This window comes from Vigna umbellata, chromosome 1 (genome assembly GCF_029865625.1).
Source record: "Vigna umbellata cultivar VRB3 chromosome 1, Vumbellata_1.0, whole genome shotgun sequence".
Lineage (NCBI taxonomy): Eukaryota > Viridiplantae > Streptophyta > Magnoliopsida > Fabales > Fabaceae > Vigna > Vigna umbellata.
This window is the reverse complement of record NC_142165.1, coordinates 59,703,837-59,844,722: the sequence shown is the minus strand read 5'-3', so window position 1 is coordinate 59,844,722 and position 140,886 is coordinate 59,703,837. Positions and strand designations below refer to the sequence as shown.

The 140,886-nt window shown below is 34.6% G+C and overlaps 6 protein-coding genes, 1 long non-coding RNA gene and 3 pseudogenes across 13 annotated transcripts; 5 read left to right on the top strand and 5 right to left on the bottom strand.

Annotated features, from left to right (window-relative positions):
- The first annotated feature begins 6,375 nt into the window (after positions 1–6,375).
- LOC148205932 (uncharacterized) lies at positions 6,376–7,654 on the top strand (annotated as a pseudogene).
- A 20,509-nt stretch (positions 7,655–28,163) lies between these two features.
- On the top strand, positions 28,164–30,608 carry LOC148205931 (uncharacterized). The gene has a single exon (XM_088105715.1). The coding sequence runs from the start codon at positions 28,164–28,166 to the stop codon at positions 30,606–30,608; it is 2,445 nt and encodes an 814-aa protein (XP_087961841.1).
- A 4,105-nt stretch (positions 30,609–34,713) lies between these two features.
- On the top strand, positions 34,714–35,472 carry LOC148205930 (secreted RxLR effector protein 161 pseudogene; annotated as a pseudogene).
- Positions 35,473–60,734: 25,262 nt separating this feature from the next.
- LOC124823404 (uncharacterized) lies at positions 60,735–62,757 on the bottom strand. 5 transcript variants are annotated; one of them, XR_007027644.2, is made up of 3 exons: positions 61,565–62,757; positions 61,319–61,408; positions 60,735–61,154 (listed from the first exon to the last, which is right to left on the bottom strand). XR_007027644.2 is itself a non-coding variant. In XM_088103938.1 (2 exons), exon 1 carries the CDS (start codon positions 62,563–62,565, stop codon positions 61,603–61,605), a length of 963 nt encoding a protein of 320 aa, XP_087960064.1. In that variant the 5' UTR covers positions 62,566–62,757; the 3' UTR covers positions 60,735–61,408; positions 61,565–61,602. The 5 variants fall into 5 exon arrangements, 3 of the variants coding, with proteins under 3 accessions (XP_087960064.1, XP_047151550.1, XP_087960063.1); XR_007027643.2 differs by having other exon boundaries at positions 61,319–61,442; positions 61,565–62,756; XM_088103938.1 differs by having other exon boundaries at positions 60,735–61,408.
- Positions 62,758–65,869: 3,112 nt separating this feature from the next.
- MSI1 (Transducin/WD40 repeat-like superfamily protein) lies at positions 65,870–69,210 on the top strand. The gene is made up of 6 exons (XM_047295592.2): positions 65,870–66,009; positions 66,107–66,867; positions 66,963–67,115; positions 67,716–67,840; positions 67,930–68,025; positions 68,705–69,210. Exons 2-6 carry the CDS (start codon positions 66,196–66,198, stop codon positions 68,934–68,936), a joined length of 1,278 nt encoding a protein of 425 aa, XP_047151548.1. The 5' UTR covers positions 65,870–66,009; positions 66,107–66,195; the 3' UTR covers positions 68,937–69,210.
- Positions 69,211–75,979: 6,769 nt separating this feature from the next.
- On the bottom strand, positions 75,980–85,643 carry LOC124828091 (glycerol-3-phosphate acyltransferase 9-like). 2 transcript variants are annotated; one of them, XM_047301314.2, is made up of 13 exons: positions 85,541–85,643; positions 85,204–85,383; positions 84,916–84,973; positions 83,849–83,967; positions 83,172–83,271; positions 82,188–82,283; positions 81,990–82,086; positions 77,676–77,763; positions 77,509–77,605; positions 77,247–77,332; positions 77,027–77,146; positions 76,845–76,943; positions 75,980–76,240 (listed from the first exon to the last, which is right to left on the bottom strand). In XM_047301314.2, the coding sequence occupies exons 2-13, from the start codon at positions 85,323–85,325 to the stop codon at positions 76,192–76,194; spliced, it is 1,131 nt and encodes a 376-aa protein (XP_047157270.1). In that variant the 5' UTR covers positions 85,326–85,383; positions 85,541–85,643; the 3' UTR covers positions 75,980–76,191. The 2 variants fall into 2 exon arrangements, with proteins under 2 accessions (XP_047157270.1, XP_047157269.1); XM_047301313.2 differs by lacking the exon at positions 85,541–85,643 and having other exon boundaries at positions 85,204–85,524.
- A 9,489-nt stretch (positions 85,644–95,132) lies between these two features.
- On the bottom strand, positions 95,133–95,675 carry LOC148205929 (uncharacterized). The gene has a single exon (XM_088105684.1). The coding sequence runs from the start codon at positions 95,673–95,675 to the stop codon at positions 95,133–95,135; it is 543 nt and encodes a 180-aa protein (XP_087961810.1).
- Positions 95,676–96,811: 1,136 nt separating this feature from the next.
- On the bottom strand, positions 96,812–97,660 carry LOC148205928 (uncharacterized; annotated as a pseudogene).
- A 6,241-nt stretch (positions 97,661–103,901) lies between these two features.
- Positions 103,902–108,795, bottom strand: LOC148205927 (uncharacterized). Of its 2 annotated transcripts, XR_015783390.1 has the most exons (6): positions 108,535–108,795; positions 108,311–108,412; positions 107,078–107,128; positions 106,671–106,767; positions 104,696–104,756; positions 103,902–104,612 (listed from the first exon to the last, which is right to left on the bottom strand). It is a non-coding gene; the product is annotated as an uncharacterized LOC148205927 (long non-coding RNA). The 2 variants fall into 2 exon arrangements; XR_015783391.1 differs by lacking the exon at positions 104,696–104,756 and having other exon boundaries at positions 103,930–104,612; positions 108,535–108,794.
- Positions 108,796–124,735: 15,940 nt separating this feature from the next.
- Positions 124,736–126,514, top strand: LOC148205926 (nuclear transcription factor Y subunit A-3-like). The gene is made up of 3 exons (XM_088112503.1): positions 124,736–124,804; positions 125,779–125,946; positions 126,113–126,514. The coding sequence occupies exons 2-3, from the start codon at positions 125,803–125,805 to the stop codon at positions 126,512–126,514; spliced, it is 546 nt and encodes a 181-aa protein (XP_087968629.1). The 5' UTR covers positions 124,736–124,804; positions 125,779–125,802.
- Positions 126,515–140,886: the final 14,372 nt, after the last annotated feature.

Genomic DNA, 140,886 nt, shown 5'->3' with positions numbered 1-140,886 from the left:
GTGGTATTATCTTTATCGCCCTTCTAACTAATTTAGAATATTATTAAATCGATAATAAAAAAAGAAATCAATGCATAATTAAACTTTTCATTTAATACTTCTGTCAATACAAATGAGAATTAGGGAAAAAGTTAAAAAATAATAATAATAACATTAAATTGTGTATTTCTTTTTTCCTATTTCTATTTAGTAGGTTATTTATGGTAAGGCCAAAGGAAACAAAAAGCATTGTGGAACGCTACAGAGAATGCAACTAATAAAATCGGTAGTTGATTAGTGGAATCCACGTAGGTATGTGTGTTATGATTATAAAATATAAAAATATGGTCAAATTTATAAAAAAAAATTATACATAAAAAATTTAAAAATTTATAATATTATAATTATAAAATAGGAAAATTTGTAAATTTTCATAAAGACAAAAACAAAATATAACAAAATATAACAAAATATTTATAAAAGATAATTGTAAAATATTTTAATTTCTACTTAAAAATATTATTATAATTATACAATAAAAATATTTTCAATTTTGTGGACAGTTTTCTTAGATAATAGAAATTAGAAAGTTAGTGAATGAATATAAAAATACAAAGGAAAGAAGATATACAAAAAGTGTGCACCAATAAATGGTTATAAGATTTAATTCCATTATTAGAGGTTATAAATTGGTTTAATACCTCTTTTGGTCCCTCGAAAGGGGGCAAATGTTCAATTCGGTCCTACTCTTTTTTAGAAGTTCAATGTGGTCCCACCTTTTGTAAAAAGTGTGCAATTAAGTCCTTTTTGGAAACGGCGTTAATTTTTTAACGGAGCAGCTGACAGGGTGGACTGAAGTTAGCTACGTGGCTGTCTGAGGGTAATATGTGGCTGTGTGAGGGTGATACGTGGCTGTGAGAGGGTAAATCAGAAGTTAGGGTTTGAGTTGCAGAGAAATTAGTAATTTGGGATTTATCGTCGTATTTCTTCTGAAGGGTGTTCGTCGTGTTCAAAAAGTTGGGGCAAAGGATCTTCTCGATGGTCCCATAGTTGTGGTATTGATAGCAGAAAGTCAATTGCAAAGAAAACGTGGAAACAGAGGGAATCTCACCTTGACTTGGAGCTGGAGGAACTTCACATAATCGATGATCTCATCCAACATGGAGGCCTTATCAGTCTGTCAATTCATGAACATACACTTTTATTTTATTAACAAGGATATATTTGCTTGTATAATTTACATTTTACACTTTTTTAAAGTAAAGTGAGACAGATATGAAATGAGAAAAATAATTTAGAAAGTCTGTATGATAAAAAGAATCAGAGAAAAGAGAGTGTACTGTAAAAAGACAGTGCAGGAGTCCTTTTACCAAGGATTGATCCTTGCATTGGATGGTGCAATGGTGCATATATAGTACTATTATTATTATATATTGTTCATGTGTTGCGTCTAGTCCCTTCATTCTTCATACAGATAACAACAAAACCACAAATCCCACTTGCTGCAAGTACCAAACCTTAGTGCTATCCAGCTTCATATTTCAGGCACGCACGGAAAGATATATATAATGGCAAGGTGTTGCCGCTACAATACATACCAAAACTACTCGGCACTTCAAAAGTGCCTAATTTAATTATTGTTCATTATACTCCAATTAATCCACAAAAAAGACAACATAATTAAGTTTAACCTTACTTCAATCCATCAACTGATATTTACCTTGTTGGCGTTGGGAACCAGTTCCTGCAGGGCCTTCATTCGTTCTGCGATTCTCTCCCTCCGTAACTGTCACACACAACAAAATTTTCAACCCAGCTTCAGAACAATAAAAGTAAGAATGACCATATCTCCTCACCAATACAATCAAACGTCGTGTTCAAAGTATCTTCTCTATGCAAGTTAGGAGGCATTTTCTCTATATTTCCATCATCAGAGGGTGCAATTGACAATGCTTCTGGACTGTGACCAGATTGCGATTCGGATTCTATTGTCATAAGTTCATTTTCTAGTGAACTAATTTTTGTCTGAGTCTCCTCTCACACCACAACCATGGGACCACCGAGAAGATCCTTTACCCCAACTTTTCAAACACGACGAACACCCTTCAGAAGAAACACGACGATAAATCCCAAATTACTAATTTCTCTGCAACTCAAACCCTAACTTCTGATTTACCCTCTCACAGTCACGTATCACCCACTCACAACCACGTATTACCCACACAAAGCCACGTAGCTAACTTCAGTCCACCCTGTTAGCTGCTCCGTTAAAAACTCAACGCCGTTTCCAAAAAGGACTTGATTGCACACTTTTTACAAAAGGTGGGATCACATTGAACTTCTAAAAAAGAGTAGGACCACATTGAACATTGGCCCCCTTTCGAGGGACCAAAAGAGGTATTAAACCTTATAAATTATGGTTTTTACTGAAATTTTACCATGCCAAAGTAAACCACAAACAAGGAAACAAATTGCATGTAAAATTTACAATATGTTAAATCCTTCAAAAACAAAAAGTTTCACCATCCTCTTAAAGTATTAAAATCGCATTTCTTATATAGTTATCCTATTTTATTTATTGGTGAAGTATATTTTTGTTATCTTAAAAAAATTGTTTAGAAAGTAGTTTGAAAAAATTCTATTACTTTCTTTTTCTCTGCCATTACTTTTGAAATTGTTTAGAAAGTGTAATTCTTTTAATATTTGTATTTTGTTTCGAATAAGGAGTTAAGGTCCTTTATTCAAGAGATAAAATGAGCTTAGTGATGGTCATTCATCATTTAAGTTATGTTGTTCGCTCTTTCTCTTTCTTGTCCAAGCCATGTGAGAGTACTTGTTAAAGGGACTTCGACGTTCAAGTGAACAATTTTGCAAAATAATGTTGTAATAAAGATGAGTAATCAAAATATATCCCCTGTTAAACATATTATAATGGCCTTACAATTAGATCTGACCCATTAATTGTCAATAAATTGCTTTCATTATTTCTATTAATTTTCAATTAATGACTATTATTGTTATTAACCTGTTATTGCTTAAATTAATTATCAATTAATGATTGTTCCAGACCGGTCAGTCATCTCCTTGCTGGGTGGTCGACCACGTGGTTCTTGCTTGACCGAGTGGTCATATAGTACATAGGCCCCCAAGCTCAAGCATGATATAATGTGCGAAGGAGTTTTAGGTACTCTACTTCTGATGCGAATTAGTTTTACCTTCGACCCTTGTCTTTGTGTGCTATTGTATGTTGACCAAGATTTTGAGCTTCATCGACTACTCGTTGTACATAAGACCGTAGTTAAAAAGCATTCTTTGACTGCTCGTGGATGGCTTAATAGGAGTTGAAAAAGTCAGGAGTTGAAAATCGTTCCCTGACCACCTATGAAGGGACTGATAAGAGTTTGAAAAATGTTCTCTGCTAGTTGGTTGAAGGTAAGTCAGGAGTTGAAAAACGTTACCTGACCACTTGTGAAGGGCTTAGAAGGAATTTGAAAATGTTCTCTTCCGACTGGTTGAAGGTAAGTCAAGAGTTGAAAAACGTTCCCTAACCACCTACGAAGGGCTCGGCAAGAGTTTGAAAAACATTCTCTGTTGACTGGTTGAAGGTAAGTCAGGAGTTGAAAAATGAAGATGACGACAATCTCCATGTTGATGTGGATGTGGGTGCTCAACTTGACGAAGAGCTCATACATCTGACCAATATTGGTTGCATTGTCGTGGGAGTAAAAGACAGTGGACTTAGTGATGGGGTGGCGAACGTAGACGATGATGATCTCCATGAGCAGTAGCCTCGTGGCCTCCTTCTTCACTAGCTTGTACAACGGTGGACTTAGAGGGAAAAATGCCGACTTCGCCGCCATTGAAGAAGTCATGCCACCAATCTTCTTCTTCCTTCCAAAAACTAACTCACTCACTTTAGTGGCTTCGATTCTCACATTACACAATAATAGTGCTAGGGCCGGGTAACTATTTTCCATTGTACCGCTTGTCTGGTTCCTTGTGGCTATAGGGGGTTGCCGCTCAGCCCTACGGTGAGTGCCAAAATGTTTCAGGTAAGGTGTTAAGGTCCCTTACTCAAAGCACTCAAAGTTGTCCTAAAAATAGGATGACCTTCCTGATATCTTCCATCATCCAAGTTACGTCGTCTGATCTATCTCCTTCTTATCCAAGAAAAAAGTAATTATAAGATTTAATACCTAGTTTGGTCCCTAGGTTTGGTAGGTTTGTCTAAAGTGGTCAAACCTTTTTTTAGATGTTCATAGTTGTCCCATATTTTGTAAAAATGGTTCAAGATGGTTGTTTTTACTTATGGTGTTAGAAACGTTACTGGTGTAATTGTCCCCTAGCTAAAATTGAATGATCTGTCCAATTATTGATTGTGTGGTACACTGAGGTCAATTGAGGTGTAAATTTTAAAAATAAAAGTTAATGACGTGGCAAAGTTAAAGTTAAGATTAAGGAAAATTACAATTAGGCAAGATGACATATTCCAAAAATCCTAAAAGCACAAGATTAGAATAGAATTGCAGATAATCCCAAAACGTGAAATCAGAAAACAAAACCCTAATTCGAAAATCCTAACTTCCAAATCGCATTAACAATCTGCAGAGGAGAAACAAGAGATAAGAAATTCCCACATCAAAACCCTCAACCCCAAACAAAAATCCTAAAATCCCCAAATCATAAGATCACAAAGAACCCCAACCATTGTGTCACCAACCTGCAAAGAAAACAAAACAGAAACACGAAAATAGGTATTAAACTTAATCACAATTAATTACCTAACCTCCCCTGTATTATGTAGTGCTGTCAAAATGGGTTGTAACCCGCGAGCCAACCCGGCTCACCACGAATTTGAGTCGGGTTGGGTTTGAAAAAAAATTTAATTTTTTTATGCGGGTTAGTTTTCAACTCGGCTCACTTAGAACCTGACTCATCCGGGTTGAACCCGTGGGGAGCTGGGTTGGCTCATCAACCCACCTAATTTAGTTTAATTATTTATTATTTTGTGTTTCAACATTATTGGCTAGCATTTTTTTTATTATATTGTAGATGTGGATAAGAAAAATGTTTCAAAAGAGAAAAATATTATAAATTTATTTATTCAAGACTCTAATATTATAAATGAACAAGTGATACAAAAATTATCAATATTAAAAACTTATTTATTCTCCTTTTGGGTTTGTTTTTGGATTACGCTTGGATGGTATGATATTTTTTTAATTTTGAATTATATTTGGAGTTTAACATCATTTTAGAGTTAAATTTATTTAGATTTGAATTTAAAAAAATTATAATTTTATTTTATTTAAAAAAAACTTATAATTAAGTAAGCTAGTGAGCCAACACGTTTAACCACCAACCCGTGATAGGTCGGATCAGGTTCGAATTTTTTTGGCTTGCTAATAAGTGAGTCAGGTTGGGTTGAGTCACTAAGTGACTAACCTATGGTGAGCCGGGCCAGATCGAGCCAAGTTACATGTTTTGAGAGCTCTAGTATTATAAGGGGATTACAATTAGATCTGACCCATTAATTACCAATAAATAACTTTCACTATTTCTATTAATTTTTAATTAATGATTATTATTTTTATTAATTGTCCATTAATAATTGTTATTACTCAGATTAATTATTAATTAATGATTGTTTCCGAACCGGTCGGTTATCTCTTTGCTGGTTTCTTGCCCGACTAGATAGTCCTACAATACATATTTAATTATAGGTTAATAATATATATATATATATATATATATATATATATATAAATTGATTAAATTAATACTTAACAGCAAAAATAATAATAGGATAATAAGAAGTCTTTGATTGTTAGTTGTATAAGTTACAAATATATAAGAAAAAAAAGAAAAGAAATAATGACAGTTTTATACAAAATATTTTTAAATAGTGATTACTTCTAAAAAAAATCAGTTAAAAGAATTATATAGTTTAAAAAATCAGTTAATAAATTATAAATGGTAAAATAAAAATTATGCACGAAAAATAAAATTTGTATCTTCTAGGTATAGATTATTAGCAAAGAGTTTTTTTCTTCAATTATTATTTTTATTATTGTTAGATATATTATATCTTTCATCTTTTAGTTAATTTGTTATTATTTCTTATTTGTATGTTGGGCTTAGTCCATATTTCTTCTATTATAAATAGAGAACCCTATGTGTGTATTTAACACAAGGGAGATTAATCCCAAATATAGTTTTTCACTATATTCAACATGGTATCCAGAGCATAAGATTTTTTTGTTCGTTGGTCCTGCCCACTACAACCATCGTCGCTGTTAGAGTTGTCGTCACCGACGTTAGTGTCGTTGTCTCCATCGCCGACCACCTTGATTGGGCCTCTTTTGAGTTCTAGGTTTTGTACTCTCTTGCTTGTTCATGGCTCCTAACCCGTCCATATATGCTAACTATGTCAAGTGCATTTATCTATTGATAAGTTAGATGGTACTAATTATGCGACTTGGGCATCAGACATTAAACTTTGGCTTAAGAGTCAATGGTATCTTGATCATATTACTCAGAATGTGACAACTATTGATTCCGCTGCAGTTACCCATTGGTTGAAAGTTGATGCTCAGTTATGCAGTGTTCTCAAGGGTACCCTTCATTCCTCTTTAAAACAAATCTTTCGTTCCTACGAAACATGTTTTGAAATCTGGGAACACGCTAAATTATTATACACCAATGATACTCAACGTCTTTATGGTGTTTGTCATGATCTTCTCAATGTTCTTGCTCCTCGGCGTCAGGACTCTATGAGTGATTATATGGGTAAAATCCATGCTCTTTTTCATGAGTTTAATGAATTATTGCCTCCTGCTTCTACTCCTGCCAAAGAAATATAGCAACGGTCAAAGTTATTCATGTTGCTAGCATTGCATGACCTTGCTTATGAGTATTCTCATGTTCGTGATCAGATTTTGGGTTCACATGTTGTTCCCACTTTGGCTTCTACTTGTTCCACTCTTTTGCGTGTACCTAGTAGACCCATTAATGATGCATATGTTTCCTCTACGTTAGCATCTCAACGTCATGACCACAATCACTTTCACAAACCAAGAAAAGGACGTCTCAAGTGTAACCATTGTAGCAAGGTAGGCCACACGATTGATAGGTGTTATGCATTACATGGTCGCCCTCCTAGATTTGCTGCAATTGTTCATACTACTTCTTCGTCACAATCACCTACCGGGGATCCTGCTTCATCTTATATTAGTGATGACTTTGTTATTTTTAGTAAATTTCTCAAATAGTATAAGGATCAACAACCTTCTAGTTCCACTGCATCTGTAGCACACACAGGTACATCTTTTATTGGTCTGAGTCCATCTTCTTCTTTTGACTCTTGGGTTCTTAACTAGGGAGCCACAAATCACATTACTGGTAACAAAACTTTGTTTTCCTCTTTGTCCTCTCCGAATCCTTTACCTTCTGTTATAATGGTTGATGAATCTAGAGTTTTAGCTCATGGTGTTCGGACTGTTAACATTTTTCCTTTTTTATCCATTGATAATGTTTTTTATGTCTCTGGGTCTCCTTTTAACTTATTATCTGTCAGTCGTCTAACTTGTTCTCTTGATTGTGATATTTCTTTTGACAAAGATTCTGTTTGTTTACAGGACCGGAGTTCGAGACAGGTGATTGACACCGGATGTGAGTCTCGTGGTCTTTATCATCTTCGCCCCACTACACATATTGGGGCAGTTATGGAGTCTTCAGCTCTTCTTCATGCTTAGTTCGGTCATCACAGTCTTGCCAAACTACAACAACTTGTTCCTAGCTTATCCAAGTTGTCCAATTTGGTCTGTGAATCGTGTTAATTAGGAAAACATATTCGTAGTTCCTTTCCTCGTAGTGTCTCACAACGTACTTCGTCTCCTTTTGCCTTAGTTCATTCTGACATTTGGGGACCTAGTCGTGTTAAGTCTAATTTAGGTTTTCAATATTTCGTTACCTTTATTGATGATTATTCTAGATGTACTTGGTTGTTTTTAATGAAAAACCGTTTTGAGTTATTATATCATTTTCAAACTTTTTATAATGAAATTAAAACTCAATTTGGTGTTTCTATTCAAATTTTGCGTAGCGATAATGGTCGTGAATATCTTTCCCATTCTTTTCAACAATTTATGGCTTCTCATGGTATTCTCCACCAAACTTCATGTGCTTATACACCTCAACAAAATGGGGTGGCTGAGTGTAAAAATAGACATCTTATTGAAACAACTCGTACTCTTTTAATTCATGGTAACATTCCTCAATATTTTTGGGTGATGTTGTTCTTACTGCATGTTATCTCATTAATCGCATGCCCTCTTCTGTTTTAGAAAATAAAATACCTCATTCTATCTTATTTCCTCAAGAACCTCTTCACCCATTACCTCTAAAAGTTTTTGGGTCTACATGTTTTGTTCATAATTTTGGTCCTGATCTTGATAAGTTAGCTCCTCGATCACACAAATGTGTTTTTTTAGGCTTTATTAAATCAAAGAAAGGATACAAGTGTTTTTCTCCTTCTCTTGATCCTTATTTTATATCTGCAGAAGTCACCTTCAATGAGTCTTCCTTTTATTTTAATGATCATTCTTCTTCTGATATGTCTCCTTCTAATACTATCAATATTCCTATTGTTTGTGATCCTCCAATTGTGCCTAGTTTGTAAGACCCTTGAAATTTGTTCTAATTAAGATACTAGATATCTTACGAGTAACACCTACTACAGGAGCCAGGAGAGCTATCAAGATGAGGAAACTGACACCAAAATTTCTCGGACCATATCAAATTCTTAAAAAGATTAGGCCAGTGGCTTATGAGATAGCATTACCACCTCGATTGGCAAATTTGCATAACGTTTTTCATGTATCCCAACTGAGGAGGTATATTCCAATCCAAAACATGTGTTGGAAGTTGATGAAATTCAGGTCAAGGAGAACTTAACAATGGAAGTTGGACCAGTAAGAATACTAGATGTTCAAATGAAGAAGCTAAGAGGAAAGGATATTCGCACAGTAAAGGTACTTTGGAATGAAGACACACAAGAAATGACTTGGGAATTAGAAGAATTTATGATAAAAGAATATCCATATCTCTTTTGTTAAAATAGCTAATTTTCGAGGGCGAAAATTTTTTGTTGATAGGGAGATTGTAAGACCCTTGAAATTTGTTGTAATTAAGATACTAGATATTTTTGAAATAAAAAATAATTTTATGTATAAATGCTACAGTAAAATGCTACAATAAAATACGTATAGTGCTACAGTAAAATATGTACAGTGCTACAGTAAAAATACCTCGTGAATCATGTGTTGCTACAGTACTACTACAGGAAAAATGTAGTACAAGCTACAGTACCGCTATAGTGAATAGTAGTACAGCTACAGTACAACTACAGTATTGTAGTACAGCTACAATGAATAGTAAAATGAATAGTAAATTTTTTTTTTTGCTATAAATAGCCAAGGGGGGAAGGCTGAAAATTTACACCAAAAACTTAGAAAATTTTTGAGAGAAGAGAGTTGGAAGAATTTCTAGTTGCAAAGGGGACATTCTGGAAGTTTTTGGGGAACGAGGAGATTAAGTCTGTAATAGAGGTAAGGGAAGCTACTCTTGAATCTTGAGTATACAATACTTTGCTTTTGTCTAATCCTAAATCTTGAATATGGAGTATTTTATTTCTGGAGGATCTTGAATTTTAAATGAGAACATGTTTCTGTGATGAGACCAAGTTTGATAGTTGTAAAACGTGATATTGATTATGTTATGCTAATTGTACGTTATTGTTACTTAGAACATTTATTTGTTTCTTTTGTATTTTTGGAAGGACGAGAAGTTGTCTAACTGGCTCTGCCAGATTCAACTTCTTGTTTCCCCTAAATTTTTATATTAAGATTATTTTGATGGTAGGGGAGCTAATCCTTTCTTACATATGATATTTATACATATTATGATCATGAATATGAGTTATGAACATGTTAAAATTTTGGTAATGGTAGTTATCTATTCACTTGTGTAAATTTAGTTTTCTTATTTTCGAGTTATTGTGGTAATGGTAAAACATTCCTTTTAATTGTTTTTACCATTGGATTTAGCTAAAATTTTAATATATGAATCCTAAGACCTATTTCTTCACTTTGACCGTTCGGATCATTAATTAAGAGTCTGTACTTGGAGAAATAAGTTCTGCATGTTTGAGTAAATTAATTACCCTTGTTATTGTGTTACTGAGTCCTCTCGGTAAAATATAGATTCTGTTCTATTTGACCGTTAGATCAACCTGAAAATTTGATATATGATTCCTAAAATATATTACTATAATTTGACCGTTCGGATTTGTAATTAGAAGTCTATGTGTTGAGAAATAAATTTCGAAAATTTGAAAAGTATGATGAACATTATATTTTTGTTCTTAAGTGATCATGGTAAAAACTTCATATATATTTCATTTACCGTTACATTGAGCCCAAACTTTAATATATAGTTCCTAAGATATGTTGATGTATTTTGGCTGATCTATGACCTTTGATTGGTGAAAATATGTTGAGTTATACTCGTTATGGGAAAAAATGAGTTTATAATATGAAGTATGATATCTGGCAATATGTTTAATTTATTGACACCAAAACGGGTTATTGTCAATTTATGATTAAAGAATGAACATGATTGAGTTAGGTGGATAAGGAGGTATGAATTGTTGATTTTATGAAATGTTGGAGTGGATATAAGAAATCATTACTTATGAAATGATGTTTACTATTGGGAGCAGTATGTTCAGTTTATACCATGAGAGCTTGATATGAGCAAAGTAACACCCGAGGTTTATGAAAGCAGGCAGAAAGTGGTCTGACCATAAGGCTTTGACATAAACATATGATTCGTAAGTTTTATAGAAGTAGGCAGAGAGAGGTCTGACCATAAGGCTTCAGAAAGTAAGACATAGTATACAGGTAAGGCTTAAGGAAGCAGGCAGAGAGCGGTCTGACCATAAGGCTTCGTGAGTAAGCATGGTATACTTGGAAGGTTTATGAAAATGAGAAAGATGATGAATTAATGACATCGGGATAATGGTATTTATAAATTGCAGAAATACATGATTGAAACATTTATATTATAAGTAAGTTTAATGATTGTATGATATGGTTGGCTTACCCTTATTTGTTTGTGCTATGATCATATAACTCATGTTATATGTGAGCAGATAATGTTGCAGATGCGGTTGAAAAAGCTTAGAGATGATGAGAGAGATGCGGGGAAAAACTTTCAGGGATTTTTGAAAAAAAAATAAATTTGCATTGGAAAAATATGTTGTGTAAGACTTATAAGTTTAATTTCGAATTTATGTTAAGTGGTGAAGACTATATTTTTAAAGTTTGTAAGTTTGGAATTGTACTTTGAAAGAATTGAAATAAAGTTTGATTGTTTATATCAGATATCAAATTAATTTAGTTTTTACTACCAGTAATACCCTTTTTAATATATTTGGGTGTTACATAGTTCACCAGATGTTTCTCAACAACCACCAAGTGACTCAATTGAAGTGCCAACTACCTTGTCTCCTCCGACTCCGACAACTGAGTCTACCCTTCTAATTGCCCTTCGAAAAGGTATACAACTACAAGAATAATTGATATTACCGACGGTCGTAACTCATTGGTAATGTATAAAATTCGTCGGTGTCAACACTCAATTTTGTCCGGGTTGTAAAAAATTCTATTTTTATTGGTTATTTATTATTTTCCTTTTATTTTATTTTACCTTTTTGTTTTATTCTTTTTTTATGCTTTTAATTCAATTTCTATTTTTTTTTCTTATCTTCAATTTGTTTTAATAGAGTTAATTAATCAAAATAATTAAAAAAATTGAAAAAAAAAATAAAAAAAAAATAATAATAAATAATAAAATTTAAAAATAAAATAAAAATTAAAAAAAAGGAAATAAAAAACGTGGAAAAGGGGGAGATGATGTATGGGAAGCGTGTCTGGAGTGAGGGGGACAAGGGGGTTAAGGAGAATATTTCCAAGATTTTTGGAGAAAAAAGCAGGGGGACCAGGTGGTTAGAATAGGATAATTCCAAAGATTTTAGGGGAGGATTGGGTTGGATCAGAGAGAGAAAAAGGGGAAAAGAGAGCAAACGAGGAACCATCATCTGGAATCATCATCCAGAGTCAGTATTGGCACCGGCACCGGCGAGAAGAGATCACCGGCTACGCAGCGAACCATAGCAGCAACCATAGCAGCAGGTAAGTTTCTGGTTCACTTGTGCATCCAAACTCATCATGAACGCTTACTGCATAACGACTTCTTATGCTTATTCCATCATGAATGCTTTTCCTTGAACATCATGAGTTCCCTCATCACCAACCTCCCCTTCCATTCATTCTCTGTTTCACCACGTTCCCTCTCTCCTTCCTAACTCTCACGCTCACGGCCAATCTCAACAAACCAAATCCAAAACCCATTGCACAATCGAAGAAGGAGGGCATGAGCTGGAGCGACGGCCGACGATGGTCTCGGCGGTGAAAGGCGGAGAGCTCGACGAAGAAGAGGCGGCCCGTGTGTTTGAACTGGCGGAGACGAACCCTTCCCTGGGTTGCGGGTGTCGGAGAGAGCAGACAAGAGTAAGGAAGCAGTGGCACGGTATGGCGCGGCGTGGCGAGGTGGGTAGATCGAGAGAGACGATGACATGGTAGCTGGTCCGCAGAGGCAGTGATACGGTGGCCACCTTCGTTGTGGTGGCTAGCCTGGTCCGCGGTAGTCAATCGGAAGAAGACGAGCTCGACAGGGAGCGAGGGATCCGAAGGCGTTGCGGCCAACAGTGGTTCCGGTGGCTCAGGTTGTCGCCGGCGAGGCCAAGTCATGATCTTGGCAGAGGTGGCGGTGGCCGGTTCCAGCCGAGGTGGCGGCAGCGTGCTTCCCAGCCTTAGGGTTTTCCTAGTCAGAGAGAAAGAAACTTGGGTCTCTGGAGAGTGTGTGAGATGAGAGAAGGAGCTTACGGGAGGGTGTTGGATCTGAGTGGGTGAGGAATGGAAGGGAAGATACCGAACCCCTAGGAGATTCTAGGTTAGAAGCCACCCGGGTGGGCCAAGCCCAGAACGAACGCACGTCATTTGGCCTTTTTCGAACGTTCGTCATCCAGCCTCATCTTCCCAACGAACGCTCGTCCATAACGAGCGTTCGTCATCCCGCCTCATCTTCCCAACGAACGCTCATCCCAAACGAGCGCTCGTCATTCGGACCTCCACTTCCCACATCTTCCCAACGAACGCTCGTCCATAACGAGCGTTCGTCATCCAACCTCATCTTCCCAACGAACGCTCGTCCCAAACGAGCGCTCGTCATTCGGCCTCCACTTCCCACATCTTCCCAACGAACGCTCTTCCATAAAGAGCGTTCGTCATCCCGCCTCATCATCCCAACGAACGCTCGTCCATAACTAGCGTTCGTCATCCAACCTCATCTTCCCAACGAACGCTCGTCCCAAACGAGCGCTCGTCCCAAACGAGCGCTCGTCATTCGGCCTCCACTTCCCACATCTTCCCAACGAACGCTCTTCCATAACGAGCGTTCGTCATCCCACCTCATCTACCCAACAAACGCTCGTCCCCAACGAGCGCTCGTCGACTAGCCTCCTCTTCTCAGCGTCCGTTCGTCGTATCACCCAACGAACGCTCGTCATTCAGTCTATTTTTCTCAACGTACGTTCGTCAACTCTCCCCAACGAGCGCTCGTGACTCTGAATCCTTTCCCAACGTACGTTCGGCCTTTACCACGGACCGTTCGTTATCCAAGCTTTTCGACTGACCATTCGACATTATTTTATTTTTATTTCGGTACCCCAATTTTTTTTTTATTATTTAATTATTCATTTGCCTTTTTATTTATCTTATTTCATTTCATTTTTATTTTATTACTTTATTTTATTTATTTCTTTTAAATATCCAATTATTTCAAAATATATATATATAATAATTTTACTTATATACACATATAAAATAGAAAATTACAAAAATTTGTTTTAAAGGTTAAGCACATGTGTGACCGCTCGCGTCGTCCTTGTGTTAAAAACCTTTTCTTCTTTCTTATAAAAATTATTACAAAAATATTTAAAGGTTTAAGCGCACGTGTGACCGCTCGCGTCGTCCTTGTGCTAAAAACCTTTTCTTCTTCTTTAAATAAATTTACAAAAGAAATACGTTTTGAAGGTTAAGCACACATGTGACCGCTCGCGTCGTCCTTGTGCTAAAAACCTTTTCTTTTCTTAAATAAAATTTCAAAAAATACGTTTAAAGGTTGAACACTCGTGTGATCGTTCGCATCGTCCTAGTGTTCAATACTTTTCTCTCTTATTTACGTAATATTAAACGAGGGTATGAGTGCTCGTGCGATCGTCCGCATCAGCCTAGCACTCAATACTCTCAAGTCTTCCTAAATAAGTAAATAACGGTATGAGTGCTCGTGTGATCGTCCGCATCGTCCTAGTGCTTAATATCGTTATTTCTCTTTTTAAAAAAAATAATTAAACATATTTAAATATCGTTTTAAAGGTATGAGTACTCGTGCGACCGTTCGCGTTGGCCTAGTACTCATTACCTTCTTTTTCTCGAAAATATTAAAAACATAAAATCTCCAAAAATTAAAAACATCTGCTTTTCCAAACAACAAACCATCTCTTAACTAGAACTACGTAACCCTGATTTCTCATTTTGAATGAGAATATGTAGGAGCAAGGTCAATCCTTGTCGGACCCAAAAAACTAAAAAATATGTTTTGTTTATTTAGAATTTTATTTTAGGGGATAATTAAACATTTTGAAAACCATATCATATTCGTGCATTTAGTTAAAGGTACTGCCTTAGGGCAGGCGTTGTGGGGTGCTAACACCTTCCCCACGCGTAACCGACTCCCGAACCCAATCTTTGGTTTTCGTGGACCGTGCTTTATCGTTTTGAGGTTTTTCCGTAGTTTTCCAAAATAAACTATGGTGGCGACTCCAAAATCTCTTTTCAAAATTCGTTTCTTTTTGGATCGTCGTCCCGTCGCGATTCCGGTTGCGACAGATGGCGACTTCACTAGGGACTTTTTTAGAGAGTCAAGCCATTTAACTATATGCGCGAATTCAATGTGGTTTTTCTTTATGTTTTTCTTCCCTTCTTCTTTATCTATCTTTGATATTTGAATAATCGTATGTGAATAAATTTGCTTGTTGGATATTGAACCCTAGGGTAGACAATATGTTTATATCTGCCTGGGAATTTTTCTGGTTGTTTTGCAGGTGAGGGTTTGGGTGTGCATAATTTTCTCCCTTCACACACACACTTTCGGCATATCATGAGTGGGGCCCTATACCCGGGTCTAAGCGTAGCTTAGAATTAGAGGAGTTGTGTAGCGGTGTCACTCTGGGATGTACTTCCTGTTTGGCTATCGTGAGAACTCCAGCTAGAGTCTGTTCTCTTCATATGTGTTTTCACACCTAGTTGATTACTCGACTGTTGTGGAGATGCTATGAAGGGGGCCATAGCTCTAGTAACCTTTGACCTTTAGGTTCAGGGAACCATCCTTGTGAGATTGCATATACTTGACCTTGAACTCAAAGCAGTGAACCTTTGTTAGGGCACGATGGGAGGAATATGTACTTCTGTAACCCTCACGCTGTTCATTTTTTTATGATATTACACTTCATACCATGCATGTGCTTTGATTCGTCATGTTGTTTTATTATCATGCATCATATTCATACATCATTTAGTAACATGTTAATTTTAAAGGAAATCACAGGTACCTACTTGACTTCATACGAGATGGATGTTAACACAAGATCCGATGCTACACGGCACACCGACTCTTCCGATTTAAGAAAGAAGTATAGTCTAAGGACCCATGTTGGAAACTTGACCGGGCTGATAAACTTGGGCAAAAGGCTTAAGACTATAAAGAGAGAAACCTTTCAGAGAAGATATGGAAATTTATTGAATTTAATGGAAGTTGAAGTACAAATACCCGCTATCACAGCCTTGGCACAATATTATGATTCTCCGCTTCGATGTTTCACATTTCAAGACTTTCACTTGGCGCCAACCATAGAGGAGTTCGAGTATATCTTGGGTTTGCCACTGGAAGGCACCACTTCCTATCAACATTTAGAGCATCATGCCTCTATACCCACCATTGTTGCCATCATGAAATTACATCCCAAGGAGCTTGAAGACAGGATGATGATGAGGAATCAAGTGCATGGGTTATCACAGGGATATCTAGAGCAGTATTTACATCACTTGGCTGATAAAGAGGATTGGGAAACTTTCATGGATGTATTAGCCCTTACCATATATGGCATTGTCTTGTTTCCCAAAATAGAAGAATTCGTGGATTACACCGCGATAGACGTCTTCGTGGCAAGTAAAACCAGATCAGAGAATCCTGTAACAGCAGTTCTTGCGGATGTTTATGGGACCTTAAGTTTTTGCCATGAGAGAAAGGGAAAGAAGATTCTTTGTTGCTTACCGGCGTTGTATACATGGATGACAACGCGCGTGTTTAAGGAGATGGTCGACGTCAAGAGTCTATCGGAGACTTTGTCACATCAAGGGCTTAAAGGTAAAGGAAACGATTGGGCCCGATTCCTTGCTAGCTTGAGCGAAAGAAGTATAAAATGGCGTCTTCCTTGGCTCGGAAATAAACTGGCTATACAACATTGTGGTAGTTTTCCTAATGTGCCTCTCATAGGTGCCCGGTACTGTATCAATTACAACCCCCTTTTGGTGCAAAGACAATTTGGGCATCCTATAAAAGGAGCACCTTCATCAGATTACCTTGCTACCCTATTCATTTATTACGAAGACGGGCATTTCATCGAATTGTTAAGAAAGGTTAAAAGCGCCTGGGAAAATGTTGTTCGAGCAGAGAAGGACTTGAGGGATGGAGTAGTGGATAGCAGGGCTAGTTATCACACCTGGATTCTGGAGAGAGTGAAAGTAGTCAAATATCCTTTCAAGCCAATCAAAGATCAATCAGCTAGTGAAGGACCATCCCAAGCCCCAGAAAGTGAAGAGGTGCAACAATTGAAGGCTGAGATGGAGAAATTGAAGGGGAGAAATGCTAGGTTGGAGAACGAATTACAAAGGGCGCGTAATGATCTTGTGGATATGAGAAGTGAAAATGAAGAAAAGTCGCGAGCTTATGAAAACATTGTCAAAAGCCAGAAGGCTGAGAGGGATTATACATTTCGAGTGAAACAGGATCTAGCGGCCGCGAGTAAGGAATTATCCATGAGGGTAAATGAGAAGAAGGTGGCTTTAGAAGAGGGAAAGCAGTGGAAGCACCTCTACGAAGAAGCCAAAAGAGATAAGCGAGAAGCCCTAAAGAGACTAAGAGAAGCGCAGGTGCAGATAGAAAAAGCGGGGCATGAGATGAAGGAGATGGCCATGTCGTTTGAGGCGGATATGAACCGGGAGCGTTGGAAGCTAGCAGAAGCCGAAGAAGAGCATCGATCTCTGATAAAACAAATGGAGGAATATATTGAGGAACAGGAGGAGCGATGGAGGGCGATAGAATTTGAAGAAAGGCATCAGGCCTTGATAAAGCAAATGAAAGAGCACATCGCGGAGCAAGAAATGGCTGTAAAGCACTGGAAGGAAAGCTTCTCTCAGTTGGCTGCTTTGGCAAATGGGGCAATTGAAGACATCCCCAGGATGGTGTCGAATGCTGAAGCTAGTACTCATTTTCGTAATTCACCAGCGGAAATATAATTGTTTATTAATCATTGTAAATGGTTGGTGGTAGAGATGAAATCTTTCATTGCCCGGGCGCGGGATTGATGTACATCAGAATTATGCGTTTTGTTCCTTAGACTATGTAATGGATCAAATTTTCTTTAAATGAAAGATAGGGGATGTTTGTTTGGTATCGGCTTATGTTAATTTTCCATCAGTATTGTCATCGTTATCCTGTGATTTCCACTTATCACTAGCATGCATCATGTTTTCTTTTGTTTTGCATTTTTCATCCTTATCTAATTTAATTTAATAAAACAGTAAGCAGCAGTACAAGTGAGAAAACAACGGCAAATTTTCCACGACATCCGTACAGGACCAGAGCTAACTTGAAGGTCATGGAGAATTGGGAGCAGTCACACGAATCTATTAAGGCTGATGTCAGCCAGTTGAAGGACCAGATGGCCCAGATTTTGGCGGCTCTCGAAGCCCTGAAGACTACGGGAGGGGCGACGCCTGCGCAAGTCGAGGGAAGTGCTCAATATTACCCTCCGGTGTTCAGTTCTGGGAGCCAATCTGTTACGTTCCCAATGTATGGATTACCTCCAGGTTACACCCCACCTGTGGGAGAATACACAGAAGGGGAGCAGGCTTCATTCTCTTTCCCTACCACTGTCAACATACCGCCAATCAGTACACAAGGACCTGTTGTAATGTCCGCACCTATGGTAAATGAAGGAATGCATGCAAACATGTCTGATGGAATACGAGTAATTCCGGTGCCACCTGTGATTACCGGAGAGGGCTTTTCTACAGGGGCTGCACCACATACTTTGTTTCAGGGGGTAACTAGTAATGTCGATGGGGCAAAGGATAAACTTGAGAGCCTAGAGGCAAGATTGAGGGCTGTGGAGGGGTATGAAAGTTATGGATTTGGGGATGTTTCTAGATTGAGCTTGGTTCCTGGCGTCAAAATTCCACATAAGTTCAAGGCGCCAGATTTTGAGAAGTATAAGGGAAATACATGCCCTAAGAGCCATCTGACCATGTTTTGCAGAAAGATGGCTGCATATGCTTACGATGAGCATCTGCTCATTCATGTTTTTCAAGATAGTTTGGCTGGAGTGGCATTAAACTGGTATACACATTTGGAGCCGACTCGAATTCGTTGTTGGGCGGACTTGGCTGATGCTTTTGTGAAGCAGTACATATACAATACACATGTCGCGCCAGATCGTTTACAGCTGCAAAACATGTCGAAGAAAGACAACGAAACTTTTAAGGAGTATGCTCAGCGGTGGAGGGAATTGGCTGCACAAGTTGAGCCACCTTTGTATGATAAAGAAATGGTGGCAATGTTTGTAAATACACTTCAACCACCATTTTATGAACATATGGTGGCAAATTGATAACAGTTGAAAAACTATTATTTTCATGCTTAAAATTCATACTAAAAGCAACCTTTACACTTAAAAACTAGCTTGAAATCATGCCTTTTATTGATATTTTCAGAAATAAGAGAGCTGGACAGGTTTATGCTTGATTTCAGTGTTTTTGTGCAGGTTTTAAGGTGAATTTGGTGAAAGAAGTGAAGAAGGAGAGAAGTGAAATCAGAAAAGACAACAAAAAGTGCAAAAAGGAGAAGCCGAAGTCACCGCTCAGCGGCAGTTTACCGCTGAGCGGCACTCAGGTGCTTGCGGGAGGTCCGCTGAGGGGCAAAATGGCCGCTGAGGGGAGAAAACCAGTCACGCACTCACCGCTGAGCGGTATTTTACCGCTGAGCGGCACTTTAATGGGCTTGGACTTGACTTTTTGTAATTTACGAATGATATATAAGCTTTAGGATTTCCTAGGGTTAGGCATCTTTGGCAGAAACGAGGCAAACACTCTCTCTTCCACCCCTTTGAAGGAGGATCTTGGATGCTGAGGCTTCCTCTTCACCTGTTTAGGGTTTATTCTTTCATTCTTTCATTGTTATTCATCTAGATTCACCATGACTATGGTGAACTAAATCTTGTATGTTTGTTGGGGAGTCAATGTAATCTTTTGAAACTCTCATATATGGAATCTGTTGTTTACATCTTTCAATTAAGACATATGCTTTCTTTCATCATTAGTTAGGGTTTTTCCTCTTTGATTAATGCTTGCATTGTTTAACTCATTCAATGCATGATCATTGGTTTTGTCGATACGGGCACGTACGGGGAAGTCTAGATCTGGGGAATTTCTCCCAATAGTATATTGGTTACCTTAAGCTCCTGCGCAAAATAAACTAATCATTAGGAATGCTAGGAATTGTATGAACTATTTGATTAGGGAGAAGCCATCTAGAATGGTACTTTAGAGAGTGGCATTAACAATGATGATTTGAATGTTGAATTCCTAAAATGTATGAGAGTGGATGAGATGAAATTGACCCCCAACAACATATTCATTCATATATTCCATTGAAAGTGTTTATCTTTTGTCTTTGCCATTGATCAAAATTCATGCATACATGTTTATTTTCTGTCTTGCATTTTAAACCCAAATATTTCGTTTGTAAGTCTTAGTTAATCAAGAAACCACATAACTAAACTAGGCCGTGAGTCCTTTGGGAAGAACGATACTTGGTCTTACCAAGTTTTATTACTTGAACGATTCGGTCATACTTGCCGATTGTGAAACAAGTTTGTGACATCATAATTTGGTGTTCATAAATTTGTCCATCAAGTTTTTGGCGCCGTTGCCGGGGATTCATGGTTTAACTGGTTAATTTGTGTGATTATTGATTATCTTTGACTTTTTTGTTTTTTTTATTTTATTTTTAAATTTCGATTTTTTTTTTTATTTTTTTTTTCTGTTTTATTTTTGTTTTTATTTTATTTTATTTTATTTTTCTGTTTTTTATTTTCTGGATCTTATATCTTCTCTTATATCTTTTTGTGCTAACCAAATCTTTTCTAGGGTTTTGTGTTCTTGTGTATGCAGGAGGCAATTCGAACTAGGAGCAAGAAAACAACAGAACCTCTGCTTGAAGGATTAGAAGACAGTAGACGGAGGAGAAGAATCAGAACATCTAGAGAACTTTTCCCTCCTCCGGAAACTCTGTTGCAACCATCACCACAAGGTTCTGACAATAGCACAGAAAATATGGAGAATAATAATATCAGAAGAACTCTTGCTGATTACACCAATATAGCTGGACCTCAACACTTTAACAGCATAGCTAGACCTAGAGTCAATGCAGCTAATATGGAGGTCAAACCAGCACTGATCCAACTGGTGAAGAGTAATCAATTTAATGGGTTATCTCATGAAAGCCCATATGAGCACCTTACTACATTTAATGAAATTTGCAACACAGTGAAAATCAATGGGGTGCCAGACGAAGCAATCAAACTTAGTTTGTTTCCTTTCTCATTGGGAGGCAATGCTAAGCTTTGGTTGAACTCTTTTCCAGAAGGAAGTTTCACAGTGTGGGAAGCAGTGGTAACAAAGTTTTTGAACAAGTACTTTCCACAATCAAAGGTGACAAAAGGCAAGCAAGAGATATCTTCATTTAAGCAGGGCATGGAAGAATCGCTGGGACATGCATGGGATAGATACAAAAGTCTGCTAAGAAAAACACCCACGCATGGCTTTGAAGAACAAGAAGTAGTCTTAACTTTCCTTGGAGGGCTTGGTTCACAAACCAAGATGATGCTTGATGCTTCAGCAGGAGGCAATATTAAATGGAAAACTCCAGAGGAAGCCACGGAAATTATAGAAAACATGGCTACTAGTGATAATGAGCTTCACAGTGAGAGAGGAGCTCCTATGCAACAAAAAGGGGTTCTTCAATTACAAACGCATGATGCCTTGCTAGCTCAAAATAAAATTCTAACTCAACAGTTGGAGACTCTGACTAAAACTCTTGCACAATTACCTAAAGAGTTGAAAACTGCTGCACAGGTACAAACCCAGTTGTGCGAATTATGTGGAGGTGACCATATCAATGGTCAATGTGCTTTTCCAGTGGAAGCCGTGGAGGATGTTAATTTCATGGCTAATCAATTTCCATATCGTCAAGGGAATTATAATCAAGGGTGGAAACCACACCCAAGTATTGGTCAAGGACAAACTGGGCAAGCAAATCAATATAATAAGCAGCAGCAGCAACCAACCTTGTGGCAACAATTATCTATGCTTAATGAAAGACAAGAAAGGTTGGAAGAAACTCTTCAGCAATTCATACAGAAAACTGAATCTTCTCAAAAGAGCACTGAAGCTGCTATAAAGAATTTTGAGATTCAGATGGGTCAGATTACCAAGCAATTGGAAGAAAGACCAAACAAAAGTTTTGGGGCTAATACTGAGGATAACCCCAGAGAAGAGTGCAAAGTGGTAAAGAGTGTGAATGAGGAGATAATTGAGTTAGAAGAAGAAGAAACAGAAGAAAGAAGAGAAATAGAGAGTGAAAATAATTTTCCTTTTCCAATAAATCAAGAGAAACAAATGGATTTCACAGAATTATTTAATATGTTGGATAATGAAGCACCTTGGGAGCAGATTCTACAGAAAATCACAGTTTACACAAAATCTGATGAGAACATCTCTACAAAGAAAAGACGTAGAGGTGAGGAAGCAAAGAAGTGTATAGCTGTTAAAAAAGAGCCATTCCCTCCTAAAGCATCTGATCCAGGCAGCTTTTCTATCCCTTGTACTATAGGGAAGAAAAAGGTAAAGAAAGCTCTCCTTGATTTAGGTTCAAGTGTTAACTTGATGCCTTATTCTTTACTGGAGCAAATCGGCAAGGTTAAAATGAAACCTGCAAAGGTTAGAATAGTAATGGCCGATGGATCTTCAAAGGAGTCAAGTGGAATTGTAGAGGACATTATAGTTTGTGTTGGCAAACTTCAGTTCTTGGCAGACTTTGTGGTGATGAAGATGGAGACCGAGAAGATACCTATCATACTTGGAAGACCGTTTATGAAAACGGCCAGGGCTATTATAGATGTAAATGAAGGTATAGTGGTGCTCCAGGACAGAGAGGAGAGAGTGGTGGTAGATGTCTTCAAAGATGAGACGCAAGCAAAGGAGGAAGAAGCTAGTTATAAAGCTGCATTTCGAGATGCACCCATGACTAGCCGTAAAGAAGAAAATCTTGAGGTTTCAGGTAACCATTGTTTGTTGTTTCAGGTACCCAAGGAAGAAGATATTGGAAGAGGAGAAGCAAGTCCTAGAGGCTGGAAGAAAAGAGGACCCCAACTTGGCACACATGTGAGACTAAAGAACAAGTTGTGGGTTGTGAAGGGCTTTAAAGAGAAGGAGATGATAGAGATAGAGTCTCCTTATTCTAGAAGAACCAAAACAGTCCAAAGGAAGCAGTTGAGAAGTTGGTGGAAAGACATCATTAACTATACAGAAGATGGAACTTGAACTTTACTGGGTCAAGCTAATGACGTTAAAAGAGCGCTTGCTGGGAGGAAACCCAGTGGATTTAAAAACTTTTGATTTGGTTTTGTAACTTTTAAATTGTGGATATTATTCTGTAATTATTTTGTTGGATCCAGCATCTACTGAAGGATGCTAGGTGGTTAAGCATCTACTGAAGGATGCTAGGTTTGTAACACCTGCTGATGGGTGTTGGTAAGAAAATTTTGCATCTACTGATGGGTGCTGGTGGAATTTGGGTCAGGCTCGTGACGTTAAACAAGCGCTACCTGGGAGGCAACCCAGTTGATTGATTGTTTTTGTTTGTTTATTTTAGTTAGGGTTTGCATAAGCATTTTTAACATTGAATTGCAGGGAACCTATGAGGGACATGTAGGGAAGGCACGTAGGTCAAGAAAAGAAGGAGAGGAGCACATCACGAAAGTGCCGTTGAGCGGTATTTTACCGCTGAGCGGTACTCTCGCAGACTGGGCTTTAGTTCCCCTTAGCGGGACCCGAGCCCATTAGGGTATTTTTATACCCCAAGCTGCGTTTTAGGGTTTATTTCCAGACTTCTCTCTGCACAAACACTTCCACACACCTTCTCCTAGGTTTTCCACATCTTTTCACTCTTCCCTCTTAAGAAAATCTCTCTTCTATTCACTTTTTCACTAGTGTGCCATCAAAGTTTGGGGTTGGAAGAGAGCATTCTAGTTTGAAGGCATTCTCATTGCATCTAGTATCTCCACCCAAGTAAGTAAAATGCATTTTGTTCATTCTAGGGTTCTTGAATTTGAATGTGATTGTCAACGCATGAATATTTAGGGGTTTTGATTTCTATGCATGATTTGATGATATATTTGATGTTTGAACCGATTAAACTGCATGATTATGAACTGGAAAACTGAAAATTGCATTTGGGTGGAGTTAGGGAAGCTTTAAAACTGATTTTTCAAAAATCTGCAGAGTTACCGCTGAGGGGTAAATTACCGCTGAGCGGCACTCTGCCAGATTTGGTTTTTTTTCTGATTTTTGCGTGTTGGAATGTGGCGCTGGTGGCGCTGAGGGGAAATTCTGGCCCTCAGCGGTGGTTTAGCTTTGACAGGAGTTATGTTCTATGTTTTACTAATGATTAACATCATGTTCTGTGGTTTTGCTTGTGTTTTGAATGTAGGGATGGCATCCTCATCAGGAAAAAGATTGAAAACCATGGCAACCAAGAGAAAGGAAAAGGAACCAGAGCAACCCCACTCTAGCAGGTTCCTCTCTAGGAAACATGAGAAGCACTTTAGGGTGGTTCAGGACAGGAGACTTCTGATGGAGAGAAAGGTTGGAATGATACCTAACTTTGCTCCTTAATTTGGAGAGCAAGTGTTAGGGAATGACTGGGGAAAGTTAGCCACCTATCCTGCACCTGCCAACATAGCTGTGGTGAAGGAATTCTACACCAATGCAAAGAAGATTGGTGATTATCCAGCTGAGAATTATTTGGGCTATGTCAGAGGCCATGCTATCAGGTATGATCCTGATTCTATCAACAATTTCCTGGATACTGTGTGGGCTGGTGAGCAATGTCAGTTTGCTCTTAGCATGGAGGAAGGTGCTGATTATGAGGATGTGGAGAGAGTATTGTGTATAGCTGGAGGACACTTCCAAAGGAATAGATCTGGCTCAGTGGTTAACATTAGGAGGACAGATTTGACTCCTCTTGCAAAGTATTGGATGGCGTTTTCTCATGCCAACATTCAGCCATGTTCACATGTGTCAGATATTACTCTCAGCAGGGCACTATTCATCTACTGTGCTATCAGAAGCTTAAATGTTAATATTGGGCAGGTGATAGCTGATGAAATTAGTATGTGCGCCAACACCTCAAACAACAAAGCACCATTAGGACATCCCTCCTTGATTACTCACCTTTGCAAGCTAGCTGGGGTGGATACTTCTGTTCCACCATTTGAGAGGCCAAGAAAAGCTATTGATGAGGCTTATTATAGACAGTACTGTGGAGGTGAGGATGCAGCTCAGCCAGTTCCACCACGCCGTGCTCGTAGAGAGAGAGGGCCAGCACAGAGCCAGACATCTGCTGAGACACATGAAGCAGAGCCATTCCAGATGAGGGACATGTATATGTCTCTTATAGGGGCTCAGTTGCAGTCCATTCACAGAGGGCAGGTGGCCACTGCTGAGATGATAGTGGGGATGTATGATACACCTCCAGCCCACAGGTGGACTATGGATGAATTCCATAATGTAGTAGCTTGGCCAGAAGAACCAGTACATGGAGAAGGAGCTGGAGCAGCTGAAGCTTCAGCTAGAGATATGGAAGAAGATGAAGCTGAGGAGGAGGATGCGTTTGATGATGATGATGATGAGGAAGAAGAGGAAGATACAGAGGACAGCTCAGACTGATGAGGAGCTGAGATAGCATTTACTGATGAATGCTATCATATGATTATGCTTTTGTGGTTTAAGTTTTCTGAACTTATTTGTTTTTGTTTTTAGATTAGGGTTTGATGTACTCTATTTGAAACCTGGTTTCTTGTGATGGTTTGCTATTAACTGTGATTGTGTGATAAGTAATGCTGAATGATGCTTATGATTAATTGATGTTGAGATGATGTGCACATTAAAATGCTTATATAGGTGATTCACAAGCTTTGTGAACAAATGCATGATATCATGATTGTGATTGTGAAATTAAGCAGGATGTGTATGTCAAATGTGAATGAGCTTATATGTGAGATTTTGAGCTCCAGAGTTGTTATTGTTAAATGCTATTACTTTGAAAGCATGAATGATTTTGCCCAGGTTTTCTATGATTGAATCAATTGCTTGTTTTGCATCATATGATCAAGGCCGTTTGTTGGAAACCTTATTATTGGCCAAATTTGTAAAATTAGCCCACTAAAAGAGAACACTTTGTGTTCTATCCTTTGAACCCTTAGCCTTGAACATACACTGAAACCCTTGATTGAAAATCTTACCTTGAGTTAAGTAGAAGATCTTGTGTAGTATTGTTAAATGTTCAAGTTTGGGGTTGTTGGGAAAACATGAAAAGCATTGAGCTAAGAGCTAAAAAGTAAGAATGTGCAAGGAAAAAGAAAAGAAAAGAAAAAGAAGCAAAGCTCAATGCAAAGGCAAAAGAAAGTTGGGAAAGAATAAGATGATTGTGTTGTTATGATTCTCTTAACTCAAGGATTTTGTGATCCAGAAAAACCAATTTTCTTGTTAGCCCAGCCACATTATAAGCCATAGAAAAGTCCTTGAGATGATGCATGCTTGTGAATGTTTTTGATTGTGGTAAAATGAAAGGCAAAGTTAATTCATGTGACATTGTAATAGTAGAGTGAATGAGTGATTACCTCTTATACACTTATGTGTGAGTGAAACACTTTACCTAGTGAGGAGATATTCCATTAACACATGAACATCCATGCTTAATTGATTGATCATTCATGAAAAATAGCATTTGTTGGAATTTAAATGACTTTGTGAACACTAAAGCATGTGCACTTCTTGATTGAACTCTTGGTCATAAGTTTGAGTGAAGTTGTTACTTATCTTGAAAAAGAGGATTTTTGAATGAGTGAACCATCATATGAATTGGTTGAAGATGGAGTTACATCTTGTTTGCTTGAGGACAAGCAAAGTTCTAAGTTTGGGGTTGTGATAACAGTTGAAAAACTGTTATTTTCATGCTTAAAATTCATACTAAAAGCAACCTTTACACTTAAAAACTAGCTTGAAATCATGCCTTTTATTGATATTTTCAGAAATAAGAGAGCTGGACAGGTTTATGCTTGATTTCAGTGTTTTTGTGCAGGTTTTAAGGTGAATTTGGTGAAAGAAGTGAAGAAGGAGAGAAGTGAAATCAGGAAAGACAACAAAAAGTGCAAAAAGGAGAAGCCGAAGTCACCGCTCAGCGGCAGTTTACCGCTGAGCGGCACTCAGGTGCTTGCGGGAGGTCCGCTGAGGGGCAAAATGGCCGCTGAGGGGAGAAAACCAGTCACGCACTCACCGCTGAGCGGTATTTTACCGCTGAGCGGCACTTTAATGGGCTTGGACTTGACTTTTTGTAATTTACGAATGATATATAAGCTTTAGGATTTCCTAGGGTTAGGCATCTTTGGCAGAAACGAGGCAAACACTCTCTCTTCCACCCCTTTGAAGGAGGATCTTGGATGCTGAGGCTTCCTCTTCACCTGTTTAGGGTTTATTCTTTCATTCTTTCATTGTTATTCATCTAGATTCACCATGACTATGGTGAACTAAATCTTGTATGTTTGTTGGGGAGTCAATGTAATCTTTTGAAACTCTCATATATGGAATCTGTTGTTTACATCTTTCAATTAAGACATATGCTTTCTTTCATCATTAGTTAGGGTTTTTCCTCTTTGATTAATGCTTGCATTGTTTAACTCATTCAATGCATGATCATTGGTTTTGTCGATACGGGCACGTACGGGGAAGTCTAGATCTGGGGAATTTCTCCCAATAGTATATTGGTTACCTTAAGCTCCTGCGCAAAATAAACTAATCATTAGGAATGCTAGGAATTGTATGAACTATTTGATTAGGGAGAAGCCATCTAGAATGGTACTTTAGAGAGTGGCATTAACAATGATGATTTGAATGCTGAATTCCTAAAATGTATGAGAGTGGATGAGATGAAATTGACCCCCAACAACATATTCATTCATATATTCCATTGAAAGTGTTTATCTTTTGTCTTTGCCATTGATCAAAATTCATGCATACATGTTTATTTTCTGTCTTGCATTTTAAACCCAAATATTTCGTTTGTAAGTCTTAGTTAATCAAGAAACCACATAACTAAACTAGGCCGTGAGTCCTTTGGGAAGAACGATACTTGGTCTTACCAAGTTTTATTACTTGAACGATTCGGTCATACTTGCCGATTGTGAAACAAGTTTGTGACATCATAATTTGGTGTTCATAAATTTGTCCATCAGAAATGTATCTTCAAATTTTGCTAATATCATTGTGATAGGTGAACGAATAGAGATCGGGTTGAAAAATGGGAAGATTGCATATGGCTCGTCGATGGTTGCAAATTCCAAAAAACCCAATTTCAACTCAGGAAAAAGAAAAGAAGGAGATGTGCATGCAACATCTGTAACCCCCGTGTGGAGAGGTCAGGCTCCCACTCATAACTATCGACCATACTGGGGTCAACATCCACATACAGCTAACGCGTCATTTGGTCATCAAATTAGGCCTCAACAACAACCAGGGTACTATCAACCCCAATACATCCCGACAAATAATTGGAGGGGAGGGGCAAATGTAGGTTCCAATATGAATGTGGGTCCAAATGCTTATCCAAGAAGGAACCAAGAAAGAAATTATGTTAACTTTACCCCAATTCCTACAACTTATACGGAATTATTGCCTCATCTTATCAAACAAGGTTTAGTTGTTGTTTGTCCCCTGAAGCCTTTGCAGCCTCCGTACCCAAGAGGTTATGATGCAGATGCAAAGTGTAGTTATCATGGAGGGGCCGCTGGTCATTCCACTGGGAGGTGTCTAGCTTTCAAGCATAAAGTGCAGACTCTAATTGATTCTGGGTGGTTAAAGTTCCAGGAGGATAAGCCTAGTGTCGAGGCCAATCCTTTATCAGGGCATGGAAGTGCTTCGACGAATGCTGTCGAAGTGAAAGAACATGAGCTAGTGAGAAATGTGAAAGAAGTCAGGAGCTCTAGGAGGTTTATTTTGGAGGCGTTGCTGAAAGTGGGTATCTTGAAGGGTGATTATGATGAGAGTATGGCATGCGCGCTCCACCCAGAGGCTGAGCACTCTATTGAAGAGTGTGTTGAGTTTGAAGAAATTCTGCAAGACCTGCTAGATCGCGGTCTGATGCAGGTATGCTACAAGAGGGAGGAGGGTGATGTATTTGTACAGACTGGTGATGAATCCGGTATGATTTTACCAGAACCATTAGTGATTCGTTTCACTAAGACTACTTCTATCCCACCAACTCAAGGGAGGTCGCCCGTTGTTATCCGTGTACCAACTCCTTTTCCTTACAAGAACGAAAAAGTCGTCCCATGGAGATATGGGACGCATGCGTCAAGCGAAGAACAAAGCGTTGACCCTGCTGTCAAAAACATATCAGGGATAGGTGGAATGACTAGGAGTGGTCGAATTTTCACATCACCAGAGTTGGCTCGAGAAAGGGTTAATGATAAGGAAGCAACGATGGCCGCGAAGGCAAAAGAATTCTTAAAGGGGAAGGGTGCACAGACAGAGGAAATCCCCGACAAGGAAGAGAGGAGAGAAGTTTCTGAAGAGGAGGCTTGCGAATTTTTAAAATTCATACAACAAAGTGAGTATAAGGTGGTGGAACAGTTAAACCGTATGCCTGCTCGTATATCCTTGTTAGACTTGCTCATGCATTCGGCATCACATAGAAAGTTGCTAATGAAGATACTCAGTGAGGCTCACGTGGAGCAAGGTATTTCGTTGAATAAATTCGAGGGTATTGTTGGCAATATTGTTGCTAATAATTATCTTACCTTTACGGATGAAGAGATACCTACTGAAGGAAGAGGGCATAACAAGGCTCTTCACGTCTCTGTGAAATGCTTGGATCATGTTATAGCGCGTGTTTTAGTGGACAATGGGTCCTCTTTGAATGTTATGCCGAAAGCAACCTTGGAAAAGCTACCTTGCGAAGGAATGCATATGAGGCCGAGTTCAATGATTGTGAGGGCGTTTGATGGCAGTAAAAGAGAAGTAATGGGAGAGGTGGATTTACCAATGCAAGTTGGCCCGTGTGTCTTTCAAATAACGTTCCAGGTTATGGATATCCTGCCAGCTTATAGTTGTCTGTTGGGGCGCCCATGGATTCATTCGGCGGGAGTTGTGCCTTCTACACTACACCAGAAGTTGAAGTATGTGATAGGAGATAAGCTGGTGATAATATCAGGAGAAGAGGATCTTCTTGTGAGTGGGCCATCATCCACACGCTACATCGAGGCAGCTGAAGAAGCTCTCGAGATAGCCTTCCAATCGTTGGAGATTGTGGGAAATGCTTGTGTGGAACCGTTTCCAGTAAATCCTCGTCTATCATGTGCTTCTATTATGATGGCCAAGATTATGCTAAAAGAGGGCTATATATATGGGGAAGGTTTGGGCAAATATCGGCAGGGGCGAGCATTCCCTCTAGAAATCGTTGAAAACAAGAACAGATATGGTTTGGGGTACAAACCTACCAGGGAAGACAGGAAAATGATGATTGAAGAAAGAAAAGAGCGCAGTTTGGCCCGTGCAGAAAGACGAGGGCCCAGAGAGAGCAAAATTCACATTGTTGACATCAAGGAAAGTTTCCGCAGTGCTGGATGGATCAACACTGACCAGATAGCAGCTGTGGAGGATGAAGAAAGGCCTCAAAGTTTGAGCTTTGTGTGGGCTTGCTCCCCTGATACTCAACTCGACAATTGGGAAACACTGGATTTACCTGTGATGCTTAATGTGAACAAAATGTAATAGTTTTAATTAAGCTTATAGTTTCGATTAGGGCTTTAGAACTGAGGTTTCGCGGATTGATTCTTTTTACTTTTCACTCAGCGTGATAATAAAGTTGCATTTCATCATCATTTGGCATTTTTCTTTGTTTATCTTATTTATTTATACTTTTTCATAAATTTAAATGATGCAGATGTGACAATGATTGTTTTGAAAATAATGATATCAATGTTCCTAATTTTGAGCACCCTATCAATAATACGGAAGATGATTTCGAAGATGATGTGGAACCCTCTCCAGAATTGTTGAGATTAGTGGAACAAGAATCTAAGGAGATAAAACCCCATCAGGAGGAGATTGAAATACTCAACTTGGGAGAGAAGGATGAGATAAAGGAGGTGAAAATCGGTACTAGTATGAAAACGGAAGTGAGGGAAAGTTTGCGTGTCCTGTTGAAGGAGTTTAAAGATGTGTTCGCATGGTCTTACAATGACATGCCGGGTCTAGATAGCGATATTGTGCAGCATAAGCTCCCACTCAAGCCAGAATGCCCTCCAGTCAAGCAAAAACTAAGAAGAATGAAGCCGGAAATGTCACTAAAAATTAAAGAGGAGGTCCAAAAGCAATTTGACGCAGGATTTTTGGCTGTGGCAAGATACCCACAATGGGTAGCGAATGTTGTACCAGTGCCTAAGAAGGATGGGAAAGTTAGGATGTGTGTTGACTATCGTGATTTGAATCGTGCAAGTCCGAAGGATAATTTCCCGTTACCACACATCGATACTCTGGTTGATAATACGGCCAAGTTTTCTTTATTTTCGTTCATGGACGGATTCTCGGGATATAATCAAATTAAAATGGCACCGGAAGATATGGAAAAAACGACCTTTATCACGTTATGGGGAACATTCTGTTATAAGGTGATGTCTTTCGGACTCAAGAATGCTGGAGCAACATACCAAAGGGCAATGGTGACACTCTTTCATGATATGATGCATAAGGAAATTGAAGTTTATGTGGATGACATGATTGCAAAGTCGGAATCAGAAGAGGAGCATATTTTCAATCTAAGGAAATTATTTGAGAGGCTGAGAAAGTACAAACTCAGGTTAAATCCTGCCAAATGCACGTTTGGAGTAAAGTCTGAAAAATTGTTGGGCTTTATTGTCAGCCAAAGAGGGATAGAAGTTTATCCTGACAAAGTAAGAGCGATAACGGAAATGCCTGCGCCCAGAACAGAAAAGGAGGTTCGAGGTTTTTTGGGAAGATTGAACTATATTGCTAGGTTCATCTCCCAATTAACTGCTACTTGTGAACCAATGTTCAAGTTACTACGGAAAAATCAGGCCGTAGTATGGAATGAAGATTGTCAAGTTGCTTTTGAAAAGGTCAAACAATACCTGCAAGACCCTCCTGTATTGCGTCCACCTATGCCAGGAAGACCGCTCATTTTGTATTTGACCGTATTGGATAATTCAATGGGTTGTGTATTGGGTCAGCATGATGAAGACGGGAAAAGAGAGCATGCTATATATTACTTGAGCAAAAGATTCACAGATTGCGAACAACGATATTCGTCGTTAGAGCGAACTTGTTGTGCACTGGCGTGGGCTACTCATCGTCTAAGGCAATACATGTTGAGCCACTCTACTTGGTTGATATCAAAGATGGATCCTATCAAGTATATTTTTGAAAAGCCCGCTCTCACTGGAAGGATAGCTCGATGGCAGATGCTATTGTCAGAGTATGACATTGTATATGTTACTCAGAAATCTATCAAGGGTAGCGCTTTAGCGGAATATTTAGCCCATCAACCCATTAGTGATTATCAGCCGATGCAACCTGAATTTCCTGATGAAGATATCATGGCTTTATTTGCTGAGAACAAAGAGGACAAAGATGAAAAAGCATGGACGGTATTATTCGATGGGGCTTCGAATGTAATGGGGCATGAAATAGGGGCAGTGCTTATCTCTCCTAAGAATCAATACATTCCCATGACGGCAAGGTTGTGTTTTAATTGCACGAATAATATCGCAGAATATGAAGCTTGTGCCATGGGTATTCGAGCAGCAATAGAGTCTAAAGCAAAAATTCTAGATGTATATGGAGATTCAGCTTTGGTCATCCATCAATTGAAGGGAGCCATTGCAAAGTTGGTAAAATTGTTGTCGGTAACCTTTGCCGACGACCTTTTCAGCCGTCGATCATTACCAAAGGCTTGTGGCCTTCGGGAAATCCGTCGGTAATTACCATGATCTGGTTCATCTTCTTCGTCTTCCTTCCTACCTCCGTGTCATTTTTTTTTTCGTTTTCATGAACTCCGCCACCAAAAAAGCATCATGCCAATAACAAACTCATTTGCAAACAATGAAACAACCAATTTATTTTCAATAGTTAAAATCATAGAGAATCATAGAGAGTTTCTCTGTAATTCGAATATTTGTAAGAGAAAGAATATGTTATTAGGACCGGTGATGTTCCTAATCGCACAAATCAACTTTGCAATGGCTCGCCGGAAAAGTTGAGCTCACCGGAAAAGTTGAGCTTGTCGGAAAGACTGAAAAGTGGACAATGGTGGGTTGCAACAGTGGCGAGCCTGCGATGGTGAAGAGCAACGGTGATGAGACTACATGACGATAAGCAAAACTTAGAAGGAGAAATGAGTAGTGGTGGCAACAAGTTCTGGTGACCAAACATTGGAGGGTGGCACTGTCGGTGGGAAGAAGTTGTACACTGAGATTGAGAGAAATGAGAAGGAGAAAAGAGTGTGATGTTTGCCACATATATTGGCATTATAGGCGAAATTCGGGTTGGAAAATTCCTGTTCTTTTTACCGAAGGCCACAAGCCTTCGGTAAATCTGTTGGTAACGTCGCTAAGTGAAATAAGGGGCGGGAAAATTCCTGCTCTTTTTACTGACGACCAAAAGCCTTCGGTAAATCCATCGGTAACACCGTTAAGTGGAAAAGGAGCGGGAAAATTCTCGCTCTTTTTACCGACGGCCCAAAGCTTTCGGTAAATCTGTCGGTAAGTGACATACACATTAACGACGGCCAAAAGCCTTCGGCAAATCCGTCGGTAATGTGCATTTCACTTACCGATGGATTTACCAAAGACTTTGGGCCGTGGGTAAAAAAAATAAAAAAAAAACCGTCAGGAAATCCGTCGAAAATTAAAATATATCGACGGATACATATTCGTCGGTAAAAATCCGTCGGTAATATTAATAATTTTTGTAGTGTACGTTCTACCCGTAATCCCTCTCCACATTATCTTGCTTTAAGTTATCATAGATTGTCTTCACCTTTTTATACCTGCCTTTCTTCTATTTCTTTTGTGACAATTCCAAAATCTATTACTGATGCCTTAGCCCATCCTGGTTGGCGTCAGGCCATGCTAGATGAACTAAGTGCTCTTCAGCATAATGGAACTTGGGAGCTTGTCCTATTACCGTCTGGGAAATCTGTTGTTGGTTGTAGGTGGGTTTTTGCTATCAAAGTTGGTCTTGATGGAACTATTGATCGCCTCAAAGCTTGTATTGTGGCCAAAGGTTACACTCAAATTTTTGGTTTAGATTATGGTGATACTTTTTCTCTAGTGGCAAATATGACATCTATTCGTTTATTTATAGCCATGCGACTCTTCAACAATGGCCTCTTTATCAATTGGATGTCAAAAATGCATTCCTTAACGGAGATTTGCAAGAAGAGATTTATATGGAGCAACCTCAAGAATTTGTTGCTCAGGAGGAGTCTTTTGGATTGGTATGTCGTCTTCGCAAATCCTTATATGGCCTAAAACAATCTCCTAGGGCCTGGTTTGGAAAATTTAGTAATGTTGTTCAACAATTTGGTATGACTCGGTGTGAGGCAGATCATTCAGTCTTTTACCGTCACTCAAGTGTTGGATTTGTCTACTTGGTAGTATATGTTGATGACATTGTTCTTAAAGGCAGTGATAGGCATGGCATCTCTCAGATGAAACAACATCTTTGTAACCATTTTCAGACCAAAGATCTTGGTAAACTTAGATATTTCTTGGGTATTGAGGTGGCACAATCCAATGATGGTATTGTTATATCTCAAAGGAAATATGCACTAGATATTTTGGAGGAAACTGGGTTGATGAATTCAAAACCTGCGGACACACCCATGGATCCTAATACTAAACTTCTACCAAAACAGGGGGAGCCTATGTCAGATCCCGAGAAATATAGAAGACTAGTTGGAAAATTGAATTATCTTACAGTTACTCGTCTTGATATTTCCTTTGCAGTTAGTGTGGTAAGCCAATTCCTTAATTCCCCATGTGAAGATCATTGGAATGCAGTTATTCATATATTAAAGTACATTAAAGGATCTCCTGGAAAAGGGTTGTTATATGGTTCTAGTAACCATACAAGAGTGGTTTGTTATTCTAATGCTGATTGGGCAGGATCTCCTTCTGATAGAAAATCTACATCCGGATATTGTGTCTCCATTGGTGGTAATTTGATCTCTTGGAAAAGCAAGAAACAAAGTGTTGTGGCAAGATCTAGTGCAAAAGCAGAATATAGAGCTATGGCTTCAGCCACTTATGAACTTGTTTGGCTTAAGCAATTGCCTATAGAGTTACAATTTGGAGATGTCACGCAAATGACGCTTATATGTGACAATCAGGCTGCTCTTCATATTAGTTCTAATCCTATCTTTCATGAGAGGACCGAACAGATTGAAATTGATTGTCATTTCATTCGAGAGAAGATTGTATCTGGAGATATCAAGACTGAATTCGTTAATTCAAGTGATCAACTAACAGATATTTTCACTAAGTCTTTACGGGGATTGAGAATTGATTATATTTGTAACAAGCTTGGTACATACGATTTGTATGCACCAGCTTGAGGGGGAGTGTTAGATATATTATATCTTTTACTTTTATCTTTTATCTTTTAGTTAATTTGTTATTATTTCGTAATTGTATTTTGGGCTTAGCCTATATTTCTTCTATTATAAATAGAGAACCCTATGTCTATATTTAACACAAGGGAGATTAATCCTAAATATAGTTTTTCACTATATTGAATAATTATTATTATTTGTTAGAAATAATATGTTTTTAAGTGAACTTTGATAAAAATTTAGAATTCGCCTTTATCTAAAACTTTAAATATTTTAGTTCTTAAATTTTAAAATAATAAATATATTTTTAACATATTTAGATTACATTTTTTAAGTGTCGAATATATTTATGTCACAATTTGAGTTTCTTTTATATAGTTTGATATATTTTTATTTAAATGTTAATTAAGAAATATGTTTAACATGTTAAAAATAATTAAAAATTTTAATTTTAAAATTTGAGAACTAAAATATATTAAAATTTTACCACATAACTAAAAACTAGAAAATTAAATATAAATAAATTTTTATAATTTTATTATAAATAACTTTTATTTATTTTATAAAAAGTTTTATAATTAAAAAATGATTAAACTTTTGAAAACGGTCAACTTAATAAAATAATTATTTTAATTTTAAAAAATATTTAAAAGATCAAATTAAAATATAAATTTGTACATAAAAAAAATCATATATATAGTTTTGGTTATGATTATTGTCATTGTTTCTATTATTATGATTATTGGTTTTATTTTTAATATTAAGGATGATAATAAAGTGAAACAAGTGTGATTATGCTATTTATATAAAATTTATTCTCATATTCATCTTCACACTGAGTGATATAATATTTTTGTATGTCCTCGAGTTTGTCAAAAATGGGTCCAGGTGTTAATTTGTTAATTTATACTATTATATAAATTGAGTTGAGATTCTTCATTTTGTGTATATATTTATTTTTCATTTTTACCTTCTAAATAACTGTTTTTTTTTAAATTAAAATAACTACTTGTCAATTTTACTCTTTCTATTACTTTTTTTTAAGTTGATATTTTTCATCTGATGTCTTTTTTATAACAATTTTTTAGAGTTAAAATAATTATCTATAATAAAATTATAAAATATTATTTATATTTAATTTTATAAATATAATAATAATAATTTTATTATTTTTTATTTTCATAAAAAATAACATGTTTGTAGTACGTGTATTTTCACTAATAAAAATAAAAATTAAAACAAAGAATAAAAATATTAAATAAAAATAAGATAAATACCAATAATTATAACAAAGAATAAAAAAATATTAAATATGCTCTTTATGAATAAGTTATGAAAATAAAGATGAAAGAGAAAATAATATATTTGTTGAATTATCTAATAAATTAAAGTTATTTTAATAATTTAAAATAAAAATAGGTATGAGGAACAGATAGGTAATTAGACAAGGATGAAACAATATATATATATATATATATATATATATATATATATATATATATATATATATTTCATCTTCACAACCAAATTAAAATATTAAATATTACTCATACTTAATCGATAGAAAAAATCTCATCAAAATTAAAATAAGTTAGAATAATATATGTAAAAGAAGGTTCATTTGTCACCCTTGTGCTATACCAATATCATAAATGATCATTCCAAAGTGGTAAAATTTATTTGGAGCATAAAAGCACTATAATTTTCCTAAAATATTTATAGTAGAGGTTTCGTAACAATTATTTTTTTCTTTATTTTTATTCATAACTATTGTGGTTCTAAAATAAAAACCAAGTGAGACTAACAAATAGTATATTATTTTATTTTTCTTTTCTTTTGCATTACAGCAATGAATCTAGTCTCAATGCTTCTACTTTTCTTTTTCATTTCTTTGAGGGTTAAACATATTTTATTTTTATTCTTTAAAATTAGAATTTGTTTATATCTCAAACTTTGATATATTTTTGTCTCAAACCTAAAAATAAATATAATTCTTCTAATCTATTTATACTAAATTTTTTTAATTTGTTAAACACATTTTAGATGATGTTTAAATTATTTATATTATGTTGATATGTTTTAACTTAAACCTGAAACATTATATAAGAAACCAAAAAAATTAATATATATTTATTTATTTTTAAAGTTTGAAGATAAAAATATATGAGAATTTTAAACAAGAATTTTAATTTTACATTTGGACGGAAAACATATTTAAGTTCATAAACTCTTATATATTAATCTTATACACTTCGGTTTTTTATTTAAGGGTATGCATATTAAAAATTATCCATACTTTTTAATTCTTTTTATAAGATTTTTCAGAAAATTCTAAATACTTTTTGTTTATTTATTTCTAAATTATTAATGATTTTTAGTCAATGAACATAAACCAACACTTTAATTATTTCTTAAAAAGTCACTTTTTGACTCCATTTAGACGTCTGATCTCGTCACTCCGATTTCTAAAGTCATTTAGACGTCTGTTATTGGGGGAACCGACTTCTAAATACTCAACCCAGAAATTTAAAAAGTCACTTTTTGACTCCATTTAGACGTCTGTTATGGGGGAACCGAAATCTAAATACGCAGCCCAAGAATTAAAAAAATCACTTTTTGACTCCATTTAAACGTCTGATCCCGCCACTCCGACTTCTAAAGCCATTTAGACGTCGGCTATGGGGGGAACCAACGTCTAAATACACATCCCAAAAATTTTAAAAATCACTTTTTGACTCCACTTAGACGTTTGGTATGGGGGTAACCGACTTCTAAAGTCCTTTAGACGTCTGTTATGGGGGAACCAACTTCTAAATGTCGATATTAAAAACCCCGCGAACGCGAGACAGCCGTTACGCGCACTCATTGTTCATCATCTTCGTCGCATTTTCTCTACGGGTTACTTTTCATGTTCGTTTTCTTACTTTTGCACCGTTTTAAATTAATTTTACTCTGATTACATCACTCTTTGATGCATTATCTTTCATTTGAACTGATTAAAATGCGTTTTCGTTGGGTTTTGGTGTAGCTATTCTCGTGTCTGTGGGCGACGTTCTTCGACAGCGATTTCTTGTGTTTTGCACTCCTCCAATTCCCTTCACTACGTTTTTAAAACCATCCAATAAAAAAATGTACAATACATTCTCTTCAACTAAAATATAAAGTTCTAAACTCGAATCACCATAGGTCAGGAGCAACCTCAAAGACGTGTGACCTGTATGGATCGTCTATATAGACGTCTGACCTATATAGGTCTGACATCTATATAGACGTCTGACTTACAGTGTCCGACGTCTCATTAACGTAACCCATATAGACGTCGGACAGAGATCAAACGTTAAAAATCCAAAATAACATACTTCTAACGTCCTTTCTGCACTAGTGAGTATAAGTTTTATGTGATATTATATTATAATACAACTTTTAAGAAATTTTGAAAAGTGATGTGACATAATCCAAAAATAAATAAATTAATACGTGATATAATTACACTTAAAATTAAAATTAATTAAGACGGTGTTACAAAATAATTAATAAATAAATAGTATTATGAAATGTTTAAAATTATTTAAAAGAAGATGTAATTTAGTTTCTATATTGAGGCTTATGATTTATTTTTATTTTTATATATATTTTTATTTAATTGAGTTTCTACTTTTTAAATAGAATAATATGATTATTAGTTAAATAAGCATTAATTGGTTAGGAAATAATCAATACTTTTTTAAATTAATAATTTAATTCTTATATTTATGACTTACTTTTGTTTTTATATATATTTTTTTATTGAATTGAGTTCTTATATTCTAAAACAGAGACACCCTTTTTTTCCCTCTTCAACTTGTTCTTCTTTGACGATAGAATCCCACCACTCACCTTCTCCAACTACTCACCACTACCTTTCCTCAGTCAATATTACAAACTCCATCGCCTTCCACTATTCAAGATAAGAATCCAAGCTCCTCCATCTTCTTCAAATTCAAGATCCTCTAAGAATTACGTGGTCTACATGAACCTAGTTGTGACGTTTGAATTCATTTCTAGTACGTTTATCCTAATCCTACACATAGATGACATTCTCTTAGGGGTTTCTTCCAACTTTGAAAGTCTTTGGCTAAGTGGAGGTGAATAAGGATCCATGGAGGACAACATTGATAGACAAAGGACCACATTGTCTCAATTAGAAAATATAAAACTCAATTAAGTCAAAAAAAAAAATACAACGCCCTAAATATAGAGACCAAATTACTAATTAAGAAGATGGTTTGAGTGACACATGATTTGAAATTCTGCAAGACAATTGATTTTAAAACTTTCATTTTTGTTTTAGATAAATGCTTTAAAGTTTTACAAAAGAGGAAAGCGCTCCAAGAAACAAGAATTGTTGTGGTGAACAAGTCTTGATGGTTTCTTGAGAAGTTGGATTGATTGATTCAAACTATCTGATCATTCTGCACTAAAGAGGTGCATACTGCTGGATCAGGAAGCTCTTGCAAATGCTTTAGTGTTGTTGTTTCCCTATGGTGTATACAGGAAGAAGAACGTGTAGTTCTTTACTTTGAGGGGGATCTCAAAGGGGTTGACTGCAAGAGAGGATTGTTCTTGCTGCTAGTTTGTTGTAATTGGCTATTTGAACTCAATGGTCCATTTGAACCCACTCATGTTATTAATGGAAAACATGTTTTGAAATTTTTTTCTAAGTGAACTCAAGAGGAAAACCGGAGAGCACAATATGATGTTAAAGCTCGTAATGTAATTGCTTCTGCTCTTACAATGGATGAGTTTTTCAGGGTATCTCAATGTAAGACAACAAAGAAAATGTGGGAGGTTCTTGAAGTGACACATGAGGGAACTGATGAAGTAAAGCGTGCCAGAAAGAATTCATTGGTACAAGAGTACGAAATGTTCAGGATGAAGGTCGGAGAAACCATCTATGATGTGCAGAAAAGGTTTACACACATTGTCAACTATGTGATGGCTCTCGGCAAGGCATTTGAGAAAGAAGAGATCAATATCAAAATCTTGCAAAACCTGAATAGAAGCTGACAGCCTAAGGTAACTACTATATCCAAATCTAAAGATTTGACTAACATGAATATGACAGCCTTGTTTCGTACGCTTAGGGAACATGAGCTAGAGATTGGTTGATTGAGGGAAGAAGATGAGATTGAGCAAAAATAATCGATTTCCTTCAAGGCTACAAGCAAAAGATCCTCCAAGAAAGCAGAATTTGAGACTGAGTCTGATGTAGAAATACTAGAAAAAGAGATCATGAACATGATGGTAAAGAAGTTTTCTAAATTCATGAGAAATATAATTACTGCAACTGACAATGTAGGTTATTCAAAAAGAAGAAAAAAGAACTCAAAGAACAACACTGTGACATGCTATGAATGCGGTAAGGATGGTCATATAAAGTCGAAATGTCTAGAGTTGAAAAACAAGCAGAAGGCTGACACCAAGTATCCAAAAGACAAGAGAAGGAGTAAGCAGAGAAAATCTTATATAGCTTGGGAAAACAGTGATACCAATACATGTAGTGATGATGATAGTGTGGAAGAAGAGTCCAATCTGTGTTTCATGGCCGAATCCCTGCACTCAGAAGACACTGACAGTGACTTTGAAAACGAGCCTTTAGAAGGGAAATATAGTATGTTGTTGGATGCCTTTCAAGAGATACATGCTGAAGTCATGAAACTTCAATACAAGGTGTTGAGATTGTTGATAGCGGGAGCATAAGTTTAGCTTAACCCACAATCTTAGTGATATATGAGTTTTTGATGATGACAACTAATAACGGTTGATTTCACCGTTATTTGAGAGTACATTTTAATATCAAATGAACCCTTTTTTACTTAGAAACTTGTTTGTTCTCTTGATTTTGGTTTATTTTGGGAAATAAGAGAGTTGAGGTTACACTTGAAGATTTTATCACTAAATCTCCTTGGTTTTTTAGGAAATTGGGATGAATTGGAAGAGGAATTAAGTTGTCAAGAAGTTGGAACTCATAAAGGACAGAAAGAGCACCAGAAGAGAAGGTTGCAGAAGGTCACACTCACGCTTGGGCGCCCTTTTCATGACCCTCCGCGCTGGAGCTTCGCAGTCACGCTTGGACGCCCTTTTTGAGGCACTGAGCGCCATCTTTCCTGCAACATTTTACGCCCGAGCACCCTCTATTGGATGCTGAGCGTCATTCTATCACAAGCACACCTGAGCACCCTAAGTAGGGGCGCTGAGCGGTGGCAACGTTGGCTTATGGCCCAATTTAGCCCTATTTAAGGATTAGTTCGACCTAGAGAGGGTATCTCTTGACAGAATTGACACAAAGTCAGATTTTCTCCAACTCTCTGAAGGCAGAAGTGGATGCGGAAGCTCTCCTCTTCAATTTTTAGGGTTTTTCTATCTCTTTCATTCCATTGCTCATCTAGTTTCTCCATGACGATGGGGAACTAAACATTCTTTGTTGATGGGGGATGATGTAACCTTGTGAACTCTCATGTATTTGAATTGATTCTTATTTATTTATGCTTCTTTCATTCATTGTTAGGGTAATTCTTCTTTGCTCAATGCTTGTTATGTTTAACTCATTCATGGCATGATTATTGGTTTTTGTGATATGGACACATACGGGGAAACCTAGATATGGAGAATTGCTCCAAAAATCAGTATTGCCTAGACATAGGGATATGAGTTTTGGTTATCTTAAGCTTCTGTGCGTATGTAATGCATAATTAATTGCTAGGGAGATAAGACATTGTAAACTAGTAATTAAGGATAGGCATTCTTCACTAAGACATCATATTTTTAGTAATTTAGAAAGTGATATTAACATTAATGAAGAAGATGAATTCATATATGCATGAGAGGAAACTTGGTGAAATCTAAACCCCAACAACATATTCATCTCATATTCTCAATATCATCCATTCATCTTTGTGTTTTTCTTTCAATTGGTCAAAATTGCATTCATGTTTACTTTTATAGCATTTGCATTCAAAAACACTAAATTGTTCTTCAAAAGTCTTAATTAGTTGGGTAATCACATAACTGTTTACTGTCGTGAGTCCTTTGGGAAACGATACTTGGTCTTACCATTTTATTATTACTTGATACGCTTCGGTACACTTGCTGACATCTTAACAAGTTTTTGGCGCCGTTATCGGGGATCAAAAATTTTGTTTATCAACAACACATAATTAATAACACATGTGTATTTTGTGTTACATTTCTATGTTTACATGTTATATGTTTTTGCTTAATGTGTTAAATCTGTTAAAGCATATATGAGAACGTGTTTGTGTTGTTCATTGCATATTAATGTGTTAAATATATGATTTTATATGCATATGCATGACATATGTTTTTGGAAAAGGAAAATCACAACCACTATGGTTGAACTTTAAATGTGTGGCAAAACAACAGTTTTAAGTCGATTACATTATGGGGTGAATCGATTAAAACTCGTATGTTTGCATAATCATTTTTGAAGTGTGCTGTGAGATTTTTCAAAGAGAAAAGTTTCCAAAACTGTGCAAAAAGATTTCACTTAATCGAATGCATGCTCTCTGTATTCGAATAAGTTAGTTGATAATTTTAAAATCTGTTAAATGCTTGTAACAACTAACATAACGATCATATTTTTAAATATGTTGACCAAGCATTAAATGATAATCAATTGCATTAATTTTACATTCAATCATTTGTTTGACTGTTGATAAATTTGTTATAACTGATTGTTATATTCGATTACGTTAGTAGCTCAATCGATTAAAATGCGTCTGATATGTGTTATACTATGAATTGACACAGATTTGAATTCTGTAATAACTTTTCTGATTCTAACAATTTCATATCCTTTACAAAAAGTTGTGATCTTACAGAAAGAGAGGAAAAACTCCAAGAAACAAGATTGACTGTGGTGATCAACAACTTGTGATTTCTTGAACAACAAGACTGTTGTGTTTCAAAGACTGATCAATCTGCACGTTTGGGTGTTACTACGAGATCAAATTCCGTAATCTCTTCAAGATTCGTTTGAGTTCCCTATTGTGACTACAGGAAGAAGAACGTGTGTGTTCTTGACTTTGAGGGTGCCTCAATGTGGAATATGTACATGCTTACTGTGTTATATGCACAAACTGCGATAATTGCATATATTGTGACAAATGCATATGTTGGACATACTATGTTGTTTATGCATACTATTATTTTTATGATTTGATTATATCTGTGTATGCACACTATATGTTTCTGTGTAATGAAAACCACAAGCACAAAAGCATATCTGCATGACATAATCGATTACAATGTTGTCATAATCAATTAAGGTCATCAGACAACTTATGTTTTGAACTGTGGCAAAACAGCTAGTTTGAATCGATTACATTAGTTGTTAAATCGATTAAAACTCGTGCGCTTGAATATATCTTTTCCAAATGTGTTATGATGAGTTTTGAGAAGGAAAGTTTTCAAAATCTGTTTAAAGTGTTAAGCTTAATCGATTACATATGTTCTGTATTCAATTAAGTATGTTATGTTTTGAAAACTAATTTCATGCTAGTCATAACTGCTTTAGCAGACATATTTTTAAATATGTTTTACTAACATTAAATGCAAATCGATTACATTAATTGAATATTCAATTAAAAGCTGGGTTAGTTGTAATACTATTACATTTGTTCTATGTAACCGATAACATTACTTACGTAATCTGTTAAAATAGAATAACTCAATTTCTCACACCAAGAGGGGGGTGAATTGGTGAAGTATAAAATTTAAAACTTTCAAAATATTTTTCACCAAAAGAGATGCCTTTATACTTTTCTTGAAATGCAAGTTAAAAGATTTTCAATGCAGCGAAAATTTAATCGAATGCGTACAAATTATAATCGATTGAATGTAACAGAGTAGGGATAAGAAAGATCAAACGCTGAGTTTTTATACTAGTTTGGCCAAGCCTACATCCATTGTCTTTCCAACCACAGGAAGCCATTGCACTATAATGATCAAGGTTTTTATAACAAGATTTTTATAGAGACCTCACGTCAAAAATATAAAACACCCTTCTGACCCTTTAATCAAAATATAGGTAGTATATAAATAGACTAGCAACGAGAATCCTTTCTCCTGTAGTCCAACCTCTTTGAGGCACCCTCAAAGTCAAGAACACAACACGTCCTTCTTCCTATAATCACAACAGGGAACTCAACCCAATCTTCAACAGATTGTAGAACCTGATCTTGCACTAGACACCCAAATGTGCAGATAGATCAGACTTTGAAAACTCAACAATCTTGCTCTTCAAGAAATCACACCTAGTTGATCACCACGGTAAAACTAGTTCTTAGAGCTCTTTCTCTTTCTTTAAGCTTTGCACTTTTCTACCAAAGAAAATGAAAATGTTAGAATCACAAAAGTCTTTTACAGAAATCAAATTCGCGTCAATATATAGATGAACTCGTATCAGATGCAACATAATCGATTTTGCTACTAATGTAGTCGAATACACCAATTCAGTTATGACAGATAGTAGCAGTCAAAGTACTTAATTGAATTCACAATTAATGCAATCGAATAGCATTTAATGCTTGGTCAACATATTTAAAAATATAGTCGTTGTAACAATTATATCAAGCATTAACAGGCTTCTGATGACAAATTTATGAACACCGAAAAACGGCGCCAAAAACTTGTTTACCCTCGGCAAGTGTGACCGAATCGTATCAAGTAATAAACTCGGTAAGACCAAGTATCGTTCTCCCAAAGGACTCGCGGCCTAGTTAGTTATATGATTTGTTGATTATTTAAGACTTATGAACATTTGATTATAGGTTTCAAATGCAAAAGACAATAAGTAAACATGTATGCATGAGTTTGATCAATGGAAAAGATAAACACAAACACTTGAACTAATTAGATGGATGAGTATGTTGTTGGGGTAATCAATTTTATCTTATCCACTCTCATATACTTTTAGGAATTCATCATTCTTTTCATCAATGTTAATGCCACTCTCTAAATCACCTTGCAAGAAGACTTATCCTTAATTACGAGTTCATACAATTCCTAGCATCCCTAATAATTAATTCTGAAGCACAAAAGCTTAAAGGCAACCAACCCTCATATTCCTATGTCTAGACAACATGCTATTGGGAGAATTTCCCCGGATCCAGATTTCCCCGTACGTTCCCATATCGACAAAATCAATAATCATGCCATCGAATGAGTTAAACAATGCATGCTTTGAGCAAAGAGGAAAAACCCTAACTAATGATGAAAGAAAGCATGTATCATAAATATGATGTTTAAACACAAATTCCATATATGAGAGCTTCAAAAGATTACATTGATTCCTCAACAACAATACAAGTTTAGTTCACCATATTCATGGTGAAACTAGATGAACAATAATAAAAGAGTGAAAGAGATAGAAAAACCCTAGAAAGAGAAGAGGAGAGCCGTCACCATCTCCAATTCTACCCCCAAGGGGTGAAAAGTGTGTTTTGCGTCTTCTCCTACCAAAGATACAAACCCTAAGACGTCCTAAAGCTTATATACTATTCTAAAAATAAAGAAAATTAGGCCCAACCCCATAAAAGTAACAGAAAACCGGTCCCAGCCCATTTAGAATGGCGCTCAGCGGTATTTTACCGCTGAGCGGTAATAGCGCATGATCGATTTTGCCCCCAACTGTTGTTTTTGCCCCTCAACGGTGATTTTGGCACCTAAAAAGTGGCGCTCAGCGGTATTTTACCACTCAGCGGAACTTTTTCTGTATTCTGGTTGACTTCTTAGCATTCAGGTTGACTTGTTGACTTTTCTGGTTGACTGGTTGACTTTTCTGGTTGACTGGTTGACTTTTCTGGTTTCTGGTTGACTTTTCAGCATTCCAATCATTCGGTACTTCAATTCTTCTTTCAAATCATTCAATTAGCCTACAAAATCAAGGGAATCTTGCACAAAACCATTAAATTCACTTTTAACTCTCTTAATCACAAAACTAAAGCAAAAATATGAGTTCAAGCTAGTTTCTAAGTCTTAAAGGTTGCTTTAGGTATCAATTTTAACCATAAAAATAACGGTTTTTCAACCGTTATCAGCTTCAAAATAGTAACAAACTTAATCGAATACATATCGCATGCAATCGAATATGCAATAGTATCATGAAAAGTTTTGAAAACTTTTCTCTTTGAAAAAATCTCACAACACACTTGAAAAAGTTTGTGCAAATACACGAGTTTTAATCGATTCACCCCATAATGTAATCGATTTCAAACTGTTGTTTTGCCACATATTTTAAAGTTCAACATTAGTGCTTGTGGTTTTTCATCCAAAAACAAATGTCATGCATTCATGTATAAAATCACATATATATAACTTAGAAATGCAATGAACAACACAAAAATCAACACAATCATGTTCTCATATACTCATATAACATGTAAGCATAGAACATGTAACACAAAATACACATGTGTTATTAATTATGTGTTGTCATCATCAAAAACTCAGATATTACTTAGATTGTGGGTTCAACTAAATCAGTGTTTCCCCTATCAACAATCTCAACAATCTCCCTCTTTTTTAATGATGCACAACCATGATTAACAATCAACCATGTTGCATAACTCAATACAGATTATCAATCAATTACCAGCCAATAATTCTCCCCTGGGGCATTAGCAAAAAAGGTAAGCACAAAGGTATTGATATACAGATAATCAAGCATATAGAGATGCATCAAATAATCATAAAACAAGTAATGATGCTCCCCCTGTCAAAGATATTCACATGAAATTGAGATATTTGCCCCCCTTAAATGAAGACATGTGAAATATATCAATGTTATGCAATGCTTCCCTTATCATTATGCATATTTCAATCTCAAAATACAGATGCATAATGTAGTAATCAGAATACGTCAGAGCATTTATCAGCATGTAATAACATTGTATTCAATCAAACAACACATTTTAATCTCTTATCATCTCAGATATTTTATGCAGCAGATAAGCATAGAGATATAAGAATAAACAATCAAACATCAAATAAAAACAAGATCTAAAGATATAAGATATTCCAGTTTTGGAATCTTTAAACCCTTGTTGATGTTTAATCGATTTGATCTTAGTCAAAGTCGATTTCTTGCTGTAGCATATTTTAGATTATCCAGTTCCATCCAGTCATCAAGTGATATTCCTACAAAACCTTTCAAATCCTTTCCAGATCAAGCATTTTAGAATCAATGTTATACAAGAATTAATTTGTTAGAATCAATAATTCATTCGCATACAAGCATAGAGTAATCGATTTTAGGTTATCATATTTATTCATAAACAAATTTATTTAACCATAAATTCTGATTTCATTGATATTAAATCAAAAGTACAATCAGATAAAAACAAAACAATGATAACTTATGTTAAGATGTCTACAAGTGTACCGAATCGTATCAAGTAATATAAAATGGTAAGACCAAGTATCATATCCCAAAGGACGCACTGCACTAAACAGTTGTGTAATTACTTAACTAATTAATACTTAAGAACAAATTTTGGGGTTTTAAATGCAAAATAAAAATAAACATGAATGCAATTTGATCAATTGAGGCTAAACACTAGAATGAATGGATGATGTTGATAATATGAGATGATAATGTTGTTGGGGTTTAGATTTCACCTATTGACTCTCATGCATATATGAATTCTTCTTCTTCATTAAATTGTTAACGTCACTCTCTAAATTACTTAAAACTCGATCCCTCGGTGAAGAAAGTCTATCCTTAATTACTAGACCACAATCTCTTGCATCCCTAATAATTAATTATGCATTACGATTAGGAGCTTAAGACGACCAATCCTCCTATCCCCATCCTTGGGCAATATTGCTCTTGGGAGAAATTCTCCATATCGTGATTTGTAAGATATCTCCCGATACTCAGACAAATCATAAAATATAAGAATTTAGCAAAGGAGAAAATCCCAAACAATTAATGAAAGAAGCATATAATAAATGAAAACAAATTCAAATACATGAGAGTTTAGAGGTTATATCTTCCCCAACAGCAAATAAGATTAGTTCTCCATTGTCATGAAGAAACTAGATGAACAATGGAATGAAAGAGATAGAAAAACCCTAGAAACGGAAGAGGAGAGCTCCCACATCACCAAATCTGCCTCCAAAGAGCGAAAAATATGTTTTTGTGCTGAAGCCATCAAGAGATACAATCCCCAGGATGTCCAAGTCCTTAAATATAACAGAAAAATAACAGAAAATAGATCCAAGCCCACGTCGCTGGAGCTTAGCGCCCTAAGTGGGGCGCCCAAGCAGTGTGCGGGAAAAAACTAGCGCTCAGGCGCCCAGGCGCCCTGCGTGACCTCCTGTGCTCCTTTTCTGATGCTTTAATTGTCGTTCTTGAATTCCAACTCCTTGATACTTTTGCTCTTCTTCCAAATCATACCAATAACCTACAAAATCAAGGAAATTTAGTGATAAAATCATTAAGTATACCCTCTACTCACTTATTCACAAAACTAAATTAAAAACATGAGTTCAAGCAAGCTTCTAGGTCCAAAAAGGGTTGATTTAATATCAAAATTGCATCACAGATAACAGTATATTCAACCGTTATCAACTTATAGAGCCATCCATTACAGAAGAACACAAGACAATACACTTAACATAGAAAGTAATCAAAACAAACTAAAAGTTGTAATCACAGGACCCTTAATCTGTTTCAGATGACTCCACAATTTTCTTATTCGCACTATTCTTCTCACTTTCAGAATCATCTACAGAGGTGTCACCAAATGCATTTATCCTTAGTGCATAGTCCATTTTCCTGTGCAGTTCAGTAAAGGATCTTTGAAGCATTTCCATTTTCTCATCAAGATGCTTAAATCTTTCATATACAAACTCCTCAAATCTTGTTTGAGGTCTAAATTCATATCTGGATATATTAACATTCACAGGATTCACTTCATCAGTACCAGGAATGTAATCATCCTTCAATAACCAGTCATCTTTACTTTTTCTGAGACCCACAAAATTTAAGAACAATGTTTCCAAAATATTTCTCTTGTTACAACAGATTGTCATTTCATTTGTGATGTCCACGTTTTGGATTCTTAGTATCCTACTAATGAAGACAACATAAGGTAGATGATATTCCTTCTGCTTTGCAACCTTTAACATATAGTCATATATTACAGATGACCAATCTGATTTTGTTCCTGTTTGCAATGCATATAGTAAATACATATCTTCAGCATTCAGCAGAAATTGATCTTCACCTCTTGGAAGTAAGATCCAGGTAATCACGTATGCACATAGACTTTCCTCCTTACTCAGATTCTCAATACTGAAGGAGTCATATTTCCCTATCATGTTTGGACTTTTCAAGAAATTGTTCTAAATGTCAGTTTTGTTGAAACCCGGTATGCCTTGATGAGCTTTCAATCCTTCAGGCTGAAATCCAGCAACATATTTCCAAATGGAGTTGTCAATTCGGATAGTTACACCCTTTACTCTAGAAGTGAGATAGTTTCCTTCTCTTTTTAAATTTGCATAGAATACCTTTACAAGATTTGGATAGCAATCTCCCTTAAGTTCAACAAATTTGGTCAAACTAGCTTTGACAAGTGTTAACGGTTGAAAATACCGTTATCTGTGATGTAATTTTGATACTAAATACACCCTTTTCTGCTTAGAAACTTGCTTGGAATCATGTTTTTCTGTTAAGTTGTGTGAATAAGAGAGTTGAGGTTGAATTTGATGATTTTATGACTAATTCCCTTTGTTTTGATAGAAAATGAGATAATATGGAAAAATGGGATAAAGTGCTAAGGAAATGGAGCTTAGAAAGGCCTGGAAAAGCACCACAAAGGAGGGATGCTTGAAGCTTGAGTGCCCTTTTAGGAGGCTTGAGCGTAGAAGAGAGTTGTTCACCGCCCGGGCGCCCCTTTTAGGGCGCTTGAGCACCGGATGCACGAAGCTTGGGCGTCATTTCTGAGGCTTGGGCGCAGAAGACCACCGCTCACCGCCCAGGTGCCCCTTTTGGGGCGCTTGACCAGCAGAAGCTCGAAGCTTAAGCGTCCTCTACAAGGCTTGAGCGTGGAAGACCACCGCTTGCCGCCCGGGCGCCCTAAGTGGGGCGCTTGGGCGCCGGCGACTCGAGCTTGGGCTTTGTTTCTGTTCAGTCTTCACTCTATTTAAAGGAACCAGGCGTCCTAGGTTTTGCATCTCTGGCTGAAGCAAGACAACAACACACTCTTCCACTCTCTAAAGTCGGATTTGGATGCGAAAGCGCCCTTCCTCTACTTTTAGGGTTTTGCTATCTCATGCTTTTCCATTATTCATCTAGTTTCTCCATGTCTATGGGGAACTAAACTCTATTTGTTGTTGGGGGATGATGTAACCTTGTGAACTCTCATGTATTTGAATTGATTTTAATTTCATATACTTTTTCATTAACTGTTAGAGTAATTCACCTGTTCTTATTACATGCTTTGTTTAACTCATTCATCGCATGATTTATGAATTGCATGAGTGCCGGGAGGTTCCTTACAATTCAGGTTCTTGTTGATTTCTCCCAAAAGTAATATTTCTCAAGGATGAGGGTATGAATCTTGGTCGACTTAAGCTCCTTATCTTCACATTTAATTACTAGGAATGCTAGGAATTGCATGAACTGGTGGTTAAGGACATGCTTATTCGCCGAGGGATCGGGTTTAGGTAATTTAGTGAGTGACGTTAACATTAATGCATAAAGAAGAATTCTTACATACATGAGATGGAACTTGCTGAAATCTAACCCCAACAACATACTCATCTCATCACAAACAACATCGGTTTATTATTGTGCTCTTTTACTATTGATCAAGCTACATTCATATTTAATTTTCTGTTCTTGCATCTTAAACCAATGATTTCATTTTATTTAAGTCTTAATTAATTAAGTTATCACACAACTGTCTAGTGCAGAGAGTCTTCAGGGACACGATACTTGGTCTTACCATTTTATATTACTTATGCGATTTGGTACACTTGCCAATCCATCAACAAGCTTTTGGCGCCGTTGCCGGGGACTCACGGTTTAAACTATTTTATTTGTGTGATTCTTGATTAACTTTGACTTTATTTTTGTTTTTAATTTTTATTTTTAAATTGTGTTTTGTGTCGTTTATTTTTGTTTCTATGCTAACTAATTTTCTAGGGTTTTGTGTCTAGTTTATGCAGGATTAAGTGAGGACTAGGAGCAACAAAAGTTCTGAACTTCTTCTTGAAGGACTTGAGACTAGTAGAAGGCCGCTAACAAAGAGATTATCTAGAGTACCTTTTCTAGAGAGAATTTCACAGGCCTTACAATCTGATCAAGAAAGCATGAACAACAATGGTGTTAGGCGTACTTTGGCAGATTATACAATAGTGGTTGGCCCTCATCATTTTAACAGCATTGCAAAGCCGAGGGTCAATGTCGCAAGTATGGAGATGAAGCCTGCATTGATCCATCTAGTGAAGAGCAACCAATTCAATGGATTGTCACATGAAAGTCCATATGAGCATCTGACCACTTTTAATGAGATCTGTAATACTGTAAAGCTGAATGGAGTGCTAGATAATGCTATTAGACTGAGCTTGTTTCCTTTCTCACTGGAGGCAATGCTAAACTATGGTTGAACTCTTTTCCTGAAAATAGCTTTACTGAGTGGGAAGATGTGGTTCCAAAATTCTTGAATAAATACTTCCTACAATCAAAGATCAACAAAGTAAAGCAAGAAATCTCTTCTTTCAGACAAGGAATGGAGGAGACATTAGGGCAAGCATGGGATAGATACAAGGGCTTGCTGAGAAAGACACTTACTCATGGTTTTGATGAAGCAACAGTAGTCATTCTTTTCCTTGGAGGTCTTAGCTCATAGACCAAATTGATGTTGGATGCCTTAGTTGGAGGCAATATCAGGTGCAAGACTCCAGAGGAAGCCTATGAATTAATTGAAAACATGACTACTATTGACAATGAGATACATAATGAAAGAGGAACTCCATCACAACCTAAGGGAGTGTTACAGATACAGTCTTATGGTGCCTTGCTTGCTCAGAATAAGTTTATAACTCAACAATTAGAGGTGTTGATAAAGAAGCTTTCTCAGCCACCAAAGGAGTGCCAAAAGGTCTTACAGGTTCAACAACAACTTTGTGAACTATGTGGTGGTGATCATATTAATGGTCAATGTGATGTGCCTAAAAATCTCAATGAAGAAGTTAACTACATGGGAAACTAGTTTCGTCCCAACAATTACAATCAAGGGTGGAAATCTCATCCTAGCATGGGACAAAGTCAATTTGGGAAAACTGGTGGACAATTCAATAGACCACCACATTAGCAACAACAATAGTGGCAACAACAACCCTCTCTAGCTAACAGAACTACAAAGCTTGAGGAAACTCTCCAACAGTTCATACAGGCAACTCTTTCTACGCAGAAAAGCACTAAAGCTGCTATAAGAAACCTGGAAATGCAGGTTGGTCAAATGGCCAAGAAGTTGGAAGAGATGCCTATCAGAAGTTTTGGGGATAATACTGAAGTTAACCCCAAAGAAGAATGCAAGACTATTGTGCATGTGAAAGATGAGGGAGAGAAAGAAAAAGAAAAGTTGAGTGAGAAAGAAAAAGAAAAGTTGAGTGAGAAAGAAAAAGAAGAGAGTGAGAGAAAAAACACTTTGATACAGATAAGGGTTTGTGTGTCACAACTATGAAACAGATACAGAGCATACAAACATATATGTAAGGGCGCGAACAACAATGATTCGATCAGGCCCAATTAAAATTTCCAAAACTAAAGAAAGTTCAAAGCAGAGACTATTAATCGATTTCATTAAAAAGAAAGTCGACTTAATGCATTAATAATGTGTTACCACAAACAGAGAAACACATACCCGCAAAATATTCGACTCAACACTTAATACAATCGATTAAAAGTCGCATAACCATAATTTCACACAATTCATCCAAACAGATACGTTCACAGCAAACATGCATTTTACAATCAATGATACAAATGCTTATGATGTCTGAAAGAGTTTTGTTACAATTACCACAATTAATGACTCAAGTATTTTTATATCATCATGGTAGTTCATCCTTGAGTTGAATACTACTTCAGCGGTTACTGCTCCTTTCCTGCACAACAGTTAAAAGGTTTTGACACTGGTACCCATTTGTACTTGGGTCCTGTCTTATTAGTGGCAGGAGGTTGTTCCTTGGGAACTCATTTGTATTTTCCCTTTGGAACACCAAAATTTCTAAAATAGCAGTTTCTAACATTATGACTAATTGTGTTGCAGTAAAAGCATGCATTAGTAGTAGGTTTACTCAGATCAATAAATTTCTTTGAGTTTATCCTATTACTTTTAGCCTTATAACCAATACCTTGTCTGTAGATAGCTCTTCTAGATGATCTTAACACATCATCAAGATTTTCTTTGCCTTGAGTAAATTTGGCTAATGTGCTGGTCAAGTAGTCAATTTTCTCAATGTGTATAGGACAATTACCACATTCTTTCTCAAAAACTTGTATTTCGGTCTTGATTGTCTTTGCAGAATTCAACGCTTCTTCAAGATCTTTTTCAAGCTTTTCATTATCTTGTACTAGATTATCAATTTTGTATTCATAGTCTCTTCTCTCAGAGGATAATCGATTCACCTTATACTGAAGTCGCATGGCTTCTACATGTATCTCCTGAAATGCATCCAATAGCATGTGGTACTTGACCTCTATTGGTTCATTTTCAAATTCACGATCACTATCATCAACAGATTGTGCAAAGCCGATGATCTTTCCTCTATTGTTGTCATCGTAAGTGACGTGTCCATTAGTCTTGTAAGAAATGCTTGTAAATTTTGTTGGATAATTTTGTTGTAAATTTGGAAAATAAGCTACCATACAAAACCGCTTGAAATGTGCATATAAGTGACAAATTGTACTTGGGGGGAATGGTTATCAGGTATTTATATGCTTCTACATTGACCTCTTTTATATTAAGCATTTCTCACTCCCATGCCTGGGGGTACGTGCTAGTGGCAGCCCTCCACATCAGAGTCCTCAAAGTCTAACCAGAAAACCTCTTTCTAAAATTTGTGTAGAGGTGCCTCAAGCAGAATCTTTGGTCTGCCTTAGGCAAAAGTTCCTGGATAGCTGGCATCAACCCCTGTCCACATGAATAAATTAATGAAGATTTAGTAATCATTTACAAAGCTTAATGTATATAATAATGTAAGGAATATATGTACCTTCTGTTGGTCAGACATCCAGGTGCACCCACCCCACACTTCATTTCCTCCAAGGTCTTCTATCAATAACTGCAAAAACCAACCACATGTGTCTTTGTTCTCTACTTCAACTATTGCATATGCAAGGGGAAGCATTTGCTCATTTGGGTCCCTTCCAATTACAGTGAGCTGCACTCCCTTATACTACCCTTTCAAAAAAAATCCATGTAAACAGATAATTAGCCTACAACTGACAAAGTGTTCCTTACAAGCTTTGAGACAAACATAAAATCTTTTAAAAACTACCTCATCATCATCATTGTCAACCTTCACCTTAACTGTTGACCCAGGATTACACCTCAACAGTTCTTGCACATAGTCATATATTCTTCTAAATTGTTCTTTAAAATCTCCACTAAGTTGATTTGCTACCATTAACTTTTCATTTCGTGCTTTGGAGATTAAAACTTTGGTATTCTATTTCCGTAATGCTTTATTACGTTTGTCTTGGACGTTTAAATTGGGATTTTTCTTGTAATGACCTATCTATTTCGTGACTCAACCACTTGGTATTCATAATTTTAATGTTAAGTTGTCTACTGCAACTATGGGTATCATTTATTTTCCTTAATTGCCAAAATTGTTGTGTTGGCTAATACCCACAATAAGCTACCCATGGACACTTACCTTGCCCACCTATGCATCTAACCCTCACCCTACGCTTATCACTTTTAACAAACTTCAAAGCCCCCCTAGTATGCACATCATAACTTCTAATGGCCTCCTTAAAGTCATCTTTATCTGTAAATAAAGTCCCAACTTCTCATTTGTAATCTTCCATTGACTTTTGTTTCTCATATGTAGGAAACAAACCAGGCTTTGGTCTATCTTCAGTGTCGTCCTCACTACCACTGTATTATGGAGTTAATAGGACATCAGAATGTCATTCATCATCTGACAACCCCCTACCACTGGCTTCAACCCTATACTCTTCATCATTGTCCTCCAAACCAATACCAACCTCTTTTGCCTCCTCCACGTACTCGTCACCACTAAGATGATCCATATGTCCTTCATCCTCACTCTCGACTTCAACTTCTTCCTCATTGTCCACTACAACTTCTTTCTGCACTCCACCATCTCTCTCCACTTCCACTCCACCATCTTTGTCTAGCTCTAGTCCATCATCCACCTCCTCTCCACCATCTTTGTCTACCCCAGTCCATCATCCACCTCCTCTCCAGCAATTTGTTCCACCTCCACTCCACCATCCACCTCCTCTCCACCATTACTTTCCACCTCTAGTCCATCATCCATCTCCTCTCGACCATTAATTTCCAGCTCCACTCCACCCTTGATATTCATCTCAACTACACCCTCTATATTCACCCCCACCTCCAATCTGTCATTTGTCCTCATCAACTCACCATCATTAACCAACTTACCCTGACTAACCAACTCACCCTCAATTACCAACTGCACCCCTATTTCACCATATTCAATTGCTCCTTCTTTAACCTCCTTTTGTACTTCAACCTTGTCCATATTTCCTTCATCACCAACCTCAACATGTGGGAAACCTCTAACCTCACTACCTCACCACTCGAAGTAGGTACTTCAGCTTCACAAAGAAAATAAATTTGGTTCACATAATCTTCTACAACCTCTACATGGTGCACGCCTTGTACAACATAAAAGTCAACTTTTTCTAAAAAGTTTGCCACCTTCATCATATTCATTGCTCCTCTATCATCATATAATATAACTCTTTCACTTGAAGGTACCCCTGATCTTTTAGGACACCTAGAATTTTAAAAAAAACTCCATTTATCGGGATCAACGTCCCAATAAGCAATTTCTCCATCTATATACTTAAAAGGGGAATTGTTTTTATCAAGGTCCCACCGTGGTGGACCACTACCTCAAACATTTCCCCAGACATCTCAATCCCTACAACTCAAATGCAAACGGGGACCACTAAATTTACTTAAACTAACAACTATGGGACCAATATCAGCCCTAAAAGCCGACAATCTTGATCACTGTCTTCAACCACCCAAGAAGTGACAATTATAATCATATTTAAAACACAATAGACAACACATTACAAAACAATTCAACATACAATATTTAACTAACAAATTTATACCCCCAAAATCATCCTCAATCGAAAAAAATAGGTATATTTAATATAAAATTAAATTAAACCCTAACCTCTAAATACAACAACAACAACATCAAGTAAGTAGGCTTAGATTATGACTATTTACCTCACGTACGTACGTTATTCCAATTTCACCTTTAAGGAATCACCAACCAACACTTATTATAACACCTCCTCCACCACATTGATGAACCCAGAAATGGCGATATCAATCTTAGATAACTTAAACTTACCTTACGTCATTTAAATTTTTTAAAAAAATTTACACAGTGAACTATATTATACATGCCACGTATTCATCAAACTGCACAGGTCACTCAGTTTTGGCCACGATGACATTTGCACCATTATGTTTTTAACACCGTGAGCCAAAAGTACCTTATTGAACATTTTTTTAACGAAATATGAGATCTTAGTGAACTTTTTTAAAAGATATGATCACTTTGAATCAAACCCCAAAAAATAAAGATCAAATGATGTATTAAATCAAAATTATAACTATTTTAAAATTATTTTCTAAGTTCTCATATATATATATATATATATATATATATATATATATATATATATATATATATATATATATATATATTGTGAGAGAGTGAGCGAATTTATTTTTATTTAAACTAATTTAACTTTATTGTCTAACATTTTTCTTCAAAGAGTTGGAATATACTACTTATGATTATTCAATTATCGTTGCCGCGCACATACGGTAGTAAATACAAATCATATTATTAGACGTATAGGTAATGTTTCTTTTCTAATTTATTACGAAACTATTTTACGTGATTGTAATTGATGTAAAAGAACCAAATTTATACTGTAGAAGGATCTGAACTATAAACGTGAATCAATTTGGTGAGATGTGCATATAGTTCATCCAATTATAGTTAAAATTAATCTTTTTACATTTCTTTTGAAATTAAAATTAATCATTTACATTTCTTTGGAAGATAAACTATTAAATTTATTCTCGTGTTTGATTTTTGTAAGCAAATGTAAAGGAAATGATATTGTTAAACATCTACATGATAATTTCTTTTTAAATTTATTACTGAAGTTATTTTAACTTTCTCTAAATAATTTGTTTCGATGCAGGAAATCAAATTCACAATTAGCTATTTTCAGTAGATGTTATGAGATTATTAACTATTGTTTTATGTTTGAAACAAATTTAGTATGCGATGCATTTTATTTAGAGAATTGAATAAATTTAATAATTCGTACTCGAAAGGTGGAAAATTTTTATTATTTTTCAATTTTTTAAAGTACAACGCTTCCACAAATGTTCTATTTATGTTTAATTTAATATTAGGGTTAGGGTTCGTTGAATTGTTCTTTTACAAAGTATTATTTACTTGCGGTTCTTGCTCTTGCAAAAGGTGGTGAAATTTCCCAATATTAAAGTTTCAAAATGTTAGCAACGCAACTTTAATTGCACATTTTTAATGTATTTTATATTTTCTATTGAATATGTAAATATAAATTTATTTTATATTTATATTCTAATTTTATTTTACTAACTCAGAAATCAATCACATTTTCTTCAACTCAAATTTACACATTTTTTATCGAAGTCAAATTCATATAATAAATATACTTTTATCAAAGTCTCACTTGTTGCACCGTACAGAAACTATGTCCATGAAGATTCATTAATGGAGGTTTTCTTCTAGTTTAAGAAAGAAGAATGCAGGGTACAATTCTTAGGAACGAACACATGTTTGAATCAACAAAATGATCAATTTGAATGCAACCAGGATTTAGATAACCTATTAGACAACATCGAATCCAAACCAAATGTGATTGACTTGCCACAGGGTTTTGAAAAAAATCATCACGTTTCAATACATACGTGACTTCAAACCTCGACTTATAATATATTTTTGTAAGTTTAAGTTATGTTTAAAATTTTCTTCTTTAAGATTAAATATCTTCTAAATCTTAACAACATAGTTTGTTTAGAAATCATCTCAAACTAAAATGAACCCACCTAACCCTAAACAGAAACAATGAATTTTGCTGATATGATGCTCTAAAACCAAGGAACAAAACAGAAAGTACAATCATTCACCAAAATACCGTAACTTCAGAATGTTCATATGGGGGGAGGTCACAAGCAAAACAACGGCTAAAGGAGAAAAACCCAACAAATAGTATATAAAAAAGGGGAGATGGAAACACACAAATCACGGAAGAGAGACAACCATTCAGTACCAAACATAGAATCCTAGGTAATAAAATATGGCATCTCAAATTGGTTTCAAGGGTATAGATATATCTTCAAATTTTATTCCATAAATGAAGTATGGAATTAGTCCCTAATCGCATCCATAAATGTGAAATTGGATTCAGAATTATTAGTTAAATTATTTGGTACATATCAATTATAATAAAACGGATGAATATTTTGTATTAATAACATATTAACTTGACAATCTCAAAATACCTGTATCAATTGTATAGAACTTAATGAAGTCTTAATTAATTGCCTATAAAAGTCTTAATTTGGTTTACTCGTTTTTATGATACAATACCATCTCTTATCAATCCTCTTGTCTTGGTATTAGATCCTGTACTCTCATGGGGCTCCAAGCCCTGGGCCATTGTAAACAAAACATAGTTAGGTCCATAGACACGTAATACTAATTTGTATTTAGGAATGTACAACCTCGAATACAAATTTGTATTCCGAATTGTACATTCCACAACATCTCCGGATTAAAAAATCTGGAACTAAGAGTAAAAATCCTAAACTAGAGGATAAATTTGGAGTTTTTTATGTTTATGAGGGTGCAGGTTGAAACTATGAAGGAGGTGCAGGAAGAAGTTGCCAATTTCTCAATAGTATCCTGTTCATCAAGGAGACCTCAATTACAAAACAGGTACACTTCCTAAGATCAAATGACATAGACCTAGCAGAACTAGGCTTTGAACTTCAAACCTGATAGTGTTTCACTAAAGTACTTGCCAAAACATGTCTAATATTTTTTTGTTTCTCCTTCTGGTGAGAAGGATTTGATGTGTTATTTACAAAGTTATGTTTGGTTTCAGTTTAGCATAACATGTCTGGTCTCAATTTTGTTCAGTTCATGTCTATTTTCCTTTTACAGAGCATTACAAGATTGTTTGCAGTATGGAGATTAATTAAGTAATCGTTTTTTCAATCTACTGGATTAAGAAGGAAATAGAACACTTCTAACCCAACAAGTTTCTTAATTATTAAATTTTTGTCTTGATCGCAAGAGTTCCCAAATATTTAAAGAACCTAATACCATCTATCTCACAACAATCATGCAATCTAGCTAGAATTCTTGATTAGGAGAAACAATGATAGCCGTGAGCTGAAACAAGCATATGAATATATATATATATATATATATATATATATATATATATATATATATATATATATATGAAACGATAATAAAGAGGAAATTCGTCTAATGTTTGGAGAAATCTCTCACACCCACCTGTGAGCTAATACTAATATTCACCCTTCCTGTCCGTTAACCCAACAAACTCATAACACATTTAGCAGAAAGCTAAAACCAAGATTTGTCTTCACTACCATAGTCCTACAGAAATTATCTAAACTTACATTCAAATTGTAGTTCTTTCAAACCAGACTTGGTTGACTATTAAGTATTAATTAGATAATAAACCACCATCACTTAGTGGTAAAATAAGACTGCTAATAAGCAACAATTTTACACCATACTACATATATTCAAGTAAACAAAAAACCATACCTAACTAATCCCACAACAGCATCAACCAAAGAAAAACATTATCGATACCATACGTAACTCGAGGGATAGAGAAGATATAAACCACAAATCAAAGATCAACATACTATTTATGCAAATGGAGGATTAAGATTTAAAGAGTAGCAAACAATAAAAATAAAAATATCTTTGCAATTTATCAAGAAAAACTAAAAACATTGTCAAAAGTAAAGAGAAAATACAAAACAAAGAATCAGCTGTTTTATCTGAATCCCAACATCTTCCCCTCTCTCTCTTCCCTCCCATAGAGTTTACCTTTCACGAAAGTCAAGATAGGGCACCCCATTCAAGATTTGCTTTAAAGGCAAACTCTGAACACTGCTTCCTGGCCTCTTCCCCATTAAAGGGGTCCGTGAACTAATTTGCTCAGAAAGAATCACACAGTTCGAAATTTTTGATTATAAATGTATTGTCTTCTAGTAAGTAGTAAGCAATCCCACCGCAAGAAATTTATCCTGGTGCTACATTACAACATCATATACAGCCAATTTAACACGGTAGTTAATTCTTTTAAGCCATAGATTCAATCTCAAGCACTAAGTGAAAGAAGAGAACTAAGAAACACAAACAACGTTTTTGCTCTCAATTCAATTGAAAAATCCTGTGCATGTGAATGCGACCATACCATAATAAACATGAAAGAAGCAAACGCCGGTGAATGTGAACTGAACTGAGCTGAGCTGAGCTACTCTTAAACCAGGATTTGATCAAATTCCTTATTTAAAGCAACAAATGAAACAGATCAACCACTACACACATAAACAAACAAACAAACAGACACCGAAAATCAGCACGCAAGGTATCATTGATTAGTCATCCACTGTTTTACACTATTCCATTACATCATAACAAAGAAAGAAACCAAACTTACAAATAATCCGCACATGCGCGTGTAGGGGTTGGTTACAGTCATACATCCAAATTCTCCATCTGAATGCTGCTCTTGAGAGGGACGTATTCCCCAAGGTACCCTCCGAGGTGATCGTGCAGCGCGCTCTTATCAATCCCCTGGTGATGGAAACTCTTGCAAACGTAGTAAAACACGCTCTGCACCAACAACCCAACCAAATTGACAATGACCAACAGCCCCACGAGGAACCCTCCAACGACGATCCTAGTGAAGACGCCGTAGACGTCCCCACCGTGGACGACGACGACACTGAAGATCCCAGAGATGATGCTGCAGACAATGAGGTAGGCAGCGACGAGAACGGCGGCGTACTTGGTCCTACCCTTGAGAAGGTGGTAGCTTTTCTTCATGGCGGCGAGGCCGTAGACGGGCTCGAGGACGGAGACGACGGAGGCGAGGTGCCAGAGGGCGGTGATGTAGACATGGGCGACGAGGAAGAGGGAAAGGATGATGAGGAGGGAGAGGAGGAGGAGGAGAGAGTTGTTGGTGTCGATGGCGACGATGATGAGGACGAGGGAGAGGAGGATGAGGGAGTTGTAGAGGATCATGAGGAGGGTGACCCAGAGGAAGGTGATGAAGAGGCGCTTGAAGACGCGTGGGATGGCGGAGATGGTGGAGGAGAAGGAGACAGGCTTGGCGGTGTAGAGGGATGCGACGGTGAAGACGACGGCGGCGGTGGAGAGGAGGGAGAATGCGAAGAGGAAGAGGAGGTAGGAGAACTGGATGAGGAGGAGGAGGGTCCACTGGTGGGAGGTCTGGGAGGGGTCGTTGAAGGGGTTCTGGAGCTGAACGATGAGAGGGTGGGTGAAGAGGGAGTGGGCGAGGATCGCGAAGGAGAGAGGGAAGATAAGGGTGAGCGTGATGAGGTAGAAGGTCTTCGGAGAACGCTTTGGAATTGAGGTCGATTCTCGCAGGATGTCGGGGATGTTCAGAAATTGAAGCTCCTCCGGTGCCAGATCCATCTTCTTCTCAGAATCACCAACAACAACAACTGCGTCTTCTTTCTTTCTTTCTTTCTCTCTTTCTTTCTCCCTTTCTTTCTATGGAGAGAAGAGACGGTGGGTGTTGTCTTGTGTGGGGGCTATCTTTTATTGTTTTCAGTAGACACGTTTTATGTTCAGCAACCAAAATCCAGATTTCCCTTCCCAAATTACAAATAACTATACCAGTTTCTTCGCCACTCACTCCTACTATTATATTTTCAATTATTACCATTAAATTTTCTTTTTTCTTATTTTATTATCAAATTTATATTCTGTTAAACTATTTTATTCATTGATGAAAGCAACTTCAAAGATCTTCTTTAATCATAATTTATTCTAAAGTTCAGTTTATCATATAAAAAACACTTCACATTATTAGAGAAGATATTTTATATAATTTTTATAAATGATTGAGAATAAATATTTTATAAGTTAATTTATAAACAAAATATATTTTCTATAATAATTTTAAAATAAAAATATATTTAATTTTTTTTTTAATTATCGTCGTTCCCGCTTATTAGATTTCTTTCTAAATAAGTCAAATTGAATTTAATGAACTTGGAAGACGTGTTTTTAACATAAAAATGTCAGTGGGAAGCGTGTTCAAAAGGATCCTGATTATATATACATTATTCTCTTTTGCTTAAACATTTAATTATATCTGGTTGGAAGTCCAGCAGTCAATTCAAAATTAAAAAACTAGTTTGTAATTAGAAATAGAAAAACTAATTGAAGTGTTTGGCAAAAATATGTATTAAAATAATTAAAAATGTAAATAACAAATATATATATATATATATATATATATATAAATTTTTTTTTGGGTTAAATATGTTTTTAGTCCCTAAACTATTGGCCGTTTCTGGTTTTCGTCCCTCTTCCAAAGTAAGGTACAATTTGGTCCTCATCCTTTATAAAAACGTTCGTTTTAGTCCTCAAAATTTTGTTTTTAGTCCTCGTTTTAGTCCTCAAAACGTTCGTTTTTTCGACTAAAACGAACGTTTTTTAAAGATTGAGGACTAAATTGTACCTTACACGAAAACCGATCAATAGTTTAGGGACTAAAAACATATTTAACCCTTTTCTTTTTATTTATAATTATTAAATATGTTTGTAGTTATTAAATTTAATAGTTAATTTTTTTTAATAAAGATGTTAAGTTAAAATAACTATTTACATTCATTTCAAAATTTTACGTTTTGAAGATTTTATAATGGTTGTTTCTTAAATTATCTTTTAACTCTGAAATTATAAACACACTAAAAATATATTTAATATTTTAACTTATGGTTACGTAAGTTTTACCTTTTTATATTATTATTTTAGTTTTTTAGCCATTATATATATATATATATATATATATATATATATATATATATAATATCTCAGTTTTGTACTTTTACCTTTAAAAGTTATGTAAGGACAACAAAAATTAAAATTAATAAATAAATCAATAATTTTAATATTTAATGTGGGTCTATAATAATTAAAGGAACACTAACATGTACTGTATGAAATATACGAAATTAATGATTATTCATGGATAATTATTAATGGACTTGATTGTCACAAACTTTATAAATAATACAAGTGATTCAGGTACAATCACCTTTTTTTATCCTAATAAAATATAGACTTTTTTATTCTTTATGAAACATATCTAACTTGAGATCTTCTACATGTCAACCATCCATTGGAGTGAATCACATTCTCGGAGAGGATTGAAGATAAAAAAAGAGCAAAGCAAGAAAGGACGACCGACCCTTAGACCAATTCAACCAAACAAATCATAAGAAAAAAAAATATGCCTTTGTACGGCACATATTCACATGTTTTATTTATGATTACTTGAGAAATTTGATTGACATATTTTATAAAGATTATGTCTCATATTTGAAGTAGTTGTTCAAATTCTTTATGACAAGTAAGTGAAATAAGTTCTAGTTAATGGTAAAAAGAAAACTTTGAATGTAGGGATTGTTCTTATTTTATCATAAGGTTTTGTCAGAGCAGTGCAACGTTGTACTAGTTCGGATCACACAATCCCACATCTAGTTGTTAATCTTAACTAAGAATTAACCTTTCACTCGCACAAATTAACAAGTTGTTACAATCACAAAGAAAATAAACAAGTTTGCTTGATTTTGGATTTCATTTATATTGTTTGGTACTTTTTTTATTTTAAATTCTCTTTGGAGTTTAAGGTCATTTTAGAATGAAATTTATTTAGATTTGAGTTAAAAAAAAGTAAGTTTTTTATATTTGAAAAAAAATTATAATTAAGTGAGGGAATGGGGCAACCCGTTTAACCCACCAACCCATGATGGGATCGAGTTCGAATCTTTTTGACTCACTAATAAATAAGTCGAATTAAGTTGACTCACGACGAACCCGTAATGAACTGGTCGTTTTGACAACACTATCCAATACCTTATAAAATTTTATTCTCATTATCCCCTTAAATTTAGTACATCAATTTTTAATTATTCATTGATTGCTCATTTTCTTTTACATAATTTTTTAATCTTTCATAACTTTGTTAATTTTTCAATAATTTTTGTTTATTTGAACATTAAGGTAAAAAGAATTAAAAGAAATTAAACTCATGGCAACAGTTCTAGGAATTATTGTCAAATGTAATTTGAGCATGAGTCAATATTTTAAAACAAAAAACATATAATTGAAAATTAAAGAATTTAAAATACGTAATTTTTTTAAAAACAAATATTAAGAACAATTAAAAAAAGTAAAAGAATAAATTGAAAAAAAATAGTAAAAAACTGTCAATTTTATAAAATATAAAGACTAAAATTTTAATTAAATATATTTTTCACGTTAGATTTTGGTCAGAGAAAAAATTTCATTATTGTCACCAACATCACCTATTATTAACCTATCGACTTTTGAAAGCAATGCATTTCTTTCTGAAAGAGATTTTATCATATTCTTATTGGACTTTTCTTTCAAGGAAAGTAACTAAAAGAAAATAAATAAATTTTTTGATCCCCCGTTTAAGCTTCAATAATTTTTTTTTCTATAGAATATTTCCAAACACTTCCAGATTAAAGATGAAGATTACATTTTTGGTTTTCACAAACTATTTTTGTTTTTGTTTTTTAAATTTTAAATGAAATAGTTGTAACTAAATATTATTTATTTTAGTTGTTTGTGAAGATGTATTTTTTTTAGCAAATCAATTAGTGGGCCGAAGAATTTGAGACAGCCCAAGTAAAATAAAGTTTACTATTACAATATATATAATATTAATATATCCTAACGGGTTCAGTAGAAATTGAGTGAGAGGCAAGCGCGGGCACAACAAGACTGCTACTTCTTTCATTACATCTTAAAATCTTAGGGTTCTTATTCTCAGCATAATCTTCATTTTCGCTTCCCTCGCTTCATTTCTTACTCTGCACTGTGAGTCTCTTTTATACTCTTTACTGAATTCCCCCTTCTCCATTCTGCTTTAATGTAACCGTGTTTTTGTTTTTTCTGGTTTTCCTTTAATTTTCAGCTTTCAATTGCAAAAGACTGGTTGCGATTGTCATTGTTGGGATTGCATTGAGAAGGATTAGGGTTAGGGTTGAAAGAGAGTGAGTGTGGATGGGGAAAGAGGAGGAAGAGATGAGGGGTGAGATTGAGGAGCGACTGATCAACGAGGAGTACAAGATATGGAAGAAGAATAGTCCTTTTCTGTATGATCTGGTGATTACGCATGCGCTTGAGTGGCCTTCCCTCACCGTGGAGTGGCTTCCCGACCGCCATGAACCAGCCGGCAAAGATTACTCGCTGCAGAAGGTTATATTGGGCACCCATACCTCTGAGAATGAGCCCAATTACCTCATGTTGGCCCAGGTCCAACTTCCCCTTGACGATGCTGAGAACGATGCCCGTCACTACGACGACGATCGCCCCGACATCGGCGGCTTTGGCTGTGCCAATGGCAAAGTTCAGATCATCCAGCAGATCAACCATGAGGGTGAGGTTAACAGGGCTCGCTACATGCCCCAGAACCCCTTCATCATTGCCACCAAGACTGTTAGTGCCGAAGTTTATGTCTTTGACTACAGCAAGCACCCCTCTAAGCCCCCTCTTGATGGGGCCTGTAACCCTGATTTGAGGCTCAGGGGTCACAACACTGAGGGTTATGGCTTGTCCTGGAGTAAGTTCAAGCAGGGGCACTTGCTTAGTGGTTCTGATGATGCTCAGATTTGTTTGTGGGATATTAATGCCACTCCCAAGAATAAGACCCTCGAGGCAATGCAGATATTTAAGGTTGGAACTGCTTCTCTTGCTGTGTTTTGGTTGAGTATGGTTAAGTTAATCAGTGATTTGGTAAACTGTGTATATGTTTATGTTGTTGTCACCAGGTACATGAAGGTGTTGTCGAAGATGTGGCTTGGCATTTGAGGCATGAGTACTTATTCGGTTCTGTGGGTGATGATCAATACTTGCTTATATGGGACCTTCGAACGCCGGCTGTCACCAAGCCTGTCCAATCTGTGGTTGCCCATCAAAGTGAGGTGTGTTGTATTGAAAAAAATAGATAATTCTGTCAAAATGAGTATAACCTGTGGGGATTAACTTGTATGTTTTATGATTTGCTTAATTTTTATACCAGCAAACTTTAGTGACAGAATTGGATTTTCCAGTATTTATTTGGTGGTATTTTCTAAAAGTATCACCATTCACTTTATTTGTTTGAAATATACAAATTCATGAGAATAGTTTGGCCTGATTCACTAATCACAGACATCAAATCTAAATGGTGTTGCCGATGGAACATCTGATGGTAATATTGAAATGAAAGACTTAACATGCTAAACACATTTTTAACTGGAAGATAAGATTATATAACTTGCATATTACTCCTCTCTCAAGTTTGCTGTTGATGCTATTTCAATTCTATGGCTTTTCTTTGCTTGCATCGAGGCTTTTTTAGCTCTTCTTTTCGTTCTGTCTGCTCGTGTAATGCTCTCTTATATTCGGTAGTTGCTTTTATCCTTTTAGCTCTGCTATGTTCCCTATGCTATGGTGGGTTTTCAATGTTTCAAAAATTCTAATATTCTTCTACTCTATATCACTTGCAAGTTACCTATTTTTTATCTTGGATGTCTTGTCAGGTTAACTGCTTGGCCTTCAATCCTTTTAACGAATGGGTTGTTGCTACTGGTTCTACGGATAAAACTGTGAAGTTGTTTGATCTGCGGAAGATCAGCGCTCCTCTGCACATCTTCGATTCTCACAAGTAATTATCGTCTGATGTTTTTATAATTGCTTTATTCGTACTTATATTTAGCATTTAATGACCTGAATTGTTGTTCGTGGGTCCAACAGGGAGGAGGTTTTCCAGGTTGGATGGAATCCAAAGAATGAAACTATCTTGGCTTCTTGTTGTCTGGGTAGGAGGCTCATGGTGTGGGATCTTAGCAGGTATAGCTCAATAATAACATTATCATCTCTGGACTTCTAAATGAATTTATTACTATTTGTTGTCTCAATATGTCTCTTGAGAAAGCATATCACTGGCACTTCTCATACAGTTTAAGTGTTTCCTATACTCTCTTTTGTGGTGTTTTTGTTCCCCTTTGACCAACTTGTCAGAGTACTCCTCCCAAACTCGAAGCATAAAATTTCGAAGACTTTCAGATCTGGGGTTTTGTTAGGAATATTTAAATCTATTCGTTGGTATTACTGTGTAAGCCCTTGGGATGGTTGAATCCTTGTGATGCAGTCTAACAGGTTCACGTTACAGTCGGGGAAAAATGCTTCCTAAGAATTCAGGTTGCTTTTACGTGTTAGTCGGATGATTTGGGGTCTGCATGTCGCTTGGATGATAGCGCCCTGTCTGTCAAGCAAATATAACAATGTCTCCTTTTGCACACTAGGACTTAGTTTTAGTACGGTTTTATTAAGTGTACAAGGATTCAACCATTCGTGGTAATGGTACTTGTAGCTCAAATGTTTGAGCTGCTTAATGTTCAATGATTACTGAAGGATTGTTTTTCTGGTGAAAATGATTTATTAAAAATATCAAAAGTTGACATCATGTCATTATAAATCAAAGATTTCAAATATTTGGTTAATAAGGTTTCACTAATTTTATGTGCAGGATTGACGAAGAGCAGTCACCAGAAGACGCGGAAGATGGTCCACCAGAATTGCTCTTTATTCATGGTGGTCATACAAGCAAAATATCTGACTTTTCCTGGAATCCATGTGAAGATTGGGTTGTTGCTAGTGTCGCTGAAGACAACATACTTCAAATATGGCAGATGGCAGAGAACATATACCACGACGAAGATGATCTGCCAGAAGAGTCAACGAAAGCCGCAGCTTCGTAATGTAATTGATGGACATGACATTTAGCATTTAGTGTAGTGTTGAATACAGGTTGAGTGTTGTTCCATATTAAATTGTGCTGTTACTTCGTTCTTCACTTTAGTTGTAGCTTTGTTTTTGAAAGGTGTGAATTATGATATGATTGCCTTCACCAGTAGCATGGTGAACAACCGAGACGTAGGTGTAATTTTCGATGGTAAAGGTTTCCCATTTATGTTTACAAAATATCATGTCTGATTGTGATAGTACTCATCATAATCCATCTGATCTTAGTTACATCTGTGCATTGTCCGAAAAAATCTCCACTCCAGTTTCTAAAATTCCTGAAGTCTGAATATGTTTTTGACTCCAATGTAAATTAAGTTTTTTACAAAGTCAGATTAAAATGATTAGAAGTTACGATTTGCAGGTATTAAAGTTAGTTTGCCATGTCTGTTTTAACTGTATTTTGCAAATATTTTGGTCTGTTATAATCCCTCTAGCAAATATCTTCCATTTTGAAACATTTCGATATAGACATGTTCAGCATATCAATTTGAACAAGCGTTTTAACCGGTTGAATCACTGGTCTGAATTTAAAAATAGGGTAATTTTTTTTCTTGTAATTCTTATAAAAAATTTAATTATTTTTCTAATTTTTATTTTGTTTAATTTAGTCTTTTAGTCTTTAAAATGATCTGATTAAGTTTTTTGTTAGATTTACATTATATTTATGTTAGAATTTATATTTCAAATCACTACTTAAAAAATAAAATTAATATAAATATTTAGGTTTTAAAATGGAATGTTTTGATATATAAATTTTAATGGGAATATAATATTAATCTAACAAAAATAATTAATTGAATCATTTTTAAAAACTAGAAAATTAAATTAAACTAAATAAAAATTAGAGATTTAATTGAATTTTTTTTATAGAAATTAAAGGCAAAAAATTATTTTATTCTCTAAATACAATCTAAAAGTAAGAAAATACAAAACAAATTAATATTTAACATCTATCCACTTATAATATTAAAGTTTTGAATAAACAATATTTTGCTCTCTTAAAATATCTTCTTTATCTATAATAATAATAAAAAAAATATTGATTAATAATATTTAAACTCTAAGTAAGTAATTAAATTAATTTCATAGTATAACAATAATGCTATCTGTTCAAAATCATGCAAACAATTTTGAGTTAAAATGAGTGACTCAACATTATTTCGAAGAATGGAAAAATGATATTTGATTAGTACACGAGAATCAAGAGTAAAGACAAACTCACTAGCAATGGTGTGATTGAAATGCTAAGAACGTCGTAAGCTAGCTTAGACAAGTTTGAATAACGATTTTGACGATTCCTTCAATAATTTAATACATCCAACTTATCAAAAAACTTTAGATCAAGATTCTCTTCATCTAAATAAATATCTAATTCAAACTTTCTTGTCATTAGCATGTTAGCTCAAATAATCAACATATTCTTATGAAAAAAATTTAATATGTCATTCATAAATAAGAAATAAAATATAGATAATAAAATAAAGAAAATTAAAAATTAAAAACTTACATTAAATGCATCCATCACCGACTTTAGTAAAAGAAACATGTTGTGTTAGAGGAGAAGCTAGAGTACTTGAAGTATTTAACTAATTTGAATTTAATTTGACATATTCTTCAAACTACTTATACATGCTTTAAAATATTAATTTTAGAGTAAAAAATCAAATTGCTTTAAGCTTCATCCAAGAATCAAGAATAGCCTCAATAACAAAAATGTTACAATGGTGATTTCAATTCTTACTAAACTTGTTTATCATAATCTTTAATCGTTGATTCTACCAACTTTCTAGATATTTTATTTTTTCTAGGTCTTACAAAGGCATCATAGAAGTCATTGGAGAATAAGATCTCTCACAATTGGAACCAATTCTGCCATGCTTGAAGTGGAATCTGTTATGTGATGGTTCAACAGTTTAAGCACAAGTTCTGTTGTGCTTGGAGCATGTTATATGGTGGTTGAAACCAATTCCTTTTTATATAATTTATTTCAAGTAATACTTTTTATTTTTAAATTTTATTCATTAACAATATTCTAAAATGATTTTGACTTATTTAAATATAACTTTATAATACTTTTAACTTTGATAATCTTACTTTTCAATCTATTAAATTTTTTTTTAAATATGTCAAATCAATCAAATTTCTCATAATCTTTAGTTTTAAATCCACTCTATCATTACTTTCAAATTCTTTAAAAAAACACCAACTTTATTTTCAAATTCATCTACTCTATCTCTCTCAAATTATTCCTAATTATTCCTTAAACCGTTAAACCTTCATTGTATGTTTCAAATTATAAAATATGTGTTAAGATATGCCAAATATTCTATTAAAGGATATTAGGCAATCAAATATTGTGTTAGTTATAATTTAGATATTATTATAATTTGTGCAGATTTGTGCACCTGTCATTCCTTTAATAGATGAAGAATTATAGGATCCTTGAATGTATATATATGGTACTCTACTCTTTGAAATATACATCAGAATTATTCTTTAAATCTTTTATTATGGTATCAGAGCCAACACTGATATCCTCTACGATATAGGAATCAATGCTTTTTTTCATTGAATATTTCTAATGGCTTCTTCTGATGATAATCAATCGGAGAAACATGATTCTGGAACTTCCGCTGCTTCCAAGAGTTATATTTCTACTGCTGCCGGATTTGTGACCAAGTCAGGTATAACTAACTCTGCCCTTAATCTTTTTGTTGTTACTAAGGATAGTGATTGGATAATTGATTCGGGTGCTACTGATTATATGACTTGTGATCCTCATATATTTACTGATTTTTCCTCTAATTGTTCTAAAACTGTTATTATTAATGCCAATGGGGTCTCATCTCCTATTGAAGGTATAAGTATTATATCCCTCTCACCCTCCTTATCGATTCCTGATGTTTTATTTGTTCCTACATTAAATTGTAATCTTATCTCCGTCAGCAAGTTAACCAAATCACATTCTTGTGCTGCCTTGTTTTACCCAACCCATTGTCTTTTTCAGAACATTCATTCCAAGGAGAAGATTGCTAGTGGTAGAGAGAGTGAAGGACTGTATTATCTTGAAAATGTCTCACAATCAAACAATAAAAAAGGATTGACTTGTCTTGCGAACGATCACATACAAGATAAAAATAAAAAAGAAATTTGGTTGTGGCATAGACGATTGGGACATCCCTCTTTTGGTTATTTAAAAAAATTATTTCCATCACTATTTCATAAATGCAATATTTCTGATTTTTTTTTGTGAAACTTGTGTTTTGGCAAAAAATCATCGTGTTGTGTTTCGTTTAAGCAATAACAAAACTAATTTTCCTTTTTCATTAATTCACACAGATGTTTGGGGCCCTGCCCCGCAATCTACACATTATGGAAAAAAATGGTTTATCAGTTTTGTTGATTATTGTACTCGGGTAACCTGAGTATATTTGCTTAAATATAAAAGTGATGTGTGTGATGTGGTTCGTTCCTTCTATCATTTGATTGTTACACAATTTAACACATCTATTAAGGTCATTCGATCAGATAATGGAGGGGAATATTTTAAGACTGAATTAATAGAGTTCATGAACTCTAAAGGCATCTTGCATCAAACTACATATCCTTATTCACCACAGCAAAATGAAGTGGCTGAGAGAAAAAATAGACATATATTAGAGGTGACAAGATCACTTTTGATAGATGGTAATGTTCCATCTCATTTATGGGGTGAGGCTGTGAGCTCTGCCGTTTATTTAATTAATCGAACCCCTTCTAGTGTGCTTAACTTTCGAAGGTCTTTTGATGTGTTGTCTGATCATTGTATCCTTCCTCACATAGTTTATTTACCACCTCATATTTTTGGATGTGTTATATATATGTTCACTTACACCCACATCAACGTACAAAGCTTGAAGAACGAGCGATCAAATGTGTTTTTGATGGGTATGGATCAACTCAAAAAGGTTATCGTGCTTATCATCCACCATCAGTGAAATTTTATATTTCTATGGATGTGACATTTAATGAGCATGATTTTTTTTATGTTGATTCTCCACTTCAGGGAGACAATGAAAGTGAAGTGCATAATCATGATGTTGGTATGTTTGATTGTGAAGATAAATTATTGTGTGAGGATCATTCTGCAGGAAGTGAGTCAATCCTAAATATGGACCCTTCTTTTCTGGATAATACAGTGTCTTCTGATCATAACCAATTGGCTCAATCTTCTCCACAGGTTCAACTTGACTCTTCAGAGGTATCTTCTGATCCTATCTCTGATAATACTATTCCTAGTAATGTACAGGAAGCTTTGGCAGATCCTAGATGGACCGAAGCAATGGTTGAGGAGATGACAGCTTTAGAAAAAAACAACACTTGGGATCTTGTGTCTTTACCAAGAGGGAAGAAAACTGTGGGCTGCAAATGGGTCTTTACAATTAAGCATAAAGCTAATGGAACTATTGAGAGGTATAAAGCACAACTTGTGGCTAAAGGTTACACTCAGTCTTTTGGTGTAGATTACCAAGAGACGTTCGCACCAGTAGCCAAGCTCAATATTGTGAGAATACTTTTGTCGCTAGCTGCAAACCAAGAATGACCTCTTCTACAATTTGATGTGAAAAATGCTTTCCTACATAGAGAAATTTCAGAAGAAATTTATATGGATTCTACACCAGGCATGACTGATTTAATTGGAATGAAGGTTTGCAAATTAAAGAAGGCTCTATATGGATTAAAACAATCCCCAAGAGCATGGTTTGGAAGGTTTACCAAGTCTATGAAGGCTTTTGGCTATAGAGTAAGTAACTCTGATCACACCTTATTTTTTAAGAGAGGAAAAGGAAAAATTATAGCTTTGATTATATATGTAGGTGACATGATTGTTACAGGAAATGACCAAGATGAGATTTATAGTTTACAACAATACCTTGCATCTGAATTTGAGATGAAACAACTTGGAAACCTCAAATATTTTTTGGGTATTGAAGTAGCTAGATCAAAACATGATATTTTTCTATGCCAAAGAAAATATACTATTGATTTACTGTCGGAAACTGGGCTGCTTGGGAGTAAACCAGCTGATACACCAATTGAACAAAATCATAAACTCTTTCAATGCTCAGATTTAGCAAGCATAGACAAAGGGAGATACCAAAGGCTGGTAGGAAAATTAATTTATTTGTGCCATACACGTCCAGATATCACCTATGTAGTGAATGTTGTTAGTCAATTTATGCATGACCCACAGAAGCTTCATATGGATGTTGTTTAAAGGATTTTGAGATATTTGAAGTCTGCTCCTGGAAAAGGAATTTTATTCTCAAATCATGAAAACTTAAAGGTAGAAGGGTACACTGATGTAGATTGGGCAGGTTCAAAAGATGATAGAAGATCTACCTCTGGATACTTTACTTTTGTAGAAGAGAATCTTGTAACTTGGAGGAGTAAAAAACAACCTGTAGTAGCAAAATCTAGTGCTGAAGCAGAATTTAAAGGCATGACACTAGGTGTATGTGAACTTTTGTGGATTAAAAATGTGCTATCAGATTTGGGCTTTAAACAAAATGAAGCTATGAGTTTTTACTGTGACAATTGCTCAAATCCTGTGCAACATGATAGAACAAAGCATGTGGAGATTGATAGACATTTCATCAAAGAGAAGCTTGAAGTTGGAATAATTTCATTTCCTTTTGTTAGATCAGAATTGCAGTTGGTTGATGTTCTCACCAAAGGAGTGTCAAGAAGATTGTTTAATGAGTCTCTATTCAAGTTGGGAATGTGTGATATCCATGCACCAACTTGAGTGAGTGTTAAAATATGCCAAATATTCTATTAAAGGATATTAGACAATCAAATATTGTGTTAGTTATAATTTAGATATTATTATAATTTGTGCAGATTTGTGCACCTGTTGTTCCTTTAATGGATGAAGAATTATAGGATCCTTGAATGTATATATATGGTACTCTACTATTTGAAATATACATCAGAATTATTCTTTAAATCTTTTATTAATATGTTTCATATTATAAAACATTTCAATTAAAAAGAATTAATAAAAATATTCAAACAAATAGCCAAAAGATTCAATCCAAATAAGAATGAGATGTATTCATAACAATTATTTCGAGATGTAATTTTTTTAAAACATATTGAATATTTTAAAATATATTTGTAGATTAGAAACTATCTTTTTTTTATATATTTTGAATTGAGTGTTATATTGAAATGCCTTTTTATATAACGGGAAAGCCAATGAAACGGGTTTATATACATTGTAAAATCCATTAACACGTCTTTGTGCTAATTTATCTTTAAATATAAAAATGCACAACAAATTTCATTTGGAATATTAAAATTTGTAAGTATGAAAATTCTAAAGTCGATACTATAGTTATTTATCTCTTGCGAAACTCCATCATAATGTGCCAACAGTATCAAGGAAAAATGATTTCGCGGGAGATGTAGTAACTGAATCAGCGCTACCTTTTGTCACACAAACGTGGAAGCTGTAATAGAAATAAGCGAAATTTGGGCCTTTGACACAGTTAAAAGAGACAACGGGAACTATTTATATGAAGTGCCCATTCTATTTATATGGCACACAAAACCCATTCTACATCTACTACCTAAGTTTCCCTCCTGAAACCAATCCCTTGATAAAGAAATTGAAAACAATCTCCTTGATAAACAAATTCAAAACACCTACGAAGCATCGCAAAAATATCTTACTAGGATAGTAAGGCGAGTTGTTATTTTACTTTATAATAATTTATTGTTACAGAATATACAATTTAAAGTGTACTGTGTCAAAATTAATATATCCTATATAATTAAAACTTTGTTTTTTCTATTAATCCATAAAATCCTTAGCTTTGGAGAAATTTACTATTCAGAAATGTTCATTTATTTATTTATTATTGCAAGTGTTTAATGTGCAGTTCTAGCTTACGTTGTAGGAATGAATTGGATGAGTCAGTTCGCACTAGTTATTAAGGATTGGATGGGCATGTAGAGATTCAAACTACCTTCACTGCAAAAGGTTTTCATAGCCAAAACTAGCTAGTTCTTGTCAATTTGTCCGTATCATAGTGCAACAAATCATGAAAATATCTATCAGGTAACTTCATGTAAGATCGACATGTATAACTAAATAAACAAAATGCAAGTAGAATAGAAAGAAGGGCAGGAGAAATCCCATGCTGAATGGTAAAAAGGTATGCGTTATTTTTCCTCTAAGCGCTGCAACACAGACTGAGCAAAGTTTTGTTGCCTACAAATGATTGAAAATGACCGAGGTTAACAGGATTTAGATTTCTCAAGAATTAGGAATGTGTGAACTGATCTAACAAGTTATGACAGGATGGTACAAACAAGTTCAAGCAGACAGAGTTAATTACAAAACTGAGAAGAAAGTTTAAATATTTAATAAAATATTCAACATATTCTGTACGGAAAAGTAATAGATGAAGTGCTGCCAACGGCACAAATTTCATGGGCGAGTCATTTATGGAAAGAATCCGTGTTTCATTATTGCACAAATTTCACTTAGTAATCACTTTTCAAATATTAGATAAGTTATGCTCCCATCCCCCGCAGCACCCTCCCTTTTATCTTAAAAGGTAACCCGCCTTTTTTCCTAGAGAATAATGAGTTACACTTTAGTCTATTTTAACCTAATCAAACTTCTTGAGAACGTTTTCTCTCTCCTTCTTTGATTCTCAATTTCTCACATCATTACTAGCTTATTATAAAGCTCTGCCAATTGACTGCTGAGCTTGAAATAAAAATAACAGACATGCATAGTTCTAATTATGAAATCTTGGCGACAAAGATCATATGATAACATGATTGAGAGATTGAGAAATTTAACTTACTTTCTTTCTCTGTGTTTTGGACTGGGGCGAGAATACTTCAGATATCCATCCCAGGGAACCTTTTTGAGCCCAGCACGATGTGAGATAATATCTCTCACCCTGTACCGTTGGAATGATATATTCTGTTTCAATTCCCTGCAGCAAAACATAGGTTCATACAATATGGAATAAAGATCTTTTACCTCTCTGCAAATTCAATGGATGTCTCTCCAGGCTTCAAGTTTTGTGGCTCCAAGTACCAAACATCACAAACTACAGCCCAAGATGTCATTAATTGCAAGAGATGAGTGGTGAATGATTGTCTGAAAGTGTAGGAGATACAGAAACTCTTATCCAGCAATACAAGAAAATATGAATGAATAGAAAGAAAAATTAATTATCACGTAGAAACCAACTTCTTACTTTCGACTATTCCAAAACGCATCTACGAAAATTTTATTGTACTTGATTGCAACTGGGCAAACTGTGCAGCCAAGTTCAAATGCACCCTAAACATCATTAAAATTAGAAGAGGCTTCAATTATATTTAGAACTTTCAGATTACAGGAATTATAATACAAGTGGATGGAGACAAAATTAAAGAGGAAAAGGAAAGCCTATTGTGTAAGTAAAAGTGTAAAACTCAGGCATTTCACGTTCAATGCAATTGCAAATGATCCTATACCTTCTTAAACATGACTGTATAGTGATTATTTACACAAGTTCCTTCAGGAAATATAAGAAGAGGGTTATTGTTAGCTCCCAGGACATGTTCCCTCAATCTGAAATACGAAAAATCACGTCAGAATAAGATTTTAGATATATTCTCCCAACATTTTCAATTATACTTACTTCCTTGCCACAATTTCTCGATCCTTCACCTCTGTACGATTGAACCAGATACACCCTACACTCTCTAAAATAGTGCTCTGCAATAATCCTGTGGATGAAATTCAGAAATGTATCAGGCATTAACTTGTGAAGAGCCCATCGAACTTTGAAGGAAAGTAGATCTGGATGAATATATAGTTTAGTAACAAATGTACAGTGTACTACCATAGAAAGATGCAATAGCACCTAGAATGATTAATTTGGTTGAGCGTGAGAAGATCAAAGGACATCCTTGAGTTTGTTTAAGTTCTAAAAAGAAAAGGATGTTTAAAATGAAAAGATCTTCCCTGTCAACTAGTAATTTTCTCAACAAATTTCCACCTATAACTCTAAGATCGGACCACATTAAGTAATAAGGATGCTCGGTGGAATATTTAAGCGTTTGAGTCTTCTTTATATGTAGTTAGCGTTTTGAGGGTGGATTCCTCAAGTGTTTGGGTACTTATCAATTAGTTGTTGATCTTTTGGAAACGGCTGATTGGTTCTTCCTCCTTAACCACTAGAGAGGAGGCTTAAACTCTCACTGATAGTGGGGTAGTCTACTTGAGCCTCGCAAGGAATCTTATTACCAAGCCCAAATCGTTTAAGGATTATGTTTGACTGGTCTATAAAAGTTGTACTACCTCTATTTGATAGGAATAATGCTTTTAGAATATTGACTAGGTGTCTGACTAGGAATGATCTTTCAGTGTAGACAAAGTCTTTATAATAATTAACTTTGAATGAAACAAGGCAGAGAAGAAAGTTTTTTCCCATTAAGATAGTTTCTCCTTTTTGTTGCCTATTTATGGTATCAATTTTGGTGCTCCTGTTGAGAGTTCTTCATGCCTCCTAAACCAAACAAAAATATTGAAGAAACCCTACAATCCATTCTGGACGAACTAGCAGGCTTGCAAATCCAATTTGATGCAGCTCAGGATCACTAGGAGGGACGTTACACTGCCTTCCAAAATGCCATCGACACTCGCCAGTTAAACCTGGAAACCGAACATGATACTCTTCATCATGCTGCCAACTACTATCTACTGTTACAATTAAACCCCCCTTTCTCCAAATAGATATGACTTTGATCCTCACACTCCAATCTTCCTTGGGCCTCAAGCCCAACTTTCCTCCACCAACTACCACCATGTTTCACACCGTCTTTACTACAGCCACCACAACCACCACCCTTCCACATCGTCACCATCCCAAACCATTCACCCACCAAAATTTCAACTCGCCTTTTTTTGACAGATCTGAACCCCTTTGATTGGTTCTTCCAAGCTGATCAATTTTTCCAATTTTATCATATACCTTGAGAGTTTTGTTTAAACATGACAGCTTTCTACATAAAAGGCAAAGCCTTAAGTAGGTTAAAGTGGATGTATCAAAATCAAACTTGTGGATGGGATATTGTTAGTTATTCCCGATTTAGTTTAATATATTTCTGTATTGAAACTGTTAGATGTAAAAAGCTTAAGTCCATCTCTTTGTATTTCATATTTATAAATACATAACCTTATGTGCTCTTGATAGAAGATGGAAGGTTTACGAGAGGAAGAGAAGAGTTAGGAAGGAAGGAGAGAAGGGGTAGTGGCTTCGAACTGTTCTAACTGCAATAACAGTTAGAAGTGGCGGGAAGAGAGCTCATATAAAAGAGCTATGGTTTGTTGTAAATATTTATTTTGTGAATTCTTTTGTATAGCTAGGATTCTGTTATTTTGTGGAGGGAGAACTTGGCTCCCTTATGGACGTGAATACACTGTACAAGAACAAAGAAATTCAATACACATTCTAACTGTTATTGCAGTTAGAACAGTTCGAAGCCATTAACCATTCTCTCCTTCCTTCCTAACTCTTCAACTTATGCCTCTTTCTCTTTTATTTCAAATTTTTTATAGAGCTAGGGTTAATCCATGCCTCTCCCACTGTTTGCTGGAGTTATTTTTCTCTTTTATTTTTTCTGAAAACTTTTTTATTTTTGTCATTGTTCTTAGTATTCTTTTCCAGCCATCGTTTCTCGCCACCGTGCTGTAGCCATCACTATACCACTGCTACTTCTGCCAGATGTTTTCTCTGACGATCCTACGACTTTGCTCGCCCGGCTAGGCGATCACCATGCTGCAAAATTGTGTGATCAGAGCTCCAAGGCGCCTTCACACTTCGTTTCAATACTCATTGCTACTGCCAGTTGCTGCTGCTTGTCCGATGGTCTCTTTGGCCACCACTTCCCACAGCGTGTGGCAGTGCATGAAGGTATTATGTTAATGAGATAGCAGGTAGTTAGGATAGCAACACCCCAAAAATGAACAAGCATATTTGCACCAAGTAATAAGCTAAGAGCAATTTCAACCAAATGTCTATTTTTTCTTTCTGCTATATCATTTTTCTAGAAAGATATAGAAGGCTGTTTGGAAAACTTATTAATCTAGTGTTACTAGACCAGATTTGTCCTTTGCACTTGGTATTGTGAGTCAATTCATGCAAAAACTGTGTATTGATCACTGGAATGTTGTGATACGTATTATAAGATATCTCAAAAAGGATCCAGAACAAGAACTACTTTATGAAGAAAAAGGGAATACTCAAACTTTTGGCTATTGTGGCTCATTGTGATGGTTCTCCTATGGATAGATGATCTATTACATTATATTGTGTTTTACTTGGAGGAAATATTGTCTCTTGGAAAAGTAAGAAGCAAAATGTTGTTACTCGATCATTTATTGAAATTGAGTATTGAGAAATGACATCTCTTGCCTGTGAGCTTATATGGGTAAAATAGTTCTTACAAGAACTAAATTTTTGTAATATTCAGCTTACAAAAATGTATTGTGATATTCTGCATTTCACATTGTTTCCAATCCACTGTTTCGTGAGTGAACTAAGTACAATGACATAGATTACATCTTATCTGAGAAAAGTTGTTGTCTAAAGAAATTTTCACCGAGTTTGTTTAGATCAAATGATCAACTTGCACATATATTAACAAAATCCTTGAGAGGCCCAGATTGAATTTATTGTTTTAAGTTTGGTATATACAATTTGTATTCAGCTTAAGAGAGAGTGTTAAAATAAACAATTATTAATAGGATTTATTGCTAGGTGTTATGTGCTTTGTGTTCAACCTAATTCCTAGAAATGTCTTCTAGAATTCTCCTTTATTCATTGTATCCTATATATCCCAAGCTATTATAAATACGAAATTCTTAGAAAGGGAATACATACTCTATCAAATTCACTCTAATTTCTCTGTATTTTTCTCAAGTGTATCCATTATTATTAGCCGCTATCAACTTTGAGTAGTTTTTGAAAGGATTTGGAAGATCTGACTGTGCCCAATTCCCGATGAGCACCACATACCATCATCCAATGAATGACCAGATTAAGGTGGTAAAAATGATGTTCAGGGGTTAATTTGCATCGCTTGATGGGTACAAAGCCTAGACAGTGGGCATTGCATTTAGCTCAAGCTGAATTTCGGTTCAATACAAGTTACTAAGATGTCTCATATCTGATCCTTGTATGGGTAAGACCATCTTCCTTTATCGTTGAAAGCAAACCACAATTCCTTCCATAGTTAAGGAACCCAATTAGCAACTATACACTTTGAAGATTAATCTCACCTTTCCTGAATTCCATCTTCGGGACAATGTGTCACTTAGCACTGGGGTACTGTTGATAGAGTATGCCCCCCAATAACTATGGTCTATGAGAAGAGAACTGAGAAAGAGTTAGGAAGGTTTGTTATGTTCCTACCTAGAAGGCAATTATTAAGAGCTAGGTACCAGGGTATGTAGACAATAAGATTGGAGAATAAGGGCTAGGAATAATGTGGGCATCAGTTTGGCAGGGGCCACGTTCCTCAAAATACATGCACCTTCTGTTTTCTGTAAGTACTGCATTTAGTGAATAACAAGCTCTTGTCTCTCTGTTATATCAGTCTTTCTTTTTTTTTTGCTGTCTTCAGGTACCAACTCTATTAGTTCATCAGATACATCCTTCATCTCAAGGGCCATTTAGGCCCAAAGTTTTTGTATTCTTGCACATCAAGAAAATTATTCACATTTTCTGAATTGAAAACAAACTTTCATTATGATAAGCGTTTAAAAATATAGAGTAGATAGCTTAGAAGAAGTTCAGAATCATGTTAGCACCATTATTCTTACTCTAAAAAAAACTGATTCACCCAGATACGGTATGCCACAAGCAAATATAGAAATAGAAAGCTGCTTTGATGATAATGACAGGGCTCAGTTTGTATTGAAAAGCAACACAATAGCACTATACACTAACCAACCCATCCAGGATGCTTCTGCATAATAACAGCAAATGCAGTCATCTGTTCTAAGATAATGAAATCAATCATGGAAGTATGATTGGCCACAAAAACCTGTTCAATAAAGGGAAATCCAGATTATTAATAAGTAACATTCATATTATGATGGATATGGTAATAAAAACTATGGAAGAACCAATGTGCATCAGACAAACCTGTTTTGGTCGTACACTGGGCCTTGGCCCATGGTACTTAACAACCCCAGTCCAGGATGCAACAAAGAAACTGCACATCATCTCCACCAAACACCTCTGAAAGAAACGATAATTGAGAAATTTAGAGTTCATTGATTTGATACACAGCAATTTAGTAGTTCATTGAAGTTGTTATCCACCAAAAGGAATGAAAATAGAAAGACTAAGATAGAAGTTGTATTCATCTTATGCCATGATCTCATCTTATGCCATTACAACATCTGTCAATAAAATTATAGTAAACATGTATTTAAAATATAAAGAAAAAATAAATAAGTTATGTCCTCCGGAAAATTGTCTCAAATTTGTTGCATTGCCTTACTAGGTTGACAAGTAATTAGATTTAAAAAATCAGATTTAGAGCCGAAAATCCTTTAACTAAGATATTACAATTAAAAAATACTAAGAGATAAAGCATATGACAAAATGAGAATTTTCATGATCGATGAGGCAACTTTAACTGAAGCCCGACGATAGGTGTTTAAAATTAAAACCAAACGAAGTAAAGGCTTACTAAAACACTACAATAAAAGTAGCCTACGAGCTGTAGCTCAATTGACACCAAGTCTCAAACCTCAATCCTAATAATAATAATAATAAAATATAAACAATATGTAGAACACAATGATACCAAATAGTTGGACATTGTAGGCCTTTAAATTGGAAATATTATGCACATTTAGAATTATTGTCCATTCAGTACCAGCCAGACAACTGACATATAGGAGTTCATTGTATTTTAAGCTAAGCTAAATCAGACAATTGAGGTGTCCTTTTTACTTTTTATGGACCGAGTTCAAACTTCAAAGATGTCTTACAATTTCTATATGGCGCAGGTTATAACAGCCATTAAATGCAGTCTTCCTAGTGTGCAAAACAGAAACAGAAGTCTGTGCACAAAAAATTTCAACTGGACAAAATAGCAAGAATAATCTGAATTGATACCTCAATCTTTTTCCTCAAATCATCATTTCCTTTCAGGAGGCAGTGCACTGGAATGAAGGCTGAAAGAAATATAATCCATCCTAATGTCAACACTAGAATTCTGCAGAGTCAAACAGGACACATCACATGGCCAGAAAAAAATTGTAGTGAACTGAGGTATTAACATGAGAAGCATGAGAGGGAAACTAATGGGCCAAACACAAACATCGTGTTTAAAGTCAAAATATTAGAAAATTCATTTGATTTATAACTTTTATTTTTCTAAAAGGAGTTTCTTTGATTTTGAAATGTTTGGGACTTAGGTGTGAACATGCAAAAATCTGCTCAAATTTGGTGGGATTTAATTTTAGTTTTTGTTAAACTGACAACATGGCCCTTATTATACTGAGAAAGAAATAACTTCATGAGACATTTGAATAAGTTTTTAAATAAAATTGGTTTTATTTTTATTTTTTTATTCCAAATGCAGGAAAATAAAAATGTAATTGAAGTAAATCTTTAGTTCAAATCATATCCTAATAAACTTTTCCTAAAATGCGTCTAGTCTCGATGCATGTCTACTACCAAATTTAGCATTGAAAATTAGCTAGGCAAACCCTAAGATTAAATGATTTCGGAAGTCCTATTGCATCATCATGCATAACATGTAAGTATCGAAAGTAAAGCAATAACCTAACCTAATAGGGAAAATAATCAAATATCGAATCACAACTCCACAGCACCACAAAGGAAACAAATAAACATTCCAGTTCCAAGGTTCTGGAGGATTTGATTTGAAGCACCTTGTGAATGAATCCTATAACATAAAATTCAGTCAGTAACCACAATGTGAGTGATATTTCAAGAAAAGATGACATGTCTTGATGGCTTCAGGCTTGGGAATAGAGTCTGAGAATTACACAGATATAAATGAAAAAGTCAAAACACTACAGTTCCTCTCTGCTGGATTTCACCTGGAAATGGGAAATTTTAGTTCAGTGTTTCACCTGGAAATGGGAATATTGAGTTCAGTGTGGAATTGCATGTGGTTTTGGGTGTTCCAAATTTGTCTGATGAAACAGGGCTCTCTGGTCCGGTTTTGTGACCCCAGGATGAAAAACAAACCTTGGCTTATTACCTCACTCGTGGACTTCTCTCTGGCCATTAGCACCCATTCTTTGCCCTCTCTAACCTATCCAGTTCCGTCACTTTTCTCTGGCCTCTGCCTTCTGTTTATGCACTCAGATTTTTGCCTCCATTGACTTTATTGTTCTTCATATTCTGTATGTTGGTAGTGGGCAGTTCTCTCTTTCAATTTTATTTGTGATTTTGTTCTTTCAGTTATGCAATCAAAAAAATCTTGTTATGATATATTGTGGGCTATATCTTAAGAATTTTCAATTTTAGTTAAATATCGTGATTTAAATGTCATTTTTGTTATCTAAGTTATTTTCTATGCATATGTATGTGTTTAAAGTATAGTTTTATGTTGTAGCTAGGATCCTACTATCCATATTATGATCCTGCAATTTACGGTCATCTATCCGCTTCCTGATTCTTGGTAGGACCTCAATTTTGACAACATTGGGAGATTTTCTACAACAGCATGTCAGGATTTAGGTTTAAAAATGTTGAACTCATCATGTTTGACGTTAAGTTCTCTCCATAACTATTCCATCATCAGCAATTTTCCAAAAGATAATAATTGACATACCAAAACCACAAAGCAGAAGAACAGCATATGAAGACAAGGTCAAAAACTCACATCTACAATGGCACCTGCTGCCTCAGACAGACTAGGTGAAATGTCGAGCAAATCACACCTGAAAAGAGAAGTTGTATATGTTGATATTGCATTGCCACGAGATTTCGGAAAACCCGAGGAGAAAAAACTTAAAATGAGAACTTTAAATCAGGAGAACTAAATCTCCATTCCTCAATTAGATCATGCAAACGGAAGACTACTCCATTTTCAGTGCCCTCATCATTGAGTATCTAAACAACAGTAAAAGCAAGACATGAAAATGAAAAAGAAAACAGCAGAGGCACATACAGGCGGAGCTTCCCATGCCGTTCATGTTGAACACTGGATCCAGAGGGTAGGTAATCCTCAATGTTTGGCCGATCAAGGTCCAATTCAGAACTCGACGATTTGAGTTTCCCAGTTCTATTCATCTTTGTTACGCTTCCACAACAACCAAAATCGCGTGACTAAATTAGAGACCTTTTGATCCTGAAACAAGCATGGATAAAAAATAAGTGCTTCAATAAAATCTTCAGAGTTAGTCAACAAATTTCACCCTTCGTTGCAGCAATTGATTGATTAATAAATTCTATAATCTAATTCCACCAAACAGTTTCCATGCAATGACATAATTTGGTAAAAAAACCTTTAGCTCTTTCTTTAAAAGATCGTTTTGAGGAATGTGGGAGACATTTCTTGTAATATAAAATAACCTCTTATGTGTTTTTCCAATTTAGTATGACTTTAGTTCACTTTTTTGTAATTTATCATCTAAGAACATTTTTGCTTTGTTAGAGATAAAATAAGAATACATAGGGAATATTGTCTATCAGATTAAACATTTGCATTTTTTTTTATTATGCTTTAAGTCACCATCTTTCAAATAAAAAATATATTTAATTGTTTTTAATTTTTAACAATTAATCGAAACTAGGACTTTTCTCTAACAAACCTATATTAAGCAATTTAATGTAAATTGTTATTTGTATAGAATAGTTAGTTTTGATAATATTATAATACCATATATTTAAAACGATTGTAGTATTGACGTATATAAAATTAGAAAGATACTAATTATAGTACATAAAATTAATAAAATAAAATACATGTTTAGATTAAGTTAGAAACATGTTATTTATACCATTATATAAAGGAGATTTTTTTTCTTTTGGTGTACACATTTCATTTTCAAATTTATCCTTTAAACAATTATTTCTTAAAAATTAAAATAATTGTTTTACCAATTTAATCTTTTAAGTAATTTTTTTTTAATTTAACCATTGTTTTGCTAAGTATTTAACCATTATTTCAAATTAGAATAACTTTCCATAAGAAAAAAAAATATAAAATAAACAAAAACTATCTAAATGTAAAAATTATTTACATTTATTTTTATATAGTAGTTATATTATTATTATTATTGTTATTATTTACTTTGTTATTAAAGAAACAAGTCAACACATGCCCATAGCACATGTATTTCCACAAGTTTCTATAAAAAAAATTGGTAATGTTTTTGAATTAACTTTGTCTTTTAAAATTAATATTAAAATGAAATTTTTAATTTTTAATTCGTTGTGTTTCGAATAATATTAGTTTAAATCGTTTTACATACCTTTAGCTCTAACCTAGTTAGGGGTAAATATTACACTACATGATTTACTAATTTTAGTAACGTTTGTTTAGTTATATTTATTAACAAGGTTATTATATATATTCTATAGTAATATTTTCTTTAAAAACGTTACTATAAATAATATTAACAATAATATTGCAATATTTTTGAAAATGTTATCGTAGATAAATGAATTTACTGTATAATATCCTTTTAATCAAAATGTTACTAGTACTATAAGAAATTATTTAAATATAGATTAATTTAAAGATTAATAATAACTAATCATTATATTGATTAAATTAAAAATTACTAAGTATCACTAAATGTTATAATTTTAGTAATTAGTGGTTATTAAAAAATATTTGTTTATTTTTAAAAAAAATATTTTTATTGTCTTGTTAAGATGTAATTAAAAATTACTTTTTAGTCATTTTTAATTTCTTTGAGATTAAATTTTAGTCAATAAAAATAATACAATTAAAAACGAACACAGTTTTTAATTATCATATTATTAAAAACTTAAAATTTTTATCTCTATCATCTAGATTTAGATATTGATTTTGCAGTAACTAAAATTCATATCGCAAAACAATTTTTTTTTCTCAATTATAAATTTATAGCATATTTTAAATTAGTAACAACAAATTTAGTAATTTATTAAGGTTAGTATAGCATTGAAATAGTTAATATTAATTTAAAAGTTGACATTTTAAAATAATATTTTAATTTTATTAAAACATACATTCAAATTATTTTAATTTTTAAATTTTTTTAGATAGCATGTTATTTTATGAAAAAGAAGAAGAAAGAATAGAATAATTATTATATGAAGTGATTACCCCAAATTCAACACTATTTCCTAGGTTTGGTTTGCATTCTCTGCCGCTACCCTTTTCTCTTCTCAATCTCTGCATTTCACTCTGATGCCAATCCTCACTCTCATCCGATTAATGCATTTTAACGCTGCTTCAGCACGATTATTCAGTACCATGCTGTTTCTTTTGTTATAAAAACAGAGTATTACAATGAACGTTGCAAAACTCGTTCTCGTTGCCACAAGACTCCTTCCGTTCGAAATTCTTGGGAGTCACGGTCGGTTCTTGACCACTTCCTCTTTTGCAAGGGATTCTCCACCACACAACTCATGGTGTGTTGGCATGGGAGGTTGGATTTTTTGGAACCCATCTACACTTAAAAATAGGCATACGATACTCTTCCAAGAAAACACACTTTTCCCTCTTTCAATCTCCTCCCTCAAACACAACTTATCTCATTCTCGTTTTTCTATCCTTTCATTCTTTTATTGAATCTTCGATTATTTACTCTAACAAAGAGTTCTTTGTTAATTTTTAAGTTTCTTGAAACATTCAAAAAGTTTATGATGTATCATGATGGACTTGCAAATGAATAATAAATATATATTACACATAAGTCTTTAAGGATATTAAATATATATGTATCAGGAACTCTTTTTCTTGTGGTTTCGTTACTACAACAATCTTAAGCATTTACTGACCAGTGAAATGGACATCAACAACAACTCCATGCTAGAGAAATTAAACAATGTTTCCAGACAATCATTGCGGAACTTTTCCTGGATATTTCAAAAGTCAAAGAAACCAGTACGGAGTGTGCTGTAGTAAGAGTTAGAACATTATCGGAAGTTCCAAAAAGATACAAGAAAAAACTTGATCACAAGAGTAAAGTTATTTTTTAAAATTCTTGTCCCAATGCATCTAACCCCACTTTTAAATAAAATAGAGTTAATAACGACAATCTTCTTGAAATAAATATAACCGAAGGAAAAGATATAATTATTACAGTCATTTTTGAAATAAATCTTGTCACCAATGTGAGTATAACACATATGTGCAAACAAAAACATTTTTAGTTTGTATTTTGGGTTTAACCTATATTTCTTTCATTATAAATAAAGTACTTTATGTGTATTTTCTACACAAAGAAATTAATCTCATACATACTATTTTACTATATTCAATATGGTATCTAGAGTATAAGATTTTTTTGAAAAATTTTCATTGCCTCTATCCACTGCAATCGTTACCACTGTCAGAGTCACCGCTGTTGTTACCGTTCTTGGAGCTTTAGTTCCGACTGGTGACCACATAATTATACTTGTCTTGGCTAGGCGAGCCCAACGTCGTCAAAATTGTTGCCATCAGAGTCTAGACGCGCTTCAAAACGTTAGTTGAAGTTCATGAACATTGTCTTTTCCAATTGCGCATGGTGGCGCATGTATTGTCTTCTTCGGCTCCGATCATCATGATTGGACTAGCCATATCTTTCACTTTTTGGATTTGACTTTATTTCCTTGATTGGAGAAGCTTGGATTTTTATGGTTCCCCTCTCTTCTGTTCACCTATGGCTTCTTCCGCCGTTGTCTCTTCTGATCTCTCTTCTGCCACTAGTGCATCTGAACTATCTATATATACTAACTATGTTAATGAACACTTGTTTATTGATAAGTTAGATGAACTAATTGTGCGACTTGGGCATCAAATATTAAACTTTGGCTTAAGAGTCAGGGGTATGTTGATTATATTACTCAAAATGTCACTGATATTGCTTTTGCTGAGGTTCTTTGTTGGATGAAAAATTTATGCTCAGTTATGCATCGTTCTCAATGGTACCTTTCACTCTTCTTTAAAAAAAAAATTTCCATTCCTAAGACACATGTTCTGAAGTCTGGGAATAGGTCAAATTATTATACATCAATGATACTCAATTTCTTTATGACGTTTGTCATGATCTTTTCAATGTTGTTTCTCATCAACATTAAAACACTATAGCTAATTATATGGGTAAGTTTCATGCTCTTTTTTATGAATTTAATGAGTTATTTCCATCACCTCTACTCCTACCCAAGAAATAGAGTAACAACTAAAGTTCTTCATGATAATGGCATTACCTAGACTTGTTGATAAATATTCCTATATACGTGATCAACTTTTGGGTTAACTTGTTGTACCTACTTTGGCTTCTACTTGTTCCACTTTTTTGCTTGTATTAAGTACACCCATCAATGATACACCTTCTTCTGCTGATGATTCCTCTACATTAGAATCTCAACATGATTATCACAATCGCTCTTGCAAGCTTAGAAAAGGACATCACAAGTGTGACCAATGTGGCAAGTTAGGCCACAAGATTGATAGGTGTTATGCATTAATGGAATTCCTCCTTGATTTGCTGTTGTTGTTTAGATTGATCCTCCCTCACAATCACCTCATGTGAATCCTCCTTCATCTAATATCACTAACAAATCTGTTATTATTAGTAATTTTCTCAAATGGTATGAGGATCAACAACCTTCTAGTTCCAATGCCTCTGTAGCATGCATAAGTACATCTTTTGTTGGTTTGACTAAATTTTCTTCTCTTGGTCCTTGGGTTCTCGACTCCAAAGCCACATATCACATTACTGGTCTTGATAAGTTATCTCCTCGATCACACAAATGTCTTTTTTTAGGATTTATTAGATCATAAAAAGGATACAAGTGTTTTTCTCCTTCTCTTAACCATTATTTTGTTTCTACAATGCACCTTCAATGAGTGTTCTTTTTACTTTAAAAATATTTCTTTTTCTATTATGTCTTTGTCTACTATAGTTAATATTCCTAATACAATTCATATTCCTATTACTTGTGCTCCTCAATTTATGCCTAGTCCATTGTTAGATTCTTTTCCACTACCAATCTAGGTTTATAGTCACCGACATTGTCTTCAACAACCACCAAATGACTCAATTCAAGTGCCAACTACTATGTCTCCTTCGGCTCTGACAATTGAGTTTGACCTCCCGATTGTTCTCCGTAAAGGTATACGCTCTACTTGTAATCCCTCTCCACATTATATTTTTTTTAAGGTATCATAGATTATCTTCACCTTTTTATACCTACCTTTCATTCAATTTTTATGTGATGCCTTAACTCATCTTAGTTAGCATCAGGCCAAGCTAGATGAACTAAGTGCTCTACAAAATAATGGAACTCGAAAGCTTGTCCCATTACTATATGAGAAATCTATTGTTGGTTTCAAGTAGATTTTTACTATCAAAGTTGGTCCTAATGGTATTATTGATCACATCAAACCCATCTTGTGGCCAAAAGGTACACACAAATTTTTGGGTTGCATTATGGCAATGCTTTTTCTCTAATGGAAAAGATGGCTTTTGTTCATTTATTTATAACCATGATTTTCTGCAATAATAGCTTATTTATCAACTAGATGTCAAAAATGCATTCCTTAATGGAGACTTGTAGGAAGAGATTTATATGGAGCAACCTTCAGGATTTGTTGCTAAAGGAGTGTCTTCTGGATTGGTATGTCGTCTTCGCAAATCATTATATGACCAAAAACAATATCTTAGGGCCTGATTTTAAAAATTTAACAGCGTTGGTCAACAATTTGGTATGACGTGGTGTGAGGTAGATCATTCATTCTTTTATTGTCACTCAAGTTCTAGATGTGTTTACTTGATAATATATGTTGAGGACATAATTCTTAAAGATAATGACAATCATGGCATCTCTCATATGAAACAACACATTTTTCACTTTAGACCAAAGGTCTTGGAAAACTCATATATTTCTTGGGTATTGAGGTGGCATAATCCAATGATGGTACTGTTATAAATCTTAAAGGAAGTATGCATTGCATATTTTGGAGGAAATTGAGTTGATGAATTCAAAATTTGTTGACACACCCATGGATCCTAATACTAAACTCCTATCAAATCAAGGGGAGCCTATGTCAGATCCTAAGCAATATAGAAAATTAGTTGGAAAATTGAATTATCTTACTGTTACTTGTCCTGACATTTCCTTTGTAGTCAATGTAGTAAGCCAATTTCTTAATTCTCCATGTGAAGATCATTGAAATGTTGTCATTTGTATATTAAAATACATTAAAGGATCTCCTAGAAAGGGATTGTTATATGGTTCTAATAACTATACAAGATTTGTTTGTTATTTAGATGTTGATTGGGAAGAATCTTCTAATAGATTAATATCATCAAACACATTTTCCAATTCATTAATAAAATAAAGTTCTTGGATCTTATTTGAATGGTTCAATCTTTGACGCTAGAGTTGATTTCTAGATTTAGGACTAACCTTCAGGGAGTTCAATGTGACCCTTTTTATCTAGGAAGTCAAATTGAATTACTGGTGTCAAAAATTGAAGCCATTTAAAGTAAGATTCAATTCTAGTTTTATCTCAAAAACCCATTTTATAGATTTTAAATTTAGTTCTAATTTTTTCATTTCCAATCATGATTCCTGTAGTAAATTTTCATTTTCTAGTTTCTTTTATATTGCAATCTAGTTTTCTTGTCATTTTATAGACTTCCTTTGTGACTTTGTGCAAGTACTAACTCAAAAACCCATTTTCTGGTTTGCTGTCAAACTTAGTTCAAGTTGCTTGGTTCATAATTTTCAGATTTTTTTTCTTTTTCTTGATTTGATTTCTGGATCCATAATCAATATCAAAAGAGTGCAATGTCACCATATAATCCAGTGATTTCCGGTGAATTGATTGGTACAAAATGCTGAAAATTATTGATCAATAATCTAGAGCTTGGTTTTGCCTTTAAAACCTAATTTTGTTCTGTTTTGCAACTTAATTAATGATTTTTTTTATTTCCATACATATTTCATGTTATTCCCGCTGGTCCTAATATTTTTCCATGATTCTTGACATGTTCCAACCCTTAGATTTTAGTTTATAATTCAAATTTCTCATTTTCTTAAAATTTGGTAATGTGGTTCTTTTTCTTGCTTGTTGTTCTTAGTTATCTTTCACTTTTGATTTTTGTGACTATGTAATTAAAGTGCATTTCTATGCATTCTAGCAAGTTTTTCTAGTGTATTGAATCATGTTTAAGCCATCAATTATCCTATTCAATGCATTTTACAAATTCTGACCCATTGTGTAGATTTTAGGTTTTTTAGTCTAGCTTGAATTAGGAATTTTATTCTGCATTAATTCTTTTGGTAAATTCTTTGTTTTAGATTCTCATTAACATCACATTAAAAGTGTTTAAATAATAGGAACATTCATTCATGCATTGCAACACATTCAAACCCATGATTGAAAAAATAAGCATGAGCGCTTTTCTTGGCTGAAAATTCTATTTTAAATAGTGATTTTGTGAATGTGTGCTTGTTGGATAATTCTTAACATTTACATTGCATATTTTAGTGTATTGAAAATTTTTCAAGACATTTACAATGAATGAAATACACAACTACCAAGCAACTCTTGTTTTGAAGTTTAACAAACGAACTTGAACGAAATAGCGTTTATAGCTTAAACCATCTAGAGGTTATGTTTGACAAAAATGTTGAACAATATAAGCAAATCATCTATATTGAGCTTGGATAATATTTTAAACAATGCATGGACAATGTGTAACGTAAGTGCGTTTAACATCTCAACTGTTTAAGACAAAGCTTTTATTAAACGTTATATCTTGTAAACACTTTGTTACTCAAAAGAATAGACTTTTACGCTAAATGCTTAGTATAAAAAACATGCATAAACGCTCTATAACGCTTATAACATTAAATGAATGTACAATTTGTACTTCTTTGTTTATGGTGCTTTGTTTATCTTTATCTATGCAGATCATGACAATTCAAGCTTTATTCAAAAGTTCTGTACAAGATCAAAAAGACGTTAAAAGATATGAAGACATTCTTGGAATGTTTCCTTAATGCCTTTAGATATAAGGAAGTCGTACACGCCACCTTTGGAAAAAGCATTGTTGCTTTGATGCTACCTAACAGCTAACTTCGTACCTAAAGGCTACCTTCCTTCCTCAAAGTCAACTCTCTCTGAGTAACAGATCTTTCTCGAAAAAGGCTATATAAAAAGGACTGGATGAAGAGAAGAAACCAATAATTTTTCTTTGTATATTACACTGTTATTCTCTTTCTTTAAGCATACATTGTCCAACTTTTCTTTGTTTAAGAAAAAGTTTTACATGTCTTCAAATTTCATTGTATTGAAAACATACTCTTTATGAGAGCTTTGATCTATACTTGTTTTCCTAAAACATTTTCACTAGTGTTAAACCAGGAGGGGATAAACTTGTATATCCAAATTGGATAGTTATGAACTAGGAGTGGTAAAACTCGTTGTAATCTTTGAAAGATTAGTGAAACTCGTTAAGAGTACTTAAGGGAGAACTAGATGTAACTTAGTTAAAGTGAACTAGTATAAAAACAAAATTGTCTAATTTACTTTCCTCTATATACATTTTCCTAAACATTGTTCAAAAACTTAAAGTGTTTAATACATATTTGCAAAAAGTTTTTGAAAACTCTATTCAAGCCCCCATTCTAGAGTTTTTCCCGCCTCAGGGTTTACTTCTTGAGAGGAGTTGAGGAAAGATCCAATGGAAAATTAAGGATATGTTGTAAACCGTCCTCCTCTATTCAAGGGAGAAAAGTTTGACTATTAGAAACAAAGAATTATAGCATTCTTTAAATCTTGCCACATCATCAACATGTGGGATATGGTTAAGAATGATAACGTCATACTCCTTGATAAAGAGGGGGAGCCCTTGACCAGAAGTAGATGGTCTAACGAGCAAGCACAAAGATATTATTAAACTCGCTTCTAGTCGCATCAAAGCCAACAAAACCTAAGTTTTCCCACTAATGTAGTAAAAGGGAAAACCTCGGATCAATCCTTGGACTTGGTACTTGTTAAGTTTAGAATTGTAGAATTAAGTCCTAATTATTATTTACTAAGACAAGGTGGGAAAAAACTAACTAGTAATGCATGTATCTAACTAAAACTAATGAATGAATGAAAAGAAATTAAAAAATAATGCATGAAACTTATCCTAAGATGATACACTAATGCAAATCATAGAATATAAGCCAATGAACATTATAATAGAGCCTAAAATCTGAACCCTATTTGCTCAATAAGTAACAGCAAGAAATACCAATTGGATATTCACCAAAACGAATGACAAACATAGAATTGAATGTAATATCAGGAACTAAAATTATAACTGCAAATGGAAAAATAAAAGAAGATAAGGGAATCTGACATCAATAAAAGAAAATAGAATTAAATTCTAATCCTAATCACATATCAGAAAAGATTGAGATAAAAGAGGAAGTAAAGGTCAGATACAGATTGATTATTGAATTAAACTTGAATCCTTAAAGCAATCCATGATCTCAAGAAGACATCTTGAAAAGTTAGGCCATCTTTAGGGTCCTATAATATCTAACCTAGACACTAATGATCGGCAGAGTTTTCTTTACGTCTCAAGTCAAATTCAATTACACAAAAATGAACCTACCAATAATATGACACATCTAAAATACATAAACAGATTTCATATACTGAAAGAATCAAAACTTAATTCCTAAAATATACAATCTTAAGTAAAGAAATCATCTACCTATACCAATCTTAATCATCAAGACAGATCAACACAAAATAGACTTTAAAAGAAATGGGCAATGATGTTTACTATTGCTAATGGACAACACAACAAACATTCAAGATTCATATTAACACTACTCCAAAATTGAAATCATAAATGGAAATGTAAAGGAAATAAAGTAAAAACAGATTTACTCCAAGAACGAAAACAAAACACTAAAGTAGAAAGACTGTGCTATCCTTCTATAAGTTTGAAATACCCCTGAGTGTCCCCCTATGCTTGTCACATGAAATTCCACTAATAAGTTGGGGATCCAAATAGATTTAGCTGAAAGCACCAACCTCCCTTTATAGTGAAGCCTATTGTTCTCCAAAGTATATGATGCGTGGCAATTCGGGTCCCTCTTGATCTCATCAACTATTTTCTTTAGTGACTCATCCTCTTCTACTTCCTTCAATACTTCTTGGAAATCATGCCAATACGGTCTAGAGATAGCCTGCAATTCTAGTTCCTCAATACCTCTTTCCCCTTTTCTAGATAGGGCGTCAACAACCTTATTCGAGCTCCCTATTTTGTATACAATGTCAAAGTCGTAACCCATGAGCTTGGCTATCCAGTTCTGCTGACTGTGAGTCGTGATTCTCTGTTTCAACAGGTACTTCAGGCTACGTTGATTTGTATTCACCACAAACCTCCGTCCAAGTAGATATGGCCTCCAATGTTGAATGGCCATTACTAAGGCCATGAGCTCTTTTTCATATATAGATTTACTTAATGATCCCTATGATAGAGCTTTGCTGAAAAATGAAATGGGTTTCTTATTCTGCATTAGCACAACCCCCACACCAACCCTAGATGCGTCACATTCCACGTGAAATTCCTAATTGAAATCAGGGAGAGTCAAGACTGGTGTAGTGGTAATGGTTGTCTTGAGTGCTGCCATGGCCGTTCTAGCTGTTTCCAATCACACAAACTTCCCCTTTTTAAGCAATTATGTTAAAGGCTTGACCATCTTCCCATATCCCTGCACAAACCGCCGATAATACCCTGTTAGGCCCAAAAAACCTCTCAAGGCCTTCAAATTTTTCGATTCTTCCCACTCCAACAACTCCTTGATTTTATCCTTGTCCATCTCAACACCCCTTTCAAATATCAGGTGGCCCAGATATTCGATTTGCTGCTTTCCAAACTCACATTTGCTCTGGTTAGCTACCCATCTTTGCTGCTCCAATAACTGTAACACCGTTCCCAGCTGTTCTAAATGATCCTTCCATGTAGGACTGTACACTAGGATGTCATCAAAGAAGACAAGTACACATTTCCTGAGGAAGGGCTGCATCAAGTTATTCATTGTGTTTTGGAAGGTGGCCGGCACGTTAGTGAGTCCAAAGGGCATCACCAGAAATTCAAAGTGGCCTTGGTGTGTGCGGAACGCCGTCTTGGGGATATCTTCTTCTCCCATCTTTATTTGATGATATCCAGCCTTCAAGTCTATCTTGGAGAAGTATTTGACGCTGTGTAGTCCGTTTAGCAGCTCTTCTATCACGGGAATGGGGTATTTATCTGGGACAGTAGCCTTGTTCAGGGCTCTGTAGACAACACAAAAGTGCCAGCTGCCGTTCTTCTTCTTCACCAATATCACCGGACTGGAGTAGGGGCTCTTGCTTGGCCTGATGATCCCGACTTTCAACATATCTGCCACTTGTTTTTCTATTTCCTCCTTCATAAGATGGGGGTATCTATAGGGCCGAACGTTGACGGGGGCGGGCTTTCTCTCTCCTGAAACATCCCATAGTGCGCCTGTAACATTGTCTTTAATGCAGCTTGCTGTTCCCCTGTCAAATCCCTAGTCCACTCATCGCACCCCTCCTACTCCACTAGGCCCAGATCCCACACTAGTACCCATGACTCAGCATCCACTAATTTCAACAAGGCCTTGGGTTCCATCAACTGTCTAGAAAGCACTGGATCACCCTCTACTGTCACCTTCTTACCCTTCAACATATATTCCATGGACATCTCCCCTAGTTGATCATAACCTTTCCAAGTTTCGCTAGCCATGCCACCCCTAAGATTACATCTACTCCACCCAATTCAAACACGTACAATTCCTCCTCCACGATGGCTTCCCCCAAATTTATTCGAATTTTCTTGCAACGTCCACGAGATATCCTCTTGTGACCATCCCCAAGGCTCACCGTGTATAGGTTTGTGTCAGTTACTGCTAACTTCAATTCCTCCACCACCCTCCGACTAATATAGTTATGGCTGGCCCCACTGTCTATGAGGACCACCACTCTTCTTTCTCCAATTCGCCCTGTTAATTTCATGGTTCTAGGTGGTGTCAACCCCTCTGCTGAGAAAGCAGATAGTTCCATGGGCTTTGCATCCTGGTTCACGCCTTCTATCCATTCGTCCTCCTCGTCTTCCGCCAAGAGTAGCACCCGCAAGCTCTTCTCCGAAACAACGGTGACCTGGTGCAAAAGGACCCTCGCACCGAAAACATCAACCTTCTTCTTGTCTTTTAATAAATTCTAGATAAGGTAAATTTCTTACCATTCTCCCCCGATTGTCGCCTCCTTCGACGGTTCCACCTCTCACAATATTCGCCGTCATCGGACCTTCTCTTCGGTTCGACCCACTCGCCTCCATTCCTCTTGAACGGTTCGCTGGCTGTCGCTCCACCTCTCCTCGAACGATGGTTGTCGAGGCTCGCATACCCACTGGGTTCACCTTTAAGCCGTTCCAACCTCCTCCCCGCACTCAGGATATTGGGTCTTCCACGTCCCTCACGATCCTCACTACAACCTCCAATTCTTGAGGATCTTGGATGCGGACTTGCCCCTTAATTTCTTCCCGTAGCCTAGCCAGGAAAAACCCAGACTCGCACTACCTTCCATGCTTATGTAGGTGAGCTCTACCTTGTCTTCCCCCGCCACTTTCTGTTGATCCAACTGTGTGGTTCTTGCCCTTCAAACCCCGGTAGGTATACTCTTTTTCTCCAATTCTGTTGTATCCCCCCATTATCACGTCTCTCGTGATTATCGTTCACCAAACTATTACCCCCCTTCAGAGTTCCCATCATGATTATTAGTTCCCCCACCCATTAGCCTCATCAATTGCTGCATGTTGTGTCGTATCGCAGCGGTCTCCGCCTTGATCCCTTCCACCGTGATCTCAAGATTCTCCAATCGTCCCTCTGTTTGGCTCCCCATCACTAACTCATGCCCCTCTTGATCCTGCAGGTCGAACCAAATGATAGGTTCCTAATCAGAAACCAAGGAAAACACACTCCACGCACTCAAAACACACCGCCAAGAATGCTGTATAACCTCTTTGTATTTACAGTCAATCAAGAATACAAGTACAAAGAGCTTATCCTCCCGCTTCAGGACAAACAAGTTCCTGACAATTTGTTATTATCCCAAAACCAATCCCCTCTACAATTAAACCCAAACCTATTTATACAAGTCCCTCCCCGCCTTTCCTAACTGCCAAGGCAGTTAGGCTAACTAATGTCTCTTCCTTCTCTCATAAACCAATAACCTCATGTAGTCTTTTTTTATTCAATAAAAGATATAGATGCCTCTGCTTCAACAAGCTAATGATTGAATCCATGACCACAAACCTCACCAGACACACATTTTGCCCTACCAACTAACTTTCTCTTTCTCCTAATTTCATCCTCTACTACTCAGTCACCACTCTTCCTGTTCCACTATTCCCTTTAGAATAATAATATTCCCAACCATTTTCTCATCCCCACTTATAATCAAAAGGTTGAATGAGTAGTGAAAGGAATATGGGTGTTGGAAATTATTAGTTTTATCTGTTGCATTAAGGTTGACCATTATGTGTCCCACTACTGTTACCTCCATTATGATAATAGACAAAGTTGGACAATCTTCCTCTCTGGGATCCTATATTGCTATACAACCCTAACATCTTTAAATGCCAATGCCAATAGGAAGAAGAATTAGCATGTCAATAATTTGGTATATATTTCATTAATATTGTAAATTGATGGATTTACAGGATTGACAACACAAAAAGGAGTAAGACCTTAACCAAACTAGATGAACCTGTTCACGCACAAGGTAGAGAAGACCCTAACCAAAACACTGCCATTTCCATCATCAATTGCAAGGTTGCAGCAGCTGTTGATTTCATCATTTTGAAATTTGAGTTCACAAATTACTTGGGTCATCCCTGGAAGAAGCAACGGGGACTGTTTTTCTTAATTCTTTGATGGAGGATCTGATAGACCCTGTAGGGTGTTCGCAATTGGATGACACGTTTGCATTGAAAACTTTGTATTATGGAGAGTACAACAACACAGGTCCAGGTGTTAATACAAGTCGTAAAGTTACGTGGTCTAGTTATAGGTTTATCACCAACTCCACTACGCAACCTACTTCGTCGTTGCAAATTTCATTTAAGGCAAACAATGGTTGAACTCTTATGGCATTCCATTCTTTTCTGCCTTTACTACGTCCATGCTCTTAGGCATGGTCTTATGCGATAAGGTATATCACTCATAATTCATGATCAACCTATAATATAGACAACCCTAACTACCAAATATATAACGTTGTTAACTCCACATCCCATTTGTAAACATGATTCATGAAGAATGAAAGTACACAAAAACATATACTACTTCATAAACACCAATCAAAAATAGAATACCTCACTTAATTAGGGCTCGACAACTGAAAAATGGCCGCACCTACTAATCAGTGAGGTCTCGCCTGCCTAGAGCTTCAAGGCATCTCACCAGTGACGAGAGAGAGCAAATGTGCCAATTCAAAAACTGATAGACATGCAATGGCGGTGAACGATGACAACATGGATGGAGAATGACGATGAGATACATTGAAAAGGGTTGCTTCGTACAGTGAGGGAAGGAGACATGAACGACGACAAGAACGTCGAGAAAAGGGGGAACTGACATGGACGACGATGACACAAACGAAGATGATGGCGACCACTTAGACAGGGTTGCTTCGCACAATGCACTAACATGAGACTCATGGGAGGAACTTTCGCTCCAGGGTTGTTTTCTTTAGGGTTCTTTCGCTTAGAAGAAGGAAAACTAACCTCCAAATTTTTTTATCGAATTTACCCAGGCACTTACAAACGACTTTTATCCATTGGTAATGATGCATATAGTTTACCTACAAATATTTTACACATATACTTTATCAATGCAAATACCGATAGATATTTTTGTCGGTAATTTACATAGCTTAATCCATTGATAAATCTATCGGTAATAGAATACTACCCACATTAAAGAATATGTCAATAAATTCATTATTTCTTGTAGTGATCTCATCCTTCACCTAATACTCATAAGTATCAATTATGAGTCGAGAATCTGTTAGGAAAATCACCTTGGTTGCTCCCATTTCTCTTGCTAATGAGACTGGTTATCAAGGCTTCATACTAAGCCTATTTATTGAAATTTTTATAACTAAAATGCATGGGCTTCATACTATTCCAGGACCAATGCCCTTAGGGTTGGATTAGTCGTCCCCATATAAGGTCCACCATGCTTCTTTTAACAAGCTGTTTGTTTGAAGCTCACTAGTGAAATTTTTCAAGCATTGTACTTTTATTTATCCTCTTTGCTCATACGGGATATGGAAATCTGATAACTCAATGGCCCAAGATGATATTCGACCTGCTATGTTTGGTTTTTGCAAAATTTTTTGGATGAGGTAATCGGTCTTAATTACCCTCATGGCTTTGGAAATAAGGTCTTAGCCTTCTCATTGCCCTTAACAAGATAAAGGCACTTTCTATACCAAGGTGTCAAAGAAACCTATGGGATAACAGGTAGGCAGATAAACCATTCCAGGGTGATCCCTTTCAGGGTGGTTGGGAAGGCCTTGCACATAGCGACATCATCGATAGTGTACAGACTAACGTGAGTGAAAATACGTGACGTGCTCGTCTGAATCGATGTTGCCATCATATCGATCTAGTGTAATAGCCTTCCACTACTTAAGGAGTGGAGTATCCATGATAACATCCACAAAGGGGTGTTGACGACTTCCTTTTTGGTTTCATTGTCAGTGCAAACACAATATACAGTTTTGTGCACTGAATTATTGTTATCAAGGATTTCCTTCTCCTTTGATTTGTCGATTACTCCCTCAACCTCTATCTTCCTCTCTAGCTTGCCATTCTTTTGCTTCAGGGCATCTATCTTTTCAACACTTCTCTTCTTAAATTCCATCAAATCTTGTTCCATTTTCATTTGGGAGTCTAGATTTGCGACTATGTCAGCCAAGGAAGGTTCGGGTCCTACTTCCTTTGATCTAATCATTTTGCTCCTAGTAGACACCACATAACACTCATCTTCATAAAATATTCATTGGCCCCACAGTGGATGCTACAATGTTCCTGTTTGTAAGACCAACTACACTGTGCAATGATCTTCACCATTCATTATCCCTCAATCCTCTAATCTTGAATCTTTCACAAGTAGATAACCACTTAGATATAGTCCTCTCACTAATACAAAAACACCATATAACGTCACACGTTCAACGTCCAATCATAGAACAACCAATGTTAAAAATGACCGGTGACATTGTTGTAAATAAATTCAATAGTTAGACGTCATTTACAGGTTTCGTTCGATGTCTAGAACAAAATAACGTCTAACCATAAACATGTTCGACGTATAAACCAATTTAAATACATACTAAACGATCATTTGCTTCCCAACAATTTCACTTTAAATAGAGAGTTTCAGATCCTTTGAATACCCTACACCACCATTCACTAAACTTTTGCTTCCCTACACAAAGCTTTCTTAATCAAATTCATTTTGATAAGTTTTTGTCTTTAGGTTTCTATTAACTCCTTCAATTTCAAAAAAGCCAGACATTTATTTGTATTTGTTTCAACGTCATTATGAAATATTTTTTTGAAGCTTGAAGGTATGATAGAAACCTAGAGCAAAAAGTTAATAGATATGGATTTCAAAATCTTTCTCCATTTTACATAACATGTGGTTCTTTTGCTAGTTTGTTTTCATGTTTTGAATATGTTTTGCTATAATGTATTTCTTTTGGTTTTGTTTTCATTTTTGTGTCTGTGTTTTGTAAAATTGGATTTCTTTTGAAATCCTCTAAGGAATTTCACGACGGGTTAAGTGATACTCTGACGTCATATTGCATATGAAACAATTCTTTGGTAACCATAGCAATATTAAGGCTTCCAACTCCCCTCACCTAAGACTAGTTTGACGTCGAATCCCCATGAAATTCGACATCAAACCCTTCATTGGTGACAATTACCCCTTCTTCTGATCATATTTGATGTCGAAGCCTCTTAATATTCAACATTATATTGTATCTCGAAGCCTATTAAAATTTCATCACATTTCTGTCTCCCAAAAAACATTTAGCTGACTTGAATTTCAAAATGCACCTACATATAGATGAGTAGATGAATGTGCACTTTGCAATTCAAGTTAAAAAATTGAAATTTAAAGAACTGGAATCTAAGGAAAGAAAAATTACAAGAAAACTTAAAAATGGATCATAATATGTTCAATAAGGAAACTGTTCTAAAGGAAAGTAACTTATATCTGTGCTATTTTTAAACGAGTCAGAGACGTCAAACTCCTGTCCAACTCAACGTCAACCCAATAGTTAAATAATTCATGGTAACCATAGTAATTATTGCTCCTAATTGTCCATAGCCACTGAACATAATTGACGTCGAAGTCCTGTCGAATTCGACGTACAAACATTCGTGGGTAACTGCACAATTATTATGGCTTTGAATGATTTACCTAACCATTTGGACATCGAATCCCCATGGAATTCGACATCAAACTCGTCGTTACAAATTCGGAGGCTTCCAACTGCATTATTACTTGACTAGTTTGACGTTGAAGCCCCTTGAAATTCGATGTTAATAAATTCATTGGTAGCAACACTGTAAGTAATGCTTTTGATTTCCTATTTTTAGGTAGAATTTCACAATTAAGTTCTTTCATTTGAAGATACCAAGCATAGATGTAGACTTCATCAAAAGATGAGGTACTTGTTGACCTTATGGTATCGTTTAGTCAAGTAAACACTTCTTTAACTTTTGTCTCTTTTTAGACCGATGACGTTTAGCTTGTGTAGGCTTCTTTATATTTTTATGTCTTTTAATGTATTTTGTCAGATAGATTATCTTGACCTATTTTGTTTTTTTGAGAAGCCAAATATCTGTTCTACGTATTGTAAGCATTAAGCTTTTATCTCAATCTCTCTTGGACGCTTTAGGCAAAACATCGTTTAGCCATGCGTTTGGGTGTTTTAGGCTAGATTTTTTTTTTATTTCCTAGGACCTAAGTGTTTTCCTATGTTTAAGGATTCTAGTTCTACGTTGTGTTTGTTTAGAATTTAGGCTCTAAGCCTTGTGTTCTTATCCTAGGTTATTCACTACAAGAAAAAAGTGTATTACATACAGCAAAAATCCGTATATAAGACCCAAAATCCGTATATATTTTGTGTTTATATACGGATTACATACGGACAAAAATCCGTATATAATACCATCGTAGCTAAGTTTACATACGGATTTATCCGTATATAACTTATATACGGAAATTATATACGGATTTTTCCGTATATAAGTTATATACGGAAATATCCGTATATAAATTATATACGGAAATTATATACGGATTTATCCGTATATAAATTATATACGGAAAAATCCGTATATAATTTCCGTATATAAGTTATATACGGATATTTCCGTATATAACTTATATACGGATAAATCCGTATATAACTTATATACGGAAATTATATACGGATTTTTCCGTATATAATGGTTTATAACGAGAGCTAAATAAATTCTCTGTATATAGCAGTTCTCCATGCACAATATACAAGCAGACCTGGACATTGTAGTGAACATTCAACATTGTTACAAGCAAACCTGGACATTATACATTGCACATTGACATATAAATTTAATAAGGTTTTCAGATACACTTAATCCACAAAGAAAACATTGTATATGAATACATAAATATTGTATAATGTAAATATAACTGCAACATTTGGAGTTCATAAACAGATTGTAGTTGTGGTTCTAAATAAGTTCAACAGTAATGGAAATAAGTTCTATAAAATTCCTAATAATGCATGTAATCATCATTTCCATCTTCTGGTTGTTCATGTGGTGGTTGCTGGTGTGGTGGTTGCTGTTCTGGAGGTTGCTGTTCTGGTTTGACTATATTGGGTACGTCATTTTGAACTTGAGGATTTTGAAGGTTTAAAAATTGTTGTGCAGCCGCGGCTGCTGAAGGCGGAAGGAACGGCAGGAGGACGCCAATAAAGCCTTCAAACTTTTGAAGCTGCTGACCATATTGTTGTAACTGCGATTTCAGGTTAAGAATTTCTTCTGAATTTTGAGGTTGAGCAGTAGAAGATGCCTGTGTCTGTTGGATGTAACTATCAACACAGTAATCTTGGGAAGTGACATTTCCAATGCCGTATACGCGTCCCTTGTATTTTCCACCAGCAGCCTCTAACCAACATCTGTTTCTCAATCTTTCCTCCTCCGCAGGGTCTAGAGGAGAAGATGTTGAGACACCAACAGATGCAGTCTCAGATCTAATTTGAGAAAATTTTGCAACAAATTGTTCCTGTTAAATGAATAAATATTATCATTACACATGAGGTTTAAAAAACGAAAATTTATAATGTGATAGAGTTAGTACAAACTCACATAAACATCACAGAACACACAGAATTACAGAAATTGATATCTGGGTGTTGTAGCTAGAAATCTGTACAAGAGAAAAAACCAGTAAAGCTATCTCAAAAATCACAGAGAAAAGAAGAAGGGAAGGTGCAATGGAGAGAGACAGAAAGAGAGAGGAAGGTCTGAGTATGTGACTTCTTGTTGTATTGTACATAATTTGAATAATCTGTTGACGGCCAATCTTCCTACTTTGCAATTAACGGCATGCTTAACAAATTGGAAAGGTGTTTTGGATAATATCAAAAGCAAAAAAGCACATAATGTAGGAGTACTTTAGCAATTAGAGGGGTACATTTAGTAGTTATCTTCAAGATTTTAACTCACCTTCTTTTAGTTTTACACCAAACAAAACCCAAGCAAATAAGAAAAGGTGAGCTACATTCACAAGTCACATAATAATGAAAATCATTATAAAACAATTAAATAAATGTTAGGAATAGAGAGCCAAAATATAATTTAGATTTTTTTTTTCAAACACAATTTATATATTTTAATAGGCTGAATGGGTGGGATCGACTCATTTTTGTTGTCTTAATTTTGAGACCCTGGTTTTAATTTAGTATAGTTATAATTTCAATGATATTTTAAAATCACGAACTAGACACATGTAAATAAATATCCTCAAAAGAAAAAAAAAATTAATTGAAAATCCCAAAAATAGAGCTATTACAAGAGTTAGGAAAACGACATGCTACTTTGTTTTCTCTAAACAAAGAGATGTCACTTTTATGAAAGAGAAAAAAACCAAAAAAATATACCAAATGTTACCTTTAAAGTTGAATTAGAAGCGTATGACATTTTCTCATCTTGTGAGCTAAGCTCATTTTCCTAACACCCACTATACTCTTTTAATTTTCTCTCAACATACATTTCTATGAAATAGTGGCCTAACTTTTAATATTGATTCACATACTTTTAATTAGGAAAAAAAGGAAGAAAAAGTGAGAAGAATAAAATCTAATAATTTGTTTTTATCAATGCTTGCATTCATGGATAAATTTCATTCTCCTCCACACTTTTTTTCGATTATCTTTTTGTTTTCCACGTAAAGGTATAAAGTAAAAAAATACAATATGAAATGTTGCATTATCCGTTTTTATTGTCCATTTATGATAGAAAACACGTAAAGTTATATTTACCCAGACACTTGGCTGTATTATAGCACTTCTTCCTACCAAAATGAAATCATTTTCAAAATATGTTTAATATGTAAAAGGTTATTTTTATGTTAAAATAATTAAATATGAAAATTCTGTACTTACTGTTTGTACTGTTATTATTATGTTTCATTCCTGAGAATAGTGAGGATGGGAATAAGTATTCTCACTATTGGTAAAAGTTAGGGAAATATATTCTGGGATATCTTTATTACCAGCAAAACCCACCATCATGAAAATGATCTGGTATCTTTTATATTGCCCTAGATATGAAAGTCATTGTCCACAATAACTACTTATTCCCACTGAATTCTTCTAGTTTTCCTTTTATTTTTCAATTTTTAACAAAACTAATTTTAACTTTTATCTTAAATGTTAATGGGAACGTCATTCTTGGGTATAATATTACAGAGGATATGATTCCTAAGAGTACAAAATCATATCAGGAAACAAAACTAGCCCCAGATTTTCAGAACTATTAATATAGTTCTATATTAAATGACCCCAATCAGATACAGATTGCCAAAAGAAGAATAGCAACTATCCAATAGAACCCCAGAACAAAACAGAATATGAGCTCTATATTTTACAATTATCATTATAGGCTGGGCATATGACGCTGAAAAATGAAATAGACTATACAAAAGAAATATTGCAACAAATTAGGGAGCATAAGATGAGAATTGTCAATGCAAAAATAAAAGATGAAAGACCACACTTTGAGTTGGAAATTGAAAAGAAATTTGCAGATGAGTGACTGAATAGCTGCAGAATGAACTTACTGTTTGACCTCTTTATATGCCTGCATAATTTACTGCCACAACTGCACTGGAACACCTTGATAGGATGATCATGATCATCAAAGTCAATGCCATAATCCTGCAGTAACACAATAGGCTTTACAGTGAAAATTTGATTCCAGGATTAATATTAAATGGTTTTGCATTAAGTGAACTCCAGAAAATGAGAAGACAAGTCAGTACAAGTTACAACCATTCTCAATGGACTTTCAACTACCCAATTAATTTAATAGCCATAAACAACTACCAAATAATTTCTGCAATGAATAAATCAAATTATCTTGACTTTGATAGTCATTGCCACCATCATGCTTCCTAGTTAAAAAGGGAAATTAATATGCATTACAAAGAATTGAAGATGTTTATATTACACTAACAAGCTTGCTCACCCATGTTAACTCCTCAAGTGCTGCTATTGTTCTGGAAGTAAAAAAAGCAAACTGCACATTTTAACACAAAATCATCAGTAAGAAAAATATTCAATAGTCCACCAAGGCAAAAAGAAGCTACTAAAAGATTTAATAACTTCTCACATGGTAGTAATAATGACCAGGATCCTCAACTTCAACTGGGATCTCAACCAAGTTTGCATCAAAACATCTGGAAACTCAAATTCTGTCTCCCATGTTCCTTAAAACAAAAACTCAAATTCTGTCTTTTTGCATGGTTTCAGTGACTCATCATATAAAGTATCTTAGTTCATTTGATTTTGTCTGCATGATCTCTTTAGCTCAAACTGCCTTCTGTTCTCCTATGTACCTTAACATAAACAGTACTATTATGTCTCCTATAGTGTCTTGACTCAAGCTTGGCAGCAGTTTTTAACACAAACTGGCATTTTCTATCTCGAGAATCAAGACATGTCAAAATTTAAAATTTGCACATTACCCCATTAATTGTGCATGATTTTGCCAATATATTATTTGAGAGTTCTGTGTAAGTTTATCTGGCTTCATGGATCAATTATTTCAGATCACTTACAGCGTTCCATATGCCTTAGTTTCCACACATATTCAGTCATTGGGGCTTGGCCAAGGTGAGCAGGGTTGATAGCTTATTCTTTCTTGTGAGTATATTATTGTATTTTATGGCTACTTATATTAACTTTAGTATTTCCAGGATTGTCAATGGGGTCCTAAATCTTGCAATAGTGTTCCCACAAGTATTACTTTTCGAATTATCCCCTATTTCTTGTTTCTTTTGTTGGATGGGGTGAGGTGGGAGGTTGAGATTTCTAACAAAAAAAAAAATCAAACGAGACAATCAACAAAGAGAAATTAAGAAATGTGGTTGAATTATTATAGAGTATTATTATAAAAGTCAGTGAACCTCTATTGCAGAACACATGGTTATAAAGACAGAGGAGCACTACATTACATTACGTTATTCATTTGAACAAACTACAGCTGTCAGCTGTTTACTTTGTGTTTAGCCTTTGGATGTAAAACATGATTGTGCATTGAATTTCCATCACTGAGTGATCGCATTAAATAATCAGAGTGGCACAAGGGATTGCTTGCTAAGTGAGTCGAGTTTGAATCCATAATAGAGCAGTAGTAGCAGAAGCAAGAATCACATTTATAAAAGCTAATTTCCATTACAAGAGAGGAAATTAAAAACACCTTTTTGTGGTTCCTTCGGCCTTCGCAGCACCAAGTTCTACGTCTCAGCTTATACCGCAACACAGCAGCCTCAATCGATGCCTCGTCAAAATCCAACTACGTCTTCCCAGACGAACCAAAAATGGGGCAATGAAAATCAAATCAACACAGATTAGGTTTCAATTTTAAAGATTTCTAACCATTACAGATTACCATAAACATGAACGAAAAGAAGAATCACTTACCAGATTTAGGGCTCCAGAGAAGAATGATTTACAGCTGCAGAGAAGAGACGATCCAGAGGGGACGTGACTGAAGGTTTCAGACGAAGGCTCGACACGAGAGCTGACTAAAGGTTGGAGAGGAGAGGTGAATGAATGGTTGATGAAGGATTGATGAAGAGGAGAGTTCGAGAGAGAGAACAAGAGTTCTAGAGTTCGAGAACAGAGTTAGGGTTCGAGAAAGAGGGGAAAACGCTTCTTCAGAGTGTGATATGCAGCTCAGCATCCAATTATTCAGAAAAAAAAAATTTTAAAAAAATAATTTCCCACATCCGTATATAATATCCGCAGTTAATAACTTCGTTCTAACTACATACGGATACTACGGATTATATACGGATATATCCCTGGATAATTTTCCCGCCACCACGCGCAAACTTTATATACGGAATTTATATACGGATTTTTCCGTATATAAATATCCGTATATAATATCCGTATATAAAGCTTTTTCTGGTATCCGTACATAAATTCCGTACATAATGCCTCATTTATATACGGATATGAATCCGTATATAATTATCCGTATGTAATTTCATTATTTCTTGTAGTGATTTTCTGATTATTACTCTATTTTAATGTTATTTGATTAAACTTCAAAACATGAGAGCGTTTGGTCGTATAGACGATTTTGTCTTTAACAATTTTGCATGTCCAATTTTTGAAGAAAATGCTAGTTATCTTCAATTGAAGCATGGGCAGAAAACTATGTATACAAGACACCGAAGATTCCTTCCTTGAAATCACGCTTACCGTAGATTGAAAAAAAACGTTTAATGGAAGTCCTTAAGATGATGTTGTGTGTAGATCTCGCAATGGGGAAGAAGTATACAAGTAGGTGAAGAACATTGATGTTGTGTTCGGAAAACATAAAAAGAAGACCATTGAGAAAAACATTTGAGAAAGACAATAAATATTCTTTAATCTTTCATATTGGTGTAAACTTGATGTGCGACATTGCATAGACGTGATGCATGCTGAAAAAAATGTATGTGATACTGTTGTGGGGACTTTACTAAACCTAAAAGAAAAGACAAAAGATAGAGTGAAAGCACGACAAGACTTGACTGATATTGGAATCTATTCTGAGTTACATCCGCAATCCATTAGAATATGCACCTATCTTTCTTCAGCTTCTCACAATCTTTCAAAAAAAGAAAAGAAATTTTTTTGTTAGTGTTTACATAGTGTGAAGGTTCCACAAGGTTATTCATCAAATATAAGTAACTTTGTTTCTATGCAAGATTTAAAGTTAGTTGGTTTAAAGTCTCATGATTGTCATGTCTTAATGCAACCGTTTTTACTAGTAGCTATTTGAGCCATATTACCTGCTTTTATTAGAGGTATTCTCACACGTTTGAGTTTGTTTTAATGCCATTTGCAAGAATGTTGTTGATCGTCAACAATTAGACGATTTGCAAAATGAGGCCGTTAGACTATTATGTCAATTGTAAATGTATTTCTCACCCTCATTTTTTGATATCATGGTTTATTTGATTGTCCATCTAGTGAGAGAAATTCAAATATGTGGACATGTTTTCTTGAGGTGGATGTACCCGGTTGAGATATACATGAAGATCTTAAAGGGATATGTTAAAAATCAATTAAGATTGAAAGCTTCCATTATAGAGCGCTATATTGAAGAGGAAGCCATTGAATTCTACTGAAGTTATATGCCAAGTTGTGAACCAATAGGACTTCCAAAGAATAGGTGTGAAGGCAAATGTGAAGGAAAGAGAGTTTGAGAAGTGAAGATTGAAAGTGTTAGTAGAAAAGAAGTTAGTCAAGCTCATTTGTACATCTTAAACAACTCAAAGGATGTTATTCCTTAAATTTCACAACACATTGATGAAATAAAGTCTACACACCCATGTATGAGTGAAAAGTGGACACTCCATGAACATAACAAATTGTTCTTAACTTGGTTTAAGAAAAAGGTTTATGCGACTCCAAATATTTATGAAAATCTATTGAGACTAGCTCGTGGACCTAACACCGATGTGATAACTTTCGGTGGCTATTACATAAACAATTATTTTTTCTATTCAAAGAAGGAACATGATAAAAACAAAGTTCAAGATAGCGGAGTTACCCTACAAGCTGAGGTTGTGCACTTTGCTAGTTCCAAAGATAAGAATCCAATTACAACATCCATGAATTATTATGGAATAATACAAGAAATTTGGGAAGTTGATAATGTCAGTTTTAGAGTTCTAGTTTTCAAGTGTAAATGGTTGATAACAATTCTGGTGTGATGACAAATGACCTTGGGTTCACTTTGGTGGATGTTAACAAAACTATTGATAGGGGGAGCATTGTGATAGTTGAACCAACCCCTATTATGTTGGATTTTTATTATGACAACACATTGATAATAAAAACACATGAATGTTGTCATGACACAATATGAAAGAGTTTCTATATATGTTATGTTAATACATATGATGAGTTGGAATTGCATATAATGAGTATTGAATGCATATGTTGAACATACTAGTGATTCTGCATACTATTGTGTTTGGGAAGTGATTATATTTGTGTATGCACAATGTATGTTTCTGTGATATGAAAACCACATGCACAAAAGCATATATGTATGACAAAATCGATTACAGTGTTGTTGTAATCAATTAAGGTCATCAGACAATTTATGTTTTGAACTATGGCAAAACAACTAGTTTTGAATTGATTACGTTAGTTGGTGAATCGATTAAAACTCGTGTGTTTGCATATATCTTTTTCAAATGTGCTATGACGAGTTTTTAGAAAGGAAAGTTTTCAAAATTCTTCTAAGTGTTAAAGCCTAATCGATTACATGTTCTGTGTATTCAATTAAGTCTGTTATGTTTGAAAATTGATTGAATGCTACTCATAACTACTATAACGGTCATATTTTTAAATGTGTTTGACTAACATTTAATGAGAATCGATTACATTAATTGTGTATTCAATTAAGAGCTAAGTTTGTTGTAATTCTGTTACATCTGTTTAATGTAACCGATTACATAAGTTTAGTAATCGATTGCTTTGCGTCAGGACTGATATAAACTATATATTGATGCGTTGTTTGTAGCTCTGTAACAACATTGATCATACTTACATTTTCATATCTGATTGAATTCATTTGAGAGATTTTACAAATTACTCAAAAGCTCCAAGAATCAAGAACGAGAAGAGTTGGAACATCATTGATTGATCGCTTTAGCACATCTGAAGGTGTATCTTGATTGATCAGGAAAAAAGACTTGCAATCTTGGATTTGTTGTTTCTCTGTACATGAGCGTTAGGATGAAGAGTGGTGTACTCTTGACTTTGAGATGGGATATCTCAAAGGGTTTGTTGCAACATGACGGGTTGTTCTGTGTTGGCAGGTGTTGTTGTTTCTATATTTGATTTAGAGTTTGTGAGGTGTTTACATTTGAGAGTTTCTCTGTAAAGCCTTAGCTGTAATACTCTGATCATTATAGTGAATTACTCTCCGATCTAACGTTGATTGGGAGGGTGACTGGATGTAGGCATTGAGGTCGAACCAGTATAAAAATTGTGTTTGTTTTTCTCTCCTTTATCTCTTTACATTTTCATTGTCATTGCATATACATGTACTGTTTCATTGCACATAGTTATTGTTGCACAAGAAAGATTTCAAGAACCTTATAGTTTGAGAAAAAGATTTAAACAGTGCAAGTTTTTATAAAACACCCACCCTCCCTCTTAATGTTGTGAAACAAAGTCCATCAATTCTAACAAAAACGAGTTAGACAGATGAACCATTTATTATGGCTAGTCAAGCAAGACAAATATTTTGTCATTGATCTAGTGAATCATAAGTGGTTAATGATATTGGAAAGCAAAACTATGCACACAATGATGATGAAGACTCTCTATATATACTTGAGATAAGCTCCTTATCATCAAGAACCGTTGAAAATAAGGTTGATGATGTACCCGATAATATACATGCAATTCGATGTGATCACAACGAATGCATATGGGAGAAATATGTGTCTTTTTATTATTGGAGTAACTTATATACAATTTATTTATTTTGTATATTCTAACTTTAATTTACTAACACTATGTAAAAAGGTATGACGAGCTCTAGATCAGGTCGGACGGGAGGATGTGGTAGATCTGTGACTCGGTTGCCTGAAGTCACATCCCGTCGGTTACCATGGAGAAGTTGACGGTGGAGATTGATCTCCGATTGGGTACTCCTAGTGGGCCACATGCAGAAAAGTTTAGGAGCTACTTAGGCATGTTGGCAAAAACACATGTCTCAATTGTCATGCCCTCTTGGGATGATGTTGCGAAGGTTGAGAAAAATCTACTGTGACATGATATTCTGGTATGCTTAAGATGTTTTACTTTAATCATTAACATTATTTTTGTTTAAGATGTTATAACAATATTTTTGTTTTCAATAGTAAATTTTTGAAATTCCTAATTAGGTTAAGGAAAAAGATATAACACGTCTATACGCCCTTGGTCCTAGACAGGACAATACTCCTTGTGCAAAATATAAAATAACTGAGGAGGAGTTGGTGCCGTTTAAAGCATATAGACTTTCTGATGATTGGTAGGTATGTTTTTTAATATTTTGTTATAGTCATAGAAGACATTAATTTGTGATTTATGCTTAATAATTTTTCTTTTTTCATAGAAAAAAAGGATAGTCGTCCAATAGAGGCAGAAGCTTAATGATGCACCACATGTACTGTCACATGGTGGTTATGCATTATTAGAGAAAAGGATGAAAAAAACTCATGTTGAGACTTAAGGTCTTGACTCACCTGACTTTATCACCTCCACTATCTAGGTATGAATTGTGGAAAGTTGCACGAATTAAGTCCGATGGTCAAATGACATCTCAGACGACTCATGTTATATCCTAGAGAACTGTATGTAGACACTTTTAATCCACGATCATAGTCCATATCAATTTTATGTAACAAAATTTTTTATGTATCTAAGTTCATTATGATATGTAGGATAAGTTGGTTGAGCAACAGATTCAGGGCACATTTGTGGGCCAAGGTAGGCAAGACCTTCTAGCAGCAGCTACAGGTCGACTAGACTACCCAGGTCGTGTGCGTGCTATTGGAGGATCTATTAGATTGAGGGACTACTTTGGCCCTAAACCAAAAAGCAAATAGGCCCCGAGCCAAGAAGCATTGAGTAACCTAAAACAAGAGATGCAACTCGAGATGGAGGAGCGCATGAGAGTTGTCATGGAACGCTTCCAACAACAAGAAGAAGGATATCAAAAGCTTCTTCAAGAAAAACTTCAAATGATGATCCAACAAAAAAAGGATGACATCCTTACAAATGATCCTATCACACCTTGTGTGAGCACCAAAGGCTCATACTCTACTACATATCCTACTAATTACACTTGTTAGTATGAACTTTTGGTTGATGAGGATCCTCCACACGTATCGTGGGACGACATATTGCAAGATGCCAGACCCTTCATGGTGTTCCTTCATTGCCCAGTCACGCGTGGGTCACGATTGATGAAGTCAGAGACCCTCACGCTCGAGTGCCTATGCCAACATCTGAAATCCAATTTGTGGGTAGGTTTTAGGCCCATTTATAGCTTGGCCTAAGGCTATGATCATGCATATTTTGGCCCACCAGGGGTATTATATTGTTATTTTTAGTATTTTTATCTTCAATTTATAAATAAATGATTCCTAACTTTTATAAATGTGTCTTGCAGTTCTACAATCTTGACAAACAACCAATGACTAAAGGTGTGAGTCATGAAGATCATGAGGAAGCAGAAGATGATGATGATCCTCTATCCATATTGATGAAAAAAAGGCTTAATACCCTATCTTGTCCCCAGTTTCGCTCGAAAATGTCAAATTAGTCCATCCTTTAAAAAATGCGTCAATTACGTCCTCACTTAATAAAATTTGCTAAATTCGTACAAACGGCGTTAATTGATATATATATATATATATATATATATATATATATATATATATATATATATATATATATATATATATATTGCTAACGCGCGTACGCTTGTTTTTCAGTTGGTACATTTTAGCAATGTGTACCGGGTTTTAGTAGACAAAAATACCCTTATATATCATGGATTCTAAGTTTTAAGGTTAAGGGGTATTTGAATAATTTCATTCTCAAAACTAAAAAAAAAAAAACCCCTAAACCCTTACTTACCTCCCTCATTCCTCTCAACCCTTTCTCTTTCATCTCTTTCACTCTAACATTTTTTCCGTCACCGTAGTGTAGCCCCAAGTGAAAAACTCAGAAACATTCGCCGTTAAACAATTTGCCTTTGTAAAGAGTTAAGTTATTGACATATTCGTCTTCAGGCAAAGGTTCATTCAAAATCTCTTCAATTTCATCATCTTCACTAACCTCTCTAATTTCATCATCTGCAGATGTTGAATCATCATCTGTAAAAAAAACCCTCTAGGCCAATTACCAATTCTTTCATATGTCATTATGCTTGTGAAAATTAGATAAGGCAAAAATTATAAAATGAAAACTTATTATAAAATCATTTATTTAAGAAATTGTTTAACCGCGAGTGTTTCTAATTTTTCCAGGCCAATTACCAATTTCTTTGGATGTCATTATGCTTGTGAAAATTAGATAAAATTAGATAAGACAAAAATTATAAAATGAAAACTCATTATAAAATCACTTTTTGTAAGAAATTGTTTAACAGCGAGTGTTTCTAATTTTTTCCAAGCCAATTACTAATTCTTTCATATGTCATTATGCTTGTGAAAATTAGATAAGACAAAAATTATAAAATGAAAAATCATTATAAAATCATTTTTTGTAAGAAATTGTTTAACAACGAGTGTTTCTGATTTTTTTTTCAGTTGGTCCTACGAGAGAGAAAATGTTGGAATGAGATAGATGAAAGAGAAAGGGTTGAGAGGAATGAGAGAGGTGAGTAAGGGTTTCGGGGTTTTTTTTTTTAGTTTTGAGAATGAAAATTATTAAAATACCCTTAACCTTAAAACTTAGAATCCATGATATATAAGGGTATTTTTGTCTACTAAAACCCGGTACACATTGCTAAAATGTACCAACTGAAAAACAGGCGTACGCGTGTTAGCAAACTCCTATATATATACTTAACTTTATTGTTATAGGTACATGGACACCTTCATAGTGGACCAAGGTCGAGCAACCATGTATGACTTTCTTGAACCTCAGACCATTAAGCATCTGAAAACACATTAAAAGACAAGCAATCATATATATGCAAACATGGATGGCTAAGTTTAAAAGAGAGTTGTATATTGCGCCATACATTGATAGGTATGTGTTACTCAATATTTTCCACTTTTATCTTAGGGGTCATTGGCAAATGATAGTGATCATACCAAGAAAAGCACAAGTTGTATGGTTTTGTTTCCTGCATAAGAAGATGAAATCTGACTTGAAATCCTTGTTACAAATGTAAGTATTACATTCTTTCATTTCAATTCATTATGATATTAATATATTAACTTATGTTTCTAATGTTTCAAATTTGTTAGGCCCATAGGACAACAAATTGAAATACCCTATCCTAAGGTTGGAATTTATTGATCTTTAACTTATTAATTTTCATAGTTAAATTTAAACCATCATATATGACTATTTTCTTTCCCATGTTTAGTGCAACAAGTAGACAAATTCCTAGGCATGCGGGTACTACATCATGTCATGGATGAAGACCATCATCCGAACAGGAATCAGAGAAGATTAAATTAAGATAATAATTTACATTTAAAATCTTACAAATCTGAATCAACTTTACATGTTATAATGAAAATAATAGTAAATTTTTCTTGATTTTGCAGCGGTTCAACAATTCATCTTATATGACAGATGCCACAATAAGGAAGCTAAGACAGGAATGGGCAGGATATCCTAATAAAAAATTTAATTAGGCTAGAATAGTTTACTTTACTTTAAGTTCTTTTTGTTTTCATATTGATAGTTTTAGCTTTAGTTTTTAGTTTTGATATGGTTTCAACTGTGAATAGATGAATTATGCATATATATGCATTGGAAAAACTAATTTTCTGATTTTCAAGTGTGCTAAAATTAGGAAAAATGAATCAATTTAAAAAAAAACACTGAATATAACGTCGGCCTATACACTGAGCGACGTCGATATAGGTATATTAATGCCGGTCAGTGCATTAAACGACGTCAAATCTCTTCTAGTGCACACCTAAAGTAAAGTACCGCTGAGCAAGTTTCTTTGTGGCACAACGAGGTTGACGTCGGCCTTTGGGTATATTCGACATCAATTCCACATCTGTCCCCCTGTAATGGATGCCAAATCCTTCTTCACATTCAACATAAGTAATGGCTATTGGTCACAGATTAGACGCACTAGTAAAAAAACTAGATTTAAAATCGATTAATAGGCCTCGGTTTTAGTGAAACCGAAACCTATTAAAACACGGTGGCAGAATTGTAAATAAAGTGAATTTTTATGACTCGGTTCACAACGAACCGATGCCTAACAATTTGAATTCTGCTCTACTACCTCGGTCAATTGGAGACCCGAAGCAATAGGTGTTGTCACTTCTGAGCATCTGACACATCCGGACATCTGTGCACATGATACGGCATCGGTTAACAAAAATCTAGAGTATAAAGTTGCTCTACTGCCTCGGTCAGCTTGGGACCCGAGGCGATAGGTGTTGTCCGTGATTTTTATGGCTCCGCTTTTGTATTAACCGAGGCATTAGATGTGCTTTATCTCCAGGTTAAACCATTTTTACGCTACTGTTGTTCCTCTTTCTTCTCTCTGCGTAAAACTGGCCTTTCTTCTCCAGCCACCGCGACTGCTGCACTGCTGGACCGCGCCTCCACCATGCCAGCTACCACCGCCTCCATTCCTCACCCCTCTCCTTTCTTCTTCTTCTCCTTGTTCTGCTTCTTCTTATTGTACTTTTTTTCACTATCTAGTTTCGTCTTTGCTGGAGGAAGGAAGGAATGAACAACACATGGGCCATGGATCCTCTAACTCCCCGCTTTCAAAAATGATGAAGATGAAGTCCGCGGGGCTGCAGGTACTATGGATCCTCTGACTCCTAATCGGGTAGCCTTCCCAGGTCTCGCCGGTCTTGCCCGATCAGTCGAGCGGCGCCGCATTGAACGACCAGCTCTCCAACCCCACCTCCATATTTGGTCTTCGTCGCTAGGTGGTGCTCGGCGTGTGTGTCGGCGCCACCATTGTCCTCATCCTCTTCCTTATCTCCGTCTGGGTGGCCTTCAAGCGCTCCAAAGCCAACCCCGTTTCCATCCCCGACGTCTCCAAGGAGATCCAAGAAATTAGGGTCGACCACGCCCCCACCCCCAACCCGACCCTTTTCCCGAACCTGACCCAGTTTCGCCCACCGAGGAAAAAACCAACCCTCTCAACTACCAGAGAATCCAGTTCGAGATTGGGAAGAACCACCGAATCTCCTACCCTGAACGTGCCTTGCTTCGCTCATCTTCCAACGATCCCGCCGGTGTTGAGCCTCGCCTCCTCGATCAGGTTTCCACCGTCATTCCCAAAGTTTCACACTTGGGCTGGTGCCACTGGTGCACTCTCCGAGAGCTTGAGGATTCCACCAACACCTTCGCCCCTGAGAATGTTATTGGCGAAGGAGGATATGGAATTGTTCACCACCGCAAGATTGTTCCATGTGAATCAGTACGGTTGAAAAAAAAATACATTACTGCCTCGGTTACCTAAAAACCGAGGCATAATCCCATCTTTTTTGAATCGGTTTGAAACCGAGGCATAAAACGTACCCCTTTTTACCTCGTCTATATATGCCTCGGTTATAGAACCGGTGCCTATAAGCCAAAGCAACCGGTGCCATTTCCTGTTCTTGTACTAGTGACGTCGAAGTGCTTATGGACCGATGTCAATTTAACGTCTTTCGGTATGCCGTTAGCCATGAGTGTGTACCGTTAAAATCTTGAAAACAACAACATTATACAGTGTTTTTGTACTAATATCTTCTAGTCATAGTGATTTTGTGCTTACAAAAAATACTATAACGCTCAAGTTAGCCAAATAAATCAAATAATAATGAACATAATAATATATCTCGTAAAATATATTTATACTATTGTTTATAGATTATATGCCTTAATTACCCGTTAACCTTCCTTTTATTTTTATTTTCAATTTAATTATATTTTGTCAATATCAATAGTCTAGCTAGTATGATTTTTTCTTGACCGAATTAGACCGAATTGGACCGAATAGGTATCGACTTCAGTATTCGTAGTGTACTCGGTCAGACAGAGTACTCATACCCACATGGCCAAGGTGTGCTTAGTACAAATACATATTTCTTAGTCTCAATTTCAAATCTTGATTTTAATTATTCCTCGCGTTATTCTCTCTTTACGTTTGAGACAATTTTAGCTTTTTTTTTCTGAACTTTTTGTTTTATCTTTTCACTGTATCGTTAAATTATGTTGATTTGATTATATTCATTAACTTTTAATATATTTCAAAATATTAAAAAATAATAAAAGAAATTAACATTGTTGTTTGTTGCCTACGGGTAGGTGAAGCTTGTCATCTCTTCCTCGTGGGTGCATTCCATTTTTGTTTCCAATGTCATTCACACAATTATTTGATTGCTTACCTATTTATTATTCTACTTTTACTTCTTTAACATTCACTATTGCAAAAACACTATCCAAATTTTTTTATTTTAATAATCAAAATTGAGTGATAATGATATGGGTAGAGTATAGAAATTTTTTTATGTTTTATCACACCATTCAAAACTAAAAAAATTATTTTTAGTCTTTAAAGTTTTTTATTGAAAAAATAGAGCATAAATTAGATAAGATAGTTATCCAAAATAATAGTAATATTATTATAATTATTAATATTAGAGCATTCAAAATAATATTAGAATAGATTAGAGTCGTCCGAAAAAATAATCATGTCCTACAACATAATATTAATATTATTATTATTATTATAATAATAAAAATTATTATTGCTAATTATAGAAAATGATAAAATTATAATTATAAAAATAAATATAAGTAATTTTCATAATTTGATTATAAATAACTTTTACTTATTTTGTAAATAATTTTATTATTATAAATAGTTATCTATATTTAAAAAATATTAAATTTTAAAAATGAAGTCAAACAAAAATTACTTAAATTTAAAGGATAATCTTTAAGAAAAAATAAAATTGATAAAGATAATTATTTTAAATTTCAAGAAGAGTATGAGATCTTCATGAGCTCAACTAATCCCGTAATACTGACTTTATACTGACTTTAAAGTTTCGATTCTTATGAAAATTCATGACTTAACGTCGAAAGGAAAAACAGTAGAGCAGTGAAGTAAGGAACATAAGCATGACACGTGAACCAAACCGTTGAATTCTCAAATGAAATAGAGGTTTCAAAAATTAAGAGGTGGTCAAGACAATTTAAAGGGTAAACTTGACTTGGATGAGGTGCATAGTATCCACATTAGTTTTCATCACTAGTTAGATATTTTGTGGTTGTGAGAGTGCTAGACCCGACTAAAAAGTGACATAAAAAAAATTATGTGTCCATAGAAATGAAAGGGTAAAACCTAATCACTCTACGAATTAACTCGAACCCTTTGTATCATCAAACTTAAAAAAATATATAAAATTAATTTGTGCAATCTAACTTTATAATTGTAAATGACATTCTTGATATAATATATCACTACAAGAAATTGGCGTATCACCGAAGGACTTTTACGGACGGCCTCTTGGTCTTCGGTAAAAGTGCGTTATCGACGGTTAGATAGATGATTACCGAAGGGGTATGACTTTCGGTAAGAGGCTTGACCCATTAAATGAAGTGATTGAGGGTATACGTTTAGGTCGTCCCCAATTTTGTGAGACAGGAACCCCTACCCTACCTCTCTGTCGTCCCCTTGAGCTTCCCATTCTCTCCTTCTCCCTTCTATTTCGCTTACTCTTGTTCGATCATGCTTCCATTTTGTCCCTCTCCCTCTCCTTGTTCGTTCTGTCCGGTGGCATTGGGTTCTTCGTGCCGTTGTCAGTGTTGCGACAGGGATAGTGGTTCATGGCTATGCGCGTGAGGCTTGTGCGACGACAAGGGTGTTGATTCGTGGTCATTAGCTTGAGGAGGTCATTGCGTTGAGACTGTGAGTACAAGGGGGAGACTAAACAGGTTAGTACCTTCCATGTTTTCTGTTGAATTCCTATATATGTCATTCTGTGTATTAGAAATTGTTCTGGTATGGTTGGCCTGTTAGTTTTGATTCCTCTTCATTTTGTTTTGAGCTTGGAATAAGTTTTGGGGGCTGTTTTGGTATTGCTGTAAGCATAGCGGAAATTGGTAAATCAAGAGTATAAGGAAAATATGTCCTGAGTAGGTTACGACTTTTTCAGTTTTCTTTCCAGTTGCTATAAGGTCTATATGATATGTTCCAATGCTATAAGGTCTATGCCAGTTGTTTAGTTGCTATAGAATCCCTAACATTTTTGTTCAGTTGCTATAAGAGAAAGTTTCAGTAGTTCCGTTATTATTATGCTTTAATCTAGTGCCTAGTTATTATGGTGTTGTTGTCAAGTGCTTAAAGTATGTTGCAGTTGCTATATGGTTCCTAATCCAATGCTTGATGGTCAAAGTGTTTAGACCAATGTTCCAATTTTTGTAAGGACCAATTTTAGTTGCTTAATTGCTAAGAACCAATGTCTTTTTGCTAATTGAGTTATTTCCAATGTGCCTTAACTGTTATAGGACCTAAGTCAGCAAATTCAGTTGTTGTAAGGCCTTTGTACAATAGTTCAGTTCCTCTAAGACCTCCATCTAAAGGTAAATGAGCTCTGGCAACTCAATAAGAATTAATGTAGTTAAACAAGGGAACTTAAATTCCTGTGTTGCTAATGCTGCATTCTCTTCCTTTCCAATAATTTCTAACAACCCCCAACTAGATCCAATTATAAGTTTGTGAAGGTTCAAAATATTTGGTAGCAGGGTTGCAGGAAACAAAGTTTGCATCATGTGACGCTCTTGAACAGACACTTCCTACAGAGTTAATTTCTGCTACTAGACTATTGTTCATGTTCCCTTTGTGACATTCATCTCAAAAACTCCTTCTAAATTGTTGCAATCTTGCACCATGAGTTCATTTAAGTTTTTCAAATAAGGAAGAATATTAGATGGAACTGCACACTGTTGAATTTCACACCCTTTCTTGTGTTCCACACACTAAATGATAAGCATAAGAAATCGTGATAGAAAGTGACATGAATAGCTCATAAGTTTAGGTAAACTCATAATTTACCAAGTTTCTTTTTCCAGAAAGTATGTGTTTATTTTTCTTTCACAAAAGCTAAACTGTTTAATATATATTGGTGGAGATTTTGGGTAAGTATATTTGGCTTATCTTCACATTCAGAAGAAAAAAATTAAGAAAAAAACTGAGTCTAAAATTGCCTGATAAAATTAACTTAATATCAGCTTGTTCAAGTTAAATAATAATCCTATGATGAGTGTGACATCAGAGTTTGAATAAAAATTGAGGCCTAGCAATAATTACTGTTAGTGGTTTAAAAGCAATGGGAGAAATAAAAGAGGGTCCCATAGAATTAGGAACAAGTACGTGGCATGTGAAGTGTAGGACCTATTAGAACAAGTTGGATACTACTGTCATATTCATTCAACTTCAATGAAATGCAAGTTGTGGGTGGAAGGAATCATGGATCACTCAATGACATGGTTTTTTGAGCACAAATTTTGTTACTTCTGTAAGGCTTCAAAATTAGAAATCAGTTTATGGCACATAAATATTCAAAAGGGTGCTTTTAATTTAATTTAATTGAAGTATTTTTTAATCATAAAAAAATGCAACTCAAATATGAACTTGTCCTTACCTATTTGCTGTATGAACTTGTCCTTAACATTGTCATGGCTATTCTTTTCTTGCCTCAAATTAACACCATTTAGTGCCATTATGTATCCTGATATTTCTCTTGTGGAGTAGCTTTTAAGGATGGATGTTTATATATTATATTAGAATTGCTGGATGTAATTTTTCTCAAGATTTAAAATTGATATTTCTCAAGATGTTTATATAATATTCATGACTTTGTTTTGTTCCTGTCGAGCTTTCATTGCTGAACAATCTTGTGTTTTTTATCTTTCCATTTTCTAATATTGTGTTATTCTTATTGTTTTTAGGCAATCAAATTGAATGATGTTAAATCATGCAAGGGAACAACATTCTGGATGGCCCCATAGGTTTGCCTTCAATATTCTCTTCTAATTAAAGTTATTGAAAAATGGGTATCGGCCGTCATTTTTATGAATGGAGTGATGAATTTGAAAACATAAACCATGTATAAGTGTCTCTGCCATTGGTTCTAATCAGTCATAATTAGGCATGAGACATTTTCTTTTACACCATTTGTGAATCATTCAAAACTTAAGTAGGTTTATATATGGTGAAGGAAACAAAGTCAATTTAGACTTACAACCTAGTATGGAAACTTGGATTCTTAAATTTCAATTACAAGTGCTTAGTTTGCCTTCAATAACTAAGAAATATAATCTCTGCCAAGAAAAAAAATTATGATCAAAACAACAGTTTAATAAGATAGTGGTTAGTTTAGTTAAAAGCACTTAGTAAACAAAATCTGATATGTTGATGTAATTACTAAAAACAACTACTACTAATCTGAACACAACATTATAGGTTAACCTACAAAAGCTTGAAAAAATAACAATTAGCTTAAAACATCAAAGAAAGTTCAAAATCATTTCCTGCTTCGTATTAGATCATTGCTATGTTCATAGTGTCATCAATTCCAAGAGTCAATTATGTGTTGTTCTGTTCTGTTCTTTAAATCCAACTCTGCAGAGTTAATGTTGGTTTGAAATCTGTTACTGCACTTTATTGTCAAAGGAAGCAAAGATTGTTGTGCTAACTTTGAATCTAACTTTGAACTTGATTGTTGTGCAGAACTAAAGGAAGCAAAGAATGCTAAAAACACTAAGGTAGTTATTTGGGAGGAGGAAAGTGCAGAAAGGCTTGGAAAGATCTCCAGCCTAGTGCCACACACACAACAGCTGCTAGTGGAAGGAGAGATGTTGCTGCAGCAGAGAGCTGGGAAGGAGGAAGGCAAGGAAGCCATGGAGACACTGCTGAAAAGAGTGGCTGAGCATAGGAGATTAAAACCAATAAGCCATTTCTTTCCTTTTCTTTTCACTTTTTGTGATAAATTTTTGTTATTAGCTTGCATAGTCATAGATAGCATAGTTAATAATAGGATAGAAAATATGTTGTTCTACATAAAACTAAAAAGAATTAATTTTGATCTTTGGCCTATTTGAACAAATTTTCTTCTTAGTTATATCTGTGGTTTGTCTGTGTTGTTATTAGGAAGCCTTACTCACTCACACATTGAGGACAGTGTGCCTCTTAAGTGTGAGGGTGGGAAGGTATAAATTTAAAAATACTTTTTTTTCTCTGAGCTGTTTTTCCTTTAGCTTAGGTCTGGTTTAGTTTTAAATACTTAGTGTAGTTTACTATTCTTGTTTTAGTGTGTAAATACCTTTCATAATCTGTTTTGGTTTTTTTAATAGGAATTAGCTAGTTTTTAGTTTTGATTGTTAATACTTCTTAGATTCTTTTACTTTCATTCATTCTGTTAGAACTTCTTTTAGGTTTCTTTCTTTTCCTGTTCCTATTAGTTTCTTGTTCTGTTGCTGTTTTCTTAGTAGTTATTTTAGATTCTTTTCATTTTCTAGGTTCTGTTTGAGCTTGTAAATTAGGATTTGCTGTTTTAAGATTTCTTTTGTTAGATTGTTTAGTGCATGTTTGGTTTAAAGCTCTAGAAGTACTTTTTGTGTTATCAGAAAACACTTTTTGCTTAATGGATGTTGGTAAATACTTGCTGTAGGTCAATTTTCAGTTCAGTGTAGCAATTCTTCTGCTTGTTCGACACTTAACACAGTTGGGAGAAAGAGTATAGAAGGTGTAATCAGGTCATCTGTTCGTGGTCAGGATTTTACCTTACCTCCTTCACAAATGTGTCACAACCAGCCACTTGTAAGTTGATGTATGATTGTATCTCAGTGGACTGATATTGTTTGCAAATCTCTTTTCTTATAATTTGCTTTTCAAGCTCATACTGCATTCCATCTTGCTGAGCCATGCTTTAGTGGCCTACTAGCTTCTCCATATGGCCCACAACCTAATGTAAGATATTGGAATTTATTCATTTTTTTTCACTATTTTCTTATTCTTGTCAGCTTGTCTTCAGCACAGTGAGTTAAAGATTTATCATTCAAACAAATTGATAAAATAAATGTATGAGTATGAGTGGCATTAGGTTATGGTGTATCTGGAAAGTACTTTGTTTAGATCTGGTGTACTGAGTTTTTCACTTTCTAATTACTCCACTCTGTGATTTCTGATTTTGTTATGATGTTGACTTACAAATAGGTTAAAGGTCTTTCGGGAAAGCATGTTGCCCTTATTATTAGCAGTTTTAATTTGATTGGAAGCTTTCTGAGAGACTTTTGGATATATGTTACTATAAGTAGATGCTATTGTGGTTGATTCCTGTATTAATTCCATCATTATGCATATTTAAATGAATCACCAATAGCGCCTTTATTTTACTTATTATTATACGTCCTTGAGAATCTTTTCAGCAATCATCTATGCTTAATTAGTTTTTACTATTTGTTGTGCCACTGTTAGCTTGCCAACCTTACAGATTCTCATAGTTCATAAAGTATGCTTATGAAGAATCTTTTTGGTTTAAAAATGTTTCTTTGCTCTCCTTTGCACCTCATTTGTTCTTATTCTTTCATCCTTTGTATTATTATTTACTAAAGCACTTTTTTATTATGGTGGAGAGCTTGTTTCTTATCTTTGACTCAAGGTGTTCTTTATTTTATAGACTTAACAATCTGACATGCATTCTTTACCAGACAGCATGGTTACTCTTGCTAACCTTTATGCTGAGTTGTTGGAAAAAGAAATTGAGCCTTCTATGGATAATCAAGCTTTTGAGTATTTGGATTCTCTTATGATGTGTTCATTCTTTATTTTAATTAAATGACCTAACAAAGTTACATAATGCCTTCAAACTTCCATCATGTTAGTAACACTAAGACATTATGTGCATTTCTATAATGTAAACCATGCTATCAAAATATGGCCAGATTCATCCTGCTCAGCTGATAGGAATGCCTACGGCTAGAATTCCTCTGCCACTTGATCTTAGTGAGGAGCCTATATTTGTGAATGCAAAGCAGTACCATGCTATTCTAAGGCGCAGACAATACCGGGCAAAACTTGAATCACAGAACAAACTCATCAAAGAACGGAAAGTAAGTGCACTTCTGCATTTTAGAAATGCTGTAAAATCACTCTTTAACACAAGTGTTTGATAAAACATAAAAGAGTGATTTTACAGCATTTCTCATACTTCTCTTTTGTTTCCTTTTCCTTCTAAGTTCAACTTCTCTCCTTAACGTTACCATGTTTGTTTTTCAGCCATATCTTCACGAGTCTCGCCATCTACATGCATTGAAGAGAGCCAGAGGTTCTGGTGGTCGCTTCTTGAATACAAAAAAGCATGAAGAGTCTAAACCCACTTCACAAAACCATGACATAGATGTTTCGAGGTGTACTCATTTGAATCTGAGGGGAAACATGTCAGAATCTAAGGCTCGTGAGTTGAACTACAGAGATGGTGCTTCCACAGCCACCTGTTCAGATATTTCTAGTGCATCTAATAGTGGTGATCTCTTCCAGCAACATCAACCTGACATTAGATTATGTGGTTACCCTTCTCATATAGGAAGGAACATGCAGGGTTACTCTGCTGATATCAGTGGTAGTGGTGGTGGTGGTGGTGCAAAGTATTGTGTTAGACATTGTAACTCACCACCATAAATGTTTTTTGTCTGCAAAGATGCATTGGTCATTCAAGTAGAAAATCTGAAAGAAAAAAAGATCTCAATTTTATATAAAGTCAAATTCTGGCAGTCTTATTGGTGTAAAATATTAATTGATTCTGTTGATGAATATTAAATTTTTCTGGAAGAATCTGTTTGATAATTTCTTGTGGATCTTTAATCTCAATTATATATTTTAATCATAAGACTCGATATCCAATAACTTGTTTAGAGGGGCTTGTTGGTATAAATCCATTGTCTTTAGCTAGAAACAATATTACCGAAGGCTTTAGCCCTTCGGTAATTACCGAAGGCTTTTGGCCCTCGGTAATTACCGAAGGCTTTTGGCCCTTGGTAAATGTTAGCGACAAGGGATTTACCGAGGGCTCTTTGGCCGTCGATAAGCCTTCAGTAATGACCTTTTACCGACGGTTTTGGGCTGTTTCCGAGGGCTTCTGGCCTTCGGTAATGCCCTTCTTTTTTGTAGTGTATTAATAAATTTGACTTTTTTTTATTGGAATTAGAATTATGCTCAAAATAAATCATTTCAATTAATTATATGTTTGATATAAAATATATAAAAATGAGATCATTTTATTACACTTGCTAGGATGTTCATTAATTACGTGACACTCAAATAAGCAAGCTTGTGTGGCTTTGTCCACTACAAAATACATTGCGGCTGGAAGCTACTGTGCTCAATCTCTATGGATTAAGATCCAACTAGAAGATTATGGATTCATCTGGATAGAATCCCCTTAAATGTGATAACACTAGTGCCATAAATCTAACCAAAAATCCAATTTTACATTCCAAAACCTAGCATATAAAAATAAAACATCATTTTAGAAGAGATCATATATCTAAGGTGAATGTAAAGTTGAATTCGTAGACACATTACATCAATGAGCAGATATTTTATCAAAACCATTATCAAAAGAGAGGTTATATACAATTAGAAGTGAATTAGGCCTTCTAGACATAAGTTGCACATCATAATAGCCAAAAATAACTTAACATTACATAAAATTAAATAATTATTTCATACATTGCAATAAACTGTGGAAAAACTCTTAAGAAAACCAAGTCTACAAGTTTTAATCAATTAGGTGTTTCTTTCTGTTTTTCACTGATTAGGTAAAACCTTAATCGATTATGGTATTATTTCTATTTTAATCGATTAGATTAAAACCATAATCGATTAAAATTGTTACGGGTTCACTATTCTTTGGGTTCCAATTTCACCTTAATCCATTAAATAGTAATTTAATCAATCCTTGCTCCTATGTTCTCATATGCACTACCAAACCCTAAAACCTCAAGCACTTTTTCTTCTCAATCACCAAAAAACCACCTTCAAATTCTTAAAACCAATTCTAACTCCTTCTAATAACCTCCACTCTTACTCTATTTTTTAAGTTAGAAATCATTTTCTTATTCATTGCTTCTCTAACCCTAAAAATATCCTTACCTTGTACAACTTTAATGGCTTCCTCATCAAAACCCAAGCGAATGAAAAGCGTTGCCAAGAAAGCGAGAATTGGTGATCTAGAAGGTTGAACTAGTGATGAAGACACCCATATCAACTTCCTGTTTCTGGCGAATTCGAAAAATTGTCTCTCACAAATACCTTGATCTTAACTACTTCAAAAATGAGGGCTTTGTCTTCCAAGATTAGTTGGCGTATCAAGGACTGAAGAATATTAGCCTAATCGATTAAAATGCACCAGAACGTCATATCTTATGTATGTGTGTGTGTTTGTGTGGGTGTGTGTGCACGTGTGTTTCTGTATGTGTGCACGTGTGTGTGTGTGCGCGTGTGCGCGTGTGTGCGTGTGTGTGTGTGTGTGTGTGCAAATGTGTGTGTACCTGTGTGTGCGTGTATGTGTGTGTGTATGTTGTTTTTGTGTGTGTCTGTGTGTGTGTATCTGTGTGTGTGTGTGTGTTTGTGTGTATGTGTTTGTGTGTATGTGTGTGTGTGGTTATGTGTGTGTATCTGTGTGTCTGTGTGTCTTTGTGTCTGTGTGTCTGTGTTTAACAGAACAATGGGTTTGGGAACAAGAACACACCAAGAAGATTTTGAGAAACATTCTTAGAGGATTCAATCAAGCTTTGTGAAGAAATCTCAAGAACTCTCCAAGGTTTCAAGAAAGCAAGAAGAATTGTAAGATCTACACAATTATTGGTGCTTTCAGGTTTCATTAGATAGTAGTTTTCATTTGTTATCTTGGTTGTGTAGGCAAGGTTTAAGAGAGTGTAAGTGTGAACTTCTCTTGGTTATCTTGTTTTACATTGGAGTGTATGTGAGGATAGAAATTGAGATATATATTTTGTATTCTTGATTATAACTTTAATGGATTTCCCTTCAACTAAGGTTGTTGAATGAAGACTGGATGTAGGCTCAATTCTAGAGCTGAACTAGTATAAAATTGTGAAAATTGTTGGTGCTGATTTTTTATGTAACTTGGACTGGAAATTTTGTTTTGGATTGGAAATCGTACTGCACTTTATTTGTTGAATCTACCATATAGCAACTAGTTAAGTTATGTTAAATTGTATCGTTTGATTTGTTGGGTGGTTTTTGTATTTTATGAATGAAAGAATTCTAGGTTGAACAATTGATCAAATTGGTGTCATTTGAGAAGTGTTTTGCAATAACTATAAAGTAGAAAAGAATTAGAAGTGCCAGTTTTAGAAATTGAACAAAATAAAATACTACTAATTCACGACTTTGTTGACATGGTGTTAAGCCATAGCATAGTGGTGCTGAGTGCCAACTCAAATATCAAAAGTCAATGGCAAATTTCGTGACAGGACATTAAGTGGTGGTTTATGTCGCTGAGTATGCTCAAGTCAATGAGATCTAATGGTCCTAACATTAAGTGTTGGTTTTCACCGCTACATGCTCTCAAGTCAAAAAGTTCCAAGGATTATCAGTGCTGGTACCCAGCCTCTCTTTCTAATTCTCTCTTTTCTGTTCTCCTCTTCCTTTTCTCTTTTTCTTCTAATTTTTCCCTCTTGTCATCTTCAAGCAACAACACCTAAGGGAGGAGAGCTTTTCCTCTCTCAAACTCCTTCCACCTATCTTCATACAACCATACACTAGAGGGAGAGAGCTTCATCCTTTCTTCAAAACAGTAAGTTCTCTTTCTATTATTTTTCTTGAGTCAAGAACTGGTCCTCATGCGTGTGAAGATTTTGGTTTTGCATGTATTCTTAGAATGTCTTTCTATAATTTTTGTTTTACTATAAGTCCAATGGTCTATTTATGTTTTTTATATGAGGTAAATCTTGTGTTTCTAGAGCTTCATTGCATTGAAGAGGTTAGGAGTTGTTGTAGTTCGGTTTTGGGTTTTCCTTTTATTAATAAGAGAAGATATAACTTAAACTCTTGAAATTGATTCAATTTTTTTATTGATTGTAATGTGTAGTGTAACAGGCATATACTTGATTACTGAATTTGTAGGTCTGAAATTTTTTATAAGGTATGTAAATAATATTGCATGTTTGGGGTTTTTGGAATTTTGAGTTTTGCTTTCATGAGATATTAAATGTGATTTCACTCTTGTTGGATGCATTTTATTTCAGTAGTTGATTCGTTGGGTGGGTAACTCCTCACCAGCAAGCTTATTAAAAGTAATTCCAAGGGTATACTCATTTAGTGAGTCAAAGCTTGGTTGGATGAGTTTAAACTTGTATATATGATATGCTTGATTTTTGTGTGTATTGGTCTCTAGGATTAGTGAATTTGACTCAATTAGATAATGTATTTGATAAATTTGGAATTGGTTATGATTTGTAAAGAGAAAAGAAAAATCTATTTGAGACTTTTCATTAGAGTTGTGTTAATATCGTGATGTGTGAACTTTGTTTGATGATGGTTTGGCTTTAAGGATTTGTAAGTATGATTCTATTGGTATTAGAGATTGCATTTTAATTGGAATGTGGAATGGAGAAAAGTACCCTTTAAAGCCAATGAAACAAATTCACAAATTTTTCATGCCTTCTACGTTGAGCAAGTGCCAAATTTAATTTTGGCATAGATAGGGGATGTTTTCTTATTGGGGGAAGAAATCCACTTGTTGGATGAGTTGAGTTTTTCTACTTTAAGTCATCTCAGTAAAATTTGGATTCTTGCTTCGTTAACTATTGGATCATGATGAACTTTTAAGAGCTTGTTCTAGACATACGAATCTTTGATTTAACTGTTAGGATCTTTAATTTGGGGTCAATAGTTTGAGTTATGATTTTATCTATATTGATGTGCTTAATAGAAAATGTTGGAAGTGAATATTTTGCTAATGCTATAAGAAGATGAATTTTGTTGTTAATATTCAATTGAATTAAATGATATGTGATGAGCTTGAATTAAAGTAAGAGACATGTGTATATTGATTTAAAATTATATAAGAATGTGATTTCTCAACTATGTGTGAATGTTGTATGTGTTTTGTTGTGGTTGTATTTTATTTTGGTTTGATATGAGTTGAATGATTTAAATAGTAGTCATTCTTAGGGAGGAAAACTATCATAGGTGTTTTAGTTGTGGTGCATAGACGACAGGAGCAGGTCTTGAAATCATCCTGACTCTACATGAAAGTCGAGGGATGTTCATTTCTATGTACTGATTGGGGAACTATACATGCACATTTCAAGTTATGACTCCCGTGGGAAGCAGTAGAATGTGGCCATGCTAGGTGCCTGATCTCTTTTGGCACTAGTTTATACACCATTTCTTTAGAGATAATATATGTTTTGAACTATGTGAGCCTTGGTGTTTAATGTTGATTTTATGTTTTGGAAGCTATGTAATTACTTTTAAATTTTTAGTTTATTTTATTTTTATTTAAAATTTATTATTTTAAATTTTCTCTAGCTTATGTTATCTTTTGTATGTTGTGTGTGATTTATTCATATGTGATGATCACATATTTTTTATATACTTAAGCATATGATAATACAGGTAAGGGTTCTAAATAATGAGATAGTTTCGGAATGATGTTGATAGAGAGGGTTGCTTATGTATATTTCTTTTTATGTTTTACACATTTCCTCTAATTTAGAATACAATCATGTTTTTGTGTAAAACTTCTTATGTAACTATTGAGGAATGTTTTAATATATAGGTTATATATTATTTTGTGTTTTGCTTGATATCAAATTTGAAATACTTAAATTTATTGGAGTGATTCTACTAAAATGGAATGTTACAAAGTTGATATATTTTTTTTCTAGTTCATATTTCGAATATAATTGTTGAAGGACTAACCAAGTACAAGATTAAAAAAATTTCATGTGATTAACACTTAATGTTATTTAATTTTTTCTCCAATTATAATTTTTGTTGTTGTTTTTCTTCCTTAATTAAAGTTATAAATTGTGTTGGTATTGTAGTGTAACAAAAAGGAACAACAAAGGATTTGAGTGAGAACATTATGTTATTCAATGGACAACAACTATAATTCAAGTTGATATTAAAAGGAATTAGGACTAACTAATGGTTCAACTAATTTATAATTAGAGAATTTTTGCCTATTTTGTGTATTAATTGAAGTTTTTCTTTTTTTTAGTATTTTAATAATGATGTTCAAACATTGAATTCTAGATCAATAAACTACATTGGGAATACTTATTTAACCTATTTAGTAGAATTGTACAACACATTATAACTTTGTAATTTTTTATTTATTTACATACACATTATTGACAATTCTAATTATCCTTCAACATAGTTACGATAGCAATTGCTCATTAATTGTTTCATGTTTTAATATTCACAGGTTCTAGTTCCAAGTCTGTTTATGTCCAGATTGCTTTATTAGAAGTATATATTTGACAAAATATTAGATTTTTTTTTTCTCTTAAACAATCTTTCTTTCATATCTTCTTCAAAAAAGAAAATATATTTATCTTGTTAATCTTTTGTATTTCATTTTCTTGATACCCAATATTCACTTGAAACACTTCCATGTTTTCATTCTTTATTTTTAATTTTTGATTCCGGATTTTATATTAATAATAAACTCCATATATATATAACAATTGTAGAATTAGTATAAAACAATAATAATAGATACACGTATGATGTTATTTGATTATGATAGATATCACAACAATATCACGACAATATCAAAACGATCAGCATCATTATTTTTAGTACATGACATGCTGTTGTGGTGGAATTGAATTAAACAACGAATAAAAAAAACATAAACGGAATAATCTGTGTAAGAAAATGGTAAGAAGTCATGTTGGCCTTCGTCCGAAAATCTGTTGGACGGTGGGGAGCTTAGTCCCAGTGGTTGGAGGATTGGATTTAGGAGGTGGCCTTGTTGTGGGAGCAAGAACATGTTGAATGCTTTTCTTCTCTGAACTCATTCTGCCAAACACCTTCGATCGATTTCGTTTTGATTTGTGTATGGAGAGTTGAGAGTATTTATAGCCATTCTTTCAATTGATTAATGCATGGAACTTTCCAAGTGATTCATGGTAATATAGCAAGGAATTGCTGTTATTTTTCATCTTTAATTTACAGACTTTGAACCAAAGTTATATATATGATTTCTCCTAACATGAGCAAACCTCACACCACGTACAAACTTTGGACTTTGAACTTTGAATAATACGCGGCATCAACACCCTTCGCCCATTAACGTAAGAGACTCGGTCGCCTACGTTAATTTATAGACCCCACTTCACAATATTACCCTCTTTTTTCTCCTCACACAATTTCTTTATAATTTTAAATTTGTATTACCAAAAGTTTTTTTTCTCCCATTCATTTGCAGCTAAGTGTAAATAATTAATCGATGTTGAATTTCAATAACTGATTTGTGAGTTTAATACAAATAATTTCTTATTTATTTACGTAAGTGGGTTTCAATTTCCTCTTATTTACGATAGGTTTGAAGACAATAAATCAATGCAAAACCGAAATTTTTAACTACTTAAAAATTTACTCAATTATACATTGTTATATTACTACAAAGAGAAATTCAAACCCAGTTAATACGCGATCCATAAAATACTTTTATGGGTGGAAAATATATTAAGACATTTTTATATAAAGAAAAGTCGATGATAAAATTATACTACATATAATCACACAAGATTTTTTTTTCCTGGTTAGAAAGTAGACCTTATTTATATACTTTATAAAGTTATTGTGTAAAAGAATAGCTTAATATAGAATAAAAAGTCATTTTTTCTCTCTCTGAATTATATAAAAAAGTCAAATAATATCTAATTAAAATCATATTTTTATGACAAATTAATTTACCGAAACTTATCAATACAATGTAATTAAACGACTTTATGTGTTTTAAGACTAAAACAAATTTTAAAGAATGGATTAGCTTCTCATTTCTTCATCAACTAAGTTCAACATTTTTCTCCAAAGTTTATACGTTTAAGACCCAAACGTTATATTTATGCAAAGAAATTACTTTTGTTACCATACCAGTACTTTTGTCCACGGGTAAACCCTAGTCTTAGAATATGCCTCTAGTATCTCCCATCAGTTCCTCACTATCTAACATCTTAGTGTACATGATGGGTTTACTCGTACAATTTGGGTTTTTATTGAATTCATTTTATATACCTCCTTAGGTACCATGCATCATCAACACATTACTTACCTCAAAGTGCACAACTACCTAATAATTTTTCAATTTTACTTTAATAGAAGTCCAAAAGCCCCCAATAACTTTATTTTCTATTGAGTGACCCAAATTAGTTCTATCTTCTCTACCTATCTTTGCTTGAACAAGAAACTCTTGGTTGAGTAAAAATAATCTCAAGAATAAGGTGATTTTTTACTTTGCTAGAGTGAAAGTTTCATTACTAAAATTAAAATTTCATCACTTAAGAAAAAAAATCATTAATAATTTCTCATGAATAAAAAATTGCACCACTAGGACTTTTGCTTAAATGAGAACTTTGTCGCTTGAACAAAAACTTTCGCTTGGTCACCCTAACACTATTAGAGTGAAAAATTCACCATCTTGTGATATATACTGTATAAAAAGTTATTAAATAATGACCAGTGATAAATTATTTTTAATTATTAAATTTTTTTATGTGATGTTAATATTATTGCTTAAGTGAAAATGACTTTGTGTGAAAAGCTCTTCCATGAAGAAACCTCCATTTTGTTTTCCTAACATGCAAGTTTCTCATCCATAAATCATTCTCATACAACAGAGTATTAACTCAAGCAAATAAAATAATACATAAAATAAATTTTTTAAACTTATACAACATATTCTATAGGTATTATCTTTGATTAATAACTCTAGTAACCTTGATTTTGTAAGTTTCTTTCTTAAACAAGTATATTGTGACCCAAATGTTAGCTCTCCATTTATAACAAAATCTTAACAAAATCTTGAACTACATTATTCCATATTCAGAATCCAGTTGGAATAATTTCTAAGAACCAAAACCCTTCCCACAATAATCTTTATGAATATTAAAATTAGACTTACCTGTTTACATATTTGATCAGATAAAATTCCAACTTTCTTTATTAGCTTGTTGATGTTTTTAGGGTTTAGGGTTTAGAATTATATGTGTTTGAGTATGTTTACATGGGTAAGAGATGCTTGAATGCATGTATCATGTGTTAACTACGTTTCTATGTGACTTAGGATTGATGTATGTATGTTTGAATGCTCGAATCATGACCACGATATGTTTCGACTCAACAATAATCGATTATCATTAGTTATAATCGATTATCTACGCGTTAGTTTTAAGTGTGGTTTCAAGAATAATCGATTATCTGGGATGCTAATCGATTATCTCTTCTTGCGTAATGTTTCTGGGTAAATTTCACTGAGATAATCGATTATCTTAAGTGATAATCGATATCACAATGCATTTTGGTGAAAAATGGCGAAGTTGATGAAGAATGGATGTGAACTAAGCCTAAGGAGTTGTGGAACATGATGATAATCAGAGACTGATGTTAGTGTGTATGTTTAGGGTCAGTTTAACTTATGGTTGAGAGTGGAGCATGAGTGAGTGTTGGGATGGACCCGAGTATGTGATTGAGGAGCATGAGAGTGGAGGATAAGTCTACTTGTTGTACCTCGTAAATCATGGTTCTATATATGGATAGATACTTCCTTTTGCTTTGTGTGCATTGGAAGGAGATGATTTGTTGGGGAGGCTACATATGTCCTATAGGGGAGGCTAGATGTGGGCTGTAGGAACAGCTACAGTCGGTGAGGTAGGGTACAAGAGTGAGATGAACTCTTTCGACTATGGTATTATGGTACGATGATGCTGATGGTGTTGTTCATGATTGGGATAGTCATGATAGTGGTGTATCTATGATTATGATCATGGTACTTGAGATGCTCCAAGTTATGTTATGTTGGTAGTGGTGTTACTATAATGGTTATAGTAAGTAGTTAGCATGTGTGCTAATGAGTGAATATACCAAGGGTCTATGTGTGAGATGTTAGTGATGACATCAAGGGTTAAAAATCAAGGATCAATGGTCGAAGTTCCAGGATCAGGGATCGAGGATCGAGTAATTCAGTATGATTGAATTGTTTATGTTAGAATATTAAGAATCCTATTGTTATTACTATTATGTAAGTGATATTTGATTATGATTGATATAATCAAAAGATATATATATTATTGTGTATTTGATTATGGTTGGTATAATAAGAATGTATGTATCTTGTTGTGTGTTTGATTATGATTGATATAATCAGTATGTATGTATCTTGTTGTTATGATTGTTTTATCGGTAACTTATCCCATACATGTTTGTATTTATATGTTTGTGAATGAAATTATCGGTGATGATCATATAATGTGTTATACGTGAGCGGATAATGTTACAGATCTTCTGATTGACTCGAGAGAGGATGAAAAATAACCTTGAGATTCATTTAGAGCTATTTTATTTTACAAGTTAAGACAATATAATTGGAATATTTCCTTTATTATTTTATTACTCGAAATAATATAATTGGATAAGGTTTTCTTAAGTACGTTTTCGCGCTATGATAAATTTTAAATTTTACCAATTTTTAATAACCCGTGACATCTCAAAAATCGGATGTTACACAAATACGGTTGATTTTTTTTTAAATTTTTTTAATAAAGATTATGGTTATATAATTTATTTATTGAAATTTTCAATAAAATAGAAGAATGTAATGGTCTTTAGAAAATTAAAAAGTGATATGTATTCATCTAAAAATGAAAAATTGAGACTAACTTCAGTCATAATTAAGTGAACAAAATATAAAAAAAAAAATGTCATAACTATAAATATTTATATACTCATATTATCCTTGTATCGTATTTAAAAGGTTTAATAATTATTGTACAAATTATTATATGTGGTTAATTTGAATATTTTTTATGAATATTGATCCTCGTTCTTAGAAATATTTTAAGAATTAAAATCATTACTAATATTTAAATTATGAAACCAATTTCTAAGTTTAATTTCTAATACATAAAATTATCAAATCAACTGTTAGTGTCATTGATCCTTCAAGTAATATTTTTATCTTAGAAATCCTTTTATATATTAATGTATATGTTAATACAATGACGTATGAAATTAAATATTTAGATGAAATATGAATTTAATAAACTAAAATTTTCGTCATGTAAAGTATTTTAAATTTTTTTAATTCAAAGCAAAAAATTTAAAAGAATTTGATAAACAGTTGAAATTTGTTTTTTACTTTTATATTAAATAATCAGTGTTTTAGAAAATAATAAATACAATACATAATATTAATTTATATTATATATTTTTAATCTAAATTAACAATAAGAATTAAAAATACTAGGAATATAAAAATAATATATGATATTGACTTAGAATATATCGAAGCCTTGTTTATTCTATTTTATACGCAGACTAAAAAATTAGTTAATTGTTAAAGAAATGACATCAAAGTCAAAACAACTTACAACACAAGAAAGAAATTGAGTGTAATTTTTACAATAATTCCGATATAATTTACGCGAAAGCAGGAAGACATTTAATCTTTTAGGAGTGACCGCGTCATTCATCTTACACACCGACTCCATTTTAGTTTTAGTTGAATTATTCTATTTTCTATATATAACTATCTGTTTCCTTTTTTATATATAATTAAAATGCATAATCAATAAATATTCTAAAAATTTAAATTATGCTATAATTTATCTAAACGAAGAAAAATTAGTTTAGAAACTGAAATAAATAATGATTGAAAGAATTAAAAATAAATAAAAAGTCAACTAAAAACTATAATGTGAAATGATCAAGAAATTCGTTTGACCAATTGTTAGATACTATTATATTTAGAAAATGTGAGATAAATTATGCATTTCAATTTATAATATAACTAAGAAAATGAGTTATTATTAGGAATTTAATTTTTCTTTGTACGTTTCAATGCCTTCATTTTGACAAGGTTGAGTTTTTTGGTAGCTAAAAGCAATCAATTATAGGTTGTTGAGTGTATTTAGAAAACTTAAGAAAAGAAACAAAATGATGAATTTATGTTCTATAATTTGAATAAGTGGAAACTAAAGAGAATGAAAACTAAATTTGTTGGACAATTAAAAAATAATTTCCCCTCGCGGGTCATTATGGGAAGGGAACAGTGGTGTCTCCATGCTTTTAAGCTTTAAATATTTGAAATCAAGAACATTATTTCAAATTTAAACACAAAATAAAATTAATTTATTAAGATGTAATATAATAACAACTTTATATTTTTAATATTTAGTTAATTGTTTTTGCTTTTTTTTTCTCTAACGTGAAACAGAGAGAAGAAAGTCATTTTGTTTGTCATCCTTTACTTCTGCATATCAGAAACTGCAACGCGTTTACGAAGGCACTTACAAGAAAAAATAGCAAGGTTTGAAGAGTTCTTGGAGCCAATTCATGCAGGGTTCAGCTTCTGCCACAAACTACATATATCTCTCACACAAACCTTAGTAAACAGCAAGTATGAAGAGAGAGAAATAACAGAAATTTCTGTGTATATTACCATTTCGATTTCTTACGTAATTTCCATGCATTAAATGAATACTACACGCCTCCTTATAAATAAAGCTGCATTGTTATGTTTTATCGACATTAACCATTGTTTGCAGATTCATACATAAAACCAACATCGATTTGAATTACTTAGCCATTGTACGATGAGCTTCCAAAAGCGAGCCATTCAGGATGTTCTTGCTCCCACAACAAGGCCACCATCTGAGAGTAGCAAGTCCAGAACTTCAAGCAGTGGGCGCATAACCATTCATAATGTTCTTATCCATACAACAAGACCGCCTCCTAAGACTAGTAACTCCAAACATCCAACCACTGGACCCAAATGATTTCAAACCAATGTTGCAGATTGGTGCATATATGGAAAGCATTACAATAGTATCTGTTATATTATTTGTTTGATTCAAATGAATTCTTTTAATAAATATCCTACTATATCTATGGGATCATTCCTCTATTTCGCCATTGTTAAATTGTTTGAATTTGTTAATTATAATATAAAATGAAAATAATAACAAATTGGAAACAAAATCAATTATATTATAAAGATATATGTTTGACCCTTAGGTGGTTTCAATTAATTGTATTGATATTTTGTAATGATAGGAGAAGACTGATACGATAATATCATTGTTTCGATATTTTTCTTTCGTCCTTTGGGAATGATTTATTTGTACTTTTTCTTTAGTAGTATTACTTGTGTACGGAGTAATATAAAAGGGTAAGAACACCCTAAGCACTTCCTTTATAATATTTAGTTTTCAATATAATAAAAAAAAGATATGTTTGATTAAATTCTCCATTCTCACTAGTAGAATAAAAAATAGAATTGGAAATATAAAAAATTAGACAACTTGTATAGGTTTCTATAATTTAATTTACATATATATGATAGTTTTAACCAAGAAGAACAAAGACAAATGAACAAGTTTTAATTAATACAAATAAATAGTAGTTTTTATCTAAGATTACAAAACATTGTTTGTATTATGCCTAAACATACCTTGAGTAGCTTGAGTAGTTAGATAGTCTGCTTAATTTTTCTTATTTATGTATAAACCTTTCATCTACCTATAGCATGTTGTGTACGTACAAGTCTTATAACCTATTAAAGTAATCATCTTTGAAGAAGAAATTGAAATAATTGAATAAGGACTTAAAAGTATAATGTAGTTTCTTGAGAATTTTAATTATAACAAAAATGAAATTATCACCAAAATTGGCATATTAAACAATAGAGATGATGGCTGCCAATAATACATTAAGGGAAAGATGGATAGAAAATAACACTTTAGAATATTCAGCGGTGAAAAATCAACGCTAACAAGAAAAAGTCGACATTCGTTAAATAATTGTTAGTGTCAAATTTGGGTATTTGGGTTGCACTTGCATGCACACTAAAATCATAGATGTAATTTGTTAGCATCTTTTAGAATCGATTCTAACAAGCCGATCCTACCTCATAAGTATTTTTTAAATTGACTTTTTAATTAAAGTAATTAACCATTACTAAGTCATTATTAATGCGTTTTTATTTTAAAATTGATTTAATTTAGTGTCGGCTTAACTGAAAATAATAACAGTCAATTATAAAAGAAAAAATTTTGTGTAATACTTCCACATTCAATAAATATGAAAAAATAAATATTATAATGGGTGAAAAGGATGAATGTGTATAAGAGAATTAATATGGATGAAAGAAATGAGTAGGAAGGAAGAAGATGAGGAGAATAATATGGATGAAGATGAAGAAAATATTATAGATGAAGAAGATAGTAAAAAATGTAGAAGAAAGTGTGTGGATGAAAAAGAGGAATGTGAGTGTTTCTCAAGGATTTAGATTAGATGCTCACACAATGTCATTTAGTGAATCCAATTTACTCAACGGGAGTTTGTTTATAGTGGCTAGCAAACTTGATGTTTTTCAATTTGATTAAAGTGTTTGAGTGTTTTATGCACTCACTATGAGAATTGTAGACAATTCGCTTACATTGTAGACAATTCGCTTACATTGTAGATCAAAATCACAAAAATATTAATTCACTCGATTCTTGCATTACCTTGACTATAGTTAACAAATCATGCATTTGTTTCTAGAGGTCACATTTTTGTTATTTTTGTTGTTAAGTGTGGATTGATGGCAGAATCCAAAAATAAAAATAAAGTGGAGAATGATAGATGAAGAAGAGAATGATGGAGAATGAAATTAAATTGTTGGAAACTAAATTACCAATGATAAAACAAAAATTTATAAGGAAATCAACGAGAGAGGTGACCAAATTGCAATAATCAACATTGACCTTGTTATTTTCCTGTTCCCAGCATTTATTAGTATGTTTATA

Excerpts from the sequence above, each read along its gene's own strand:
- LOC148205929 (XM_088105684.1), bottom strand. The coding sequence starts at position 95,675 with ATGGCCATTCAACATTGGAGGCCATATCTACTTGGACGGAGGTTTGTG.
- LOC124828091 (XM_047301314.2), bottom strand. The coding sequence starts at position 85,325 with ATGAATAGAACTGGGAAACTCAAATCGTCGAGTTCTGAATTGGACCTT. Across the intron at positions 84,974-85,203 it reads CGGCATGGGAAGCTCCGCCT|GTGTGATTTGCTCGACATTT; the intron begins GTATGTGCCTCT and ends TTCTCTTTTCAG. Across the intron at positions 77,764-81,989 it reads GAAGCATCCTGGATGGGTTG|GATTATTGCAGAGCACTATT; the intron begins GTTAGTGTATAG and ends TTTCATCCACAG.
- LOC148205926 (XM_088112503.1), top strand. The coding sequence starts at position 125,803 with ATGCCTACGGCTAGAATTCCTCTGCCACTTGATCTTAGTGAGGAGCCT. Across the intron at positions 125,947-126,112 it reads AACTCATCAAAGAACGGAAA|CCATATCTTCACGAGTCTCG; the intron begins GTAAGTGCACTT and ends TTTGTTTTTCAG.
- LOC148205931 (XM_088105715.1), top strand. The coding sequence starts at position 28,164 with ATGGTTGCAAATTCCAAAAAACCCAATTTCAACTCAGGAAAAAGAAAA.
- MSI1 (XM_047295592.2), top strand. The coding sequence starts at position 66,196 with ATGGGGAAAGAGGAGGAAGAGATGAGGGGTGAGATTGAGGAGCGACTG. Across the intron at positions 67,841-67,929 it reads CACATCTTCGATTCTCACAA|GGAGGAGGTTTTCCAGGTTG; the intron begins GTAATTATCGTC and ends TGGGTCCAACAG. Across the intron at positions 68,026-68,704 it reads ATGGTGTGGGATCTTAGCAG|GATTGACGAAGAGCAGTCAC; the intron begins GTATAGCTCAAT and ends TTTTATGTGCAG.
- LOC124823404 (XM_088103938.1), bottom strand. The coding sequence starts at position 62,565 with ATGGATCTGGCACCGGAGGAGCTTCAATTTCTGAACATCCCCGACATC.